The sequence below is a fragment of the Eucalyptus grandis genome, chromosome 9 (genome assembly GCF_016545825.1).
Source record: "Eucalyptus grandis isolate ANBG69807.140 chromosome 9, ASM1654582v1, whole genome shotgun sequence".
Lineage (NCBI taxonomy): Eukaryota > Viridiplantae > Streptophyta > Magnoliopsida > Myrtales > Myrtaceae > Eucalyptus > Eucalyptus grandis.
Genome location: NC_052620.1, coordinates 15,102,189 through 15,246,367, shown reverse-complemented (window position 1 = coordinate 15,246,367; position 144,179 = coordinate 15,102,189). Strand labels below are relative to the sequence as shown.

General features: G+C 38.6%; 6 protein-coding genes and 2 long non-coding RNA genes across 12 annotated transcripts in view; 4 read left to right on the top strand and 4 right to left on the bottom strand.

The window, feature by feature from the left end:
- The window catches only part of LOC104418390 (probable phytol kinase 3, chloroplastic), a gene marked incomplete at its 5' end in the record, with an annotated part of 2,123 nt that extends 267 nt beyond the window's left edge, over window positions 1-1,856 (bottom strand). The window contains 6 exons of the mRNA XM_039301507.1: window positions 1-114; window positions 201-315; window positions 672-787; window positions 957-1,088; window positions 1,180-1,247; window positions 1,653-1,856. The exon at window positions 1-114 is cut by the window's left edge and continues 267 nt beyond it. Of these exons, the coding sequence (XP_039157441.1) occupies window positions 1-114; window positions 201-315; window positions 672-787; window positions 957-1,088; window positions 1,180-1,247; window positions 1,653-1,856 (749 nt within the window). The remainder of the gene's footprint in view (window positions 115-200; window positions 316-671; window positions 788-956; window positions 1,089-1,179; window positions 1,248-1,652) is intronic.
- A 7,965-nt stretch (window positions 1,857-9,821) lies between these two features.
- Window positions 9,822-12,455, bottom strand: LOC104420322 (acyl-CoA--sterol O-acyltransferase 1). Its single transcript, XM_039302384.1, has 4 exons — window positions 11,715-12,455; window positions 11,401-11,405; window positions 10,393-10,726; window positions 9,822-9,875 (listed from the first exon to the last, which is right to left on the bottom strand). Exons 1-4 carry the CDS (start codon window positions 12,453-12,455, stop codon window positions 9,822-9,824), a joined length of 1,134 nt encoding a protein of 377 aa, XP_039158318.1.
- A 649-nt stretch (window positions 12,456-13,104) lies between these two features.
- On the bottom strand, window positions 13,105-14,965 carry LOC104418389. The gene is made up of 3 exons (XR_005546467.1): window positions 14,577-14,965; window positions 13,572-13,632; window positions 13,105-13,299 (listed from the first exon to the last, which is right to left on the bottom strand). It is a non-coding gene; the product is annotated as an uncharacterized LOC104418389 (long non-coding RNA).
- Window positions 14,966-23,849: 8,884 nt separating this feature from the next.
- On the top strand, window positions 23,850-27,917 carry LOC104420321 (TMV resistance protein N-like). The gene is made up of 2 exons (XM_039301562.1): window positions 23,850-25,214; window positions 26,467-27,917. The coding sequence occupies exon 2, from the start codon at window positions 26,833-26,835 to the stop codon at window positions 27,622-27,624; it is 792 nt and encodes a 263-aa protein (XP_039157496.1). The 5' UTR covers window positions 23,850-25,214; window positions 26,467-26,832; the 3' UTR covers window positions 27,625-27,917.
- LOC120288414 (toll/interleukin-1 receptor-like protein) lies at window positions 24,722-25,156 on the top strand. The gene has a single exon (XM_039302383.1). The coding sequence runs from the start codon at window positions 24,722-24,724 to the stop codon at window positions 25,154-25,156; it is 435 nt and encodes a 144-aa protein (XP_039158317.1).
- Window positions 27,918-28,991: 1,074 nt separating the features above from the next.
- LOC104418388 lies at window positions 28,992-101,578 on the top strand. The gene is made up of 4 exons (XM_039301561.1): window positions 28,992-29,589; window positions 30,352-30,489; window positions 39,399-39,536; window positions 101,424-101,578. Exons 1-4 carry the CDS (start codon window positions 28,993-28,995, stop codon window positions 101,541-101,543), a joined length of 993 nt encoding a protein of 330 aa, XP_039157495.1. The 5' UTR covers window position 28,992; the 3' UTR covers window positions 101,544-101,578.
- Window positions 63,707-76,888, top strand: LOC104418387 (disease resistance protein RPV1-like). 5 transcript variants are annotated; one of them, XM_039301558.1, is made up of 6 exons: window positions 63,707-64,927; window positions 66,096-67,202; window positions 67,316-67,594; window positions 67,686-69,089; window positions 75,614-75,900; window positions 76,473-76,888. In XM_039301558.1, exons 2-5 carry the CDS (start codon window positions 66,261-66,263, stop codon window positions 75,767-75,769), a joined length of 2,781 nt encoding a protein of 926 aa, XP_039157492.1. In that variant the 5' UTR covers window positions 63,707-64,927; window positions 66,096-66,260; the 3' UTR covers window positions 75,770-75,900; window positions 76,473-76,888. The 5 variants fall into 5 exon arrangements, with proteins under 5 accessions (XP_039157492.1, XP_039157489.1, XP_039157490.1 ...); XM_039301555.1 differs by lacking the exon at window positions 76,473-76,888 and adding an exon at window positions 69,790-70,043 and having other exon boundaries at window positions 75,614-75,724; XM_039301556.1 differs by lacking the exons at window positions 75,614-75,900; window positions 76,473-76,888 and adding an exon at window positions 69,790-70,452 and having other exon boundaries at window positions 63,707-63,965; window positions 64,363-64,927.
- A 16,950-nt stretch (window positions 101,579-118,528) lies between the features above and the next one.
- On the bottom strand, window positions 118,529-122,576 carry LOC120288137. The gene is made up of 2 exons (XR_005546419.1): window positions 120,989-122,576; window positions 118,529-119,132 (listed from the first exon to the last, which is right to left on the bottom strand). It is a non-coding gene; the product is annotated as an uncharacterized LOC120288137 (long non-coding RNA).
- Between the last annotated feature and the right edge of the window lie 21,603 nt (window positions 122,577-144,179).

The window sequence follows — 144,179 nt, the reverse complement described above, 5'->3', positions numbered from 1 at the left end:
GAGCTCAGAGGATGTGATTCCACCAGAGCAGAAGCAAGAGAGACCACCAAGAAACCCGAAGCCATCTCCCAACTTCCTCGGATATAACCAAATGAAGAAAAATAGGACATAAACCTTGTAAACATAAGCAAATTGTAACCAATAAGGCCACCACTCAATCAGATTTATACAGAATCCTCAAACACATGACTGAGAATTACCCGAGAGATGCTAAAAACCCGGCACAGCCCATTGCAATGCTACCAGCTAAGGATTTGTTACGGTTGTAGGGAATTTTATGTTGGCCAAGCCGCCTTCCGATGATGTCCGCAAAACCTGAAATCAGGCAAAACCAGGTGTCTAGGCTTAAGCCCGCCCTCTTTAGTTTTCGGATATTTGGGAAAATTATGTGATTCCTTTGAACTGATGACCACATCTCTCGTCACGCGGTTTGATATCTATGTATCATTCTAAGCCTTGACTGAAGATAACATCATTTATTCTATTAAATTAAGGAAATAACTTCACCCCATTATCATTTGTGGCATTAAGCACTGTAATATTATTTCTCAACATTTAGGTCCATGACACTGAAGAAGTCCTTAGTATGTCCCTTTACTTTTGCAGTTACCAGTCATTGAACCTATGCCAGTATAACAAGCAAGAAATAATGGGGAGTTAGATTAGTGCACCATCTCCGGCGCAGAGGTTGCATATTGCTGCAATTGCGATTGGCGAAGTCCTCCAATAATACGCGCAAGCAAATGTGATTGTGAGAACATAGAATAGCGGCCCTTCAAGAAGTTCCCTGAAAATCTTGACTAAATCAAATTGCTTGATCGAGTAGATCACCAATCGAATAACAAGTTTAGAGATCAGTACTGCAATTATTTAAATACAAGCGATGTAATCCTATCAAACCTGATTCACCTCTGTCGTCAATGCAATGCGGATACCAAATAACTCGAGTTACGAACCTGCGGTCCCCAAATCTGGTCATGGACTTCACCGTCGCCTCATCTTTCCAAATGCCAGATCCCAGAAGAAGCATGCGGATGATATTAACCCCTGGAATCAAAGCAGCTAAAAGCGCACCTCGATGCCCAGAACTGCAATTTATCAGCAATAGCCACCTCACCAAACTAATAATCCATTAGGAATTTAGAAAAAAGAAAAAAAGTGGTGTAGTCTTAAGATTACCTGAACAGTGGCCAGCAAAGCATGAAAACTAATCCAAAGCTTACATGAACAAGCTTCCTGTTAAGTTTCTGAACGAGGGACACAAACAAAGACATTTAAATATAACAAACGGCTTGAAAACAGCAATCAGGTCTAGAACTACTCTGTTTACAAGGACTGCTTTGAGATGCAAATTTTTTTCTATAATTTAGGGGCACGAGTTGGGACAGTCAGCAATATTTCAGGTCCATACACTCCGCAAGCCCGGGGGACAGGTCAAGTTCAGGTCGCTCTGCTCGAGTTTGCGATTGGTTGATATGATTTGGATGGGTAATCTCCACCGCCCCAAATCAACTGGTCAACACGAGTTATTTGAGATGCGAATAAAATTTGGTCTAATGAGTAAAACGAAACAGCCGAGCATCCCGAGACAGCATCGCCAGCAGGAAATTTATGGAACAAGCAAAGGAAGTAGGGAGTAATCCTGTCCGAACCTGGTCAAAGACGCCTCGCTTAGCTGTTTCTTCAAACAACCGGAGAACCGTGAGAGCGGTGCCGCCGGACACGGCTGTAGCGAGTACATCGGACACGACCGGATTCTGGTGGAGCATAATCACTGCCGGTTCGGTCGCCCTACTGAGACTGGATGAGGAGCAGGAGGAGGAGGAGGTGGAGGAGGAGGAGGAGAGAGAACCAAATTAGTCGCGCCCTACCATTCTTCACCCAACTCTCAATTGCTTTCCCGAACAAGATAAAACCCCAATTCTTCTCCATCTTTTCTGTTCATACCCATCCGTCGCATCCAAACAAAAGGTAAGACTGTTGACTTCTTTCGTTTTTGTTTCCGTAATAACTACCCTTTCGAAGGTACGAAAGTGATGCCTCCTACAGTAACTCAGGTGTTGGAAAAAAATGAACGGTCAGAAAAAAATCTACCATTCTACAAGGAGTTCATCGCGTAGACCGTTGAAAAACAATTTCTTTAAGAGGTGTGAAGTGCACATGCACTATATATTATGCAAAAGTTAGATGTGCACGTATATATAACGTGTATATAAAAGGTTGATTAGGCCATAACAATTCAAGTTTTGAAGCAACGGCCATTAGGAACAAAGCAATTGCGAAGGAATAAAAATTAGAAGGGTTTAAGGTTGTTCTGCCCTTCGAAGTGTGACGTGATCTCTTTTCTTTCGTATGCTCCGCTGTAAACGAATAAAACGAGCTCATTTGTGGTTTGCTATTGATTCCATCTTTTTTTTTTCTTGACGAAAAAGTCAATGAATGTCAAAATGCTGGTGCTGTCTTGAACTATTATTGTTATGCTATGGGTCAGTTTATTAATCTAAATAAGTTGGGAATTTTCCTCAGTTCGGGATGGCATGAGAGATTAAGATGAAAACATGGCCAATGAATTGCGTGCTCCGAATTGACAACACAAAAAAGTAGTTGGGAATACCCTCAGATTAAGGAGCATTAAAGAAAAATTTGCATGAATCCTTGTTAGAGTGAATATAAAATTGGAAGGGTGGAAATAAAATCTGATGTCAAAGGCAAGGAAACAAGTCCGACTAAAGGTGGTGATTCAAATTTTGCCTTACTGTGCAATGTCAATCTTTAAATCCCTTACCTGTATGTCGTGCTATAGAGCAAAAAATTGCCGCTTTTTAGTGGAAAAATGGGGAGTCAAAAGTTTTGGAAACATTAGAGGCAAAGGGATTTATTCAAAACAAGGAAGGACAATGGAGGCTTGGGTTTCTTGGGCTTAATCACCTTTAATAGAGCTACGTTGGGTAAGCAAGTCTAGAGAATTACTTAGCTTCATGGGCTATGGAGCAAACTTAGGCTACATTTGTTTTGCGAAAAATATTTTCCTCATTTTTTGGCATTTGGATTGCATTGGAAAATAAGTCAACGGAAAATGTATGAATAATTTCCTTTTTAATAAATCAAAAGTTAATTTTTAAAATATTAATAGGTATTGGTGCTTTGACTAGAAACTCTGCGCCTGGGCAGAAGAACTCTAATGCTCATTCTTAGGTCACAATATCCAAGATCCATCTTGGTGCCCCTGCCCGGGCCCATCGAGGCCAAGCCCAAGGCCCTAATGCCCTTGTTTGATCCCTAGACACCTTGGCTTGGGTCCACAAAGACGAAGTGTAGGGCCTCGATAATAGTGCATGGAGCCCTTGCGCCCAGGCCCAGGTGCACAATGTTTGTGCCTGAGTTCCTAGTGCTCATGCTCGGATCTTTTGCACTTGAGCCGGGTTCATTAAGGACAAGGCCTAAGACCTGGTGTTCATGTTGGGTCCATCGAGGTAAGCCTCGAACTTCGATGCCCATGCTTAGATTTCCCATGCTTGAGCCTGGGTTCATCGAGGCTAGGCCGGGACCCATGTGCCTATGCCTAGTCCCTGATGCTCGAACTCGGGTCTACAAAGGCCATGACTAGGACCTTGTGCCTCCAAAAATCTTGTTTAGTACACTTAATCTAAAATACTTCAAATTTCAAAATATTGGTTGTCCATAACATGAGAATAGTCAATGTACTAAAAACTGCAAAATCTCTTTAATTGGTTAATTAACAAAGTCTTCTAAGGCACTCGTTAATAAGGTCTTTAAAAATAGCTGAGACCCAAATTTTTGAGAAGAATAACACCCTAAATACCAAAACTTTGCATGGGTGGATGCATAAGTGTCAAAACTTCTAAAAAGTACATTTGAGTGTCCAAATCAGAGAAGAAAAGAACACTCAAGTGCTAACGGTGAGTTACATCGGATTTCTGGCAACCATGTAGACTGGTTTTATTATTAAAAATAACGCTACATCGGATTTTCGACAAGCCTTATTGAAATTGGCACTTAAATGTCCATTTTTTTTTAAATGTGACATTTAAGCATACTTTTTGTAAGTTTTGGTACTTATATGTCCACCACTCGGGATATCCTCCTTCCCCAATTTCCATATGGCTCCGTCACATAAATATGTGATGTTAATTGCACAAGAAAAATGCAAGACCTGATGTTGCATCTGACCCTCACTAGTGTAATTACCCGCACTTTATTTCCTATTTAGCTTTTTGCATAAATATCTAAAGAACATCCTATTCATATAGAATCATTATTGTTATAAAATTATAACTTTTACTTTTAAGAGAGTGATTTTTATCCCTAACGGGTCTCTAAATTATATATCCATAGCAATTGAGACGAGAATCAGTAATATGAACAATTAATTGTGACGTAATTTGATGTTGCTTTTTCCCGATTAAGTGACATGACAAACCTTCGAGTCATTGCCGTCCGTTAAAGGGCACATCAAGTTGCATTTTTCAATTGTAGGCTTGCCAAGAGGCCCAGGGGCCTTCAGCTCACACAAGAAGTCCATAGGCCTTGTGCAGGTAACGATAGTGGAAATATGGACATGCCAAAAATGAGAGGGTAATAACATGTATAATATCCGAACTTTATTTTGATGTTTAATGTCATCTTGGAACTTTTTTTTTAATTTAATCCCTAAATATTCAAAACTTTGCTTAATGTAGTCTTGCATTTTCTTAACATGGATCATCAAGGTGACGCTTTTTTCACTTCTCCTTTGATTTAGACAGTCCATTTTTTGGTGTTTTAATCATATTATTTCTTGTGGGGCATGCCATTTCTAGTACAACTCAATAGAAGTGATCTTTTCTTCAATTATTTTGTCAACGCTTTTTATTTTGTTTCTTCTTTCCATGCGGGTCCCATTTTCCTTCTTCTTCTTTCTTTTCACGCCTTTGATGTCTTAGTCCTCCATTTTTGTGAATTGCCCCTCTCTATCTTTTTTCTTGAAGATCATTCTCTTCTTTCTATGTCTCCCACTCCTTATTCTTCTTTTACAAATCTCTCCTGCATATGCAATCTCCAATAGAACTACTTACTTCAGCACTCAAACACGACATTGAAAACGACAATCAAATTAAACCACTAATTTGAATCTCATTTTATATTACCTAAAAAACACGACTCACCTATTGCCCTTGACTTTTATGCCTACACATGATGGAGAAACCTTATCTTTCTCTAGACACTCACATGTGCAAGAAGAGAGAAGTATATAAAGGGGGGTGGGGAGGGAGAGAAAGAAGCAATGCTTCTCAATATTACCTTCCATGGTGCAAGAAGAGCTTGTGTGAAAAAAAAAAAAGACTTGCTAAGGAGGTAACCAATGAGCCCAATGCTGGTGCTAGTGAAAGTGTGCAGGACGATAGGATTGACATCATAGAAAACAATGGACGATGGGGTTTGTGGAAGAAGGAGGAGTGGAGGGTGTAGAAAGAAGAGAATGACCTTCAAGAGAGAAGACAGAGAGGGACGATTTTCAAAAGCAAAGACTAAGATGTTAAAGGTGTGGAAAAAAAGAAAAAAAAAAAAGGAAAGTTGGACCCGCAAGAAAAGAAAGAAAAAACAAAATAAAAAGCATTGACCAAATAATAAAAAAGATCACTTTTATAGAGTTGTACCAAAAGTGATACATGCCTCAAGAGATGATACGGTCAAAACACAAAAATAAAATAAAAAATGAAGTGTCTAAATCAAAGGAGGAGTGGAAAAAGCGTAAGCCAACTCAAATCGTCACATTAGCCAAAATAATAGTGGAATTTTCTATCGTTTTTCCAAGCAAACTTCTTTTTTCCCAATTAATTTTGGGCTAAAAAATGAATGATATATATAAAATATATCACGGGGACCGCTAATATGACAAATCTAACATCAAGTTGATAGAAATTATAGCCACGTCATCTAATGTTGCTAGAATTTTTTCTGGAATGAGTACGTTGATTGGATTTTTTTTTTCTTTTTAAGATCAAGAACTATAAATAATAAGAAACAAATTTAGAGATCATATTGAATATTAAAAAAAAAATTAAGGAATCTGACGTCGTTAACTAATATTAAACACGGTAATATCTATCTTTTGTAATGAAGAAAACTTACTCATATCATTATATTCCTTTCTTTGCCCATCTATTTACCCTCTCGCATTGTTTTAAGCGGTAGTGACTTCCTTTTTGAATTCTTTTTGAACAAGTGATACCAAGCAGGTATCGCCACTTCTCCCACTACTTCCCTCCTATTTTCTTCTCTGAGTTATAATCTCATCTGACTTCACCCATTTTCCTAGTTTTTTTCTGCATAAATGCATACACTACGACCTTTCTTCCTTGTTTTAGAACACATGTCGTCTGTGTGCTCAGTGGAACCTTTCACTCTCAGGACTACGCCTAAAATATCCCTGAAGGCCCTTAGGACAATAGAGGGATATCAAATATTGTTTACTTTAAAATGAATAAGAACATAATTTTTAAATGGTCAGTATTCCTTCTTTATGATTCCGTAATCATAACTATGTTTTTCCTATTTGTACTACAATTTATTAAAGCAGTAAAAGAAGTGGGGAGTAAGATTTGCTTAGACTTATCGTAAGATCAGTTTAACCCAATATTTCACTTATACAGAGCTCAAGTTGTTAACTATAAGAATATATTTTATCAAGACTATTAATCTTACTTATACTATGTTTTACATAAAAAACCGTAACATAAAAATAACGTAGTATAAGTGGGGAATAACGAGCATTGCAGTGGAGAGAATACGAGGCTGAGCGGTGTGGCTGTGGCTGTCTTCGTGGCAGCTGGGCTTTTCACGGTGGTTGGGACGACGGCAAGCGACGACTATGGCGGCACAGCGCGGTGGGGGTGGCTCAGAGGGAGAGGAGAGAGAAATTGGGAGCAATTGTTTTACTTAATGGGTGTGTGATTTTTAGAGAATGTGGGGGCATTTTGGTAAAGGTGAGCATTTTTGGGAGATGCAGACTGATCTAAGCCCTCAATTTTGCCGAGATGTAAAGGTATTCTTAAATTTGGATGAACTGAATCTGAAAGGTTAATCGGATAAGGACATCTCGAGTATTCACTGTTTACTTTGACAACAATTAGCTAAGCCAAGCCTCTAAGGCTGCGCATGGCAACATTTCTTGGTCGGGGAACAATTTTTTTTCAGAAATAGTTCTTTTCTATTTCTATTCTGGGAAACAATTTCTATTTAAAAAACCCGTTTGGTAACAACACAAAATTTTTACTCTAGAAATAGAAAAAGAATAGAAATGCGTTTGGTAAAAAATAGTTTCTTTTTATATTTATTTGTTTTTTATTTTTTGCCGGTAGACTGCCGGCGGTCAAGGGCGGTCAATGGCGGTCAGCAAGAGAAGAATAAAAGAAAAAAAAAATTCACTTATTTCTTAAACTTGTTCCCGGGAACAAGAAGCAACTTTTTTAATTCTCATTTCTATTCCAAAACCATTCTCGGGCTAACTTTTGTTCCCTAAACGAAAAACTAACTTGCCGTTATCAAACAGGTTTCTATTCTTTTTTTTTTGTTCTCGGGGAAGAGAAGAATAGAAATTCTTGGGCTGGGGAAGTTTACCATGCGCAGCCAAATCGCTACATTACTAATTGCCTTACTTCCCTGACATCCCCGGAGGAGGTTGAAAAAGCTGTGATTGCTTTTGTTTCATAAGTTCATTTGACTTGGTTTATTTTAGGAATTGATGGAGATTCTCGACGGTAATTTTTATTTGTTGTGGGGAAGGCTACTCTATAGTATACTAGTACTGAAATGGTAAGGATCGATCCTAAACCTCGAAAATCTTGTATTAAAAATAAGAAAATTGTCCAAAATGTCCTACACTTATTACACTTTTGTTAAATAAGTTTTAAACCTTATAATTTTGTCAATTGAATCTTAAATATTTTCATATTTTGGCAGTTAAATCCATCTAGTTAATTTTGACCGGAAATAGTTGACGCAAACGCTATTCGTCTTATGTGGTACGGTCGGCGCCAATATGGACATTTTTAATAATATTTTTTTTGAATCTTTTTATTAATTATTTTATTTATTTACTTATTAAATTTTTTAACAACTATGGTTGATGAGAAATGTCTAGCCCTTGCTTGTGACCGGCGAGGCGTGGCCCTCGCCCATATTATTGTGGGCAAGGCCGCCTTGCCCAAATCTAGGTGAGGCTGCCTCGCTCGCGGCCGCTATGGCTTCGCCCAATGGGCAAGGCCAGGCGAAGACATCTCAACCTTTATTTGTTATCGACGAGGATGTCTTGACCCTCATCCACTGTTGGTAAGGGCCAGGTGATCTTTGCTCAAATGCCATGTTAGACAACCAACGTTCATTCATCGATTTTTTTTAATCAAAATTGGCCGAATGAACTTAATTGGCAAAATATGAAGATGTTTAGGACTCAATTGGCAAAATTAAAAAGTTTAGGACTAAATTAACAAAAGTGCAATAATTTTAGAATTTTTTGGATAATTTTTCATTAAAAATAAACAACATTTCAATAGTTTTTTTTTTTGGTTAAAAATAACCAGCGATTTGAATAGCATCAAATATCTAACAAGTACGCTTGATGTCTACAATTAGTACATTCACCTACTTGCTATTATAATGGATGTGATAAGTATACTAGAAGTGCCATAACTTTTACACGGTGCTTACTTGAGTGTCGAAACTTTTTTTCACTCACTTAAGTGGCACAAATTTGAAAAATCAATCACTTAAGTGACATTGGTGATTTGCCTTGTCGGAAAATCCGATATGGACATCGGTTGTCTAACGTAGTATTGTTGGTGTTGACATAGACAATTAATAAAAAATTCAAAAATAAAAAAACTCAAGTCGAAATTGAAAATTAATAAAAAAAATCCTTATTGGACAATTTGCTGGGAATGAGACTCAAATGATAAATTTTACTTCTATGTGGCACTCAAGTAAATTATATATGAAAGTAATGACACTCCTACTCTCCTTATCCAAAGCACTTTTATATATAATTGAAAAGGTTGGGGAGGGGGCCAATCAATGCAACTATCCCTCTGAACTTTACCATAAGGGTCCAATGTAGACAAATACGTTGCATTAATTAATTCTTTATAAGACATATTAATAGAAGTGGGTATCATATATATAAAACTAGGTATTTCTCATAAATGAGGCCCATTGCATATAAAATCCAAAACATTTTAAATTAATATTCGACAAAAATCGAAATCAAAATATCTTCAAAATAATTATTATGTACTAATACATAGAGTATTGATTATAAATTACCTTCCTCACCTCTCCTTTTTCACAACCATCGTACGACCCTTGACTCAAGAAAATCATCATATTCTCTCCTTATTATATTCGCATAAACTCAAACATAAATAAATAGGTTAGGTTGAACATTTAGATTAGCAATTATGTGAAAATGATAAATGCATAAAGACTCACGATTTTAAATCCATTGTTTGACTTCCAACGCCCCTATTACCTTAAATTGACCACAATATCTCTTGTATGTCCCAGATTTAAGATTATTTCTTACATTTTTTCTTCTCTTTCTTTGGAAATTCTGATACATTTAGAATTGACAAAAAAAATATGTATTTGCTTATGGTTTGATTGAATTTTCTTATGATACATTTACATTTGTCATTATTTTCTTGTCAACAACTAATTATTCCACTTAATCAGCCATACTTTTCAGTTTTGTCAATATAATCTTACATTTTTGGGCGATATTTCAAAGTTTTCTCGATTACCATTGAAAATTGCAAACGTGACGTCTAAACATCTCTAGCCATCTTAAGTGACTTGCTAATGTGGGCAATTTGTTGATTCTACATTGCAATTTGCAACGGTAATTGGTAAGAAAAACTACATTTAAATGTCATGCAAATGTGTAGGATTATATTGACAAAATTGAAAATTTAAACAAAATTGACATATGTATAATAAGTTTAAGACTAAATTAATAATTTTCCCAAAAATTTAAATAATTACTCATTTAATGGACATATGTATAAGCATTTTTGGGATAAGTATACATTGTTCACTTGAGTGCCACAAATTTAAAACATCGATTACTTAAGTGCCATCAGCAATTTGCCTTTTTGGAAAATTTGACATGGACATCGGTCGTTGTACGTGGCATCGCCAATGCGACGTGGACCACTAATAAAAATTCATAAATAGTAAAACAAAAAAATTCACATCAAAATGGGAAATTACTAAAAGTCCACGTGGGATAATTTCTTTGAAGAAGATAAGACGAAAGTTACGACACTTCGATGTATTTATTCCAGTGATAGAGCTAAGTCTCGCAACACTCCAAATCTCCTTCACAAAGTCAACTACCGCCATGGCCTCTCCACGTGCTTTGTCCTCAGCGTCGCACCACAATAGGGCCGGTAGGAACAGCCACAACGCCGTCGTGAGGATGAAACCGACCGCCATCGGTCCCGAAACTGCCCTCGGCAGACGGAATTTGTTGGCGAACACTTTCTTGGCGGCGATCTCGATGGCTACGCAGAGGCCATGCATGAGGAAGAAGGAGGTGACCACCCACCTTGGCTCCTTACGTCCAATGTAGTAGAAAATCAGCTCATGCATGAGGCCCGAGACCAGGAAGCACGCGAATGATGCCGGCAGTGGGGCCCACATCCTTCCAATCACACGGCTGGAAATGGACCTGGTATAAGACAAGGAAGAGAAGAATGCATCATATTCTGAATTCTTTTTAAAATAAGCATATTGGAAATCCTAAAATTTATCATAAAAGTACGATTGAATTCTAAAACTTTTAAAAATTGTAATTAAATCATAAGATTTGACACGAATGTACAATTGAGTCCTATAACTTTCAAAAAGTGTAATTAAAATTCCAAAACTTGTCAAATTAGTCTAATGAAATCCTTCCCTTGATTGAACATTTTGAAAATTTTAGAACTTGATTACACTTTTATAACAAGTTTTAAGACTTGATTACGCTTTTGGAAAGTTGTATGACTTGATTATATTTTCGTAATAAGTTTTAAGACTTAATTATACTTTTTTTGAATATTTTAAGACTCAATTGTACTTTCATAACAAGTTTTATGATTTTAATACACTCATTTTTCTTTTTATAATAAGACAGGCAATGGATTCGACAAATTGCAAGTGTATAATTTAAGTAAATGGATAATCTAATGAGAATTGCTACTTTGCAAGCTATTTTTTTGGTGTGAAGCCTTAGTATGTCTACCATCTATAGATTTTTTTTTTCTAATAGTCCATTAGATAGTATACAATTGTATAATTCAGTTAATCGTCGATGTTTCATAGGTAAGACTTGGCTTTTGTTTTTTTGTCGATAGGTAAGACTTGACCTACATGTATAAAGATATGACATAGATTCATTTTGTAATCAAATATGACAGACATAATGGAACCGCGTACTTTTTCCCTATGTTTGACTCAAACCTAGTCAACGGTTATTCAAGAATAAGCATATACATAAACATTTAATCAAAACCGTTCTATGAGTGTCGGATATTCATATATACTGCCAGTAAAAACTAATTGATCCATATCAAAATGATCCAAAGTTCAATTCAGCACAATAGTCAACGATGAAAATATTTGGATCTTACCAAAAATAAAATAAAATTAGCGTCTATCCTGACAGGTAAATATACGGTAGGCCGAAGTATATTTGTGACCATGAGGTTCCATCTCCTCCCCCAAAATTCTTGTAGTGAGGTCGAGAGATACGGCTCTTCGAATTGTGGCTCAAGCCTGACGCCGACAAGTGTTCGGACCATGGCTCCGACCACAGCCAGGGACATCTCCAATCCGACGTACACATACACACAATACATCAAGTTGATCATCACCGGATGAACACGATCCTTCCTCTCATAGGCGGGCAAAAAGGCAACTGTCACCAAGCACTTAATGGCATAATTCATCGGCGACTTGAGGCCTCGCTCGTTGATCTCCGAACATGGGTGTTCTTCATTTTTGGTGCTCTCAATCGGGTTGTGAATCTTAATGGGAAGGCAAGCGATGGGAATGAAATATGCCAACAAGCAAGATTGACTTGACGACAATGGGCCTTTGCCATAGGCAAAGAGGATGAGCTTGAAGTTGGAAAGCCAAGCGATGAAGAATGAAGTGAGGCCTCCAAGAGAGATGGTGGTGAGGCTTAGAGGGAGCACGAAGAAGAGGCCAATGACCGGTGAAATGGCCAAGAGCCTCTTGGTTCCAGTAGGGACGGTTTGACCGATGGTGTGGCAATAGGTGAGGATATCACCACCAAGGTCCACACCATGATGAAGTTGCTGATCTCTCCCTCCATGTTTGCTCCCTAGAGGCACACACTTGCAGAAGCGAAGCTTGTGTAGATACTTGGTGTTGTCCAAGTGAAGTTGTGTCATATGATTGAACTCTAGCTCTCTCTTTGCTCGAGAGACTGGTCTTAAATTTTCATTTATAAGGAGTTGTTGGGAGGGTTGATGCGGGGCTTGTTTTGAAGAATCGGGAATTAAATTTAATGAGAATTATTACCAGAAAATAATTAATGACTTCACATGTTGGCAGTCCAGCTATTCTATTTCTTATTCAATGTCGGTCGTGATGAGAAATAAGAAATACGCAGTACTGCAAGATTGACCGTTTCTTATTGCTGAAGGGTGTGTTTGGTTCGGCATTTAGAAAGCTCATTGGGAAAATGCAAAGCAGTTTAGCCTAAAGGGCTTAGAGGAAATGCAAAGACTGTTTGGTAAATTCTGCTTTGAAAAGCAATTTTGAGATAAATGTTGTTTGGTAGAAAACACATTTGCAAAGCCCATTTGGTGATTAATCTAACTATTTTAATTTTTATTTGTTTAAAATTAAAAAAATAATGTTTGCGACTTTTTTTAATTTATATTTGACAACAATGTTAAAATGTTGTGTAAACAATTTCATTAAAATTAAAATTCCTTTTTTTTGCTGAAAAAACATCAAATGGAAAATGTAACAGTGAACTTTTCATGTTTGAACAGAGAGAGAGAGAGAGAGAGAGAGAGAGAGACAGCACTTTTATTAATCAAAGTGTACATTATTGGAGTTCCACAAATAGGATGCAACTGGACAGTACAGTGACTCCATAAGGGACTCTCGCTCTAGTACTAACAAGAACAACAATGCCCTCTGCCGCCGGCGCTGCTGATGGACTCACTGAGGTGCCGGAACAACCTTTCCAGAGCATGTCCCAAATCCGACGGTGTATCCATCTCCCTGCACCGGGATCAGAAGTTAGAACGTTCACAGACTAACCCGGCATCTTTAATTTCAGAAGCAGTCACGAGCCGAAAATTAAAAAAACAATGTGATCTTTGAAATTGGAAAAGGTTTTGACTATCACATTTTACTGTGATTTCTGTAATAATATGAAACTATCACACAGGCTTCTAGTTTATCTCTTTTTGGGACTGACCTTTTTGGCTCTAGAAGAAGAGATTGCTGGATATGTAGAAATCCCAGAAGAAACAGATCGTATTGGGACTAACCTTTTTGGCTCTAGAAGAAGAGATTGCTGTTTAGAACCCTGGATGAGCTTATCTAAAGTATCTGCAGTGAAAGATCAAGCATTAGGTATAGATAAGTATCTGCAAGTACACTTCAAGTGGTATTTGAATTGGAATTTATGAAAAGTCAGTTCAGCACATACAAGTAGCTACTTAATCTAGAAACTGTGTTAATTCATTTTGCATGAAGCAACTACTTCAAGCTCAATGATCTCACACAATTTCACAGATACTTGTAACTCGGTAAAGAATCCAGGGACACATGTCACTTTTCTTAAATTGTTATACCATCTGTAATGGAGAAAAAGCCCCACATGTTCACATGTTATCAAGGCATTAGTTAGCATCTGTATAAGAGGAACCATTAGTAGGAAGTAACTGGGGAGAGGACGAAGCAACTGCTGCAAATTGAGAGGCCTTCTTTCCCTCCGGAGTTCTAAACTCATCAGGTGACTTATCCTTCTTTCTCAATGGCTTCGAACTGGGTTTCCGGGCACTCAGAGAACTCGCCTTGTTGCCAGTCGGACCCAGTACAGGTCTCATCTCCGAATCAGCCACATTCATCGACCTCACTCTGGGTGCTCCAGACATGAATACACACGAAAGTTCCTCGAAACTCGTTATTCCGCTTCTTGCCCCAAAATCATCAATTTCATCCACTTACCTGAGCTGGTGGGTTAGCTCACATTCACGAAGAGGAGTACAGCAAACCCACCAACATTATCCACTAAAACCCCCATCTTGCTTATGCTTACCACTCAAGAAATCAGCTCGTTCACCATGAACACGGATGCCAACCCGGGTTTTCCTCCTCCAGCAACATCTAATTACCAGAACTCTACTCTATCGACTCAGATCTCCTGCTCTAAAGCCTTCAGAAATCCACAAAACCGCACCGACCCACTTTCAAGAACCCACATTATCAGTCATCAATTCACACAAAACCTCCAAATCAGCTCGAAACACCCAAGAGGAGATGTTACAAACCTTCAGGAGATCTCAAAGTGGGCGAACCATTTTCCACTGAAGAGAGGGGAATTGACCAGCACCCACCACATCAGCGAGCAGGTTCCACACGGCGCGGCACATTCAGGACGCCATTGCACAGAACAACGTCCGCAAGCTCAAACAATCGCGTCTGACTTCACGTGCGGACCAAGCGGTCGATGATATCGACGACGACAATGAAGATACCTTCGAGAGGGAGAGGCGGCGAAGGCCTCGAGCAATGCGGCGGGAATCAAGTGGAGCGGCGGTGGCAGCAGGTGAGGGAGTCCCACCGAGCGAAGAGCGTAGTCGAGCGAGAGGCGGCCGTCACAAGGAGAGAGCGATGGAAGGGTGGGAAGAGAAATGAGATCCACAGGTTTTTTGGTTTTCAAAATGGGCAAAAGTGGTTTTTTAATAAAATTTTGAGGGCAAAATAGGTAACTTACTATTTTCTTTAAATGAGGCCTTCAGCATTCCGAAAAAGCTTAAGCTCAAGGCTGGTCTCCACCAGTCTTCAGCTTTCAAAGCATTCTCAAGGCCGACTTTCACTTGAAAGCCCCTTGAAGAATGATTGCCAAACACCTCAATTTGGGGTGAAAGGGCTTTGGGGCTTGAAGGGGCTTTCTAAATGCCCATTCAAACGCACCCGAAGTGGTGTACGGTGAAAGCGAGTCATCAATTTTGAATAGTCGCCATTTTTAACTTGGTCAATTTTATAATACCAAGTATTATTATAGTTGTAAGTATAAAATATGTTGTTTTGTTATCATATATGCCTACAATCGAATTTTACTAGTTTATGAAAGGTCCATGTAGATTATAAATATCAAGGATAAAGACACAAATTGTTAGCTGTGTTCACTCCTATGTGGAGGAAGCCCACGAGTTGCAAGCCCAAAAAGGGCTTGAGCTCATATGATAAGTTATATGAGGAAATATGGTTTCTCACTATCTATATAAAGATGTAGCCAAAAAAAAGGAAATAGTAATAAGAGAAAAGAGAAATAAAAAAATCTGGGTTTTGAGCAATATCTCGATTTACATTAAAGCTGGCGTCGGAGGTCGATTTATGGTCCGATTGAGCTGAAATTTTGTCATCATGTTCGTGGCACAATTTTATCGAATAGAACGGTTTGATTTTTGTTTGAAGCTCCATACATCAGGTTTTTCGTGGATTGATCGAAACCTACGTTTTTGGTCGATTTATCCTTGATCTCTTGTGAAGTTTATGTGTATTGCCAAGAATTATGTTCTTGTGGTCTTTGCTGCTATGTACCTCTAGTATTTGCTAGAGAAGAACAATTTTGTTGATAGTGAAGAATTTTGGGTGGACTCCGGTCCTATGGTTTTTGATCTCCTCGCATCGATGAGGTTTTCCACGTAAAAAATCGTCTTGTGTTCGTGTGCTTGGTATTTATTTTACTCTACTATATTGATTCCTATTAGGTTTATACAAGAGGGAATATTATTTTATTCTGTTGCGTTGATTCGATATTGTTCGAATTGTTACTGTTTTCCCATCAGAGTGGTATTAGAGCATCAGGTTACTGCTTGATTTTTCTGCCTTATGTTAAATAATGGAAACGAATACGAATAGAATGGTTACATTGAATGGTTTGAATGATCATATCTGGAAAGGGAATATGGAAGATCTTTTATATGTGAAAGATTTTTATTTGCCTGTATTTACTGAGGAGAAACCAGAGAATAAAACTGACGTTGAATGGTCTATATTTCATCATCAAGTGTGTGGTTATATCATGCAGTGGGTAGATGATAATGTTTTGAACCATATTATTGAGGAAACACATGCACACAATTTATGGGATAAGCTCGAACAGTTATATGCTCGAAAAGACTGGAATAATAAGTTATTTTTTATAAAACAGATGATGGCTCGAGATATCATAATGGTACTCGTTTGACTGATCATTTAAATTCTTTTCAAGGAATTATAAATTAGTTGGCTTCGATGGGAATCAAGTATGGTGATGAGATACAAGCACTATGGTTGCTTGGTACTTTGCCGGACTCCTGGGAGACGTTCCAAACATCTTTGTCTAATTCTGCCCCAGATGGTACAATTACCATGGATTTGGCCAAGAGTAGTATTTTGAATGAAGAGATGAGAAGGAAGACACAAGGATCGTCCTCTTCACATTCTGATGCCTTGGTTGTTGAGAAAAGGGGAAGAAGTGAGTCTCGAGGTCCGAGAAATAGAGATAAAAGTCAAGACAAAAGCAGAGGTAAGTATAATAAATTTGCTAATGTTGAGTGCCATTATTGTCATCAGAAGGGACATATTCAGAGGTTTTGTCGCCAGTTAAAAAGGGAGAAACAAAAGGAGAAAGGTAAAGAGAAGATAAGTGATAATGACAGTGATGACAATCGTGTCGTTGCACTTAAAGAAGATTTTCTCACTATTTTTATGGTGATGTGGTGAATTTTGTATCTCATGAGACCAGTTGGGTAATTGATAGTGGTGCATCCGTCCATGCTACGTCTCATAGGAATTTCTTTACATCATACAGGTCAGGTGATTTCGGATCTGTGAAGATGGGAAACAATGGACTAGCTCAAGCTGTAGGCATCGGTGATGTGTGCCTAGAAACCAGCAATGGCACAAGGTTAGTATTGAATAATGTTAAACATATACCGATATCCGCTTGAATTTGATTTCTACAGCAAGTTGGATGATGAGGGGTATCGCAGCACCTTCAGTAATGGTCAATGGAAGCTCACCAAAGGTTCTCTTGTTGTGGCTAGAGGTGAAAAATATTCTTCGTTGTACATTATGCAGGCAAAGTTGTCCACAAACAAAATCAATACAGTAGACAGCGAAGATGCAGTTGAATTATGGCATAAGAGGCTCAGTCACATCAGTGAGAAGGGTTTGTCAATATTGGCCAAGAAGAAGCTCCTTTCAGGATTGAAAAGTTCAGCGCTAAAGAAGTGTGCTCACTGTTTAGCAGGAAAACATAACAAAGTTGCATTTAAAAGCTCCCCTCCTTCAAGAAAATAAGGTATATTGGATTTAGTGTATTCTGATGTTTGCGGTCCTATGAAAACAAAATCATTTGGTGGCTCTCTTTATTTTGTTACCTTCATAGATGATTTTTCAAGGAAAAATTGGATTTATACCTTGAAAACTAAAAATCAAGTGCTAGATGCTTTTAAGCAATTTCAGGTTTCAGTTGAGAGACAGACTGGAAAGAAATTGAAATGCATCAGAACTGATAACGGGGGAGAGTATATTGGACCTTTTGATGAATATTGCAGACAACAAGGTATTTGACATCAAAAGACACCTCCCAAGACGCCTTAGTTAAATGGCTTAGCTGAGAGAATGAACAGAACATTGGTTGAAAGGGTAAGATGCTTACTTTCACAGTCAAAGCTACCTGGATCCTTTTGGGGTGAGGCTTTAAGTACAGTTGTGCATGTATTAAATCTTACTCCATGTATTCCTTTAGAGTTTGATGTTCCTAACAAAGTTTGGACAGGCAAAAATATTTCTTATGATTATTTGCATGTCTTTGGGTGCAAAGTATTTGTGCATATTCCCAAAGATGAGAGGTCTAAACTTGATGTGAAAACACGACAGTGCATATTTATTGGTTATGGACAGAATATGCTTGGCTACAAATTTTATGATCCACTTGAAAAGAAAATTATAAGAAGCAGAGACATTGTGTTTATGGAAGATCAAATAATAGAGGATATTGAGAAATCAGAGATGATTTCAACACCACAGGTTAGTGATAATCTAATTGATTTAGATCCAGTTCCTCTTACAAATATTCCTACACAGGTTGATGAAGAGCAGCAGGAAGTCAATGTTCCAAATAACGCACATGTTCCTAAACATGTTGAAATAGATAATACTATTCCTGAACCAAAGGCTCAATTAGATGTTCCACTGGATGTTCCAGTTCGGAGATCCGTTAGAGACCGACGACCTTCCACCAGGTATTCTGAAGATGAGTCTGTATTATTGACTCGATGCAAGTGAACCAGAGTGCTAGCGAAGCAATAGAAGATGAGTACAAAAGCAATTGGTTCAATGCTATGCGAGATGAGATGCAGTCACTTTATGATAATCATACTTTTGAGTTGGTGAAGTTACCTAAAGGTAAAAGAGCATTGAAGAACAAGTGGGTATATAGGTTGAAGCAAGATGAACATACTTTACAACCACGGTACAAAGCTAGACTGGTTGTTAAGGGATTCGGTCAGAAAAATGGTATTGATTTTGATGATATATTTTCTTCGGTAGTGAAAATGTCTTCTATCCGTGTGATACTAGGCTTGGCAGCTAGCCTAGATTTGGAAATTGAGCAAATCGATGTTAAAACGGCCTGCCTACATGGTGACTTGGAGAAAGAGATATACATGGAACAACCTGAGGGTTTCAAAGTGAAAAGGAAAGAGGATTATGTGTGCAAATTGAAGAAAAATCTCTATGGCCTAAAACAAGCATCGAGGCAGAGGTATAAGAAATTTGCATCGGTTATGACAAAACAGAGCTATAAAAAGACTTCCTCAGATAACTGTGTGTTTGTCCAAAATTTTTCTGATGATGACTTTATTATTCTCTTGCTTTATGTTGATGATATGCTGATTGTTTGGCGGGAATGCTTCAAGAATTGAGTTATTGAAGAAACAGTTGAGCAAGTCTTTTCCATGAAAGACTTGGGCTCGGCGAAGCAGATTCTTGGCATTAGAATTACCCGAGACAGAGATGCTAAGAAGTTATTTTTGTCGCAAGAGAAATATATCGAGAAGATCCTTTAGAAATTTTACATGGACAAGGCTAAAGTGGTTAGTATTCCTCTTGCTGCCCACTTTAAGTTAAATATGAAGCAAAGTCCTACGACTGATAAAGAAAAGAAAGATATGGAAAGTGTTCCATATGCCTCAGCTGTAGGAAGCTTAATGTATGCGATGGTATGTACACACCCAGACTTGGCACTCGCAGTTGGTGTTGTTAGTCGCTATTTGTCAAATCTAGGCAGAGAGTACTGGAGTACAGTGAAGTGGATTATGAGGTATCTTCGAGGAACTTCAACGTTGAAACTCAGTTTCGGGACCAGGAAACTTGAGTTAGTTGGATACACAGATTCCAACTTGGCAGGAGATATTGATACTCGTAAATCTACTGATGGTTATTTGATTTCTTTTGCTGGTGAAGCTGTGTCATGGAAGTCAAGATTGCAGAAGTGTGTTGCACTTTCTACAACCGAAGTTGAATTTATTGCAGCGACTGAAGCTAGTAAAGAGATGCTTTGGATGAAGAAGTTCTTAGAAGAACTTTGGTTCAAGCAAAAGAGGTATGTGCTATTTTGTGATAATCAAAGCGCAATTCATCTTGGTAAGAATTCATCTTTTCATTCTAGATCAAAACATATTGATGTTAGATATCATTGGATAAGAGATGTTCTAGATGAAAAGTTGTTGGAACTTGAGAAAATTCATACGGATCATAATAGCTCCGATATGATGACGAAGACTCTACCAAGAGAGAAGCTTGAACATTGCCGTTTGATAGCAGGGATGGTGAATCCCTCCACATTGTTGTGAGGGGAAGATTTATTAGCTGGGTTCACTTCTATGTGGAGGAGGCTCAATGAGTTGCAAGCTCAAAAAGGGCTTGAGCCCATATGATAAGTTATATGAGGAAATAGGGTTTCTCACTATCTATATAAAGATGTAGCCGCAAAAAAGGAAACAGTAACAAGAGAAAAAGAGAAAGCAGAAAATCTGGGGTTTGTGGCAATATCTGATTTATATCAAGCTGGCGTCGGAGGTCGATTCGTGGTCCGATTGAGCTGAAATTTTGTCAGCATGTTCGTGGCTCAATTTTATCGAATCTGAATGGTTTGATTTTCATTTGAAGCTCCATACATCAGGTTTTTCGTGGATTGATCAAAACCTGTGTTTTTGGTCAGATTTATCCTTGATCTCCTGTGAAGTTTATGTGTATTGCCAATAATTATATTCTTGAGATCTTTGCTGCTATGTACCTCTAGTATTTGTTAGAGAAGAACAATTTTGTTGATAGTGAAGAATTTTGGGTGGACTCCGGTCCTGTGATTTTTTATCTCCTCACATCGATGAGGTTTTCCACGTAAAAAATCGTTTTGTGTTCGCGTGCTTGGTATTTATTTTACTCTACTATATCGATTCCTATTAGGTTTACACAAGAGGGGAGATTATTTTATTCCGCTGCGTTGATTCGATATTGTTCGAATTGTTACTGTTCTCCCATAACAAATGAATTCTGAACTTTGGTTTGATATGCAATGTCATTCATATGTAATATCGTTAATTAACTTTTAATTTACTTAATGTGGTCCATAAATTTACAATATATGTTCAATCTAGTCACTGAATTATATGAAAATGTTTAATATTGTCAATAAACTTGAATTAATGAAAAGACAACATTAAATATTTTTATATAGTTTAGAAATTATATATTTCATGTATGGCATTATATATTGGACTAAAATTCAAGGATCATATTAAACAAATTAAAAATTCAAAAATCACGTTGCATATTGAGTCAAAATTAAGTAATCATTTGTGTCATTTTCCCTAAATATTAACATCCTCTCTATAAATGATTATTTGTTGTTTATTTCTTGGGGGAATGAAGTAGTCCGCAATTTGCGGGGTCTTCATTGTCAGCCTGCGGGAGGTATCATATTCGACGTTGTCAAGTAGTCTGTCGTATTCGACCGGAAAAAAAAAAGAGAATGTAGGCTATCGTCAGCAGCTCAATATTTAAGTCTTCGTAAATAACTTAAGCGGATTCAGAGCCGCTAAAATCCAAGAGCAAAAGCGGGATCAAGAGATTCCAGTCAAATTTGGGGGCAGACTTAGACCCCACACCCATTTGAAGTCATCCTAAGAAAATAAGTCATTGGGGCATATTCATGATCCAACATTGGAGTAACTACTAGAAGAACTGCTCACAATGCGTTTTAACCATAATTTCTTGGGGAAAATAAGCATGGACAGTTTCAAGCATTCCATACAAGTGCCTTTATAAACATGTCAACCATTCACTAAAGGAATAATAATATAAATGGTTTATAAACTTTGGCCCAATTTTTAATATGGTCCACAAACTTATAATTTATTCAATGTGGTCCTTGAATTGATCTATAGACTTTTGATACATGTTCAATTTAGTTGTCGAATTATATGAAAATATTCAATGTTGTCCCCCCATCAATTTAATTTTAGGGACAATATTGAACCTTTTCGTATAGTCCAAGAACTAAATTAAATATGTAACAAATGTTAAGAGACCACATTGCACATTAGGCTATAATTCAATAATCATATTAAACAAATTAAAAGTTCATGAACCGCATTGTACATTTGGTCAATGTTCAAGACCCATTTGTGTCATTTTCCCTTTACTAAATATTAAAAAGGGAGATGTTGTCCAGGCAGAAAAATTTAGCGAATTCCTACTTCTTTCACAGTTTCAAGGCATTGAAACCTACATAGCTTACCATTTCTTTTATATTGTGAAGATACACCATGTGTAATAATAATGCCTGGCCTAATTTCTTAGAAACCCTTCAACTTTAAATCCAATCTCAATTCTATCAGGAACTTTTTTTTCATAAAAAAAAAAAAATCATCAACTTTCCAATGTGGTTCCAAATTTGCTCCGTTAACTCATCATCCACAAATCGCCTTTGATTTTTTTTAAATTATCACCACCAAGAGGCTATTGTTATTCTATACAAATGCAAGGGTGTTGATGAAAACACGGATAATGAACATTTATGTGGTGCTAATGTTATAATTTTGAAGAATCAATGGCCATTTTTTTTATGCGTGGGCATTTCTGTGAATTGAATGAAATTTGGTGATATCTATTCAGACAAAAAAAGAAGTTTAGGTTAGAATTGGGAATGAATTTAAAATTGAGGGTTTTTTTTAAGGGTATTGAGCTAATAATGCCCATTAAGGTGCAGCATAATTCCTTAATAAATTAAAACCCTCACATAATCAGGTCCACTGCTTGCGGATTAATATTTCGAGCTATGTATACCAAAACTTGCCATTAAACTACTTTGGAGCAGTTACCTTTAAATGATTAACACTGAGATAACTAACAATTAATAATGTTGCGAAACAACAAATCACACGTAATAGGTGAATTTTATTGTGTCACCCATCGATTAAAGGTAAGCAAGGATGCGAGTATGGTTCACATGAATAAAACTGATCTTCACATGTAACAAGTTCGTTTTGGCATTCCTTTGTACGGGGACGCCGCTGTTAAGGAAAAGGCACTGGGGCTCATCCTTATAAAATATGTGGAACCATGGAAGAGTATATGATGCCTATGGTCTCACTTTAATTACCTCCACAAATATTCTACGTCTTCCTTAATATATTGCCTTGTAGGGTTAAAAAGTGATCTTAATGTGGGGAAAATTACCAACTTAGTATAAAATTTATCGTACGGGTGCCAATTCAGTTCTAAACTTTTCAATTTTATCAATGTAGTCTTAAACTTGTGTGCGACATTTAGATGTAATTCTTCTGGGTAATTATTGATGATGTGGTTCACATAAGATGTCAATTCGAGGAAACCTGTAGGATGATTGGTAACAATTAGATGTGACGTTAATAATTTTTTGCGACAATTGACCGGAAATATTATATTGAAATTTCGCATAAAGGTTTAAAGTTATATTAGCAAAATTAAAAAAAATAGTACTGAATTAATATTTGTATAATAAATTTAGTAATCATTTGATAATTATCTCTCCTAACGTAGGTGGATTTGGTTTGGTGCTATAGGAATAGTACTTTAAGATCAATTCCGTGTCCTAGGCAATTTTTTTTCCTCCGCAACTATTATTTTGCCACAAATACTTTTTGTTCTCGACAATAAACAATTTGAGAAGATTCAATTATCTAAAATGAAACACCGGAGGGCCACGAACCATACATGCGGCTTGAAGGCACTCTCAGGTCGCTTGGAAGACTTGAAAGTCTTCGAGTTTCCTTTCCTCGCACAGTGACCGACAAACGCTTCTTTGAGGGCTAGTTTTTCCGTGTGCAGAGCTGAGGAGGCCACGATCTTCTTCGCAAACCCAGCGATCAACGTCCCCCGGTCGTCCCGAGCGACTCCAGCAACGAACCCCTCTGACGAATCGGCTAGCCAGGACCAGGAGCCATCGATATTCATCTTCACGAAGCCCTTTCCCGGCAGCAGTGACCACGAACACGATACGATTCTCTTCTGACTTGTTCTGGATTTTCCTTGAAGAGTTCGGTTTCATGAAAACCTTGCCCAGAATGAGTGCGGTGTCCACGATCGAGGACGGATCTGGTCGTCGCGATTGAAATACACATTTGTGTTTTTGTTGCGTTCCTTCCTCTGTAATTGGACCAGAAGTCTCCCCAATCAGCTTCTTAACAAGAGTAGACAAGTGGATTTACGAAAAGACTGCGGACCAAACCGTTCCAAAAATTTAAGGTTTTTTCTTTTTTAAAGAAGAATCCGTGATTTAGTATTTTCTTTCATAATACTAATTTTTGTACATGTTTATTTATATATGTTTGAATTGACTTTTATCTTTTACTTTTTGATTTTTTGTTTTTCTTAAGTCTTGCGGATCGAGTTTGTTAATTGTTGGTTTTTTTCCAGTTTCCTAGATTGACATATAAATGCGTCACAATCTTTTGAAAAAAATCGAATAGTGTCTTTTAATATTGGCAAGATTGAAAGGGGTACATTCTTTGCTTAGGAAATGCATATGACCTAGCCGTCAAATAATCTCTCCACGTATACAACCTTTTATTTTTCTCAAAAAGTCTTCCTAGAATTTCATAAGTGGAAAAAAGTATTTGGCAAAAAGCAATGTTATGTAAGCGTTTCATAGCGTTGACTTATAAATGATATGGATCATTGAGAGTTTGAATATAATACGGTCATCTAAATACTTGCCTTTTGTTTTATTGTTATTCTGTAACTTAATTTATATATTGGTAATCTCACTCCTGATATATCCATGCCATATGTTCTTGGTTGAAACCTTCGGTCAGCCAAGGGCAAAGACCTCTCTTGTTCACACACGAGGGAGAGAGCTACTAAGGCTAAAGTTAAAATGGAGAGCTCAGAGGCAGGAACATCATCAGGAAGCGAGTATCAAGTGTTCCTAAGCTTCAGAGGGCCCAACACTCGTAGTGATTTTACCGATTGCCTCTACCATAGCTTGACCGATGTCGACATCTGCGTCTTTCGAGACGATGAAGAGCTCCGTGTTGGTGAAAGAATTGATGGAGCTCTCCAGAGAGCAATCAACAACTCTATGATCTACATCCCCGTCTTCTCTCCAACCTATGCTTCAAGTAAATGGTGTCTCCGCGAGCTCACGCAGATTATGGGGAGCACCTCCAAGACAAACGAGAATAAAGAGATCCTACCTATTTTCTTCAATGTGGAACCTAAAGATCTTAAGATGGAAGACGGGTTGTATCGCAAAGCCATTCTCATTTTGCAGGACAAGAATAACTTGAGCATCGAAGAAGTAAATTCCTGAGAAAGGCTTTGACGGAGGTTGATGAAATAAAGGGATGTAAAATCAAGATAGGCGATAGGTGAGCTTGCTGCATTCCAAGATCCTTATTTTTCCCTAATATTTTTTCCTGTTTGCAAAAAGTGAGTAAATAATTCATAGATAGAAGGAACATATTAGATGTGGGTAGGAGGAGAGAATTAAAAAACATAAAAAGTCATGCTAGTGCTACCAAAATTATTGGTGTTCTTAATTTCACTAGAGGCACTATCATATGTCTATTTTTAATGAAGAAATGAAAATAGAAATGAAAGCTCATTTTTTTTCTTTCGTTGATGGTCTATGTAAATTTTGTTCCATTTTTCACCTCTGTCATTCAGTAAGCAACTCTTAGTAAAATTCTAATGCTTCTAGAACTACTACTCAAAACTTAAAAATGTAGATATATCACCACAATTGAGGTGGAACTTCCACTAGTGATACTAAATGGTACATGTGTAAAAGAAAAATGTCAAAGTGCTGGAGAAAAGGCATTTTATATAATGGGTGATGAAGTGGAATAATTGAGTACCATGCACGTTCTGTCTAATAATTTGACCTTTCAATTAATACATCAGATATTTCTCCTCCTAAACATATAATGTCCCACTTCTAAGGTTGTCCCATGAATATTACTAATAAAATGTTAACTTGCGGTGTATAAATAGTTGCACATTTATCTTGCACAAACAAGATTAACATAATTCAAAGATTGCTAATCACATGTTGGGATCAAGTCAATTTTCGGGTGTCATGACACAATGCAACACATGACACTCAGCAATGTGAATGAAAAGCGCAATTGAAAGTTATGTAGATTCGACCCAAAAAAAAAAGTGATGCAAATTCATATTTTTGATGGTTACATAGAATTAGTTAGAAAAATCAAATTCGAAATCCTTTGGGGTTGATTCCATCGTTCTAGTCATAATGTTTGTTTTGTGCATGCTTACTGTTATTTTGGAACTTTACAAGATCAAGTACACGTAAGGTTTGCACAACAAATCAAATGACAAATATTAAGTTATCAAAAGCGACAACTAAGAAAACCTTGCATTCACTATGAAATTTGAGAAGACACGTCTTGATTGCTGATGTCCCATTGGTTGTTGAATTATTACACAATTAAGTAGATGCAATTGAATAACATCAATTGTTAGAGAGAAAAAAAAAAAAAGAGAGAGAGAAAGAGATTCCGTTAAATTCTGATGGAATTGTATCACGAATGATATTTAATTACTAGATTTTTTTTTCCCGCAATTTTCCCCTATTGAAACGGCTTGCCTTCATGACAGCCAAGGTGAACTAATCAAGTTGGTCACTGTGGAGGTTTTGAAGAGGCTGAAGATAAACGAAAAGCCCGTGACTGAATGTTTAATTGGAATTGATGATCAAGTGGTAGCAGTAAAAAAACTGCTAGACATAGACTCTGGAGGTGTGCGTCTCATTCAAATTCATGGCATGGGGGTATCGGTAAAACGACTCTCGCCAAGGTCGTGTTCAATCAACTTCATACCCACTTTGGAAAGTGTTGCTGCTTTCTTGAAGATGTTCGAGAAAAGTCATCAAGAACTGATGGCTTGGTTGAATTGCAAAAGAAGTTATTATCTGAAATAGGAAATGCTGCAGGAACAGAAAGTGTCGATGAAATTAACTATGGAATGACTAGGATTGAAGGAACACTTCGCAAGAAGAAGGTCTTCATTGTACTGGATGATGTTGATAGACGCGAACAAGTGGAGAAACTAGTTGGAAAATGTGCTTTGTGTTCAGGGTCTAGAGTACTGATTACTACTAGAAACATTGATGTTTTGCCAATCCCTGAACAAAAATATGAAATGGAGTTGATGAATAGTAATCATGCGCTTGAGCTCTTCAGCAAACATGCATTTAACAAGGACTCTCCTTTAGATGATCGCTATGATATTGCAAACGAAATTGTAAATGCCACCGGAAGACTTCCTTTGACTATTGAAGTAATTGGTTCATTTCTGTACAATAAAACACAAGAACTATGGAACAAAACATTGGAGAAGTTAGGGAAAGCACCTTGGGAGGGTGTGTTCAAAAAGTTGAGGATTAGCTATGATGCATTGACTTTATATCAACAACAAATTTTTCTAGATATTGCATGCTTTTTCATTGGTAAGGAAAAGGCAAATGCAATTCATATGTGGGAAGATTTTGACTTCTCCCCAAGTAGGGAAATTGAGGTCCTTAGAAGCATGTCCTTGATAAAGATTGTAAAGGACAATGAATTTTGGATGCACGATCAACTCAGAGATCTTGGAAGGGAAATTGTTAGTCAAGAAAATCTGATGAATCTTGAAGAGCGTAGTAGGTTATGGAGTAAGGAGGAAGTCCTCGATGCAATAAGGACAAAGAAGGTGGAACACTTCATGAGAGAACTCATAAATTCTCTTTTTCTTCTTGCTTTTAATACTTTTCCTTGATAAAATAGAATGCTGAACACTACTTGTTTTGCTCTCATTTGCAAATGAAGAAGGTTCAAGCAATGAAACTAGAATTGTTTCCTACGGAAGTATCTATCAAAAGTGAAGAGATTAGAAGGTTTGAAAATCTGAGGTTCCTTAGACTTGATGGGGGAACGTTTGTTGGCAACCTAATGGATTGTTTTCCCAATTTAAGATGGATTTATTGGAATGCTTCTGGTTTAAAGTGTAAGCTAACTAATATGTGCTTGAAGAATGTGGTTGTCATTGAATTTTATTTCATTGACGGTATAGACGATCTGAAGTTATGGAGATTAATAAAGGTGCATCATATGCTTATTTCTATTATTTGTCCTTGAAAGCAACATTTGAATTGTTCCTCCATTTGATAATGCATTCACTTTTTACAGGAGGCAAGAAAATTGAAAGTTCTTACTCTTTGTGAGTGCAATCGCATAACCAGAACACTAGACTTATCAGGATGCTCAACTTTAGAGAAGCTAACTTTTATGACTTGCCGTGGTTTAAGGAAGATTGACAGCTCTATTGGGAAGTTAAAGTGTCTGATAAAGTTAAAGTTTGGTGAATGCTATCAGCTTGAAGGTTTGCCTGAAGAAATCGGGACTTACAAAATCTAGAGCACTTCTCTTTAAAGAATTGTTATGGAATAAAGGGACTACCAGATTCCATATATAAGTGGAAATCACTACGGGAGTTGCATCTTTCAATTCAAGGTCCAGTGGAGTTATCGGCTGCTATTAGGAAGCTTGGGAATCTAGAAGTGCTTTGGATTGTAGCTGATTTGAAAGGTCAACTTCCTTCTAAAAGTGGCTTGCTTCCACAGCTGCAACGACTGGTGTTAAGAGGGTGTAATGAAATCCGAGAGTTGCCGGCACTCCCAATAAGTCTAACCCATCTGGCAGTATCATCTACATCATTGCGGGTTATTTCGGGCCTCTCAAACTTGACTAATTTGGTTGAGTTGGACCTAAGCATCAAATTTGACATTGATGAACAAGGAAAAATTCATACCAGTGACTTAAGGTGGATCGGGAGGTTATCCAAACTGGAAGAGTTGCGTTTGCATCTCCTCCACGTCCCTGTTCCTGCTGAGTTGGCTTCCCTTTCTTGGCATGACCAACTCGAATTGTCTGGATTGAATCTGCAACCCTTCACACAACTTCCCTCTTCTCTATCAGATCTAACCCTTGAGAGTTTCAAATCAATCGCCTTACTCTCTTCCAACCTGAAGAGTTTGTCAAATTTACAGCTTATTCGCTCTCAAATGCAAGAGATTAAACTTGATGGGCTTCAGCTTCCAAATTTAACGGTGCTTTGTCTTGATTATTGTGGACCCTTGAGAGATTCATGCTGTCCAGCATGACGAAGCTAAAAGAGGTCTCCGTGGAAGATTGCCCAAAACTAAATGAGATACACATCGCTGGGGTGTTGCAGTCGTTGGAGAAATTGCATATCAATGGGTGCGAGTCCTTCACAAGGTTAGTGTACGTCGACATACAATTGGAATATTCTCATGAATCTTCACTAATCCTTGCATCGGGAGTCTTCAATGAGTTGCGGAGTCTCTTGCTACAGGAATGCCCTAAAATACTCGGTATTCAAGTTGTTGGTGCATTGGAATCATTAAAAAAGTTGGTACTTTTTTCTTGTCAGCATTTGCAAAGTCTTAGTTTGCATTTGCAAAGTCTTAGTTTGTCAAACTTAAAGAACCTCAAGTCTTTGTGCATAATTCTCTGCCATGAGCTACGGATTGTCGAGGGCCTCGACAAGTTGGAGTTTTTGAACAAGTTATCTGTTGCTGACTGCCTATTATTGGAAAGTTTGATTGATGTATCGACCACCCAATTGCCAAATGAATGCCGCTTATATATCGGTTGTTGCCCGAAATTACGTGGGCTAAAGCAAGGATTCAGAGGCTACGTCGAGTGTTTCAAGCGTTATAAGGTGAGTCAGAACCATCCACGACAACTTTAGGCAGATTTTAAAAGTTGTGGAAATTCAAAATAAACAATCATACAATGAATCAAACTTGGACTCACTTACTTTAAAAGGCAGCTGACGCACGTGATGTTTTCTCTTCTTTCTTTTTTTTGTTTTTTCCTTTTTTCCTTCCTTTTTTTGTATATGAGAAAGTTCCATAGTTGCTGTAAGAGAAGTATAGTTTTAATCTCCGATGTTTTGAAAAACTTCATATCGTCGAAGAGATATATATAATAGCTAAGAGCCTATTATTTAAAAGATTTCTCATTTTATATGAAATGAATGATTTTATTTAGCATTTTTTCTACGTAATATACTCCATTATTTTTTCCATTTCTTACTTAATACCAATTATTATAACAAGGACTTTCCCAATTTATGATGTTTACAATGAAGATAAAACATTAAAGTCATAAATACGTCAAAAGTCTTAAAACTTATAAAAATTGCAATTGAGTTATAAAACTTGCTAATTTGATATAATTGAGCCCATTCATTAATCCATCCAATTTGACCAATGGAAAATGCTGACCATGTATTTTTTTTTATTCAGGCAATGAAACAAAAACCTGGATAAAATGCGATTGTTTCTTAGTCTTAAAATTGGTCTAGTCAGTTCTTTGTCAAATTGAACTTGAGTAGGACCAACATCTGGTGATCAGGTGTCCTTCCTCTGAATGGTGATATACGATGCCCGAGGTTTGTTAATGTCTCCCATTTTTGCAGGAGGAAGAGAGCGTGCCCGCTGTATCAACAGATCCATTGATAATTTGGCACCCACCGATGGTTTCATGTGCAGAAAGCAGCGCACAAGCACAAATGCGTGTACCGGGAAAGATGGAGGAACTCCTGGCTCCATTTGAGGTAAATTCCCGTCGGTAGACTAGCCATATGCCTGAAGTTTGAACACTTGGTTTGGTTGCATTCGGTGGGGATTGACTGAAGTTTATGAAAGCTTTATTAGATGGGCTTAAGGCCCGTCCGCCCATGCTGGGCCCAGAAAGCCCGGTCCATGGGAATAGGGCCCGTGGAAAGAAGGGGGTATAAAAGGGAGGAGAGAGAGAGAGAAGATGTTTTGGTTGAAATTAGAATTCACGTCTTCTCTCTCCCGCGTATTCTCTCTCAAAAGGAAAAAGAAAGAACAAGAACGCATACGGCTTGTTCTTCCTCCCTTCAAGGCTTCATCGGATCGAATTGCTCAGTTTCTCTTCCTCCATCAACGTCGGTGTTTAATCTGTGACTAAAAGGTACGCTCGAATCCGTGGTGTGCTTTAGGATCGGTGATGCGTGTTGTTTTTCCCAGGCTTCGTCTTCCGCATTGATTTAGGGGTTCGATTCGGTGTCGAATCCGTATTATGGGGATCAGTCATTCCCAACATTGGTATCAGAGCCCTGTTTCACGTTTTCCCGATCAATTTCATGTTCTTTGATTGAGTTTTCGCGAAGAAACTTTCGGCCGTACGGATCGGGATGAAAATCCCGACACCCGAGCATTCTTCGGCCCTTTTACTGAGTTTTCGTATGTCGAAACTGTTTTCTGAAAATATGGGGAGAAAGGCAACGTCGAGACGAGTCCGGAGGTACGTCGTGCGCCGCCGGGGCGCGCGCAAGACGCGCCCACACGCGCGGCCAAAAGCCGCTGCGCGTGGGCGCGACGCGCCGGAAGCGTTGCGCCGCCAGCCGCGTGCGGCACACGCGCCGGTCGGGCGAACCGGCGCGTGTGCACCGCCGGCATGCGAGCCGGCACGCGCCCGGTCCGCGGACCGACGCATGCCGACGTCGCATGACATCACCCAACGGTCAATAACCGCTAGGGTGACGTCATCGATGACGTCAGCACGGCGACGGTTCGTCGGACGGTCACCGGCCGGCGACCCGACCGGCGAACCGACCCGACCCGCGCGAGACCCGGCACGCGCGCGGCACGTGCCGGATGACGTCCGCGTGATGTCAGCCCGCGCACGCGCACGGCACGTGTCTTTGGTTCGTGCGAATCGGGCCCACTGGCCCGACCGGCCCGACCGGTCCGACGACCGGCGACCGTTGACCTCCGACGACCGTTGACCTCTGTTGACCGGTGACCTCCGTTGACCGACGACCGTTGACCGTTGACTTTGACCGTTGACCCGAAAAAAAAAAAAGAAAAAGAAAAGAAAAAAAAAAAGGAAAAGAATGTGTTTCTTTTTCAATTAAGTCTATGTGGATTATAGTGTGATCACTTATTTGTTCTGCATTTGTTGCGGGAACAATGCCTCCCTTGAGGTTGCGCACACCTATTCGCGCAATTACCGATGAACAAAAGGATAGGTGTCTAAGTTGATAGCCGAGCCGATCGATCATCGATGGGAGATAGGTGACTTAATTGATCATGTCCTTGAAGTCAACGGGAAAATTCAACAGGTCATATGTCACAATCAGAGATGGTGCGATTTTTCATAAACACTCTTCCACCTGAATGGCAAGATGTGTTGAATCGCATATGGGATGTCAACGGAGCTGCTTCCTATAAGAAAATTGTGATGGATTTTGTAAATGAATATTATTGTATTGTTTCAAGGGAAAAGATCAAGAAATTGAACAAAAGAGGATCTTTCCCGGTTCGTGTGCCGACTTGGTGTTAGTTGTATTGGTCGATATATGTTAAGTGTGATTTGTGGACATATTATGTAATGATTACTACCTAATTGTGTTAATTGAAAGCATTATTGTTTTTATTGGATGTTCTATTATATATTGCTTTATGTTATTGCTGGTTGCTGTGGGTAATTAGCTGTGGGTAGTTTTAGAAGTTTTTGTAGCTTCATAGAATTGATTTTGCATAAGACAATTATATTGATGATAGTTTTAAGTTAGGATTTTGGAGGATGATTGGAAACATAGTGACCTTTTGATTCTGAAACCTTACTTAAAATTATTCATTAATATGATGGGTCTATGCAAATAGGGATGCATAAAAGATAGGCATTAATTATTCGTGCATATAAGTATGATGTGTTCAGATCGATGGTTTCAGCAACTAAGAACATAATTGCTGATATGAATGGCAACGATTGTGGAATATTAAATACGAAGATTCAATATGTGCTGGAAAAGCTAGAAGCACTAGAAGCTCTTGACCATATTATGGAAGATCTAGAGGATCTGTGCGCCACCTTGAGCTAGTAGAGGATCGCCTATCGGCATTTGAGCCAAAAATAGACATTGGCTATGCTGGTTCTAGCTCAGAAAGGGCTTTGAGCTCTAAGCGCAAACGTATTGATTCGTTCAATATGTGGGAAAGCAAAGGATCAAGTCCTTATTGCAAGAGATCAAGAGTTAACCAACACAAGAGAGGAAAACGTCCTCAAGTGAAGAAAATGTCAAGGGTGAGGTGTTACAATTGTGACAAGAAGGGTCACTATGCTCGCGACTATTGTGAGCCAAAGAAGGTAAACACCTCTTGTACATTTGAGAACTTTGATTATGTGTCAAGTTCTGAATTATTGGCTGAATTCAATCCTTTGTGGACTGTAGATTCATGAAAGACAGACCATGTAGCGAAGGATAGAGAATCCTTCGTGGAATTCCGACGATACCGACTGGAACTAAGTGGATCTATGTGGGATATAACTCCAGAAATGAAGTTAAAGGGATTGGCACCTGCCAATTGAACATGCGTGGTGGACGCATCTTGTTCCTACATGACGTTCCATATGCTCTAGAGATTCGTCGAAATTTAACGTCTGTTTTTGGTGTTGGTTAAACTTGTTTTTTAATATGAACTTCCATAATAGAGGTGTAGATTTGTGTTTAGATACAAACTGCTATGGTTGTGGTCACTTTCTGGATGGTTTCATTGTACTGAATGTTGACTGTGGTGATGTCAATATGTTATTCCCTTGTTTCACGTCTTTTACTTCATGTGATAATGATGTGAATGTGTGGCATGCTAGACTTGGTCATATTGGCCAACAACATATGAATAGACTAGCCAAAGAGGGCTTGTTGGGCAATATTGAAAAAGTCGATTTGTCCATATGTAAGTATTGCCTAGAAGGGAAAACGACAAGGAAACCATTTGGAAAAGATAAAGAGCTGAATTTCCTCTGCATTTAATCCATTATGATGTCTCGTGGTTCAATGAATGTGAGAAGAAGGTATGGGGCTGTTTATTTCATCACTTTTATAGATGATTATACTCGATTCGGATATGTCTATTTGATTTCTCATAAATCTGAAGCATTATGTTGTTTCAAAAGGTTTATGAACTTGGTTGAAAATCAATTAGACAAGAAAATAAAAGTATTTAGATCCGATCGAGGTCGAAAATATTTATCTGATGAGTTCAGAAAATTATGTGATGAAAAAGGAATAGAAAGACAGTTATCTATTCTATATACTCCTCAACAAAATGGTGTTGCAAAGAGAATAAACAGAACCCTACTGGAAATGGTTAGGTCCATGATGGCGCATGCTAACTTACATATCACTTTTTTGGAGTGATGCGTTGTTAACTGCTGCCTATATACTTAACCGAGTGCCTTCCAAATCAGTTAGTTCCACTTCATATGAGTTATGGACAGGTAGAAAACCGGACTTAGGTTTTCTTAAGTCATGGGGTTGTGCTGCCTATAATGAATCCTCTCACAAATTTAGGAAATATGGTCCCAGATAAAGGAAGAGTATTTTAATGAGATACTTCGAACACTCGAAAGGGTATGTGTTCGTAGGTGAGTAGGAAAGTGGGAGTATAACTGAATATGAATCACGGGATGTCACATTCTTAGTGGATGAATTTTCCTAAGAAGGGCGAAATAGGAGAAGATCACTCCCTATTTGAAACCTTGGATCAAGATAATGATATTAATGGAATTCGTCCAAGTGGGAGTAATATGAGAAGTGATGAATTGAATTCAACTCATTCCCAATTACAACCATATGATGAGACGATGTCATCATTATCTAATCCGAGTGGGAGCACAATTGGGAATGATGTGCTAAGTGTACAATCTCCCATACGGCGAAAAAGTTGCCAAAATATTCCCTGTCGACGTCTTGACATTGAAGGGGAAACTTTTATGATTGCTCCGCAAGATGAGGATAGCCAAGAAATATTAATGAGGCTCTTAAATGCCCTAGTAAGGAAAAATGGATTTATGCAATGAAAGAGGAAATGGAGTCAATGAAATCAAATCAAGTCTGGGAACTGGTTGATCTACCAAAAGGACGTAGAGTTATTGGGAACAAATGGGTTCTCAAAATAAAGCGAAAGGCTGATGGCTCGATTGAAAGGCATAAGGCTCGCCTTGTGGCGAAGGGGTATAATCAACAGGAAGGAATTGATTATGAAGATACGTTTTCTCCTGTAGTGAGATTTACCTCAATTCGCATTATTCTGGCAATAGTGGCTAGTCTGGATCTTGAATTACATCAAAGACTGCTTTCCTCAATGGAGAATTAGAGGAAGAAATATATATGGAACAACCTGTTGGTTTCATAGTGAAAGGCCAAGAAGAAAAAGTTGTTATTGAGAAAGCTACAAATCCATTGTTGGTTAACTGTGATAGCCAAGCAGCTATAGCGTACACCAAAGATCCAAAGTATCATGGCAAGACCAAACATATAGATACCAAATATAACTTTGTAAAAGATATGGTTGCACGAAAGGATGTGAACTTACAGTACATATCTACGCATAGAATGGTAGCAGATCCGATGACAAAGCCAATACCTAGAGATGTGTTTTGTGGTCATGTAAAATCTCTAGGATTGCGTAGAGTCTGATGTACTGAATTGTAATTTCCCTGAGTTGTTCACATTTATGAAATTTTGTTTTTCATTGATTAATGCCTATGAATCTTTGTATGATCTTTATGCATCTTAATGCTCAGTGCATTATTTTAAGTTGAGAAGTATGTCGGACAGATATAAGATTAGCCCACTCACATGGGTAATCGCCTCTATTTACTGTGTGATAAATAGAGATGAGACTGTTTTTAAGCTTATTATCTAGGTGATAATCGAGAGCTCAAGCTTAAAACACGTATGTCGCCTTAACTGAGTGTTAAGATGAGGACATAATACTTACTATGTCCGAAAGTAAAATAACCCACATATTTTACTTTATCTGTCTAAAATGCCAGATGTGAGTTCTGATAAATTTTGTGAATGAGTAGATACGTGAATTCAAGTTAGACATTGGGTATGTCTGAACTATCATATGTACGGTATTGAAAGATGTAGACATACGCTCCATGGGAAAGGAGTTAATACCGTAATACGTATTTCATACTACGTATGCATGAGACGACCAATAAGAGTGACAAAAAGTTTGATCTCAACTTTTATGACGTGTGAGACTCTTGAGGAAAAGAGTTCCTCAATTTTTTTAAGTCCCCTCAGGACTCTTACTTATTCTCAAGATTTCTATTTAGTGTTTGCTATCTTAGGGTGTTGCCAATGGTCATGAGATGATTCGATCTAATGGGACATTTCTAGAAAAGCAAGCTGGACTGAAATTGAGAGTTTGAAGGAAAGAGGAAGATCGATTTTTGGAGAATCACATTGTGGTTTTGTATTCACTGGTCGACCAATTATGACTGTTTTTGTGATAATTATAATTGTGAATACAATATATATATATATATATATATATATATATATATATATCATGTTTAAAAGAGATCAAGGGAGATATAAATGTGATCGATCGATCTAGGGTACTGCATACTAAATTTACTCGGAGTGTGACGCCCATTATGAGCTGCTATATATTCCTAACAGATGTATAGCAACGAGCTCTCAAAGTATGCTGGTCGCACGGATTATTCACCAGTATGAATGTTGAAGAGAGGTAAAGAGAATCTGTTCGGCCCACCATGTGCGAGTGGGAGATGAAAGCTTTATTAGATGGGCTTAAGGCCCGTCCGCCCATGCTTGGGCCCGAAAAGCCCGGTCCATGGGAATAGGGCCCGTGGAAAGAAGGGGGTATAAAAGGGAGGAGAGAGAGAGAGAAGATGTTTTGGTTGAAATTAGAATTCACGTCTTCTCTCTCCCGCGCGTATTCTCTCTCAAAAGGAAAAAGAAAGAACAGTAACGCATACGGCTTGTTCTTCCTCCCTTCAAGGCTTCATCGGATCGAATTGCTCAGTTTCTCTTCCTCCATCAACGTCGGTGTTTAATCTGTGGCTAAAAGGTACGCTCGAATCCGTGGTGTGCTTTAGGATCGGTGATGCGTGTTGTTTTTCCCGGGCTTCGTCTTCCGCATTGATTTAGGGGTTCGATTCGGTGTCGAATCCGTATTATGGGGATCAGTCATTCCCAACAGTTTAAATACTTGGTTTATTGCATTCGGCACATTTTTTGGCTCATTTCACTCTCCTACGCGGTGTCGAGCTTAAAAGAAAAGGTTTGTGTGCAAAAAGGTCTCCGCGATTCCTTGAGGGTGAGCTAACTCCAAGAACCCGTGGTTTGCTCCAAATTTCCAAGTCCTAACGAGTTTTCTTCTCCAGTTTTCTTCACTTCTCCTAATTCGTGGAGTTTTCTTCTCAAGTTCTCCACACCTCTTCATCGGTCTTTTTGGTCCATGCCTCCATGGTTTAATTCTTGTTTGTCGAGTCTGCTTCTTGTTCATCAATCCTCGTATTCTTCATCTAAGCGCCCTTCTTCTTCGTCGAGTCCCCAAATTTCCTCTTTGTATGAGTGCGATGACGTCGAGTCCTCGTGCCGGTGCTCAACGATGTTGACGGCAACGTCAGTCCTCTTCGTCCTAGCCCGACGGTGTGAACAAAAGTGTTACAGGCCACTACATCAGGCTTAATTCCCTTTTCTTGTATTTTGCTTTCATCCCAATGGAGGTGTGTGAACTCATTTGAGGTGTTTTCTCTTGCGGGGAGAACTAGTCTGAAGTTTGGGAGTGATGTCAATGAGTATATGCACAAACATAGGAAGTTCTTGCGATCTTACTAGTCTTAGCAAAAGAAGAGATAGGGTCGTCCAAAACAAAACCGAAAAAGGACACAAATTGTTCACATGATTTTGTTTGGGTTAATTAAGGCGGGAGCAACTATATTTAATGCTCAATTTTCCGGTTATTTGCTTTGGAAACATGCTAGAAAAATTGGTGATTTGGCCTGGTTATCACACATGCTGCCCCTTCGAAATTTTCTGAAAAGTCAATTTCAAATTATTATGAATTCGTCTTTTGACTCGGGGCGTCAAAATAAAGGTGACATCTTTAATTACAAGTGCTATTTGTTCACTTATGCTCCGTTCGTTTCGCGGAAAATAACTTTCAGGAAAATATTTTCCTGAATTTCCGGTGTTCGGACGGCGGAAAATACACAGTCAACGGAAAATATTTTCCGGTCAACGGAAAATGACTTCCTCTTTTGAAAAGAGGAAGTCATTTTCCGCAGCTCGCGCTCCAGCTCCCTTCGTTCTCGTTCTCTCTCTCTCTCTCTTTCTTGCTCTCTCTCTCTCTCTCTCTTTCTTGCTCTCCCTGCTGCAATGGCTTCCTTCTCCGGGATCAGCCTCCGCCCTACCCGGCCGCTCCTGCCCGCCTGCTCCGTCCGGGGCGCCACCGCCGCCGTCGCCGCGCTCCGCTTCCCCGGCGGCTCGAAGCCGCGCTCCGCTTCCCCGGCGGCTCGAAGCCGCTCGGGAGGATCCGGCTCAAGAGGGAGCACGCGGCGCGCGGGAGGCTCGCGGGGAGCCCGCCGTCCGTGCCGCTCGTCGTGCGGTGCGAGGCTTCCGGTGGACGGGTGAGCCTCGCCGGCTTGGGGCGAAGCTCGGCCTTGCGGATTCGGCGAGCCGGGCGGGGCTCGGGCCTTACCGAGCTCGCCGGATGGCGCGGCGAGCTCGGGCTCGCCTTGATCGGAGCCCGAGCTCCGCCTGCCAGATCCGGCGAGCTCGCGGCTCGCTAGACCTCGGCGAGCTCGGGCAAGGCCCGAGCCCCGCCCAGCTCGCCGGATCTGGCGACCGGATCTTGGTCGGCCGGATCTGGCGACCAGATCTTGGTCGGTCGGATCTGGCGACCGGATCTTGGTCGGCTCGCCATCGTCAGGCGTGTGGTGGTGGAGGAAGGAGGAAGGAGGAGGAAGAAGGAGGAGGAAGGAGGAAGGAGGAAGGAGAAGGAAAAGAAAAGGAAAAATAAAAATAAAAAATAAAAAGAAAAATAAAGAAATTAGTTAACGAACGGTGGAAAATGTTTTCCACTCAAAATTTAAGTTTCCACCGAACACCGAAAAATATAGCCATTTTCTGGAAAATGACTTAGGAAAATATTTTCGGAGATGGCTCATTTTCCGTGAAACGAACGCAGCATTAGAGTCTCCGAATATCCAATGAATGTGCGATTCCTTTAATATTGTATTTGGGAAACTGGCCTACATAATTTGATGATCCAAAGTGCTATCTATTTTTGGAGTGCCGATTTTCTAGGACAATCTGTTCTGAGGTGCTGAAGCTTTTACTGGCACAGCACCATTCATGCTATGGGCTAAAAAAAAGCATGTTTTCAGTGTTACAATCATCAGCATTAGATGGCAACCTAAGGAAGACTGTATTCATTTTTCTTCTTTCATGTTGCCAAATTTGTTGTTTGTGCCCTTCGGGCAATGAAACAAAAACCTGGATAAAATGCGTTTGTTTGTGTATCTTAAAATTGGTATAGTCATTTCTTTGTCAAATCGAATTTGAGCAGGCCAACGTGTGGTAATTAGGCGTCCTTCCTCTGGTGAGGCCAAAAATGGTGATATACAATGCCCTGGGTTTGTTAATGTCTCCTGTTTTTGCAGGAGGAAGAGAGTGTGCCGGATGCATTGACAGACCTATCGATGTTTGGGCACCCATCGTTGGTTTCGCATGCAGAGAGCAGCGCACAAGAACAAATGCGCGTACCAGGAAAGATGGAGGAACTCCTGGCTCCATTTGAGGTGAATTCCCATCGGTAGACTAGCCATATGCCTGAAGTTTGAACACTTGGTTTGGTTGCATTCGGTGCAGACTGTACTGAAGTTCAAATACTTGGTTTATTAGTATTCCTCCAGACGGCAAAGATGGTGGAATATACTTGGTTTATCAGTGGGGACTGTACTGTAGTTTATACACTTGGTTTATTGGAGGTCACCAGGGTTTCTGTTGCTTGAAGATCAGAGAGAAGAAGAAGAAGATCATGATGCAGGGGTGCAAGCAGCAGCCCTGCAACAGGCCCAGCGCCAATGGCGGTGGCAGCAGCGGCAGCAGCTGCTGATCCTGCAGAGCTCGTCGGGAACTTGAGCTTCAGCAGCAACATGTCGCTGCTGAGGAGGACGAGGAGATGTCGAGGGCTGCTCTGTCCACTTTCAGGTTCAAGGAGGAGGAGATCAAGAGGAAGAAGATGGAGATCTGCGACTGCGTCCTCTCCCACCTGGGTCGGATCAAGGGAGAGACCAAATGCTTGGCCACTATTCACAAGGTACGCAACATAAAATCCCCACATGAAAAATTGGTTTACTTTGGGGGCTTTTTCTTTTCTATGTTCTGGTAATAGCAAATAAGAGGTGAGGGCTTTTTGTAGTTATATTCATGGAGAGTTTTTTGTTACTTTGTTTTGGGAATGAACAGAGAAAGGGCAGCAAAGATGACGGTGGCGAGTATAAAGCTGCCGAGGAACAAGAGACAGGCGGTGGTGAAGCAGATGAGGCACGACATCGCGTCTCGTCAGGACGCCGCTGCTCGTGTCCAGGTACATCTAGTTCTTTCATTATGATTTGCTTTTGGTTATTACATTGGCAGTTGGTGTGGCTTTTTTGTATTGGACGGAATTCATGTCTGTGTTGAGAGAAATTGGTTCTGAGAAAAAAGGGTTACTCGCAAATTTTTAGTGGTTTTTGTACATCTAATTTATAATTAGAATGCTTGAGACTGCTGAGCTTGAAATAGTCATATCGTTTTTGGTTGCATTCAGTCCTTTGTATCATCCGGTGTGAAAAAATTCATGCTTGAATGAATTTTTGAGATTTTGAATTCGCATCTTATTTGATTCATGGGATGCTCTACATATAATGGACTTCTAGAAGACTTGACATTCAAGTAGGAATGTTTTTATATCCAAATCAATCACCCAAGACTTCAGCATTCTGATCGACGAGGCTGGCAAAATATATCGTGGACCTACCTAAAAGCCTAAAGGTGGCTTGCATATGTTTTAGCCTAGAGGTGGCTTGCATATGTGACTTGATACATTGAGTTAGACCTACAAAATGGCATAGCATTATGGAAATTGCTTTCTAATGTGGATGAGGGCCTGTGTCTAACACGCCCAAAAGTCCTGTGGAACCGATGACCACGAATCCGAGCCAAGGGACCCAACAAAAGCAAAGAGGAGTCCCAAGCTGTACATATGCACCTGTTCGATGATTTCAATAGGAGTCGAAAAAAACTAACATATTCAGCACAAGAACGAGTATTCCCCACAGGTCTGCACATATGCAGAGATATGGAAGTGTTGTTGAAAATCACGTATTTAAGTGTCTTTAGTGTGGAAGTACACAAGTATTTAGACCTCTGATAAACCGTCGGGTTGAGGAAAAGAAAACAATGAGACTTCATTTCATTCGTCCTGCTCTGATCATTCAGGGTGAAATTTTAAATCACTGTTTATGTTGGAATGTTTCCCAGATTAGCCTGTGCCATTACATCTGGTGATATATTAGACTATACAAGAGGCCAAAGCTGTTAAGTTCACTAGATTTTCGTAACAGAATGAAAAGGTATCAGAAGTTCTTTAATAAGAATGGTAAGAACAACGAAAGCTTTCTGTCATATTGCCAAACAGCCAACAGCTTTCCATTAGAATATCTAGTTTTCAGTAGTAAAGCAACTCCGAAGCACGAAGCCGGAACAAGCGTACTGAAGATGAGGGAAGCAGGACTTCCAGTAGTTCAACCTGACACAAATGTACACACTCACACCTAAATAAACTATGGAAGGCTTAGAAACTTCCCACCAACTCTCGCGTTAGACACAACCAGCACAGTGACACAACACCTTCATAGAACAAATGACCGTGATATTATCATATTTTTTTTCTTTACTCATGCAACTGCTCCTTGTAAGGTCTATATTTGGCCCTTTGAGCCTTGATTTCAGTAGAAATTAGCTCACGCTAACCTCCTCGTGTCTCGATTGGCTGGATTCGCACAATGCTTGATTCATTTCAAGGATGTTGATTATCATGTCCTTAGCTTGATCTAGTGCATTCAGATCAATCCACAACTTATTACAACCATAAAACCAATTCCTACTTGTTTTTGCGATGAGAATTGGTGATCAAAGAACACAGTAGCAGTTAAGCTCTGAGTCAACATCATCAGGAGTTATACCACTTGATTTAGATATCAGCACCCTCAATCTTCTGGCCGCTATTCTTCGATTTGGCAACTGAAGGCTCTACTAAATGCAACAGAAGCAACAGATGAATGCAACAGAAGAAACATATGTTAACTATCGCGGTTATATCAGGATTCTGTTAGGAGCTTCTTCATTATAACATAGACAATGCAAAGCAAAAAGAAAAGCGTCTGTACAAAAAGAAGTGGACTTTGTTGTTGCAAGAAGAATAATGAATTCACATACATTACCATGTATAGCCTGATCACAAGAGCATCGAAGAAATTGTTGACATTTAAGCGCAAGGTGTTGGCCACGTTACAACCCAAGTCATGCAAGGTAAGGACTATTATAATGCTACGAAGAGATTATTCATCGCAGAACCTTCACATCCTGCGAACAATTTGAATTCTGTTTCTTATTCTGTTTACATTCTTGGACTTCTATTCCTTAGTGGGCCGCCATTATGCACGAGTGAAAAGAGAGAATCTATTAGAAGAGCTCGCCAAATGCTACATCAGTGACTACCAAAAGACAAGAACATAAGAGGAACACAGACATGCAAGCCTCGCCAAGGAGCTGCAGAGCGAGATATGTAACTGCCCGTGAAAGACAGGTTTTCTTTTTTGTGTCGTTAGTGTAGTCTCATGATATATAAAGCAAATCAGAACTGGAGCTTAAAAAAAAAAAAAAAAAAAGTGGATAACACGATGATGATGATTGCAATTAGAGATCATGACGCCAATAGAAGGATACCCACAGCACCGGATGCTCACCAGGAATGACCGAAGAACAGCAGCCGCTTACTGGTAGAATGAACGAAGAAGGAAAGGAGATATAGGCAGGTCGGAAAAACTTGTCACATCTCCTTACACTAAGTCTCAAACATTGACTTCACTCCCAAACTTCAGACCTAAAATACTTTATTAATTGGTGGATGATGTATTTCTGTATCCTCCCCTATTTTTTACATTCGATTGAAAGCCACTTCAAATAGGAGTTAAAGTAGTCGATCTTCTAGGAATTCATTCTTTTAGTCATGAAGTATTCATGTCGGGTAGAGTATAGTGTCTATTTCTGCCACTCATTTAACTTTTGATGCCTAGGTTGAGTCTTAGCTTTATCTTCTACTATAATTTAGTCGATTGTGCACATAAAAAATTCTTAATTTAGCTAGATTGAGAACAAAACCAGTTTTCATAAAAGTTGTGAAAAAAACAAGAAAGTGTATTTATGTGTGCGAATTCACATAGATGAAATTTCATTAACCTACTTCCATAAGTGCACTAGATAGAAAGGGGTGAAGGAGGAGGGGGCTATATCTACTTGATTTATTACTACTAACCTGCTCATTTTCTGTTAATAATATATTGTTTCTCTTTCCAAGAAACTTATCTTGAGCAGATAAGGCACCATACCCATATCATACGTTACTAGTCTCATGGACCAAGTAGGGTACGAGCCAAAGATTTGGTGAATGGCTTAGTATAAAATTGTTTGCATTTGGTGGTGCAAGAAATAAACTTATGTGATATATTGAATCTGCACATATAATCCCGTTCATTTAATCACAGTAAACCTCACCCGATTCATGTATATTTTCACATGATTATGTTTTCTATTATATGTAGATCATTTCTCATATTTCAATCTCAATGAATGCAAGTAATCTATATATTTGACTTTCATATGTATCCTTTTGAGTAATTCAATCTTAATGAATGCAATTAAATCTTCTATCTATTTTTTGTAAATAATACCATTGACAAATAGATTAAACACAGTAAAAATAAGTTGATTTGTATTACTGGTTGATTTGATTGCATAGTTTTTTTTTTTTTTTTTTTTTGAGCAAAGATTTGACTGCATAGTTTGATTATCTTATTTTTATTCTGAAATTTTCTCGAAAGATTAATAGTGATTATATTTTTCAGGAATCAAGCTCTCATGGGACTTGTACATGTTTGAGAGGCTTGGTGAAGTTTTGAAGACCACTAGCGTTATTCTTGTTGGCATGCGAGGAATGAAGTAGCATATTATTTGGTGGGTCAATGCACTAAATGTGTCTAAGATAAGGTACTTCATTTGAAAAAAGAAGCTATTAAGGCGCAATCAAGCTATATAAATTCATTTGAAGCAATTTGTTGATCCGAAGTTTAAGTTGAAATTGATGTTTTGATATTGTACTATTGGTACGCCAAAACCCTATTTCTCAATCCCATGCTCAAGCTCAACTCTATATAGCATATGCATTCGAGATTAAACTCGATTCAACTCAATTATTGATAACTTAGAAACTAAATCACATTTTGAAGCTTGAACTCCATCTCTAGTTCTCATAAAAAAAAAATCAAAAAGGTAATATCATGCTTTCATTTTCCTAAACTCTTTTTAAATTATTAACACAGTGTGCAAGTCAAATAAGTGTAGTATTACAAAATTTGACACCTACAACATGTCATTGAAATTAGTAAAATAACCGCTAGCAAATATCAAATTATAAAGGCTGACCAATAAATGTATAAGAAAAACTCTTTCAGCTCTATTGCGTTTGCTTAGCGCACCCTATTTACTTTTGTCTTTATTTTTGGCTCTTACGCTATAGATGATTCCCAAGATGTTTGATTTGCTAGTCATCGGAAATGGAACAAGAGAATCGCCTCATGTCCTCAACATCTTTCGGGACAATGCATCACATATCCACCCAAAAAACATCAACGGATGAATAATGTGAAATCCTTGTCGCCATTGGGTACTTGATTCCAAAATCTTCTCAAAGCTAAATCTATTAACTTATCAAAGTCATAAGATTCAAAAAACAACAAATTCAAAATCAAAAGAAGTTGACGTGCTCAGGAGTTACGACGCTCAACGTGCTTAGCCGTCACACAACAGCTATGAAACTCCTGAATCATCCATTTGATCACGTCACACAAATCACAACGAAAAGGTGAATACTTCTCATGAATGGACTTTCGCCTTTTCTGCGCAATCCAAAAAATTTGTCTAGATGTACTGAAGGACAATAGTCAATTTTTCACCAGCATCCATAAATAACTCTCTAGATTGATCTTTGTACAGTTCCAATGCAAGAAAGGAATAATTAAACAAGGTAGGTCCAGAGAGGGAGAGAGAGACACCCTATGTCCGAGAGAGAATGACTGCAACAAAAACAGTATGTTGATGTGTTTTCCTTTTTTGCATTCTAAAGCAATTTTAGCTGTAGCTCGGACATAAGGTTCAACTGCACATGAAAGAGGTCTTGTCATTGCTATAAAATCTTTTCTAGACTCGTCACATCTTGAAGATGCGGGAACTATACTATTTCTTTAATGAGCTTTCTCCAACAACGGGCACAAGAAGCTGTTTTGTTCTTTTCTTGCTGGACCTAAGACATTTATAACAAAAACAAATAGTTCGAATGTGGGCTCTACAATGACCACTGTACCTTTGGAGATAAAACTAACCTCATTCCTTAAGAGTGTGGCTCATGACTCGATGATGGAGAGTGTAAACTGATGTTTGGAGATCTCTATTGTGTGTTATGATCGTCATCATCCTACAAAGCAAATAAGTGCAGGAAAGAGGATCAAGCATAATGGGTGCGAAACCAGCACAATAAATCATGTTAGTGGTCACTACTTGAACATCACACAATTAACCTTCAATAATTTGGATTGGAGAAGGATTTAGAGGAAGCTTGGATCACAGAAAGTAATAAAATAAATGAACAGAGGAGCTCATAACTAATTTGTAAAGCATATCAAAACGTAGAGAAGCTTATTTGTTAAAACATAATGAGCAAGACCTGATCGGCCACATTTCCCGTCACTTGAAAAAAATGCAGACGTGAACAGAGGAGCTCCATTTACTTCATTGCAAAAAACAGAGTTGTGAGTGGCCAAAGCATCTTATAAACACCACAACCAATATTGAATGGCTGTAAACCGAGAGGCAGAGTTCACAAATCACAATCATTGCTGCAACCCAGTAAACTTGAGAAGTTCGGTTATGAAAATAGAAGCCTAACCTTAAGAGCAAGAAGAAGAAGAAATGCATTGGGGGCCAAAAATAGAGTAGTGTAAGGTTATCAGCATATGGTATTAGGCAATCTAATAAACCCATACGTCAATAGAGACCATTTCCAAGCATTTGACTGTGTCCCTCATCCACTCTCAAGTGCTAAAACAGGCAACATTTCAACTTCTCTTCAATATAAAAGATGCTATAACACTCCAAGATCTATACAGAGAAGGACAAGAGAGCTCAACAGTCACTATCTGGAAACATGGAAAGAAAGAGCAACACCCAGCAGTGACTAATAAGGGCAATCACTTGTATACTTCAAAATGAACAAAAAGGATCAGGCATAATGCAAGAGAAGTAAACCCAAAACATGATTTAGTCACCGCAGAAAGGGAAACAACATAGTAACAATACTAAATTTGTATTCCACTTCCAAGCTCCATCAAAGTGATCCTGATACCATACTCATGTTTCAAGTCTATCCACATATATTCCCTTTAAAACCACCTTACTGTCCAATATCCAGGTCACTCAGTATTTAGTAAATAAAACACCTTTCACTATTTTAACGTTCAATGAAATTAGTCACACCTCATGGCTCATGACATACTTACCTTGTCTAGATCTTGTGAGACCACTTCAAGTCCACCGCATGCAGACAATTCTATATGATAGTAGCAGCTTTTTGAGCCTATAACTCTTGTACATCTCCATCTGTCTTCTGTAATTTCTCTTTTGTTGCTTTCAGTATCTCCTTCACCTTATGAATCTCTTCATCTTTCTCATTCTCCAACCTTATGTTCTTGGTTGGAAGACAACTAGATTCCTTCAACTTGTGAATCTCTTCATTCTTTGCTTTCTTTGACCCTAAGTTCTTGGTTGGAAGACAACTAGATTTGGAGGCCCTAAATCATTCAGGCATGGATTACGCTCTAACATCATACCATCCAGGTTTCTCTTTTCCCAACACTAGAAAAACACTATTTTGAGGGGGTGTTGTTCTTTCCAAGTTCCAAATATACCTCCATAAGATCATTCATATGCCCATGCAGTTTAGTAACATAAAAAACTTATAAACTAATGATGCTACTATTTACTGGCGAGCAGCTTTAAGCTGAAGTCATAAGTACGTATGATTGCCTTTGATTCTTGACTCTGCTTCCTATCATGTGCCAGAACTTGGTTTAGTCAGCTTAACGGAATGAACCATATCAAGAAGACATTCAATATTTCACACTTTTCTGTGAAACAGGAAAAGATGTCCAGAGACATCAAATTGAGAAAGTAATCACATTCTTCCTAACTATAGTTGTTCCTTGCTTATTTGTTATGTGACTTCATCCACCAAAACCATATGAAAACACACACTAGGAAGTTAGACTTTAGGTTTTAATTTCAGACTATTTATTCCAGCTTGCCCTCTTTTCTTGATCCATTCATGTTCTGCACAGATAGCTGTATAAATTCCTAATACATTGTAACAACAATATTGTCATTGCCAAGACTGTATAACATTTGTTGACACTAGATGAACTATATTGAATAACTTTTCAACAATTGTTGGGATGTGTGCGATGGCACAGCTAGTACTTGGGTACTCCAGGGCTGCAGTACTTTTCTGTTTTTCAATCTCTCTCGTTAAACCAAGCTGCAGTCAGGTTAGCAAATTAATAGAAAATTGTACAGGTTTCATCATCTAAAATTTACTTTACAACTCTAGTTGGTTTACAGCTCTTTTGTTAATGATGGTGGACTATGTGTGCTAGATAAACCTGAACCAAGTTATCGATTATTGTGCTGTCACTAGCAGACCCAAATCAGAGAGCTATGGGGATAACAAGTTATCAATGCAGGTGCTGAGAACATAGACAATCTTAAGGAGGCAATTCTAGAACACATTCTATGTTTTCTTCCTATGACAACTGCTATTCAAAACACGTGTATTTTTGGAAAAGTCGCAAATATTTCTAGACATCTTTACCTTAGGTCCAAAAATATTTCACTTCAGCAGAATCTTTTCTAAAGTGATATTATTGATTTACACAATGGAAATATCACTTATCAGGGATCACAAAAATTTAAGTAAAGATGAGAGCACCTTTTCTGCTGTTATTCTAGCCGAACTTTTGTTCTCTAAGGTGCGTTGTATCTTTTGTTTTGCTCTGTTAGCCTTACCCGCGTCAGTCAGCTTGTGCAATAAAACAGATGAAAAATAGAAAGGTTATCACAAAGTAGTCATCAACAGGTAATGAAAGTCCATTTAATGTTGATAGGTCAATTAAAACAATTCTAGAACAAGATTCGTACCTTCCTTGTTCCTTTCCTTTGAACTCCAAAAAGTGACAAGATTTGTGCATTGATCTCTTCTCACTCTCTCCAACAGATTCTTCAAATGATATGAGAATGATTGAGAGCTACCATAGCGAGCAGCTTTTAAATCACTTTTACAATATCTACATTTAGGATTGTGGAATCCATTTTTCTACAACTGGTACGAAGATAATCATGCTTAGATAGCAAGGAAATATTAATAATGATTGTAAAATGGAATTTCATGCCAGAACAAGCTAACTACCTCTACAATCGTAATCATAGTGTTTCTCATATCCTTGGTAATTTGCTTTCAAGTTGTAAACAATGATGTTAACTCGCAAGCGATGGTTACAAGAAACTTCCCAAACCTCCAATAGGTTGCATTTTGTTCCCTAGCCTGACAATGATGCATTTCCCAGGAGAAAGACTGTATACACTCGATAGACATGTAAAGCTGCGCTTCCTTTTTCTGGTGGCAGCTGCTACTAGACAAGAAAATCTAAATATCGAAAGATGGATCTAATATTATCAAACCAGATCAATACTCGGACCATTTTAGTATAGTATAATGAAAAATACACGCTATATATGTAGGTAGGTCTTACCTAATGCATTCACATTTGTAGTCTCTTCTTGAGGCTGCTCAGTTTCGGTCTCTGAATTGGAATTTAGCTCATTGCCATTGTGTAATTTTGCAACCTTCTCTTCTAATTCACAGCTTATCTGCACTGCGTGTGAACCCACACAAATGACCATGCATCTTGTGTTTCCCATGGATATAAATCACCAAGATAGTAAGTATTAGCAATTCTTAGTAAGAGATCGCAACTCTATCAAAATGCTCATCTATTATCTTCATTTGCTGCAGGCGAATGGTCTCAAGAATATCTGATAAGATTTCAAATGTTACAGAAAATGGCCACAATAAGAGAGGCAAAGCCATGAATAAACAGACTTAAACTCCTCCAAGCGAAACCCAACACGAAATCCTAAAGAAAGAGCTCTTAAAAGTTCAAAACCTCACTCGGAATGAATGCTTAGGACATTAAACAATGTGAATGAGGCATAGTATGAACGGCAATTGGAACTCAAATCACGTAAACTACACGAATTGGAAAGAAGAAAAAGCAGGGTAAAACCCCATAATTCAAGTAGGAAACTGGAATCTATCAGGAAAATAACAGAGGTTAAAAACTTGCAAACCAAGACAGGAAAAAATATGCAAGAATCAATGGAAAGCAAATCAGAACAAACGGGTTCACATCACAATCGACAATCAGCAAATACATTTTAGGGATATCGAGTCGATTCACAAGTCATGAACCTGCATTACTCCAATTCGAAGTTATCAAAAAAGCCAAACCGAAAAGAAGAAAAGAACATAGAAAAAACCACAGTAAATGACACCACCGATGGACAGAGACGAACCACAGTCAGCGAGTCACTCACTAGGCACAAGCATTGGTAAAAGCGAAGACAAACGGAGAGAGAGCGCTTCAGCTTGAGCTTACAGTGAACGATGTGAGTGATGAAGAGAGAAAAAAGTCACAAAGAAAAGAGTAGTTGAATAATTAAGGAGATAAAAAAATCTAATTAGATATACATAACCAAAATAAATATAGAAAATCATAAAATAAAAACTTAAATATCTCTATTACACCAATCATTAGAATTTTATGATTTGCGATATTTACAGTGAAAAATAAAATATTCAAGGGATAAGTACATTTAAAATTTTAAATTTGTTGGGAACTTCAAAATAAGGGACCCTATTGTAAAGCCCTAAAGGCTTGTCCAATTTTAGAATTTAATATTTAAAGAATTTTCCAATTTTTTCTGAATTTTTTTCTGATTTTCTTGAATTTTCTGAATTTTTAATATTTTTAATTAATAAAATTTAAACATTTTTCATATTTATTTATCTTCGAGATTAAAAATTTATATATATTCAAAATTTTTAATTTTTTTGAATCTTTAAATATTTTTGGAATTATTTTGAATTTTTTTATTTTTATTGTTATTTACGAATTTTCTGATTTTTCGATTTTTTATAACAATAATTATTATAAATTTTCGGAATTCTTTTATATCTTCGAATTTCCTAATTTTTTTTATTGATTTGTAGGATTTTTATATCTTTTATGAATTTTTTTAGCATTTTTAATGAGTTAGTTTATTTTATTTTATTCAGCGAACGGGTTCGGACCGTTTATCCGATCCGATTTTCTGACCCGAACCGTTTACCCGGATGCGACCAGCGTCGGATTACAACCGATTTTTTATTTTATATTATTTGAATTTTTTAAATTCTTTTTATTTTTTGTCTTTTCCTGTTTTTGTCTCGTTCTGCCTTCACTTCTTCCTTCTCCTCTCGACATCCTCTACCCGAACACCATCTTTCGCGGTCATTTATTTTTATTCCTTTTTAACGTAACAAATACCATCACCGACGAGTTTATCACGAGAGCTTAGATCACCGCCGACCTATCTCCGACCGCCGATCGTCTATTCCGACCGACGTTGACCACCTCCGGCCGCCCACTCCATCTATCGGAAAACTGAACAAAAACCATCCTACCGAATCCACTTTTTAACCGCAGCAACCTCAGAAAATTAACAAGCAAACTTACATGAATGAAGTGAGATGGGCTAACTAGTATGCCCTTGATACGCTGACTTCGCTGGTGCGATGGAATTCTCCGATGGAAATCTTTCCGGCATTGGAGATATGCATGCACGTTGGACTCGAGCAAAAGATTTTTCATCATATCGCATAGAAACACATAGAAAATGCTAGTGTTAGACATGATTCAACAAATGACGCAGCAAGTACGAATCGATCTTGAGTTTAAACGTGATTGAACTTTCGGCCCTCTGTTAGGCATTTTATCAAACATGCAATATGCAGATCTTTCCATGGTTTTCTGATTTGATTTTGACGAGATTCTCAGCCTCACACGTTACGACCAGACTTAAAACACCATTTTTAGCAATAAAAAAAAAAAATCGTTTTATCAAGATTTCTTCAAGAAAAACCATCGAACCGAGCAAGTCTTTCTCGGCCAAAACAGAGACAGAGCAGAGCGTTTGGAGCGAGATTGCACCTGGTTTGTTTGGCGGATCGAGGTCTCGATTGACGACGATGAAGAGCGTCTGGTTAAGAGCTTTTCCTCCGCTTGCAGAAGAAATCTCAGTATTCTTCTGATCTTCGACACCGAATCTGTGAAGAACAACTCGCGGATTAGCCTTCGACCGGAGCTCTGAAAATCGACGGCGAGCTCCAGCGATGTGGTTTTCCGTCGCTCCGATACGGGATGCACTCTCTCGTTCTCTCAGATTTCTCCCTTCTCCTTGGCTGCTTCCATCGAGCTCTCCTCCGTCGAGCGAGCACACGTCTCAAGTGAACTCTCCCCTGGCTGTCCCTCGTTCCCTCTGGTTCTCACTTTTTTGCAGAGCCTTCCTTGCTCTCCTCCCTCAAAAACCAGCGAGCCCCCCCGTAATGGCCGAACGCTCCCGTCTTTCTGCTGTGTCACGGTCACGTCTCACCTTTTCTTTTCCCCAAGCACGCTGGTCCTTACCGAAGCAAGGCCAGAGGAAAGGCTGGGCTGGGCTGGGCTTTTTGTTTCTTTTCAGTTCGATGGGCTTATTTGAACAAAGAAAGAAAAATGGGCCAAGGAAAGTGACTTTGACGCATGGGCCAAAAGAAATGAACGAAAAAAGATAAATGGGCTGGCCACGCGGGCTCGGCAGGTCCGAAATTTGCTAAGAAATGTGGGCTCGGAATTTTATGACAATTTTTTTCTATCTCCTGCTTTTTATGATTTTTATATTTTTGTAAAATGAACAAATACTTAAAACATCAACAAAAATTCGGGTGTCAACATAAACTTTTGTGCAAAATTTTAAAGTAGTCTTGGCCAATTATTGACATTGTGGTCCACATCTAAGAAACATTTATACTCCCCAAGAGGTTTCGTGTTGTATCGAACACTTCAATATATGTTCGATCCTCTCGGACACTCTCGAACACTCTCTAATACTCAGTCAACACGTGTAAAAAAATCCAATATCTGACACTACGAGTTTCCGACATGTAATTCCTATATGTGAGATATATAACAACCCATGAAAGACAGGTTTCCTTTTTTGTTTCTTAAGTGCAGTCTCATGATGTATATGAACTGGAGCTGGTATATAACACAATGATGATGATTGCAATTAGAGATCATGACACCAATAGAAGGGTACCCAGTCACTAGGGACCGAGTTCGTTATTCGTTAATAGGAATGACTGAACAACAACAGCTGCTTACCAGTATAATGAAGGAAGAAGGAAAGGAGACATAGGCAGGTCGGAAAAATTTGTCACAGTTCCTTACACCAAGTCTAGAAAATTGACTTCGCTCCCAACTACAGACCTATCCAATCCACAAGTGAAAACACCTCTAATGAGTTCACACACATGCACCCGAACGAAAGAAATAAAAGAAACGGGATTAAGCTCGATGTAGTGGCTTATAACACTGTTGTTCATGCCGTTGGGCTCGGACGAAGAGGACTCAACGTCGTCGTCAGCCTCCTCAAGCTCTTGCGCGAGGACTCACCGTGGTCACGTTGAACAAAGAGGAAATTTGGGGACTCAACGAAGAAGAACAAGGACACTCGGACAACAGGAGGATCGACAAATAAGAAACGGACTCCACTAATAAGAAGGACACTCTGGACAAAAGACAGGATGAAGAGGTGAAGAAAACTCAATTATGACTCGGAAATTTGGGGCAAATCTTGAAAGCCGTTTTTGCGCAGAGGCTTTTCCTTTCAAGCTCTATGCCATTAAGAGAGAGAAATGAATACAAAAAATGCCACATCAGCATTTTCTAATAATCAAATTAGACAGAGTTAATGTAGAGAGTTGATTGCATCAAGTTGATACATTTTATAACTCAAATACAGTTTTTGTAAATTTTAGGATTCGATTGCATTTTTATAACAAGTTTTAGGACTTTTAGTGCACTTTTTGCAACATTAAAATATTCAAGTACTCATTACACAGCTCAAATATATATATATATATATATATATATTGCTGAGGAAGGTATTTCAAGGACACTACTTACATGGTCCACCTATCCACTAATCAAGTCACTTATGTCTTGATAACATTGATTGTTGCTTGAATTTGCCAGTGGTAGGGGTCAGCTAAGCAGAATTTGCGCAACAAAATCACCTAAAATAATCGTTTAATTGGTGGATGATGTATTTCCGCTTCCTCCCCTACTTTTTATTGTTCAATTGAAAGCCACTTCACATAGGAATTAAAGGAAATAAACTTCCAGGCATTCATTCTTTTAGTCATGAAGGTTTTATTTCGGGTACTATGTAGAGTCTATTTCTGCTGCTCATTTAACTGTTGATACTTACTTTGAGTCTTGGTTTTAATTTCTTCTATAGTTTAGTCGATTGAAAACTTATTCATTTATCTAGGTTGGGAACGAAACCAGTTTTCATCAAAGTTGTGATATATCTAAAAACACAAAGTGTATTTATTCGTGCGCATAGATGAAATATAATTAGCTTTCATAACTATGCTAGATAGAAAAGGCGGAAAAGGAGGAGGGAAGGCTTTATCTACTTTTTTTATTTGGTTGAAAGATTTTATCTATTTGATTTGTAACTAACCTTTTTCATTTTCTGGTAATAATATATTGCTTTATCCTAGATATCTTAGGCAGCTAAGACGTCAAGCGCATTGACATGTGTTATTATTCTCATCGACCACCTAGGGTTTGAATCAAAGATTAAGTTAATAGATTTGGTATAAATTGTTTCCATTTGGTGGATTTACTATACTTTTTCTCATGATATTGTTTCCTATTATCTATAGATCTTTTTTTCATATTTTAATATCAGTGAATGCAGTTAACCTACATATTTGACTTTCGTCTGTTTGAGGAATTTAGAACGTCTTCTATCTAATTTCTTGTATATAGTGGATCAATGCAATAAAAGTGTCTAAAATTACGTATTTCATTATATAAAAAAAATGCTATTAAGGCACAATCGAGAAATTCATTTGAAGTAGTTTGTTGGTGCAAAGTTTAACTTAATGTTGATGGTTTGATATTGAACTGTGAGTATGACAAAACTTGGTTTCTCAATCCCATGTTTGATATATCATATATGTTTGAGTTTAAACTCGATTCCAACTTGATTATGAACAACTTATAAACTAAAACTAAATCACAATGTGAACCTTGAACTCTATCTCTAGTTCTAAAAAAAATAATAAAATTAATATCATACTTTCATATTCCAAACATCCTTTAAATTACAAAATTTGACACCTACAACATGGTATCAAAATTAGTGAGATAACCACAAGTAAATATTACATTATATATATCTAGATACTTTTTTCTTGATTTTTTCACTTTTTTTTTTTTTGGATTTTCTGCTATAAATGACTTCGAAGAAATTCTTGGGGCAAGATAGGGGACTAGTCGGACCAACTAAATATGTACCAAGGTTCTGAGTGGTGCAGTATTTTCAAACAAGTAAACAGACTCGTTGCACCGGGCCGGGCCTAAGCACTCTTGCCCATCCTTGGCCCAAAATTCCATTGGGCTCAAACAAATAATGGGGCTTGCCGATGCAAAGCCAATTTTCTGCCCATGATCATGGTCATTAAGGCTTGTTTGGTAAATTTTGTTTCTATTCTCTAGAACAATTATTTATATTCTTTTGATCTGGGGAACAAAAAAAGAATAGATACCTGTTTGATAAAATTTATTTTTGTTATTAGAAATAGATTTGGAACAAAAACAAGAAGTAGAAAAAAGTAGCTTCTTGTTCTTGGAAACAATTTCTAGAATCTATTTTTTTCTCTCTTCTCTCTTTTTCTATTTTCCTATTCTCTTTCTTTTCTTCTTCTTCTTCTTCCTTTTAGCCGGTCGCCGGCCTTGGCCATGGTCAACATCGGCGCGGACAAGGGCCAACGACCTGGCCGGAGCATTGCCGCCTCTGGAGACGCGAGCCACGGCGAGGCTCGGCCTCCCAACCGACTTAAGGCTGAGGCTCACCGGGCCTCACCTCGGCTTGGCAAGGCTCGACAAGCTCACTAGACCTCGCCTAGTCGATCCTCGGCCATTGTCATGTTCGGCGACCAGCCAACAAAAAAAGGAAAAGGAAAAAGAAAAGAGGAAAAGAAGAAGAAGAAGAAGAAAATATAATAAAGAATTAAAAAAACTAAGAATCCTACCAAACGTATTTCTATCCCGAGAATAGAAATTTTGGGAAGTTACTAAACGCGTTCTTTTGCTCAAAAATTGTTCTCGAGAATAGAATTAGAAAAAAACCATTTCTCATAAAAAAATTATTCCCCGGAAGCGTTACCAAACACACCCTTAGTTACTTAACAAACGCTTTATAACACGTTGCAACTAGCCAAAAAGTTTTTATAAAAAATGAAGTGTATAAAGGTCAATAAATTGAATGCATCCAAGTTATTCATGGACATTTGAGATGTCTCTCTATAGGTGATTCCCTTTATCTCTCTATTGTTTATGTTGAACACACATTCGTGCGTCGGTGCCCCCTTTGGCAAGATCTTGTTCAGATCAGCTCCTCTCGAAGTACTACTCCTTGGTTCGTTGCAGGTGACTTCAATGCCATAAGGTTCCCTTCGGATAGGATTGGTAGCCTTTCCACCTAGTTACCGTCTTATGATGAATTTGGAGATTGCCTTCAACAGGTTGAGCTGGACAATCTTCGGCATACTAGCTGTAGATACTCATGGGCTACTTCCTCTGGTGAAACTTGCAAACAGAGGAAATTTGATAGGATCCTCATCAATCCCTATTGGAGTAGTGTTTTTTCATTCTCGGAGGCTTTATTTCTTCTGGCCGGTATTTCAAACCACTCTCCAATGGTTATAAAGATCTTCCCCGCACCAAAGACGAAGAAGCCGTTCAAGTTCTTTAACTTCTGGATTCAATATTTGACCTTTAATCAGATTGTCCAACAAGCCTGGGACTCTCCGATCAGTGGTATGGCCATGTTTAACTGTTATGTTAACTTGAAGCTTGTTAAAGCTAAACTCAAGAGCCTCAATAAGGAGTCATACTCAGATATATTCGCAAGAACTGCCTTAGCTCGTGATGCTCTTAATGTTGTTCAAGAAGCATTCCATTTGGATCCTTTCAATCTAGATCTTGCGGCCAAGGAGAGAGAGTGCACCAAGACCTTCTCGGACCTACGGCTTCAGGAGGAAAGCTTCTATAAGCATAAATCAAGAATTAAAATGGCTTGAAGAAGGTGACCTCAGTACCAAAATTTTTCACCATTCGCTGAACAAGAGGCACCTCCTTAATCGAATTCTCTCGCTTCGAGATGATGTTGGGAATATGGTTCAGGACCCTCCCTTAATTCAGCAGATGGTTGTTGCTCATTTTCGTGATCTTCTAGCTTCTGCTGAGCACAATACCTTGCTGTTTATCCAGGATGTTCGGTCCATAATCACTCGGACTCTAGATGACAGCCAGATTCTGCTTCTATCTAAACCTGTGTCGGAAGTGGAGATTCGAGATTCCATTTTCTCCTTAGCAACTGGTAAAGCACTTGGCCCTTATGGCTTTAGCATGGAATTCTTTTGGCATTGTTGGGGCACAATAGGTCCATCAGTTACTACGGCGGTTTTGGATTTCTTTTCTATAGGGAAGCTCCTTAAGGAATCTAATAACACAATCCTTACAATTGTGCCAAAGTGCCCTAATGCAACTACAATTAATGATTTTAGACCTATTGCTTGTTGTAACACGGTTTATAAGTGTATTATGAAGATTATGGCCAACCGAATGGTTGTTGTCATGCCTGATGTTATTAGCCATGCTCAAAATGCCTTTGTTAAGGGGAGGCATATCAACAACAACATCCTTCTAGCCCAAGAGCTCCTTGCTAGGTTCCACCATGTGCCGTATAAGCCTAAGTGTGCCATAAAGGTTGATTTTTGAAAGGCCTATGACACTCTTAACTGGGATTTTCTTGAGGTAACACTTCAAGCTTTCCAGTTCCCCTCTCACTTCTCTAAACTTATTATGAGTTGTGTTCGTTCGCCACACATCTTTGTGGCCCTGAATGATGAACTCCATGATTTTTTTCCGAGCAGTAGGGGTATTAGACAAGGAGATCCCATGTCACCCTATCTTTTTACGTTTGTAATGGAGGTGTTTACAGGCATTCTGAATATGCAAACCAGCCACCCCTTGTTCTGGAGATGTAAGTCGACTAGGCTCTCCCACTTATTCTTTGCTGACGATATCCTACTTTTTGTGGAGGCGAATATGCCGAGTCTCACATTATTTAAGGCAACCATCGATACCTTCTCTTGGTGGTCAGGCCTTCACCCGATCTTGCACAAGAGCGAGATGTATTTTTCAGGGGTCTCCCCGGATTCCCAAAGTGCCTACACTTCACTTTTGGGATTCCCAGAAGGATCCTTGCCTTTTCGTTATCTAGGGACTCTGGTTATTTCTTCTAGACTTCAGAAAGATGACTGTATTACTCTAGTCAATATCATCACTTCGAGAGTGCAAACTTGGACACAGCGGTTCCTATCATTTGCGAGACGCCTACAATTAATTAGGTCAGTGCTACAATCTATTTAGGTCTATTGGGAAATTATTTTCATTCTACCAATATCGATATTGGACAAAATTGAGCAGATCTCGAGACAATTCCTATGGAAGGGCCCAGACCTCGGTGCAGGTGGTGCAAAGGTTGCGTGGACTGTTGTTTGCCTTTCAAAAGCTAAAGGAAGCTTAGGAATCAGGAGACTTCGGGAAAGCAACACCATAGCAATGCTCAAGCACTTATGGTTATTATTTATAGATAAAGAATCTCTTTGGTGCAGGTGGGTTCACTATGTATTCTTAAAAAATGTCAATTTTTGGTTGGCCTCAAAGCCCACGTTCTGCTCATGGTCATGGAAGAAGATCCTTGACCTTAGAGGCGAATTCCGTAGATCTTTTTGCTGGCAAGTGGGGGATGGCACCTCCATCTCTTTCTGGTTCGATAATTGGCATCCCAAAGGGCCACTTAATTTGTTGTTCTCCAATACTAACATCTACTATTCTTGGCTCCCCAAGGGAGCTTCTATGGCTGACTTTATGTCATTTCTAGATTGAACTTCGGGTGTTTTGAATGAGATTACCGCCTTTGGGATGACCTTTTCCCTTAGCTTAAAAATGAAACTGATCGTTTCATATGGTTGGGAAACCCATCTGGTACCTTTTCTACTGCTTCTGCTTGGGAAGCTATTCGGCCAAGAGGGCAGACTTTGGATTGGGCTCCTTTTATTTGGAACAAAGCGCTGGTCCCCCGCTATCAATTCCTGCTGTGGTTGATCACCAGGAACAGGCTGCCAACTCAGGTGATGCTTCTTTCTTATGGCAGAATCCCATTTGTGAATTGTGGCTTTTGTTCTTGTCGTCCAAACTCGATCAACCATCTCTTTTTTGGTTGTTCCATTCTGTCCACACTTGTCACTTTCTGGGTTTCTAGATTTAATTTTGCTTGGACGAACAAATCTTGGATGGATAACTTGCAATGGGCGATCAAGTATTTATCCAGAACTTCCTTTCATTCCACCCTTGCTCAGTTCACTTTTGCTGCTTTATGCAACATCATTTGGAATGAACGGAATAATATTCTCTTTGAGGGTAGATCGCCCTCCCTTTCTACCATGAAGATACGATTGGAGAAGATTGTCAAGGACAAGGCTTTGTCTTTTCACCAGATTCCTCCTAGCACCACAAATCGTAGATTGTTGCATTGCTGGTTAGTAAACCCTTCTTTTTGGCGGAATGATCCACTGATTGGTCAGTAGACCTTTTCGAGTAGGGGGTTCTCTCATTTCATGTTCTTGTCGGAGGTCCTTCTCGGTTCATGCAGCTGAAGAAGGTGCCGGTTTGAATTTTTGGAAGCTTCTCTAGTGCAGTTGGCGAGCTGTTCTACCATTCCTACATTTGTATTCATCTCCCTGCACTTGTATAGTTGTTGGGAGTCGGTATTTTTATGTGATCCCCGTGTAGGTTTTTTTGCTTTGCCACTGTTTGGCTTTCCTCTGCAGCTAGTTTTCTTTTACCTTGGCACCCTTCCACTCACTATGACTGTTGTCCTTGTGAGGGTAAGTTCTTGGTGCCGAGTTTTTGTTGTATAGCGTTCTTGTTGCTTTGGCTTAAGTCAATATATATCTCTTACCTTTACCAAAAAAATAAAATAAAATGAATGCATCCGTATGTGAATGCACTAAAAGCTGGCCGTGTCCATGAATTGCTTTTCCGATGTTTAGGAAACCTTGGACGTGACAGGCGAAGAGATGCTCATGCTTGACAGTTTCCTTAAATAAAAGATGAGAGAGCGGTTTTCTCTGATCCAATGTCCTATTCTTTTGAATACTCTAGGTTGATAACATTTGAAGTGGAAAGATCGTAAGCTTCTTTCTCTATCTTGATTTTGCATGCTTACGGAGGATTCCCAAGAAGTTCATATCAAAGAAGTTGAAGGAGGTTATGGTATAACTACTTCATCCTTGGTACCCAACCAATTTTTGATGGCGGAACTCTATTGATATACCATGGTGGACACATCATATATCTTCAAGATAATAGCTAACACCCTTCAGAGTGGATGTATTCTCTCTCTCTCTCACGCCCTTCAAAATGGAAGTATGTCCTTCAATTTAGACATGTAAAATTCAACTTCAGAGAAATTAAGAAATTTCAGTTATTTACGTTTAGTGATTTCATATGAAAATGCATACTGTGAATTTTCAAAGGATTTTGACAAAAATCTCACAACATTTAGGGTGTTGTCTCATCTGGCTTTTCGGACCCTTATTTCAACTTTTGTTTCACTCATTGTTTCCCCTTTAATGTTTTATAAATCAAAAAGAAAATTTTCTCAGATTTCGTGAGAACATCACATATGATTGGTTGTATAGTCCTTCGCCTTCACTAGAGATTAAGTCAACAGAGTAGCAAGATTTGGAAAACCAACAAATTCGAAATCAAAAGAAGAAGACGACGTGCTCAGAAGTTATGAAGCTCAACTTTTCATGACTCCGAGAAATTAAGCCCTCACACGACAGCCACGCCTTTTGAAATTTTTTCTTTTACCTTATAGTGATGGCAAAGGCTGCAAAGAAAACTTAAATGAATCAAATTGATTCATAATCTTATAAAGATTATAAAAGCCCCGAGCCACCCATTTGATCACGTAGCACAAATCACAACAAAATGGCAAATACTTCTCCCGGATGGACTTTCACCTTTTTTCCTCGATCCGAAGAAATTGTCTAGATGTACTGAAGGAAGATGGTCAATTTTTCACCGGGGTCCTTAATTTATTAGACACTCTAGATTGTTGTATATACAATACCAATGCAAAAAAGGGATAATTGAACTAGGTAGGTTCAGAGAGGGAGAGAGAGATGCCCTATGTCCGAGAGAGAACCACTGCAACAAAAGCACTATGTCGCTGTGTTTTCTTTTATCGCATTTTGAATCAATTTTTGCTGCGGCTCGGATATACAGGTACAAATCGCTAACATAAGAAGGTTCCACTGCACATGAAAGAGGTCCTGTCATCGCCATAAAATCTTTTCTAGCCTCGTATCTTGAAGAGGCTGGAATTATAGTAATTCTTTAATAAGCTTTCTTCAACAATGTGCACAAGTAGTTGTTTTGTTCTTTTTTTGCTGGACCTAAGACATTTGTGAAAAAAAAACAAATAGTTAGAATATGGGCTCGACAATGATCACTATACCTCTGGAGATAACACTTGATGATGAAGAGCACAAAATGATGTTTGGAGATCTCAATTGTGTGTTATGATGGCCATCCTCCTAAAAATATAATGAGTGCAGCAAAGAGGACTAAGCATAATGGGCGGAAACCAGCACAAGACTTCATATTAGTGATGACTTGAACATTGCCCAATTAAATGTTCAATAATTTGGACTAGAGAAGGATTTAGAGGAAGCTTAGATCACAAAAGTGAGAAAATTAATGAACATAGGGCTCATAATTAATCTGTAAAGCACAGCAAAACATAGAGAAGATGTTAGGTGATTGCACTAAAAGCTTATATCATAAAACAGAATGAGCAAACGCGATCAGCCACATCTTCCATCACTCGAAAAAAAATGCAGAGACGTGAATAGAGGAGCTCCATTCACTTCATTGCAAAACACATTAGTCGTGAAATTCATTGACACAAACTTAGTGCTGTGTGGCCAAAGCATCTAATGAACAATAGAACAAATAATGAATGGCTGTAAACCCAAAGGCAAAGTTCACGAGTCACCATCGTTGCAACAGCCCAGTAAAACTTGAGAAGTTCGATTATGAAAATAGAAGTGCATCGATGGCCAAAATTATAGTGTAAGGTAATCAGCAAATGTTATTAGGTAATCTAAAAAACCCATACATCTACAAAGACCATTTCCAAGCATTCCACCGTCCCTTAACTACTCTCAAGTGCCAGTACGGGCAACATTTCAACTTATCATTAATATAAAAGATACTGTAAATCAAACAATGAAAACAGAGCTCAATAGTGACCATCAGGACACATGGAAAGAAAGAGCAACGCCCATCAATGACTAATAAGAGCAATCATGGGTATACTTCAAAGTGAACAAAGAGGACGAGGCGTAATGCAAGAAAAGTAAACCCAAAACATGATTTAGTCATAGCAACCATGCAACATTTGCATTCCACTTTCAAGCTCCATTGAACTGATCTTGAGACCAAACTCATGTTACAAGTCTATCCCCAATATTCCCTTTAAAACCACAACACGAGAATAGCAATCCACAACACGTGTAAAGGCAGAACATGCTTGAAGCACGTATAGAGATAAACTCCACAATATATAATCAAAGTTCAATGAGGCATTCAAACTTTGTTTTTTCCCTAGCCTAGACCAGAAAAAAATATCTCTTATTTTTCTCAGAAAGATTCTTGCACTAACATGACCATTATAGTGTGCCCATCAATATTAAGAGGATTTTCAGCTCATTATTGGGTGTGAACTAGATTGCAACTCGTGGTCTATCTGGCTCAACTAATCATGTGTATAAATAATTTTTATTGTAAAACAATATCTTCAACTTATATCAAACTATCTTACAAACTAAATCTACCACCAAAAAAAAATGCGGAGTTTGTGTGACTTCATGTGCTCTTGTCAAGTAGGGTAATATATATAATATATGTCTAATTTCTTATTTTACTTCCCTCTATCACCATGATGTTCTCTGTGAACATTTGCCAAATATAAGGTCAACAATGGCTGCTTATGAGGTTATTTAACTATAGAGTCGTCTATAGAACGTTATATATGATTCTAAGAAGGTGGGACCTTGATTCATTTCTAGAAAATGCAACCTTGGACGCGTGGGTTTGCAGATATCTAATCAAGCCGAAAAAGAAAAAAATTAAAAATTTATTTTAATGGCAGCATTTTTGCCTTCATGTTCTTCCAAGGAGCCTAAAAAATTGAATTTGTTGAAAGGTTCGGGGCACTTCATTTAAAAATAATCTTTGGTATTCGTTAAGTAGTTAACATCAAAACACGGGAAGAAAAAATAGTAATATATATAATCATACATGTATAGTCCACTTTGTCATGCTACGCGTGAACTTAAAATAAAAGAAAAGTTATTGTTAAATGAGTCGGCAGGTTGTTGACCCAAAAAAAAAACAAAAAACAAAAGTCGGCATGTCAGACCATTACAATTAATAAAGATTCTAGAGAAGATAGAGGACATTCATGATGGTCCAAAACAACAACGCCTTAAATAAACGTTCCTCAATTAAACATCCATCACCTATACAATAATTTCCCATTAAACTAAAGTAACATATAATAATGGGACAAGCCTCGATAGAGAATTTTATGTGCTTGACCCAGAAGGCAGGTTGGTTTTTAATTTTATTTATTTATTTTAGGAAAAGCGAAGGCACCTTCCGACCCAATTTCTATGAAGTTGTTTGGCATTTTTTAGAAACTTTATGCCTCCCTTCGACTTCTTTTTTTTTTTTTTTTTTTTTTTGACTATTGCTTCGCTTCCATAAAAAATGTACGTGCGAGGTTGTTTGGCATTTTGGGTAAATATATCACATTGTACAAGTTTGCGATAAATCTATCACAACAAAAATTAGAGTAAACATATGACAGTGAGTATAATTTAGGATTTTTTGAGGCTTTTACCCTAAAATATAATCACTACAAATTGAAAATCCTTTTAATCCGTAAAATAAACACCGGAGGGCCCATGGGCTTAGAGACGAATCTGATATTCACCGTATATATCAGCTTGAAGTCACGCCCAGATCACCAGGAAGACTTAAAAATCTTCGAGCTCCCTTTCCTCGCCCAACCAGCGACAGACGCTTCTTTGAGGGCTAGTTTTTCCGTGTGCAGAGCAGAGGAGGCCACGACTTTCTTCGCAAACCCAGCGATCAACGTACCCGGATCGTCCCGAGCGACTCCGGCAACGAGCCCCTCCAGCGAGTCGACTAGCCAGTACCAGCAGCTATCGATATTCATCTTCCCGAAGCCCTTTCCCGGCAGCAGTGACCACGAACACGGTTCGATTCTCTTCTGACTTATTCTGGATTTTCCCTGAAGTGTTCGGTTTGATGAAATCCTTGCTCAGAATGACTGAAATACCCATTTGTATTTTGTGGCGTTCCTTCCCGTGTGATTGGACCAAAGTCTCCCCGATCAGCTTCTTAACAAGAATAGACGAGTGGACTTATGAGAATATTGCAGGCTAATCTCGACCTTTCCAAAAATTTGACTTACGAATGATATGGATCATTGGGAGTTTGAATATAATGCGGTCATTTACATACTTGCTTCTTTTTTGTTATTCTGTGACTGAATTTGTATTTTAGTCTGCGATTTGATGCTTTTCTCTAATCATTGGGAATCTCACTCATGATATATTTACGCGATATGTTTGTGGTTGAGACCTTCAATCAGCCAAGGTTGAAGGCCTATCTTGTTCACCCACGAGGGAGGGAGGGAGAGAGCTGCTAAAGCTAAAGTTTAAAATGGGGAGCTCAGAGGCAGGAACATCGTCAGGAAGCGAGTATCAAGTGTTTCTGAGCTTCAGAGGACCCGACACTCGTGATGGATTTACCGACTTCCTCTACCATAGCTTGACCGATGCTGGCATCTGTGTCTTTCGAGACGATGAAGAGCTCTCTATTGGTGAAAGAATTGATGGAGCGCTCCCGAGAGCAATCAACAACTCTGGGATCTACATCCCCATCTTCTCTCGAACTTACGCTTCGAGCCAATGGTGTCTGCGCGAGCTCGCGCAGATTGTGGAGAACGCTTCCAAGTCTAGTGGGCATAAAGAGATCCTGCCTATTTTCTTTGACGTGGAACCCAACAATGTTAAGCTGAAAACTCCATTGTATCGCGATGCCATACTCAACTTGGAGCGTGAGAAGAAGTTGAGCACTGAACAAGTAGATTCCTGGAGAGAGGCTTTGAAGGAGGTTGATGCAATAAAGGGGTGGGAAGTCAAGAAATACAAAGGGTGAGCTTGCTGCATTCTAAGATCCTTATTTTCCCTAATTTATTTTTCTTGGTTGCAAAAACTAAGTAAATAATTCATAGAAAGAAGGAACATACTAGAGGAGAGAATCCAAAAACATAAGAATCATGCCAGAGCTACTATTGTTAGTGTTCTTGATTTCACTAGAAGCGCTATCATATGTCTATTTTTAATGAAGAAATAAAAATAGAAACGAACGCTCATTTTTTCATTTCTTTGATGGTCTATATGAATTTTGTTTCCTTTTTCACCTTTGTCATTTAGTAAGCAACTCTTAGTAAAATTCTAATGCTTCTAGAACTACTATTTGAAACTTAGTAATATAGATATATCACAACATTTGAGGTGGGACTTCCACTAGTAATACTAAATAGTATGCGTGTAAAATAAAATGTGAAACTATGGGTGACAAAGTGGAATAAATGAATACCATGCACGTTCTTATCTAATAATTTGATCTTTCAATTAATACATTAGACATTTCTCCTCCTGAACATATAATGTCCCACTTCTAAGGTTGTCACATGAATATAACTGATAAAATGCTAATTGCGATGCATAAATAGTTGTAAATTCATCTTGCACAAAGAAGATTAACATAATTTGAGGATTGCTAATCACATCTTGGGATCGTCAATTTTCGTCATGACACAATGCAACTCGTGGCACCTAGCAATGTGAATGAAAAGTGCCTTTGAAAGTGATGTAGATTCATATTTTTTATGGTTACATAGAATTAGCTAGAAAAATCAAATCTGAAATCCTTCAAGGTCAATTCCATCATTCTCATCAAAATGTTTGTTTTATGCATGCTTGGTGTTATTTTGGAATTTCACAAGATCAAGTACACATAAGGTTTGCACAACACATCAAATTACAAATGTTAAGTTATCAAAAGCGATAACTAAGAAAACCTTACATTTAGTACAAAATTTGAGAAAAAACGATTTGATTGTTGATGTCCCATTAGTTATCGAATTAGTGCGCAGTTAAGCAGATGCAATTGAATAACATCAACTGCTAGGAAACGAACAAAATAAAAAGGAGATTTCATTGAAGTATGATGGAATTGTATCACGAATGAAATTTAGATTTTTTTTTTTTATTCCCTGCAATTTTCCCCTATTGAAATGGTTTTCCTTCATGACAGCCAAGGGGAACTCATTAAGTTGGTCGTTGAAGAGGTTGTGAAGAAGTTGAAGACAAAGCAAAAGTTGATGACTGAACATTTAATCGGAATCGATGATCAAGTGGTAGCAGTAAAAAATTTGTTAGATGTAGGCTCGGAGGTAAACGGCTCATTCAAATTCATGGCATGGGGGGTATTGGTAAAACAACTCTTGCCAAGGTCGTGTTCAATAAACTTTCTACCCACTTTGGAAAGTGTTGCTGCTTTCTTGAAGATGTTCGAGAAAAGTCGTCAAGAACGGATGGCTTGGTTGGATTGCATAAGAAGTTACTATCTGAAATAGGAAATGCCGCAGGAACAGGAAGCATTGATGCAACTGACAATGGAATGAAGAGGATCGAAGAAACACTTCGCCGTAAGAAGGTCTTAATTGTACTGGATGATGTTGATAAAAGCGAACAAGTGGAGAAATTAGTTGGAAAAGGTGCTTTGTTTTTAGGTTCTAGAGTACTGATTACTACTAGACATGAGAATGTTTTGCAAATCACTAGACCAAAGTACGAAATTGTAAAATATGAAATGAAGGTGATGAGTAGTGATCATGCTTTTCAGCTCTTCAGTAGGCATGCATTTAATAGCGACTCTCCTCCAAATGATGACTTTGGTATTTCAAAGAAAATTTTATCTACTACCGGAAGACTTCCTTTGACTATCGAAGTAATTGGTTCAATGTTGCGCAATGAAAGAAAAGAAGCATGGAAAGAAACATTGGACAAGTTAAGCAAAACACTTTTGGAGGATGTTTACAATAAGTTGAAGATTAGCTATGATGCATTGACTTTTCAGGAACAGCAAATTTTTCTGGATATTGCATGCTTTTTCATTGGCGAGAAAAAGACAAATGCAATTTATATGTGGGATGATTGCGGACTTTACCCGATTAGAGGAATTGAGGTCCTCAAAAGGATGTGCTTGATAAAGATTGGAAAAGGCAATGAGTTTTTGATGCACGATCAGCTAAGAGATCTCGGAAAGGGAATTGTTAATAACGAAAATCCGATGAATCCTGAAGAACGTAGTAGGTTATGGATTAAGGATGAAGTCCTCGATACAATAAAGACAAAGAAGGTGGAAAACTTATTGCGATAACTGATGGATTCTCTTTTTTCTTCTTGGTTTTTATACTTTTCCTTGATAAAATAGAATGCTAAATGCTACTCGTTTCTTGCTCTCATTTGCAGATGAAGAACGTTCAAGCAATGGTACTCGAACCGTTTCCTCCAAAAGTACATATCAAAAGTGAAAAGATTGGAAGGTTTGAAAAGCTAAGGTTCCTTGAACTTGAGAGAGGAACCTTTGTTGGCGATCTAATGGATTGTTTTCCCAAATTAACATGGTTTGGCTGGAGTGCTTTTGATTTAAAGTGTGAGCTGACCAATATGTGCTTAAAGAATGTAGTTGTCCTTCAATTTTCAAGCATTGCCGGTTTAGATGATATGGAATTATGGAGCCTAATAAAGGTGCGTCATATGCTTATTTCTATTTTGTCCTTGAAAGCAACATTTGAACTGTTCCTCCATTGGATAATGCATTCACTTTTTTTTTTTACAGGAGACAAGAAAATTGAAAGTTCTTGAACTTAAGTGGTGTCATAACATAACCACAACAGGAGACTTATCGGGATGCTCAACTTTAGAGCGGCTTACTTTTAGGGATTGCGTTGGTTTAAGGACGATTGACAGCTCTATTGGGAAGTTAAAGCATTTGATAGAGTTAACGGTTGATGGGTGCAATCTGATTGATTTGCTTGTAGAAATCGGGGAACTACAGAATCTAGAGCGTGTCATTTTAAAGGGGTGTTGTGAAAACTTTAAGTGTAAATCATTACTGGGGTTAAGTCTAGAATCAATTTTGGAAGATTTAGTACATCGGCCTAATGCCAATTTGAAAGGTCAACTTACTTTTGAAATTGCCTTACTTCCACCGCTGCAAAGACTGGTGTTAAGAGGTTTATATGGAATTAGAGAGTTGCTGGCACTCCCAATAAGTTTAACACATCTGGAAGTGTTCTGTATGTCATTGCAAGTTGTCCCAGACCTCTCAAACTTGACTAATTTGGTTGAGTTGGACCTGCATGGCGGCTTTGAATATGGCAAACAAGATATAATTCATACCGGTGATTCTAGGTGGATCAGGAAGTTATCCAAACTGGAACAATTGAGATTGTGTCACCTCCATGTCCCTTCTCCCATAGAGTTGACTTCCCTTCGTCGGCTTAGCCAACTCCATTTGTGTGGAGTGAACTTGCAACCCTTCACACAAGTTCCCTCTTCTCTATTAAAGCTAAACCTTAAGAAATTCAATTCAATCGCGTTACTCTCCTCCAACGTAAAGAATTTGTCAGATTTAGAGCTATGGCACCCTCAAGTGGAAGAGATTATACTCGATGGGCTTCAGCTTCCAAATTTAAGGAAACTTTGGGTTTATGATGATGGTGGACCCCTCCAGAGATTCATTCTATCTGGCATGAAGATGCTGAAAAAGTTCGCCATATGGGAGTGCCCAAAACTAGATGAGATCCACATCGCTGGGGTGTTGGAATCGTTGGAGGTTTTGCGTATCAATGAGTGCAAATCCTTCGGAAGGTTCATGTACGTTAAGATACATGGGAAATCTTCTCATGAATCTTCACTGATCCTTGAATCAAGAGTCTTCAATAAGTTGCGGGATCTCAACCTACAGAATAACCAGAAGACACTCGGAATTCAAGTAGTTGGTACATCGGAATCGTTGGAAGAGTTGGTGCTATCTGGTGATCATTTGCAAAGTCTTGGTGGTTTGTCAAACTTAAAGAACCTCAAGTCCTTGAGAATACATTCTTGCCCTGAGCTACGGATTGATGTATGGACCACTGAATTGCCAAATGAATGCCGCTTATACATCAACTGGTGCGAGAAATTAGTTGGGGTTAGAGGACATTACGAAGGCACTGTCCAGGGTTTCAAGCGTCATAAGGTTAGTAAGAACAACCATCCACAAACACGAATTCAACTATAGGCAGATTTATAATAATTGTGGAAAATGAAAAAATAATCATACAAACATGAATTAAACTCGGTCTCGCTTACTTTAAGCACCAATAGACGCATGTTGCAGTAAGAGAAGTTCAGTTTTTATCACAAATATTGGGAAAAACTTCGTATTGTAGGGCATATATATATATATATAGAATAGCTTAGAGCCTATTATTTATAATGTTTTCTCATTTTATAAGAAACAAATGGTTTTACTTAGCATTTTTTCTATATAATATACTGCACTTACTATTTTATTTTTCCATTTCTTGCTTAATACCAATCATTATGAGAATGACTTTCATGATTTGTGATATTTATGGTGAAGATAAAACATTAAAGGGATAAATGCAATAGTCTTGAAACTTATAAAAACTGCAATCGAGTCATAAAACTTGTTAATTTAGTACGATCGAGTCCCTCTATTAATTCCATCTAATTTGACGAATGGAAAATGCTATCTATACAATTTTTTATTCATTTCTCTGTGGCATAAAGCTTAAAAGCAAAGGTTTGTGTGCAAAAACGTCTGTCCTTTGAAGGTTTGCCCCAAATTTCCAAGCCCTGATTGAGTTTTCTTCCCAAGTTCTCCTCACTTCTTCATCTGTCTTTCTCATCCATAGGGTACTTCTTGTTCGCAGAGTCGGCTTCTTATTTGTCGATCCTCCTGTTCTTCGTCTAAGTGTCCTTTTTCTTCTTCGTCGAATCCCCATATTTCCTCTTCGTTCAAGCGCAACGACGTCGAGTCCTCGTGCAAGAGCTCGATGAGGCCGACGGTGACATTGGGTCCTCTTTGTTCGAGCCGGACGGCGTGAACCGGCTCGAACGAAGGTGTTAGAAGCCACTACATCGAGCTTCATGTCCTTTCTTGTACTTCGCTTTCATTCCGATGGAGGTATGGGAACTCATTTGAGGTGTTTTCTCGTGTGGATTGAATAGGTCTAAAGTTTGGGAGTGATGTCAATGAGTATATGCACAGACACAGGAAGTTCTTGCGATCTTACTAGTCTTAGCAAAATAAGAGATAGGATCGTCTGAAAAAAACAGAAAAAGGACACAGATTGTTCGCATGATTTTGTTTGGGTTAATGAAGGTGGGAGCAACTATATTTAATGCTCAATTTTGCTGTTCTCTACTTTGGAAACATGCTAAAAAATTGGGGATTTGGCTTGATTATCATGTATGCCGTCCCTACGAAATTTTCTGAAAAGTCAATTTCAAATTATTATGAATCCATCTTTTGGACTGGGGAGTCAAAATAGAGGTGTCATCTTTACTTAAAGTGCTATTTGTACAGTTAGAATCTCCAGAATTGTCACACCCCGATCCTCCGAGCGCGCGCACATCCCACTCTGGTCGATTCAAATGCGACTTCCTAGGACACGTCGCCGACCCATTCATTTTTATTGCACATGGGGAAGCGAAACAAATCCCCTAACAACATCTAACTTGGGATAGAAAAGCAGGCAATCAATCACAACCAAACAAGCTTTCTTATAAACACATAGGTTTATATACAACACTGGATGGTCTACAAAATAGATAGGCTCAACAACTAGGGAACTGTCCTATGACCAACTTGTCAGACACGTTCACCGATTCTTCAGCCTCCACCTTCCGAACTCCAGGACTTCCGATCCTCCACGACCGTCATCTAGGGACATGAAATATTATCCCACAACCGGGATGAGACTACGTCTCAGCGAGTCCTACCATCTAAAACTCAATTAGGAAGAAAATACGCCTCAGGGCGCTCTAGCCACACAAATAGGATGGAGGGCTTACCTCGCCTCAGTCCCTTTCCTGCACGTCAGTACAATTCATATTCAAACAATGCTCGCACAAGCTGAATCTACCGACATACCCATCGGTCTATCAATTCAGTCAATCCAATTGATATCATACGATCCACACATCTATCAATTCATATCATCTATTAAACCATTCCATCTATTCATCCATCAATACAATTATGGCTCGCACAAGCTGAAATGGACGCAATGCTCTCACAAGCTGATATAGATGGTAGCTCGCACAAGCTGATATATACATAGATGATAGCTCGCACAAGCTGATATATGGATCGTTGCTCTCACAAGCTGGTAAACGATCATTGCTCTCACAAGCTGATATATATATAGATCGTGCTCGCACAAGCTGATAAAACGATCTTAGCTCACCAGAAGCTGCCGCAATATTCAATATAGTATACTATAGTTCACCAGAAGCTGCCGCAATATTCAATATAGTATACTATAGCTCACCAGAAGCTGCCGCAATATTCAATATAGTATACTATAGCTCACCAGAAGCTGCCGCAATATTCAATATAGTATACTATAGCTCACCAGAAGCTGCCGCAATATATGTATATTATAATTGCTCGCCCAAGCTGATACATATATATAAACAAATGCTCGCCAAAGCTGATCATTCAATAATAAACCATAGAACTGGATATTCAATCCAATAACAACCAACGATTCAAACTAGTCATACAAATCAATTACAGTGCTAAAAGCCAACACCGGTTATTTTCAAGTTAAATACCACAACTTCATCAATATCACTCAATTCCACACTTTTGGAATTATTAACCATAATCATCAATCACTCAATTTCTCAATTTAAACATACAATTAACACAAACCCGACCGCCTTTCTTTGCGATCGTGCGAAATTCTAACGAAGCCATCCTAAGCATAATTTTCGAAATTATTAAATAATTAAATTTAATTCCGAAAATTAAATAATTAAATATTATATTATAATAATATAAAATAATAAAATAATATTTAAAAATTCGAAATAATTATTTAAATAAAAAAATAATCAATTAGGGCTTAAATTAGATTACACTAATTTAAACATACAATTAGCCCTAATTAAACATCCATTAAGCTAATCATACAACTAATCTAATTTACATTAAAATAATATAATCTAACCACCTAAACCTAATTAGACTAATCTAAACACTCCTTAAGCGTCATTAACTCACTAAGCAAGAATTAGAGGATAAACTCACCCGATTAACGATCCGAACGGCTCAAAACGACAAGGACGACGCGAGGGTCGATAGTCTCCAAGGCGGGCCTAGCTTCCGGGTCGGGAAGCCGGCCAAAACAGGCCAAATAGCCGCTGCCATACCCATTTTTCCAGCTTCGTCCATCGCTGGTTGAGGGCGGATCCGGCACCGATTGAGGCGCACAAGGGCCTAGATGGACGGAGGAGACCAAAGCCGGACCTAGGCGGGGCTTCACGGTGGCCAGAGGTGAGCTGGACGGCTCGGCGAAGCTTCACCAGATCTGAAACGGTTCTGGAACGAGAGGAGAAGAACCAGCGACTCGGCTTTGGAAACGGGCAAAGCGGGGCTTGGCGGTCCGGGCGGTGGTCCAGCGGCTAGCTGGCTGCTCTGTCGTCTTCCCGTCTCCGCCGGGTTTCGAACAACACAAGGAAGAAGGAGAAGAAGCCGACACCGGCGGAAGGGGAAGAGAGGGGCGGGCTGCGTGCGGCCGGACGAGCGACGGTCTCCGGTGGCTTGCGGTGGCGTTACGGCGTGAGGCGTGCGGCGATGGGGCTGCTCGGCGGTTCTTACAGTCCGCGAGGTCTCGCACGAGCGGGAGAGAAGGAGAGAAGCGACGGAAGAGAGAAGGGGAGGAAGAAGAAGACCGGTTCTCTCTCTCTCTCTCTCTCTTTCTCTTTCTCTCTCTTTGGCCCCACCATGACCTCATGGATGATGTCACAATCCACTCACCCAATCCTCCACAACCTCTTCCAATGGTTGCAATTTCATTTTCCGCCGAGGTCAATTCTTGTACACTTAATTTAATCAATTCTCAATCAATTCCATTCAATTGAAGCTCAATTAAATTAACCCATGTGTCCTCGGCCTTCTCATGAAATTTCCCCGTCAAATGATCCAACTTGCATCTCGAAGATTCGATTAAAAACGGCCCTCTAACAGTCTCGAACATAAACGGCCTTACTTTGCTTTTCTGCCAAAAATCTCGGTTTGTAGAAAAATCTTCTGGAGATGAGTCGACATTCCTAAAATGAATTGTGACTTGACAGAACTTCCAATTTCTGTAATCGGATTCAATTTCACGGTTAAATTCAATCAGGCGCGACTTTAGCGCGTTCTAATCTACCGGGTAGCTTTTAGGAATTTTACGTGCAATTGACTGTGGTTGATTATTTTCAAGCCACAAAGTGCATCTTCGACACATTGGCGACTCTTGATTGTCGTAGAAATCTCGAGGTTTCAAATACGGACACGGGGTACCAAAACGATAGAGAAATCGGTCTAGTGCCGATCAACAAGAATTGTGCAATTAGATGGAATCACCCATACTTGAATTACATGGTTCGTTGAATCGACCTATCTTCGGTCTCTAATCGGTCCGTGCCGTAATGACCCATGCAGATTAGTACGGTCAAGCGGTCGTTTCTGGTCGAATTCTCAAGTCTATTGCGTTTAGATTCCTTAACGGCTTCACCGATAGACTAGTTATCTCGTGAGTGATCAGCTCAGAGAAGAAAGCTATAGATGCGAAGATGAAATGCCCGACTTATTTAATTGAAACCAAAATTGGAAAATCGGGATGTCACAAGAATATCCAATGAATGTATGGTTTCTTTAATGTTGTATTTGGGATATTTTCAATTTAGAGCTTGAACTGGCCTACATAATTTGACAATCCAAAGTGCTATCTATTTTTGGAGTGCCAATTTTCAAGGACAATCTAGTCTGAGGTGCTGAAGCTGTTGCTGGTACAGCACCATATGTAGTATAGGTAGAAAAAGTATGTTTTCAGCATTACAATCATCAGCATTAGATGGTGACTTAGGGAAGATGGTATTCATTTTTCTACTTTCATGTTGCCAAATTTGTTGCTTGGAGCCCTTTAGGCAATGAAACAAGAACCTAGATAAAATGTGTTTGTTTTTAGTCTTAAAATTGGTCTGGTCAGTTCTTTGTCAAATTGAATTTGAGTAGGGCCAACATGTGGTAATTAGGTGTCATTCCTCTGGTGAGGCCACAAAAATGGTGATATTGGATGCCCAAGGTTTGTTAATGTCTCCCATTTTTGCAGGAGGAAGAGAGTGTACGGGGAAAGAGGGAGGAACGCCTGGCTTTATATGAGATAAATTCCCATTGGTAGATTAGTCATATGCCTGAAGTTTGAACACTTGGTTTGGTTGCATTTGGTGGGGATTGTACTGAAGTTTAAATACTTGATTTATTGCATTCGGTGCATTTTTTTTTTCATTTCACTCTCGTACTCGGTGTAGAGCTTAAAAGAAAAGGTTTGCGTGCAGAAATGTCTCCGTTTAAGGTTTGCTCCAAATTTCCAAGCCCTAACTGAGTTTTCTTCTCCAGTTTTCTTCACTTCTCCTAATTGGTGGAGTTTTCTTCTCAAGTTCTCCTCACCTCTTCATCGGTCTTTCTTGTCCATGCCTCCATGGTGTACTTCTTGTTTGTGGAGTCTGCTTCTTGTTCATCGATCCTCCTATTCTTCGTCTGAGTGTCCTTCTTCTTCGTCGAGTCCTCGCGCAAGAGCTCTATGAGGCTGACGGCGATGTCCAATCCTCTTCGTCCTAGCCTGACAGCTTGAACAAAGGTTTTAAAAGCCACTATATCAGGCTTAATCCCCTTTTCTTGTATTTTGCTTTCATCCGATGGAGGTATGTGAACTCATATGAGGTGTTTTCTCTTGTGGATTGAATAGGTCGGAAGTTTGGGAGTGATGTCAATGAGTATATGCACAAACACGGGAAGTTCTTGGGATCTTACTAGTCTCAGCAAAAGAAGAGATAGGATCATCCAAAACAAAATAGAAAAGGACACAGATTCTTTGCATGATTTTGTTTGGGTTAATTAAGGCGGTAGCAACTATATTTAATGCTCAATTTTGTGGTTCTCTGCTTTGGAAACATGCTTAAAAGAATTGGGGATTTGGCTTGATTATCATGCATGCCATCCCCCGAAATTTTCTGAAAAGTCAGTTTCAAATTGTTATGAATCCATCTTTTGGACGGGGGTGTCAAAATAAAGGTGTCATCGTTACTTAAAGTGCTATTTATTCACCTAGAATCTCCAGAATCCAGAATATCCAATGAATATAAGGTTTCTTTAATAATGTATTTGGGATATTTTCAATTTAGAGCTTGAACTGGCCTGCATAATTTGATGATCCGAAGTGTTATCTATTTTTGGAGTGCCGATTTTCAAGAACAATCTGATCTGAGGTGCTGAAGCTTTTACTGGTATGGCACCAAATTCCCATCGGTAGACTAGCCATATGCCTGAAGTTTGAACACTTGGTTTGGTTGCATTCGGTGCGGACTGTACTGAAGTTTCAATACTCGGTTTATTAGTATTCCTCCTGACGGTGAAGATGGTGAAATGTACTTGGTTTATCAGTGGGGACTGTACTGAAGTTTATACACTTGGCTTTTCAGAGGTTCCCCAGGTTTCCATCGCTTGAAGATCTTGAAGAAGAAGAAGAATATCAGAGCGAAGAAGACGGATATCAGAGTGAAGAAGAAGAATATCATAGCGAAGAAGAAGACGGTCCTTTTACATGTCACTGTCGAGGGAGGACGAGGGGATGTTGAGGGCTGCTCTGTCCAGTTTCAAGGCCAAGGAGGAGGAGATCGAGAGGAAGAAGATGGAGGTCTGCGACTGCATCCTCTCCCACCTGGGTCGGATCAAGGAAGAGACCAAACGCTTGGCCATTATTTGCAAGGTACGCAACATAAATTCCCCACATGAAATTGGTTTACCTGGGGGATTTTTATTTTCTTTGTTCTGGTAATAGCAAATAAGAGGTGAGGGGTTTTTGCGGTTATGTTGATGGAGAGTTTTTTGTTACTTTGTGATGGATTTATGAGATGGGCTTAAGGCCCGTCCGCCCATGCTGGGCCCAAAAGGCCCAGCCCACGGGAATAGGGCCCGTGGAAAGAAGGGGGTATAAAAGGGAGGAGAGAGAGAGAGAAAAGGCACCGTTTAATTAAAACAAACGACGTACGCTTCTCCCTCTCCCTCTCTCTGTCGTTTTCCTCCAAAAGGAAAACAGTGACTCCCGAAGGCGTTTTTCCTTCACCGGATCAACAGGACCAAGATTTCTCTTCCTCAATCGGCGTTGGTGCTTAATCTGTGGCTAACAAGGTACGCTCGAATCCGTGGTGTGCTTTACGATCGGTGATGCGTGTTTTTCCCGGGCTTCGTCTTCCGCATTGATTTAGGGATTCGATTTAGTGTCGAATCCGGCTTTTGGGGATCAGTCATTCCCAACACTTTGTTTTGGGGAATGAACAGCAAAACGGCAGCAAAGATGACGGTGGTGAGGATAAAACTACTGAGGAAGAAGAGACAGGTGGTGGTGAAGCAGATGAGGCGCAACATGGCATTGCCTTCTTCAGTCTGGTCAGGACGCTGCTGCTCGTGTCCGGGTACATCTAGTTCTTCCACTACGATATGCTTTTCGGTTATTGCATTGGCAGTTGGTGTAGATTTTTGTATTGGACGGAATTCATGTCTGTGTTGAGAGTAAATTGTCTTGAGAAAAAGGGTTACTCTCAAATTTCCAGTGGTTTTTGTACGTCTAATTTATAATTAGAATGCTTTGAGAGTGCCGAACTTTAAATAGTTATATCGGTTTTTAGTTGCATTCAGTCATTTGTATCATCCGGTGTGAAAAAATTCATAGTCGAACAAATTTTTGAGATTTTGAATCCGCATCTTATTTGATTCATGAAATGATCTCCATATATCACGGACTCTAGAAGACTTAACATTCAAGTAGGAATGCTTTTGTATCTGAATCAATCACCCGAGACTTCAGCATTCGGATTGACAAGGCTGGTAAAAAAATATCGTGTACCTACCTAAAAAGCCTAAAGGTGGCTTGCATACGTGACTTGATACATTGAATTGGACCTACAAAATGGCATAGCATTATGGAAATTGCTTTCTAATGTGGATGACGGCTTGTGTCTGACACGGCCAAAAGTGATGGGAAACCGACGACCATGAATCCGAGCCAAGGGACCCGACAAAAGCAAAGCAGAATCCCAAGCTGTACATATGCGCCCGTTCGATGATTTCAATAAGAGTTGAAAGAAACTAATAAATTCAACACAAGAACGAGTATTTCCCACATGTCGGCAAATATGCGGAGATATTTGAGTGTTAATGAAAATCACGTGTTAGTGTCTTTATCATAGAAGTACACAAGTGTTTAAACCTCTGATAAACCATTGGGCTGAGGAAAAGTGAACAATGAGATCCTTTCAATCCTGCTGCTCTGACCATTCAGGGTCAAATTTTTAATCATTCATGGTGGAATGTTTCCTGCTCGAAGGCGTTGTCATTTCATTGTCTCGCTTCTAGGGCACCTATCCAGATTAGCATGTGCCAATGACACCAGGTGACTAGCAAGCAATTCATGGATATATTGGACTACACATGAGGCCAAAGCTGTTAAGTTTACTAGATTTTTCGTAACAGAATGAGAATGAATCAAAAGTTCTCCAATAAGAATGGTAAGAACTATCAAAGCTTTCTGTCAGATTGCCAAACAGCCAACAAGTTTCCATTAGAATATCTAGTTTTAAAGTAGTAAAGCAACTCTGAAGCATGAAGCGGGAACAAGTGTACTGAAGATGAGGGAAGTAGGACTTTCAGTATTTCAACCCAACACAAATGTACACACTCACCTCAATAAACTATGGAAGGCTTAGAAACTTTCCACCAAATCTCGCATTAAGCACAACCAGCACAATGACACAACTGCATAGAACAACTGACAATTAATATATCATATTTTCTTTCTTCACTCGCGCGAGCTTCTCCTTTTAACATCTATACTTTGCCCTTTGAGCCTTGATTTCAGCTTGAGACTTTTGGCACCTCGATTGGCTTGACCCACACAATGCTTGATTCCTTTCAAGCAAGTTGGCTATCATGTCCCTAGCTCGATTTGGTGTGTTCTGATCAACCCATGACTTACCACAACCGTAAAACCAATTCCTACATTTTTCCTTGTCTTTGCCATGAGAATTGGTGATCGAAGACCACAAGAATAGTTAAGCTCCAAGTTGAACTCATAAGCAGTTACACCACTTGGATTTAGACATTGGCGCCCTCAATCTTCTCCCAGCCATTCTTTGATTTGGCAATTGAAGTTTCTACTACATGGAACAGAAGCAACAGAGGAATGCAACAAAAGAAAATTATGTCGACTATCAAGGTTATATCATGATTCTACTAGGAGCTTCTTCATTATAACATAGACAATGCAAAGCAAAAAGAAAAGCATCTGCATAAAAAGAAGTGGACTTTGTCGTTGCAAGGAGAATAATGAATTCACAGACATTACCATGTACAGCCTGATCACGAGAGAAGAAATTGGTGACATTTGAGCGCAAAGTGTTGGCCACGTCACAACTCAACTCATTCGAAGGTGAAGTTTTAACTCCTGTTTTGGATTATAATAATGCTACGAAGAGAATATTCATCACAGAACCTTCACATCCTGCGAACAATTTGAATTGTCTCATTTTCTGTTTACATGCTTGGACTTCTATTCCTTAGTGGACTGCCATTATGCATGCGTGAAAGAGAGAATCTATTAGAAGTGCCCGCCAAATTCTACATCAGTGACTACCAGAAGACAAGAACATAAGAGGAACACAGACATGCAAGCTTCGCCAAGGAGCTGCAAAGTGAGATTTGTAACAGCCCATGAAAGACAGGTTTCTTCTTTGTTTCCTAAGTATAGTCTCATGATATGTAAAGCAAATCAGAACTGGAGCTAAAAAAAAAGTGGATAACACGATGATGATGATTGCAATTAGAGATCCTGACGCCAATAGAAGGGTACCCACAGCACCGGATGCTCACCAGGAATGACTGAAGAACAGCAGCCGCTTACCAGTAGAATGAATGCAGAAGGAAAGGAGATATAGGCAGGTCGGAAAAACTTGTCACATCTCCTTACACTAAGTCTCAAACATTGACTTAACTCCTAAACTTCAGACCTAAAATACTTTATTGAATTGGTGGATGATGTATTTATGTATCCTCCTCTATTTTTTACAGTTGATTAAAAGCCACTTCATAGAGGAGTTAAAGCAGTCGATCTTCTAGGCATTCATTCTTTTAGTTGTGAAGGTTTCATGTCGGGTAGAATATAGAGTCTATTTCTGCTACTCATTTAACTTTTGATGCCTAGGTTGAGTCTTGGTTTTAGCTTCTACTATAATTTAGTTGATTGTGTACATAAAAATTTATTAATTTAGCTGGATTGGGAAAAAAACCAGTTTTCATAAAAGTTGAGAAAAAAACAACAAAGTGTATTTATGCGTACGCGAATTCACATAGACGAAATTTCATTAACCTGCTTCCATAAGGGCATTAGATACAAAGGGGGAAAAGGAGGACGGGGCTTTATCTACTTGATTTATAACTAACCTGGTCATTTTCTGGTAATAGGATATTGTTTCTCTTTCCAAGAAACTTATCTTGAGCAGATAAGGCGCCACACCCTTATCATACCTTACTATGTTAGACAATTCATATAAAACTTGATGCGGAAATTCATAACAAATCAATGATCTTTGATCTTCATGATTTTCACAAATAGATTCAGACAAACCTTTATCCATAGCGCTACGCTTGATGATGATCGTTGTAGAAAATCCAATGATCTCGAACCAAAAGGAGAAATCCGATTTCTCTCCCTTAACCCACTAAACCTTAATGTATTCAATTGATGGAGGAGAGAATACGTTTCTTTTGGTTACTGTTGTTTGTATGTGGGTGGAGAGAGGACCGGACTCTATTTATACATTCGTTGAAAATGTGCCTTCCATCAAAGCAATATACCATTTCGTTTTATTAGAGTCGTACCTTCTCATAACCAATATTATTTATAGCATTTCAATCATTATTAAACCATATAATAAATCACATAATATGGGCCACAATAATTCTTACATTCTCCCACTTGGCCCATATGATTCTCCTTTCATGGTTTAATAAAGACCGTAATGTGCACAATAAGATTATGCTATAAAATTTCATTAAATTGGCAATCACATAATAATCACAATTAAGTAAAGAAAACTAATGCGAGTCATAGCGGTTATATGTCATTAATCAACATAGTCCCTTCTATGTACTACAACTATAGCACTTTACTTAACATGATCCATAAATGAGAAGTATAGTAATAGTCCAACCATAATGTTTCTTTAGAAACTATCCTGTTTAATATTCATCTATTTCCATAATGTATACTAAATAGAAAACAAGAAATATCATAAACATGTAAGTGAGCTCAAAGTGTCAAATACATAAACTTAATACAATCATAATACAAACATTAATGACGTCCAATAATGCCCATCCTTTCAACATGCTCATTAAATGTTTTGGGCGGCAATCCTTTGTTAAGGGATCTGCTATCATAAGATTGGTGCTAATGTGCTCAATTGACACTCTTTGTTTCTGAACTTCTTCTTTGACAGATAAGTATTTGATCTCCATATGCTTAGCACCCTTAGAATACTTGTCGTTCTTAGAGAAGAAAAGCGCTGCGCAGAGTTATCACAATAGATTTTCAGCGGCTTGACAATACTGTCGATGATCACAAGCCACTGAAATAAAATTCCGCAGCCATAATCCATGAATTGTGGCCTCAAAGCATGCCACAAATTCATCTTCCATAGTGGATGCAGCAATAACCGATCGCTTCGCACTCTTCCATGAAATTGCCCCTCCAAACGGAAGAAACAAGTAACCAAATGTTGATTTTCTTGTATCGACACATCCGGCTAAGTCTGAATCTGAATATCGAATCACCTCGAGATGATCAGATCTTTTATAAGTGAGCATATGATTCTTCGTTCCTTGCAAGTATCTAAGAACTTTCTTTGCAGCTTTCCAATGATCCATTCCGGGATTACTTTGATACATACCCAAAGCATTCCGAAAGAAAAGCGATGTCCGGTGGTGCAAGTTTGTGCATACATTAAGCTTCCCACAATAGATGCATAAGGAATATTATTCATTTGTCCTCGTTCCAATTCACTTTTCAGACATTGCATAAGGCTAAATTTATCACCTTTCTGAATTGGAACTATTCCTGCTGAACATTTACTCATATTAAATCTCTCTAAAATTTTCTCAATGTAGGCTTTACGAGACAGTCCTAATAATCCTTGTGATCTATCACGGAATATTTCTATTCTATCACATATGTTGCCTCTCCCATATCCTTCATTTCAAAATTCTTAGAGAGAAATTTCTTGGTTTCATGTAACAAACCAAGATCATTAGCAACAAACAAAATATCATCAACATACGAGAACTAGAAAAATAAACTTGCTCCCACTAATCTTCATATATATACACCGATCAACGGTGTTTTCCTTAAATCCAAATGAAGTTATGGTATCGTTAAACTTAAGATACCATTGTCGGGAAGCTTTTTTAAGTCCATATATTGACTTCTTTAATTTACATACCATGTGTTCCTTTCCTATAACTGAAAAACCTTCGGGTTGGTCCATATAAACCTCTTCCTCTAAATTCCCATTAAGAAAGGCGGTTTTTACATCCATTTGGTGTAACTCCAAGTCATAATAAGCCACCAAAGCCATAATGATTCTAAGTGAGTCCTTCTTAGAAACTGGTAAAAATGTCTCTTTATAATCAATGCCTTCTTTCTGAGTAAAACCCTTTGCAACAAGTCTGGCTTTATGTCGTTCAATATTGCCTTTTGAGTCGCGCTTGGTCTTAAAGACCCATTTACACCCGACCTTCTTACATCCTTTAGGCAATTCAACTATATCCCAAACTAGATTTTGATGCATGGATTTTAACTCTTCTTCCATGGCATTAAACCATTCATTAGAATCTTCACATTCCATGGCTTGGGAAAATGAATATGGATCATTTCCAATTCCTAAGTCAATTTCTGACTCTTGTAGATAAACCATATAGTCATCAGAAATAGCTGACCTCTTTTCTCTTTGAGATCTCCTTAATGCTATTTCTTGTGACTCGGCTACTGGAGGTTCATTATTGACATCTCCATTATTGAGTGTTTGTTGTTCTTGATTATTATTAGATTGTACTACAATATCATAAACAACAACTTTAGAAGCTTTAGGCATAGGAACTTCTACCCTTACTTCTTGAATGCAAGCATCACGCATTCTTTCACTCCCACTAATGTCACCATTCTCAATGAACCTAGCATTTCCAGATTCAACAATTCTTGTACTATGATTAGGACAATAAAATTTATACCCTTTGGATTTCTCTGCATAACCAATGAAATAACCACTGGTCGTTCTTGAATCCAATTTCCTTTCATGTGGATTGTAAATTCTTACTTCGCTTGACAACCTCAAACATGCGGGTGTCGTAAACTAGGTTTCCTTCCGTCCACAGTTCAAATGGAGTTTTTGGAACTACCTTACTAGGAACCCTATTTAATAAGTACATAGAAGTCTTTAAAGCATACATCCACAAAGATAAGGGTAAAGATGAATGACTCATCATACTCCTGACCATTTCCATTAAAGTATGGTTACGCCTTTTTGCTACACCATTTTGTTGTGGTGTACCTGGCATTGTGTATTGAGCACAAATGCCATGTCTTTCAAGGAATTTAGCAAATGGACCTGGACATTGTCCCAATTCATCATATTTTCCATAATATTCACCACCTCTATCCGATCAAACTATTTTCACCTTTCTATCTAATTGCCTCTCAACCTCTTTAATATACACCTCAAGTGCATTCACTGATTGAGACTTATCATGCAATAGATAAATGTAACCATAACGTGAAAAATCATCAATAAAGGTTATGAAATAGCTTTTCTTACCAAAAGATGGAACATCGAAAGGATCACATATGTCAGTATGTATAATCTCAAGAAGCTATGTGCTTCTTGTGGCACCTTTCTTAGTGTGCTTTGTTTGTTTACCTTTAATACAATCAATACACACTCCAAGGTCAGTAAAATCCAAATTTGGAAGAATTTCATTCTTCACTAATCTTTGCATTCTTTCTTTGGATATATGACCCAGCCGTTTATGCCACAAATAAGCAGAATTTTCATTCACCAAACTTCGTTTAGTGCCAACATTATGATGCAAGGTCATTAATGTCTCAACAAAAGTATTATCAAGTCTAAATTTGTAGAGACCATCACATAAAGTTCCAGTTCCAATAAGAGTATCACTCTTAAATAGACTGAAAGATTCAGATCCAAACTTACAATAAAATCCCGCCACATCAAGTCTTGGCAAAGAAACTAAATTGCGAGAAAATGTAGGTACATAAAGGGTTCGAAACAAATCCAAATAATGCCCAGTATTTAAGATCAAACGATAAGTGACAATGCCTTCAACTGGAGCTTTGTCTCTGTTCCCCGTAATCACATAACTTTCATTTGGCTTTATAGTTTGGATCGTAAGAAATCCCTGCATCGTATTTGACACATGAGTGGTGGCACCAGAATCAATCCACCAAGTATTATAAGGAACTTTAGTAAAGTTTGATTCAAAACATACCAAAGCACAAGGCTTACCTTTCTTTTCGAACCAAGCCTTACATTTCAGACAATCTTTCTTCAAGTGTCCAATTTTGTTGCAAAAATGACACTTAATAAGATTGTGTTCCTTCTTGTGGATTTGAGAAGCCTTTGAAGAGTCATTCAGGACGTGTAGTCCTTTCTTCTTGCTCCTTCCACCTTTCCTCTTAAAATTCTTTCGAATTTCTTGATGACTTGAGAGATGAATAGAATGAGCCTTTTGATTCTGTATCCTTGTTTCCTCTTGAACTAGCATACCGGCCAATTCGTTTACATTCCACTTGTCCTTTATAGTGTTGTAATTCATTTGAAATGGCCCATATTGCTCATGAGGTAAGGAATTAAGTATAAATTGTACTAAAAGTACTCATCCACATTCATTCCCAAAGTCCTTAACTTTGCTGCTAAATTGGTCATCTCAAGTATATGCTCATGCATGGTACGCGAACCATCATATTTCATAGTGGTCAGTGTGATCATCAGTGTACCAGCAAGTGACTTATCAGCAGTTTGAGAACGCTCTTCCACAAATTTCATAAATTCCTTAGCATTGTTAGTTTTGGGAAGAGAAGTCTTTAAGTTGTTTGCAACTATCATTCGCATGAACATTAAGCTCAATCTGTTTGATCTTTCCCAAGCTTTATGGAAATACTTTTCATCCTTGCTACTTTCATCAGTAATAGCAGCTGGTTTCTCAGCTTGAAGTGCTAAATCAAGATCCAGGACACCTAAATGAAACTGGACTTGTTCACTCCAATCAGGAAAATTTATCCCATTGAATAAGGGAACAGATGAGGCGTGCGAATGGAGTGAAACAGGTACAGATACTGCAAATGTGCAAGAAAATACTCATACATTAATGCTTTGAGAATATCATATAATCAGATTAAATTAAACTACACATGCACATCATAGTTCTCCTTTGGGCGATCCTATGATATACAAATATATATAAACCATAATTATGCTAATAACTTTTATTTGATAATTGTAAATATATCTTATTAAAATTTATTTGTTATCTTTGGATATACAAACAAATTTAACAAATCATATTAATTATCAACCATCATGTTCATGAATTATAAGAAAATAATTAACCTTTGGGTTAATCCTAAGTTCTTATAATAAATGAACTTCAATATACCCATAACTCCAATAATGATATAAAACATATCAATTTCATATATAGCATCACTTAATCATGGGTAATTGAATAAAATAATTTACAATATCAAAAATTCAAAAGACTTCAAGGTTCAGCCACTTTGGTGACTAACAAACCATTCATAATATGAATTTTCAATATTGTAAAATACAAATATTTACCAAATTTGCACACAAGGATAAAATGCAATTAAAGCATAAGGGCAAAATTGTAAAATCATAATTTCATAAGGGCAGAATCATAAATTTAATATCTAGGGGCAAAATGGTAAATAATCAGCAATGGTAGAATTGTAATTATTAATTAAACAGGGGCATAACAATAAATAAATTGCGAGAAGGACAAAAGTGGATTTTTAAAAATGGCATAGGGGCAAAACGTAAATAAGGCCGCGGGGGCGTTAGGCGCGTGCCTCGCACACGCGCGTCCAACGCGGGCGCGTGCGTTGCGCCGCAACCGCGCGGGAAGCCCGCGCGCGTGGATCCCACGCGCAGCACTTGCGCGGACGTGAAGCGCGTGGCGCGTGGGTTCCACGCGCCTGCACCCGCCGCGCACGTGGAGCACGCGCCTTCTTCCTCGCGAGTACGCGATTCTTCGCCGTTTTTCGCCGTTCCGCCGCAGATTTCGCGGCCGTTTCTTCTCCGGCAGCCCATCCCAGACACAAATAAATAATGGATTTTGAAGAACATGCCGGCACGATCACATGCGTCCAAGTTTCGGAGAAAATGACCAAAAAATTGGCCTCAGATCAAACGAAAAATTCTCAGAACACAAAACTTCCACCACCGCCGCTTGATTAGCCTCCGGCGAACACCGATATACCGGAAAAATCATGGCTAATGTTCCTCATGACAGTGCGACGGTGTGGGTCTGAAATCAAGCGGTGGGTTGCCGGATTTTACCCGGAACGGCGAGTTTCTTCCTTGCCCTCAAAATTCCGAATTCCTCCATTTTTTGTCCTTTTCCACTCGTGCACACACAGTAACTTTTCTTCACCATTTTAGTCCACGAAAAACGTTCCATCATTCGGATTTTCTTTAACAGAACCTTCCAAAACATTTCAACAACAACAAATGCTACAAACAGGATCGTTCAACAAATCATCAAACATCAACTATAATATTTTTTTAAATGGAAAAATCATGAGATCATAAACCAAACGTTCGATACCAACTGTTAGACAATTCATATAAAACTTGATGTGGAAATTCATAACAAATCAATGATCTTTGATCTTCATGATTTTCACAAATAGATTCAGACAAACCTTTATCCATAGCGCTACGCTTGATGATGATCGTTGTAGAAAATCCAATGATCTCGAACCAAAAGGAGAAATCCGATTTCTCTCCCTTAACCCACTAAACCTTAATGTATTCAATTGATGGAGGAGAGAATACGTTTCTTTTGGTTACTGTTGTTTGTATGTGGGTGGAGAGAGGACCGGACTCTATTTATACATTTGTTGAAAAGGTGCCTTCCATCAAAGCGATATACCATTTCGTTTTATTAGAGTCGTACCTTCTCATAACCAATATTATTTATAGCATTTCAATCATTATTAAACCATATAATAAATCACATAATATGGGCCACAATAATTCTTACATACTAATCTCATGAACCAAGTAGGGTCCGAGCCAAAGATTGGGTGAATGGCTCAGTATTAAATTATTTGCATTTGGTGGTGCAAGAAATAAACCTATGTGATATACTGAATCTACACATATAATCTCGTTCCTTTAATCACAATACGAATCTCACCAGATTTATGTATCATTTCACATGATATTGTTTTCTATTATATATAGATCATTTCTCATATTTCAATCTTAATGAATGCAGTTAATCTATCTATTTGACTTTCATCGATATCCTTTTGAGTATGCCAATCTCAATGAATGTAGTTAACATCTTCTATGTATTTCTTGTAAATAGTATACATTGACAAATAGATTAAACACAGCAAGAATAAGTTGATATGTATTATTGGTTGATTTGACTGCATAGTTTGATTATCTTATTTTTATTCTGAAATTTTCTCGAAAGATTGATGGTGATTATATTTTTCAGGAATCAAGCTCTCACAGGACTTGTATACTTTCAAGAGGCTTTGTGAAGTTTTGAAGACCACTAGCGTCATTCTTGTTGGCAAGCAAGGAATGTAGTAGCATATTATTTAGTGGGTCAATGCGCTAAAAGTGTCTAAGAAAAGGTACTTCATTTTGGAAAAAAAAAAAAGAAGAAGCTATAAAGGCGCAATTGAGCTATAAATCCATTTAAATTTGTTTGTTGATACAAAGTTTGAGTTGAAATTGATGGTTTGATATTGTACTGGTAGTATGCCAAAACTCAACTTCCCAATCCCATGCTCAAGCTCAACTCTATATAGCATATGCATTTGAGATTAAACTCGATTCAGCTCAATCATTGATAACTTAGAAACTAAACCACAATGTGAAGCTTGAACTCCATCTCTAGTTCTTATAAAAAAAAAGAAAGAAAGTAATATCATGCTTTCATTTTCCTAACATCCTTTTAAATTATTAACAGTGTACAAGCCACATGAGTGTAGTAGTATTACAAAATTTGACACCTACAACATTTCATCGAAATTAGTGAGATAACCACAAGCAAATAATACATCATAAAGGTAGACTAATAAAAGTATAAGAAAAACTCTTTCAACTCTATTGCATTTGCATAGCGCGCCTATTTACTTTTATCTTTATTTTTGCTCTTACGCTATAGATGATTCCCAAGATGTATGCTTTGCTAGTCATCGGAAATGGAACAAGAGAATCGCCTCATGTCCTCAACATCCTTTGGGACAATGCATCACATATCCACCCAAAAAACAATGGATGAACAATGCGAAATCCTCATCTCCATTGGGTACTTGACTCTAAAATCTTCTCAAAGCTAAATCTATTAACTTATCAAACTCATAAGATTCAGAAAACAACAAATTCAAAATCAAAAGAATTGATGTGCTCAGGAGTTATGATGCTCAACTTGCTTAGCCGTCACACAACAGCTATGAAACCCCAAATCATCCATTTGATCACGTCACACAAATCACAACAAAAAGATGAATACTTCTGATGTATGGACTTTCGCCTTTTTCGCACAATCCAAAAAAAATTGTCTGGACATACTGAAGGACGATGGTCAATTTTTCACCAGCATCCATAAGTTATTAGACTCTCTAGATTGCTCTATATAGTTGCAATGCAAGAAAGAAGTCCTATGATCACTATAAAATCTTTTCTAGCCTCGTCATATCTTGAAGATGCAGGAATTATGCTAGTTCTTTAATGAGCTTTTTTCAACAACGGGCACAAGAAGTTGTTTTGTTCTTTTTTTGCCGGACCTAAGACATTTATAACAAAAACAAATAGTTCAATTGTGGCCTCTACAATGATCATTGTATCTTAGGAGATAGCACTAACCTCATCCCTTAGAGTGTGGCTCATGACTCAACGATGGAGAGCGTAAACTGATGTTTGGAGATCTTTATTTTGTGTTATGATGGTCATCATCCTACAAATCAAATGAGTGGAGGAAAGAGGATTAAGCATAATGGGTGCGAAACCGGCCCAAGAAATCATGTTAGTGATCACTACTTGAACATCACACAATCAAACCTTCAATAATTCGAATTGGAGGACTTAGAGGAAGCTTAGATCACAGAGCAATAAAATAAATGAACAAAGGAGCTCGTAACTAATTTGTAAGGCAAATCAAAACGTAGAGAGGCTTATTTGTTAAACAGAATGAGCAAGACATGATAAACCACATTTCCCATCACTTATAAATAAAATAAAAAATGCAGAGACATGAACAGAGGAGCTCCATTCACTTCACTGCAAAAAACAGAGTTGTGAGTGGCCAAAGCATCTTATAAACACTATGACCACTACTGAATGGCTATAAACCAAGAGGCAGAGTTCACAAATCACAATCATTGCTGCAACCCAGTAAACTTGAGAAGTTCGATTATGAAAATAGAAGCCCAACCTTAAGAGCAAGAAGAAGAAGAATTGCATTGAGGGCAAAAAATATAGAGTAAGGTTATCAGCATATGGTATTAAGTAATCTAATAAACAGAGACCATTTCCAAGCATTTGATTGTGTCCCTCATCCACTCTCAAGTGCCAAAACAGGCAACATTTCAACTTCTCTTCAATAGAAAAGATGCTATAACACTCCCAAATCTATACAGAGAAGGACAAGAGAGCTCAACAGTGACTATCTGGAAACATGGAAAGAAACATCAACACCCAGCAGTGACTAATAAGGGCAATCACTTGTATACTTCAAAATGAACAAAAAGGACAAGGCATAATGCAAGAGAAGTAAACCCAAAACATGATTTAGTCACATCAAAAAGAAAAAAAAACATAGTAACAAATTGCTAAATTTGTATTCCACTTTCAAGCTCCATCGAAGCGATCCTGATACCATACTCATGTTTCAAGTCTATCCACTTATATTCCCTTTAAAACCACCTTAGTGTCCAATATTAAGGTCACTCAATGTTTAGTAAATAAAACACCTTTCACTATTGTAACAGTCAATGAAATTAGTCACACCTCATGGCTCATGACATACTTACCTTGTCCAGATCTTGTGAGACCAATTCAAGTCCACCACATGTAGACAATTCTGTATAATAGCGGTAGCTTTTGAGCCTGTAACTCTTGTACATCTCCATTTGCCTTTTGTAGTTTCTTTTTTGTTGCTTTCAGCATCTGCTTCACCTTGTGAATCTCTTCATCTTTCTCATTCTCTGACCTTAAGTTCTCGGTTGGAAGACAACTAGATTCCTTCAACGTGTGAATCTCTTCATTCTTCGCTTTCTTTGACCTTAAGTTCTTGGTTGGAAGACAACTAGATTTGGAGGCCCCAAATCATTCAGGCATGGGTTATGCTCTAACATCAGACCATCTAGGTTTCTCTTTTCCCAACACTAGAGAAACACTATTTCGAGGGGGTATCACTCTTTCCAAGTTCCAAATATACCTCCATGAGATCATTCATACTTCCATGCAGTTTAGTAACATAAAAAACTTATAAACCAATGATGTTACTATCTATTGGTGAGCAATTTTAAGCTGAAGTCATAAATACGTACGGTTGCCTCTGATTCTTAACTCTGCTTCCTATCATGTGCCGGAACTTGGTTTAGTCAGCATAACTGAATGAACAATATCAAAAAGACATTCAATATTTCACACTTTCCTGTGAAACGACAAAAGATGTCCAGAGATATCAAATTGAGAAAGTAATCACATTCTTCCTAACTATAGTTGTTCCTTGCTAATTTGTTATATGACTTTATCGACCAAAACCATATGAAAACATACACTAGGAAGTTAGACTTTAGGTTTTAATTTTAAACTATTTATTCCAACTTGCCCTTTTTTCTTGATCCATTCATCTTCCGCACAGATAACTGTATAAATTCCTAATACATTGTAGCAGCAATATTGTCATTACCAAGACTGCATAACATTTGTTGACACTAGATAAACTATATTGAATAACTTTTCAACAATTGTGGGGACGTGTGCGGTGGCACAGCTAGTACTTGGGTACTCTAGGACTGCAGTACTTTTCTATTTTTCAATCTCTCTCATTAAACCAAATTGCAGTCAGGTTATCAATTTAATAGAAAATTGTACAGGTTTCATCATCTCAAATTTGCTTTACAGCTCTAGCTGCTGTATAACTCTTTTGTTAATGATGGTGGACTATGTGTGCTAGATAAACCCGCACCAAGTTATATATTATTGAGCTGTCACTAGCAAACCCAAATCACAGAGCTATGGGAATAACAAGATATTAATGCAGGTGCTGATAACATAGACAATCTTAAGGAGGCAATTCTAGAACACATTCTATGTTATCTTCCTATGACAACTGCTATTCAAAAGACGCATATTGTTGGAAAAGTGGCAAATATCTCTAGACATCTTTACCTTAGGTCCAAAAATATATCACCTCATCAGAATCTTTTCTAAAGCGAGATTATTGATTTACAAATTGGAAATCTCACTTATAAGGGAACACAAAAATTTAAGTAAACATAAGAGTACCTTTTCTACTGTTATTCTAGCCGAATTTTCATTCTCTAAAGTGTGTCGTATCTTTTATTTTGCTTTGTTATCCTTATTTGCATTAGTCAGCTTCTGCAATGAAAAAGATGAAAAATAGAAAGGTAATGACAAAGTAGTCATCAACAGGTAATGAAAGTCCATTTAATGTTGACAGGTCAATTAAAACAATCCTAGAACAAGATTCGTACCTTCCCTTCCTTTCCTTTGAACTCCAAAAAGTGACAAGATTTGTGCATTGATCTCTTCTCACTCTCTCCAGCAAATTCTTCAAATGATATGAGAATGATTGAGAGCTATCATAGTGAGCAGCTTTTAAATCACTTTTCCAAAATCTACATTTAGGATTGTAGAATCCATTTTTCTGTAGCTGGTATGAAGATAATCATGCTTAGACAACAAGGAAATATTAATAATGATGTTAAATTTATTTAAAACATGAATGGAATTTCATGCCAGAACAAGCTAACTACCTCTACAATCCTAATCATAGTGTTTCTCATATCCTTGGTAATTTGCACTCAAGTGGTAAACAAAGGTGCCAACTCGCAAGCATTGGTTCTGAGTAACTCCCCAAACCTCCAATAGGCTGCATTTTCTTCCCTAACTTGACAATGATGCATTTCCTAGGAGAAAGACTGTATACACCCGATAGACATGTAAAGCTGTGCTTCCCTTTTCTAGTGGCAGCTACTAGACTAGAAATTCTAAATATTGAAAGATGGATCTAATATTATCAAACCAGATCAATACTCAGACAATTTTAGTATAGTATGATGAAAAATACATGCTATAAATGTAGGTAGGTCTTACCTGATGCATTCACATTTGTAGTCTCTTCTTGAGGTTGCTCAGTTTGAGTCTCACGAATTAGAATGTAGCTCATCACCATTGTGTAATTCACAGCTTATCTGCATTGCTTATGAACCCACATGAATGACCATGCATCTTGTGTTTCCCATGGATATAAATCACCGAGATAGGAAGTATTAACAATTCTTAGTAAGAGATCACAACTCAATTAAAATGCTCATCTATTATCTTCATTCGCTGCAGGTGAATGGTCACAAGAATATTTGATAAGATTGTAAATGTAACAGAAAATGATTACAATAAGAGAGGCAAAACCATGAGTAAACAGACTTAAACTCCTTCAAGCGAAACCCAACACGGAATCCTAAAGAAAAAGCTCTTAAAAGTTCAAACCCTCACTCGGAATGAATCCTTAGGATGTTAAAAAATGTGACTGAGGCATCATATGAATGGCAATTGGAACTCAAATCGTGTAAACTGCACGAATTGGAAAGAAGACAAAGTAGGGAAAAACCCCATAATTCAAGTAGGAAACTGGAATCTATCAGGAAAATAACAAAGGTTAAAACTTGCAAACCAAGGAAAAAAAAAAGAAACCAAGGCAGGAAAAAAATGCAAGAATCAATGGAAAGCATATCAGAATAAACGGGTTCAAATCACAATCGACAATCAGAAAATACATTTTAAGGATATCGAGTTGATTCATGAGTCATGAACCTGCATCACTCGAATTCGAAGTTATCAAAAAAGCCAAATCGAAAAGAAGAAAAGAACATAGAAAAAACCACAATAAATGACACCACCGATGGACAGAGACGAACCACAGTCAGCGAGTCACTCACTAGGTATAGGCATTGGTGAAAGCAAAGATGAACGGAGAGAGAGCGCTTGAGCTTGAGCTTCTAGTGAATGACGTGAGTGAAAAAGAGAGAAAAAGTCACAGAGAAGCTGAAAGGTTTGTGGTGCAAAAACTTTAGAGCTTTTATTTTTTATTTTTTAAAGTTAAGAATAATGATGCGGAAGAGAATAATATGAAATTTATGTAAATTTTGGTGTTCTAAAAAGAGTAGTTGAATAATTAAGGAGATAAAAAAATCTAATTAGATATTGATAACCAAAATAAATATAGAAAATCAGAAAAATATTTAAATATCTCTATTATACAAATCATTAGAATTTTATAATTTGCGATATTTACAATAAAAAAATAGTATTCAAAGCATAAGTACATCAAGAATTATAAATTTGTTGGGAAATTCAAAATAAAAATCATATTGTAAAGTCCTAAAGGGTTGTCTAATTTTATATTTTAATTTTTTAAAGAATTTTCCAATTTTTCTGAATTTTTTTCTCATTTTCTAGAATTTTCTGAATTTTTAATGATTTTTCTGAATTTTTAATAATTTTTTATTTAATAAAATATTTATTATTTATTATTTATTATTTATTTTGGAGATTAAAAATCTATGTATGTGGAATTTTCTATTTTTCGATTTTTTATAACAATAATTTTTTAAAATTTTCGGAATTTTTCTATATCTTCGAATTTCCTATTTTTTATTGATTTTTAGGATTTTTATATCTTTTATGAATTTTTTTTAGAATTTTTTTAGAATTTGTTTATTTTATTTTATTTTATTCTATTCAGCGAATGGGTTCGGACCGTTAATCCGACCGAATCTCTGACCCGAACCGTATTACCGGATCGACCCGCGTCGGAGTAAAACCGATTTCTAATATTCTTTTGAATTTTTAATGGATTTGCCTTTTTTTATTTAATTTTTTTTTTGTCTCTTCCTGTTTTTGTCTCGTTCGACCTGCATTTCTTCCTTCTTCTCTCGACATCCTCTACCCGAACACCATCTTCAACCTGCAACTCCACCTTTCGCGGCCATTTTTTTTTTTTTATATTCCTTTTTAACGAAACAAATATCATCACCGACGAGTTTATCACGAGAGCTTAGATCACCGCCGACCTACCTCCGACCGCCGATCGTCTATTCCGACCCACTTTGACCACCTCCGGCTGCCCACTCCATCTATCCGAAAACTTAACAAAAACCATCCTACCGAATCCACATTTTTAATGGCAGCAACCCCAGCAAGTTAATAAGAAAACTTACATTAGAATGAAGCGAGATGGGCTTAACTAGTATGCCCTTGAAACGCTGACTTCGCTGGTGCGATGGAATTCTCCGACGGAAAGCTTTCCAGCATTGGAGATATGCATGCACGTTGGACTCGAGCAAAGATTTTTCATCAAAACGCATAGAAACACAGAGAAAATGCTAGTATTAGACGTGATTCAACAAATGACGCAGCAAGTACGAATCGATCATGAGTTTAAACGTGATTGAACTTTCGGCCCTCTGTAAGGCATTTTGATCAAACGTGCAATATGCAGATCTTTCAATAGTTCTCTGATTTTGATTTTAACGAGATCCTCAGCTTCACACGTTACGTACAGACTTTAAAACACCATTTTTTAGCAACAATACAAAAATTCGTTTTATCAAAGATTCTTTCAAGAAAATCGATCGAGTCGAGCATTTCTTTCTCGGCCAAAACAGAGACAGAGAAGAGCGTTTGGAGCGAGAGATTGTTCCCGGTTTGTTTGGCGGATCGAGGTCTCGATTGACGACGATGAAGAGCGTCTGGTTAGAGCAACTGTGAAGAACAACTCGCGGATTGGCCTTTGACCGGAGCTCTGGAAAATCGACGGCGAGCTCCGGCGATGCGGTTTTCCGTCGCTCCTAAACGGGATGCATTCTCTCGTTCTCTCAGATTTCTCCTTTCTCCTTGGCTGCTTCCAGCGAGCTCTCCTCCGTCGAGCGAGCTACACGTCTCTAGTGAACTTTTCCCCTGGCTGTCCCTCCTTCCCTCTGGTCGTCACTTTTTTGCAGAGCCTTCCTTGCTCTCCCCTCCCTCAACAATGGCCGAACGTTCCCGTCTTTCTGCTGTGTCGCCGCGGTCGCTTCTCCCTTTCTTCTCCCCAAGCACGCTGGTCCTTACCGAAGCAAGGCCAGAGGAAAGGCTGGGCTGGGCTGGGCTGGGCTTTTTGTTTCTTTTTAGTTCTGATGGGCTTATGTGAACAAAGAAAGGAAAATGGGCCAAGCAAAGTGAGTTTGAAAGACAAACGAAATAAGAGAAATTGGCTGGTTACGCGGGCTCGGCAGGTCCGAAATTTGCTAAGGAATATGGGCTCCGAATTTTATTACCATTTTTTTTTTATCTCCTTCGTTTTATATCTCTTTTTTTTTTTTTTTATTACCATTACTTTTTGCGTAATTTTCTTGTTTGCTTATTATTATATTTATTTTTATATCTTGTAAAATGAGCTAATACTTAAAACTTCTATAAAAACTTGAGTGTCAACATAAACTTTTGTGCGAAATTTCAAAATAGTCATTCTAGCCAATTACTAACATCGTGGTCCACATAAGATATTGCTTTGAGCAAAGCCATCACTGTCATTACTTTTTGCGTAATTTTCTTGTTTGCTTATTATTATATTTATTTTTATATCTTGTAAAATGAGCTAATACTTGAAACTTCTATAAAAACTTGAGTGTCAACATAAACTGTTGTGCGAAATTTCAAAATAGGCATTCTAGCCAATTGCTAACATTGTGGTCCACATAAGATATTGCTTTGCGCAAAGCCATCACTATCATTTACTATGTAGGATGACCAGAGATGACTAGGCATGACATCAACAGTTTTTGGCGGTAGTTGGACGGAAGAACTTTTTCGAAATTTCACACAAAGGTCAACTCCCTTCTGAAATTGGCTTGCTTTCATGGCTGCAAAAACTAGTGTTAAAAGGGCATTATGAAGACAAATATTTGAGACCGCTCTCACAAATTTTAACCAATCAGGAAGTGTCACCTACATCAGTGCGGGTTGTCCCGGATCTCTCAAACTTGACTAATTTGGTTGAGTTGGACCTACGTGATGGCTCTGAAATTTGTGAACGATGTGGAGTTCTTCATACCGGTGACTTAAGGTGGATCGGGAGGTTATCCAAACTGGAACGGTTGAGCTTGTGTCTCCTCCATGTCCCTGCTCCCATTGAGTTGACTTCCCTTCCTCAACTTAACCAACTTCGGTTGTCTGGATTGAACCTACAACCCCTCAAGCAAGTTCCCTCTTCTCTATTAAACTAACCCTTGATAAATTCAATTCAATGGCGTTTCTCTCCTCCAACTTAAAGAATTTGTCACATTTACGGCTCTCTCACCTTCAAATGCAAGAGATTCTACTTGATGGGCTTCAACTTCCAAATTTAACAAAGCTTTCTCTTGATAAATGTGGGGCCCTCGAGAGATTCATGCTATCTAGCATGAGGAAGCTAAAAGAGGTCCGTGAGTACCCCCTCCAAGGGTGCGTGCCCAAAACTAGATGAGATCCACATCGCCGGGTTGTTGGAATCATTAGATAAATTGTGGATCTCAAAGTGCGAGCCCTTCAGAAGGTTCGTGTACATCGACATACATTGGGAATCTGCTCATGAATCTTCACTAATCCTTGCATCAAGAGTCTTCAATAAATTGTCGCGTCTTCATCTACAACGTCTCCCTAAGATACTTGGTATTCAAATTGTTGGTACGTGGGAATCGTTGAAAGACTTATCGCTTGATTCTTGTCATCATCTAGAAAGTCTTGATGGTATGTCAAACTTAAAGAACCTCAAGTCCTTGGACATATGTTACACCAATGAACTACGGGTTGTTACACCCATGAGCTACGGGTTGTCGAGGTTCTCGACCAGTTAAAGCTTTTGAACATGTTAGAAAATCTTGACTGCCCATCCTTGGAAAGTTTGATTGATGTACTGACCTCCCAATTGCCAAACGAGTGCTACCTATCTATCCGCGATTGCCCGAAATTATGTGGGGTGAAGCAAGGATTCCATGACTCCGTCCAGCATTTTAAGCATTACAAGGTGAGTCAGAAAAACCATCCACAAACATGAATTCAACTTTAGGCAGATTTATAATAATTGTGGAAAAATTAAAAAAAAAAAATCATACAAACATGAATTAAATCTGGTCTCACTTAAATTAAAAGCCAGTGGATGTATGTGATGTTTTCTCTTCCTTTTTTAAACCGTTTCTCTGTATATGAAAAAGTTACATAGTTGCAGTAAGAGAAGTTCAGTTTCTCTAACAAATATTCGGAAAAACCTCATCTCATAGGAGATGTATATAGAATAGCATAGAGCCTATTATTTAAAATGTTTTCTCATTTTGTAAAAATGAACGGTTTTACTTAGCAATTTTTTCCTAAGTCTCCACTTTTTTGTCTATTTCTTAGTTAATATCAATTATTATGACAATGACTTTCGTGATTTGTGATATTTATGATGAAGATAGAACATTAAAGGCCTAAAAGCTTTAGAAGTCCTAAAGCTAACAAAAATGGTAATCGAGTCATAAAATTTGTCAATTTGATATAATCGAGTCCCTTGATTAATTTCATTCAATTTGACAAACGAAAAATGATGTCTACGCATTTGTTCATATATTTCTCCCTCCTACGTGGCATATAACTTAAAAGAAAAGGTTTGTGTGCGAAAACGTCTGCCCTTTTAAGAAAGGTTTGCCCCAAATTTCCAAGCCCTAATTGAGTTTTCTTCTCAAGTTCTCCTCACTTCTTCATCTGTCCTTCACGTCCATAGTGTGCTTCTTGTAGAGTCCGCTTCGTATTCGTCGATCCTCTTGTTCTTCATTTGAGTGTCCTTTTTCTTCTTCGTTGAGTCCTGAAATTTCCGCTTCATTTGAGCGCGAGAAGGTGGAGTCCTCGCGCAAGAGCTTGATGAGGCTGACGGCGACGTCGGGTCCTCTTCGTTCGAGCCGCACGGCGTGAACGAAGGTGTTATAAGCCACCACATCGAACTTAATCTTCTTTCTTGTACTTTGGTTTCATTCCGATGGAGGTATGGGAACTCATTCGAGGTGTTTTATCTTATGGATTGAATAGGTACGAAGTTTGGGAGTGATGTCAATGAGTATATGCCCAAACACAGGAAATTCTTGCGATCTTATTAATCTTAGATCCTCCAAAATAAAACAGAAAAAGGACACAGATTGTTCACATGATTTTGTTTGAGCTAATTAAGGCGGGAGCAACTATATATAATGCTCAATTTCACGGTTCTCTGCTTCGGAAACATGCTAAAAAGATTTGGCAATTTGGCTCGATTATCATGCATGCCACCCCTTCGAAATTTTCTGAAAAGTCAATTTCAAATTATTATGAATCCATCTTTTGGACTGGGGTGTCAAAAGAAAGGTGTCATCTTTACTTAAAGTGCTATCTGTTCACTTGGAATCTCCAGAATATCCAATGAATGTACAATTTCTTTAATATTGTATTTGGGATATTTTCAATATAGAGCTTGAACTGGCCTATATAATTTGACAATTCAAAGTGCTATCTATTTTTGGAGTGCCGATTTTCAAGGACAATCTGGTCTGAGGTGCTGAAGCTTTTACTGGTACAGGACTATTTGTGCTATGGGTTAAAAAAGCATGTTTTCAGTGTTATAATCATCAGCATTAGATGGCGACTTAGGGAAGACGGTATTCATTTTTCTTCTTTCATGTTGCCAAGTTTGTTGCTGAAGCCCTCCAGGCAATGAAACATAAACCTGGATAAAATGTGTTTGTTTGTGAGTCTTAAAATTGGTCTAGTCAGTTCTTTGTCAAATCGGATTTGAGTAGGGCCAACATGTGGTAATTTGGCGTATTTCCTCTGATGAGGCCACAAAAATGGTGATATACAATGCCCTGGGTTTGTTAATGTCTCTCGTTTTTGTAGGAGGAAGAGACTGCGTCGACTGCATCATCAGACCTATCGATGTTTCGGCATGCAGAGAGCAGCGAACAAGAACAAATGCGCGTACCGGGAAAGACGGAGGAACTCCTGACTCCATTTGAGGTAAATTCCCGTTGGTAGACTAGACATATGCCTGAAGTTTGAACACTTGGTTTGGTTGCATTCAGTGTTGACTGTACTGAAGTTTAAGTACTTGGTTTACTAGTATTCCTCCTGACGGCGAAGATGGTGGAATATACTTGGTTTATCAGTGAGGACTGCACTGAACTTTAAATACTTGGTTTATCAGAGGTCACCAGGGTTTCTGTTGCTTGAAGATCAGAGAGAATTTCAGTTTTTATCACAGATTTTTGGAAAAATTCATACCGTAGGAGATATATATAAAGAATAGCTTAGAGCCTATTATTTAAAATATTTTTTCGTTTTATGTGAAACGAATGGTTTTACTTGGCATATTTTCTACATAATGTATTCCACTTTTTTGCCCATTTCTTACTTAATACCAATCATGATGAAGCTGAATTCTGTGATTTGCAATATTTACAGTGAAGATAGAATGTTAAAGGGATAAGTGCACCATAAGTTCTAGAACTGGTTGAGAAAGTGCAATTTAGTACTAAAACTGGTCAATTTGGTGCAATTGAGTCCTTTTGTTAACTCCATTCAATTTGGCTAATGGAAAATGCTGATGGCACATTTTTTATTCATTTCACTCCCCTATGCGGTGTAGAGCTTAAAAGAAAAGGTTTGTGTGCAACAATGTCTCTGTTTAAGGTTTGCCCCAAATTTCCTAGCCCTAACAGAGTTTTCTTCTCCAGTTTTCTTCACTTCTCCTAATTCGTGGAGTTTTCTTCTCAAGTTCTCCTCACCTATTCATCAGTCTTTCTGATCCATGCCTCCATGGTTTAATTCTTGTTTGTCAAGTGTGCTTCTTGTTCATCAATCCTCCTATTCTTCATCTGAGTGTCCTTCTTCTTCGTCAAGTCCTCAAATTTCCTCTTTCTTTGAGTGCGATGACATTGAGTCCTCGCGCAAGAGCTCTATGAGGTTGACAGCAACGTCAGGTCCTCTTTGTCCTAGCCCAACGGCATGAATAAAGGTGTTAGAAGCTACTACATCAGGCTTAATCCCCTTTTCTTGTATGTCTTTCGTCCCGATGGAGCTATGTGAACTCATCTGAGGTGTTTTCTCTATGGATTGAATAGGTCTGACATTTGGGAGTGATGTCAATGAGTATATGCACAAACACAGGAAGTTCTTGCAATCTTACTATTCTTAGCAAAATAAGAGATAGGATCGTCCAAAACAAAACCAAAAAAGGACACAGATTGTTCACATGATTTTGTTTGGGTTAATTAAGGCAGGAGCAACTATATTTCTGTCCCATCGAAATTTTCTGAAAAGTCAATTTCAAATTATTATGAATCCGTCTTTTGGACTGGGGCGTCAAAATAAAGGTGTCAGCTTTACTTACAAGTGCTATTTGTTCACTTAGAATCTCCAGAATATCCAGTGAATGTGCGATTTCTCTATGGATTGAATAGGCCTGACGTTTGGGAGTGATGTCAATGAGTATATGCACAAACACAGGAAGTTCTTGCGATCTTACTAGTCTTAGCAAAATAAGAGATAGGATTGTCCAAAACAAAACCAAAAAAGGACACAGATTGTTCACATGATTTTGTTTGGGTTAATTAAGGCAGGAGCAACTATATTTAATGCTCAATTCTGCGGTTATCTGCTTTGGAACATGCTAGAAAAAATTGGGGATTTGGCTTGATTATCATGCATGCCGTCCCATCGAAATTTTCTGAAAAGTCAATTTCAAATTATTATGAATCCGTCTTTTGGACTGGGGCGTCAAAATAAAGGTGTCAGCTTTACTTACAAGTGCTATTTGTTCACTTAGAATCTCCAGAATATCCAATGAATGTGCGATTTCTTTAATATTGTATTTGGAATATTTTCAATTTAGAGCTTGAACTGGCCTACATAATTTGATGATCCAAGGTGCTATCTATTTTGGAGTGCCAATTTTCAAGGACAATCTGATCTGAGGTGCTGAAGCTTTTACTGGCACAGCACCATTCATGCTATGGGTTAAAAAGCATGTTTGCAGTGTTACAATCATCAGCATTAGATGGCGACTTAGGGAAGACGGTATTTTTTTCTTCTTTCATGTTGCCAAATTTGTTGTTTGGAGCCCATTGGGCAATGAAACAAAAACCTGGATAAAATGCGTTTGTTTGTGAATCTTAAAATTGGTGTAGTAATTTCTTTGTCAAATCTAATTTGAGGAGGGGCCAACATGTGGATTAGGCATCCTTCCTCTGGTGAGGCCACGAAAATGGTGAAATACAATGCCCTGGGTTTGTTAATGTCTCCTGTTTTTGTAGGAGGAAGAGAGTGTGCCGGCTGCATTAACAGACCTGTCGATGTTTTGGCACCCATCGTTGGTTTCGCATGCAGAGAGCAGCGCACAAGCACAAATGCGGGTACCAGGAAAGATGGAGGAACTCCTGGCTCCATTTGAGGTAAATTCCCGTCGGTAGACTAGCCATATGCCTGAAGTTTGAACACTTGGTTTGGTTGCATTCGGTGCAGACTGTACTGAAGTTCAAATACTTGGTTTATTAGTATTAGACAGCAAAGATGGTGGAATATTCTTGGTTTATCAGTGGGGACTGTACTGAAGTTTATACACTTGGTTTATCAGAGGTCACAGGGGTTTCTGTTGCTTGAAGATCAGAGAGAAGAAGAAGAAGATCATGATGCAGGCGCACGAGCAGCAGGCCGCAGCAGGCCCAGCGGCAGCAGCAGCAGCAGCTGCTGCTGATCCTGCAGAGCTCGTCGGGGAACTTGAGCTTCAGCAGCAACATGTCACTGTCAAGGGAGGATGAGGAGATGTCGAGGGCTGCTCCGTCCACTTTCAGGGCCAAGGAGGAGGAGATCAAGAGGAAGAAGGTGGAGTCAGCGACTGCATCCTCTCCCACCGGGGTCGGATCAAGGAAGAGACCAAATGCTTGGCCACTATTCACAAGGTACGCAACATAAAATCCCCACATGAAATTGGTTTACTTTGGGGGCTTTTTCTTTTCTATGTTCTGGTAATAGCAAATAAGAGGTGAGGGCTTTTTGTAGTTATATTCATGGAGAGTTTTTTGTTATTTTGTTTTGGGAATGAACAGCAAAATGGCGGCGAAGATGACGGTGGCGAGTATAAAGCTGCTGAGGAACAAGAGACAGGCGGTGGTGAAGCAGATGAGGCATGCATCGCGTCTGGTCAGGACGCCGCTGCTCATGCCCCAGTACATCTAGTTCTTTCATTACGATTTGCTTTCGGTTATTGCATTGGCAGTTGGTGTGGCTTTTTGTATTGGACGGAATTCATGTCTGGGTTGAGAGAAATTGGTCCTGAGAAAAAGGATTACTCTCAAATTTCCAGTGGTTTTTGTATGTCTAATTTATAATTAAAATGCTTTGAGAGTGCTGAACCTGAAATAGTCATATCGGTCTTTGGTTGCATTCAGTCATTTGTAACATCCAGTGTGAAAAAATTCATATTTGATTGAATTTTTGAGATTTTGAATTTGCATCTTATTTGATTCACGAGATGCTCTACATATTACAGATTTCTAGAAGACTTAACATTCAAGTAGGAGTGTTTTTATATCTGAATCAATCACCCAAGACTTCGGCATTCCGATCGACGAGGCTGGTAAAAATATATCGTGGACCTACCTAAAAAGCCTAATGGTGGCTTGCATATGTGACTTGATACATTGAATTGGACCTACAAAATGGCATAGCATTATGGAAATTGCTTTCTAATGTGGGTGAGGGCCTGTGTCTAACACGCCCAAAAGTGGCGTGAAACCGATGACCACGAGTCCAAGCCAAGGGACCCAACTAAAGCAAAGCAGAGTCCCAAGCTATACATATGAACCCGTTCGATGATTTGAGTCGAAAAAAACTAATATATTCAGCACAAGGAGTATTCCCCACAGGTTTGCAAATATACAGAGATATGGAAGTGTTATTGAAAATCACGTATTTAAGTGTCTTTAGTGTAGAAGTACACGAGTATTTAAACCTTTGATAAACCGATGGGCTGAGGAAAAGAAAACAATGAGACTTCATTTCATTCCTCCTGCTCTGACCATTCAGCGTCAAATTTTAAATCACTGTTTATGTTGGAATGTTTCCTGTTTGGGGGGTTGTCATTTCATTGCCTCACTTCCACGGCGCCTCTGATAGAATCCAGATTAGCTTGTGCCATTACATCTAGTGATATATTAGATTATACAGGAGGCCAAAGCCTCTGATAGAATCCAGATTAGCATGTGCCATTACATCTAGTGATATATTAGACTATACAGGAGGCCAAAGCTGTTAAGTTCACTAGATTTTTCATAACAGAATGAGAAGGACTCAGAAGTTCTTCGATAAGAATGGTAAGAATGACGAAAGCTTTCTGTTAGATTGCCAAACAGCCAACGGCTTTCCATTAGAATATCTAGTTTTCAATAGTAAAGCAACTCCGAAGCACGAAGCCGGAACAAGCGTACTGAAGATGAGGGGAGTAGGACTTCCAGTAGTTCAACCTGACACAAATGTACACACTCACACCTAAATAAACTATGGAAGGCTTAGAAACTTCCTACCAACTCTTGTGTAACACAACCAGCACAATGTCACAACACCTTCATAGAACAAATGACCATTGGTATTATCATATTTTCTTTCTTCACTCATGCAACTGCTCCTTTTAACATCCATACTTGGCCCTTTGAGCCTTGATTTCAGTAGAAGTTAGCTCACGTCGTTGTGCCTTGATTGGCTTGATTAGCACAATACTTGATCCATTTCAAGGAAGTCGATTATCATGTCCTTAGCTCGATCTAGTGTGTTCAGAATCACCCCACAACTTACCACCATCATAAAACCAATTCCTATTTGTTTTTGCAGTGAGAATTGGTGATCAAAGACCACAAGAGTAGTTAAGCTCCAAGTCGACCTCATTAGGAGTTATACCACTTGATTAAGACATCAGCACCCTCAATCTTCAGGCCGCCATTCTTCAATTTGGCAATTGAAGGCTCTACTAAACCCAACAGAAGCAACGGATGAATGCAACAGAAGAAACATCTGTTGACTATCAAGGTTATACCAGGATTCTAATAGGACCTTCTTCACTATAACATAGACAATGCAAAGCAAAAAGAAAAGCATCTGTATAAAAAGAAGTGGACTTTGTTGTTGCAAAAAGAATAATGAATTCACAGACATTATTATGTATAGCCTGATCACAAGAGCATCGAAGAAATTGGTGACATTTAAGCGCAAGGTGTTGGCCCCGTTACAACCCAAGTCATGCGAAGGTGAGGTTTAACTCCCGTTTTGAACTATTATAATGCTACGAAGAGAATATTCATCCCAGAACCTTCACATCCTGCGAACAATTTGAATTCTGTTTCTTATTCTGTTTACATGCTTGGACTTCTATTCCTTAGTGGGCCGCCATTATGCACGCGTGAAAGAGAGAGAATCTATTAGAAGAGCTCGCCAAATGCTACATCAGTGACTACCAAAAGACGAGAACATAGGAGGAACACAGACATGCAAGCCTCGCCAAGGAGCTGCAGAGCGAGATATGTGACTGCCCATGAAAGACAGGTTTTCTTTTTTGTGTCCTTAGTGTAGTCTCATGATATATAAAGCAGATCAGAACTGGAGCTAAAAAAAAAAGTGGATAACACGATGATGATGATTGCAATTAGAGATCATGACACCAATAGAAGGATACTCACATAACCGGATGCTCACCAGGAATGACCGAAGAACAGCAGCCGCTTACCGGTAGAATGAACGAAGAAGGAAAGGAGATATAGGTGTTGGAAAAATATGGCTTCGAAATTGGGTAGTACAATGAAATCGAATTAAGGATTTATTTGCCCCACAACGTTGCTAATGGTCACGGGCAAAAATCCTCCAGGATACAACAAAGTCTCGGATGAGAATACTATATAGCAATTCAAGTATTTCTCCAGGGTCTCTCTAAGAAACAATCGAAAAATTGGCTGCTGTTTTTCAGAAAGAAGACTCGAAAAATGACCACGCATTTCTTTTCGAAAATTACAAGTATATATATGAAACAGTCTTGCAACTCTTCGTGAAAATTGCGAACAAACACGTCTTTAGAACCACCCGTGGTGGTGGCGTAGGTGGTTGGGCAAGGAAACTTTTCACAAGAGGTCCTGCGTTCGATCCACGGCGTCGTCAAGCGATTAACCTGGCAGGCAAGGGTGGTGGTGACTCTACCTGTCCCCAGGGTTTACTCCGCCGCGAAGCGGCGCACGGGGTTCCCTGGGTCACAAAAAAAAAAAAAAAAACACGTCTTTAGAAAATTATTCGGATAAACAAATGTGACTCTTCGGAAGAAGTTGAAAAACGAATAATTGCAACCCTTCAGAAAGTTAAAACCGAATAAGTAATTTTCCAAAGGTTGTCTTGAAAAGACACAAACAAAATTCGGAATAATTAATTAATTAATTTTTTTAATTTCGAATTTTCATTTTATATATTTTATTTTCGAAATTCTCAAAATAAAAGACAACCTTTGAGTTTACTAAAAATTAATAACAAAGAAATAAAAAATTAGAATAAATAACAAAGGGATTAGTGCTAAGTGCGCCAAATAATCGCACAATTATTCGCGCACCTACACGCGGGTATGGTGGGGTCTAACCCCACCCAATCATTCTTTAAGTACATAAAGAAAAATCCGCACTTTTAAATTAGCCCACTCCCTCTCACTTTTCCTATGTGGGATAAAGAAAACACTCTGTTTGTTTTAACAAACAAACCTCCAACAATAGGCAGGTCGGAAAAACTTGTCACATCTCCTTACACTGAGTCTCAAACATTGACTTCACTCCCAAACTTCAGACCTAAAATACTTTATTAATTGGTGGATGATGTATTTCTGTATCCTCCCCTATTTTTTACATTCGATTAAAAGCCACTTCAAATAGGAGTTAAAGTAGTCAATCTTCTAGGAATTCGTTCTTTTAGTCATGAAGGATTCATGCCGGGTAGAGTATAGTGTCTATTTCTGTTACTCATTTAACTTTTGATGCCTAGGTTGAGTCTTAGTTTTATCTTCTACTATAATTTAGTCGATTGTGTACATAAAAATTTCTTAATTTAGCTAGATTGAGAACAAAACCAGTTTTCATAGAAGTTGTGAAAAAAACAAGAAAGTGTGTTTATGTGTACGCTACTTCACATAGATGAAATTTCATTAACCTACTTCCATAAGTGCACTAGATAGAAAGGGGTGAAGGAGGAGGGGGCTATATCTACTTGATTTATTACTACTAACCTGCTCATTTTCTGTTAATAAGATATTGTTTCTCTTTCCAAGAAACTTATCTCAAGCAAATAAGGCACCATACCCATATCATACCTTACTAGTCTCATGGACCAAGTAGGGTACGAGCCAAAGATTTGGTGAATGGCTTCGTATAAAATTGTTTGCATTTGGCGGTGCAAGAAATAAACTTATGTGATATATTGAATCTGCACATATAATCCCGTTCATTTAATCGTAGTAAACCTCACCAAATTTATGTATATTTTCACACGATTATGTTTTCTATTATATGTAAATCATTTCTCATATTTCAATCTCAATGAATGCAGTTAATCGATATATTTGACTTTCATTTGTATTCTTTTGAGTAATTCAATCTTAATGAATGCAATTAACATCTTCTATCTATTTTTTGCAAATAATACCATTGACAAATAGATTAAACACAGTAAAAATAAGTTGATATGTATTACTAGTTGATTTAACTGCATAGTTTGATTATCTTATTTTTATTCTAAAATTTTCTCGAAAGATTGATAGTGATTATATTTTTCAGGAATCAAGCTCTCAAGGGACTTGTACACGTTTGAGTGGCTTGGTGAAGTTTTGAAGACCACAAGCGTTATTCTTGTTGGCATGCGAGGAATGAAGTAGCATATTATTTGGTGGGTCAAAGCACTAAATGTGTCTAAGATAAGGTACTTCATTTGAAAAAAAGAAGAAGAAGAAGCTATTAAGGCGCAATCAAGCTATATAAATTCATTTGAAGCAATTTGTTGATCCGAACTTTAAGTTGAAATTGATGGTTTGATATTGTACCGTTGGTACGCCAAAACCTTGTTTCTCAATCCCATGCTCAAACTCAACTCTATATAGCATATGCATTCGAGATTAAACTCAATTCAACTCAATTATTGATAACTTAGAAACTAAATCACACTTGGAAGCTTGAACTCCATCTCTAGTTCTCATAAAAAAAATCAAAAAGGTAATATCATGCTTTCATTTTCCTAAACTCCTTTTAAATTATTAACACAGTGTGCAAGTCACATGAGTGTAGTATTACAAAATTTGACACCTACAACATGTCATTGAAATTAGTAAAATAACCGCAAGCAAATATTAAATTGTAAAGGCTGACCAATAAATGTATAAGAAAAACTCTTTCAGCTCTATTGCGTTTGCGTAGCGCGCCCTATCTTCTTTTTTTGGCTCTTACGCTATAGATGATTCCCAAGATGTTTGCTCTGCTAGTCATCGGATATGGAACAAGAGAATTGCCTCATGTCCTTAACATCTTTCGGGACAATGCATTACATATCCACCCAAAAAACCTCAACGGATGAATAATGCGAAATCCTCGTCTCCATTGGGTACTTGATTCCAAAATCTTCTCAAAGCTAAATCTATTAACTTATCAAAGTCATAAGATTCACAAAACAACAAATTCAAAATCAAAAGAAGTCGACGTGCTCGGGAGTTATGGCGCTCAATGTGCTTAGCCATCACACAACGGCTATGAAACCCCTGAATCATCCATTTGATCACGTCCCACATATCACAACAAAAAGGTAAATACTTCTCATGAATGGACTTTCGCCTTTTTAGCACAATCCAAAAAAATTGTCTAGATATACTGAAGGATGATGGTCAATTTTTCACCAGCATCCATAAGCTATTAGACTCTCTAGATTGTTCTTTGTACAGTTCCAATGCAAGAAAGGAATAATTAAACAAGGTAGGTTCAGAGAGGGAGAGAGAGACACCCTATGTCCGAGAGAGAATGACTGCAACAAAAACACTATGTTGATGTGTTTTCCTTTTTCACATTCTAAAGCAATTTTGGCTGTAGCTCGGGCATAAGGTTCAACTGCACATGAAGGAGGTCCTGTCATTGCTATAAAATCTTTTCTAGCCTTTTCATATCGTGAAGATGCGGGAACTATACTAGTTCTTTAATGAGCTTTCTCCAACAACAGGCACACGAAGCTGTTTTGTTCTTTTCTTGCTGAACCTAAGAAATTTATAACAAAAACAAATAGTTCGAATGTGGGCTCTACAATGACCACTGTACCTTTGGAGATAAAACTAACCTCATCCCTCCGAGTGTGGCTCATGACTCGATGATGGAGAATGTAAATTGATGTTTGGAGATCTATATTGTGTGTTATGATGGTCATCATCCTACAAAGCAAATAAGTGCAGGAAAGAGGATCAAGCATAATGGGCACGAAACCAGCATAAGAAATCATGTTAGTCGTCACTACTTGAACATCGCACATTTAACCTTCAATAATTGGATTAAAGAAGGATTTAGAGGAAGCTTAGATCACAGAAAGTAATAAAATAAATGAACAGAGGAGCACATAACTAATCTGTAAAGCATATCAAAATGCAGAGAAGCTTATTTGTTAAAACAGAATGAGCAAGACCTGATCAGCCACATTTCCCATCACTTGAAAAAAATGCAGAAGTGAACAGAGGAGCTCCATTCACTTCATTGCAAAAAACATCGTTGTGAGTGGCCAAAGCATCTTGTAAACACTACGACCAATATTGAATGGCTGTAAACCAAGAGGCAGAGTTCACAAATCACAATCATTGCTACAACCCTGTAAACTTGAGAAGTTCAATTGTGAAAATAGAAGCCTAACCTTAAGAGCAAGAAGAAGAAATGCATTGAAGGCCAAAAATAGAGTAGTGTAAGGTTATCAGCGTATGGTATTAGGTAATCTAATAAACTCATACGTCAACAAAGACCATTTCCAAGCATTTGACTGTGTCCCTCATCCACTCTCAAGTGCCAAAACAGGCAACATTTCAACTTCTCTTCAATATAAAAGATGCTATAACACTCCAAGATCTATACAGAGAAGGAAAAGAGAGCTCAACAGTGACTATCTGGAAACATGGAAAGAAAGAGCAATGCCCAGCAATGACTAATAAGGGCAATCGCTTGTATACTTCAAAATGGACAAAAAGGATCAGGCATAATGCAAGAGAAGTAAACCCACAACATGATTTAGTCACAGCTAAAAGGAAAAAGACATAGTAACAATACTAAATTTGTATTCCACTTCCAAGCTCCATCAAAGCGATCCCGATTCCATACTCATGTTTCAATTCTATCCACCTATATTCCCTATAAAACCACCTTGCTGTTCAATATCCAGGTCACTCAGTATTTAGTAAATAAAACACCTTTCACTAATTTAACATTCAATGAAATTAGTCACACCTCATGGCTCATGACATACTTACCTTGTCCAGATCTTGTGAGACCACTTCAAGTCCACCGCATGCAGACAATTCTATATAATAGTAGCAACTTTTTGAGCCTGTAACTCTTGTACATCTCCATTTGTCTTTTGTAATTTCTCTTTTGTTGCTTTCAGTATCTCCTTCACCTTGTGAATCTCTTCATCTTTCTCATTCTCCGACCTTATGTTCTCGGCTGGAAGACAACTATATTCCTTCAACTTGTGAATCTCTTCATTTTTTGCTTTCTTGACCTTAAGTTCTTGGTTGGATGACAACTAGATTTGGAGGCCCTAAATTATTCAGGCATGAGTTACGCTCTAGTATCAGACCATCCAGGTTTCTCTTTTCCCAACACTAGAAAAACACTATTTTGAGGGGGTGTTGTTCCTTCCAAGTTCCAAGTATACCTCCATGAGATCATTCATACATCCATGCAATTTAGTAGCATAAAAAACTTATAAACTAATGATGTTACTATTTATTGGCAAACAATTTTAAGCTGAAATCATAAGTACGTACGATTGCCTTTGATTCTTGACTCTGCTTCCTGTGAAACAGGAAAAGATGTCCAGAGATATCAAATTGAGAAAGTAATCACATTCCTCATAACTATAGTTGTTCATTGCTGATTTGTTATGTAACTTCATCCACTGAAACCATATGAAAACACATGCTAGGAAGTTAGACTTTAGGTTTTAATTTTAGACTATTTATTCTAGCTTGCCCTCTTTTCTTGATCCATTCATGTTTTGCATAGATAGCTGTATAAATTCCTTATAAATTGTAGCAGCAATATTGTCATTGCCAAGACTGCATAACATTTACTGACACTAGATGAACTATATTGAAAAGTTTTCAATAGTTGTGGGGATGTGTGAGATGGCACATCTAGTACTTGAGTACTCCAAGGCTGCAGTACTTTTCTGTTTTTTGATCTCTCTCATTAAACCAAGCTACAGTCAAGTTAGCAAATTAATAGAAAATTGTACAGGTTTCATCATCTCAAATTTACTTACAGCTCTACCTGGTGTACAGCTCTTTTGTTAATGATGGTGGACTATGTGTGCTAGATAAACCTAAACCAAGTTATGGATTATTGTGTTGTCACTAGCAAACCCAAATCAGAGAGCTATGGGAATATTAAGTTATCAATGCAGGTGCCGAGAACATAAACAATCTTAAAGAGGCAATTCTATAACACATTCTATGTTTTCTTCTTATGAAAGCTGCTACTCAAAACACATGTATTGTTGGAAAAGTCGCAAATATCTCTAGACATCTTTACCTTAGGTCCAAAAATATATCACTTCAGCTGAATCTTTTCTAAAGTGAGATTATTGATTTACACAATGGAAATATCACTTATAAGGGATCACAAAAATTTAAGTAAAGATGAGAGTACCTTTTCTGCTGTTATTCTAGCTGAACTTTTGTCCTCTAAGGTGTGTCGTATCTTTTGTTTTGCTCTGTTAGCCTTATCTGCGTCAGTCAGCTTCTGCAATAAAAAAAGGGTGAAAAATTAGAAAAGTTATCACAAAATAGTCATCAACAGGTAATGAAAGTCCATTAAATGTTGACAGGTCAATTAAAACAATCCTAGAACAAGATTCGTACGTTCCTTGTTCCTTTCCTTTGAACTCCAAAAAGTGACGAGATTTGTGCATTGATCTCTTCTCACTCTCTCCAATAGATTCTTCAAATGATACAAGAATGATTGAGAGCTACCATAGCAAGCGGCTTTTAAAATACTTTTCCAATATCTACATTTAGGATTGTAGAATCCATTTTTCTGTAGCTGGTACGAAGATAATCATGCTTAGACAGCAAGGAAACATTAATAATGATGTTAAATTTATTTAAAACATGAATGGAATTTCATGCTAGAACAAGCTAACTACCTCTACAATCCTAATCATAGTGTTTCTCATATCCTTGGTAATTTTCTTTCAAGTTGTAAACAATGGTGCCAACCCGCAAGCAATGGTTCCGAGAAACTCCCCAAACCTCCAATAGGCTGCATTTTCTTCCCTAACTTGACAATGATGCATTTCACAGGAGAAAGACTGTATACACCCATTAGACATGTAAAACTGTGCTTCCCTTTTCTAGTGCAGCTACTAGACAGGAAATTCTAAATATTGAAAGATGGATCTAATATTATCAAACCAGATCAATACTCGGACCGTTTTAGTATAGTATGATGAAAAATTACACATTATATATGTAAGTAGGTCTTACCTGATGCATTCACATCTATAGTCTCTTCTTGAGGCTACTCAGTTTCAATCTCTGAATTAGAACATAGCTCGTCACCATTGTGTAATTTTTCAACCTTCTCTTCTAATTCACAGCTTATCTGCACTATTTGTGAACATGCAAGAATGATCATGCGTCTTGTGTTTCCCATGGATATAAATCACCAAGACAGGAAGTATTAACAATTCTTAGTAAGAGATCGCAACTCGATTAAAATGCTCATTTATTATCTTCATTTGCTGCAAGAATATTCAATAAGATTGTAAATGTAACAGAAAATGGCCACAATAAGAGAGGCAAAGCCACGAATAAACAGACTTAAACTCCTCCAAGCGAAACCCAGCATGGAATCCTAAAGAAAAAGCTCTCAAAAGTTCAAACCCTCACTCAGACCGAGTCTTGTTATTCGAGACTAGGAATGACCGAAGAACAGCAGCCGCTTGCCACTAGAATGAACAAAGAAGGAAAGGAGATATAGGCAGGTCGGAAAAGCTTGTTACTTCTCCTTACACCAAGTCTCAATCACAGAATTGAGCACGCTTTTTGTGCTCTACCCTTCTTTTGCTTCTGCTTTGGCAGTTGAGTCACAAAACAATTGCCTTCCGTTTAGTATTTGACAATTAGAATAAACCATGAGAATATGTCTGAACACAATTCGCGGTATTTCAAATAGATGCAGCCACCTGCTGTAACATTGACTTCACTCTCAAACTTCAGACCTATTTAATCCCCAAGAGAAAACACCTCAAATGAGTTTCCATGCCTCCATTGGAACGAAAACATAATACAAGAAAGGGGATTAAGCTCAATGCAGTGGCTTATAACACTGTCATTCCCACCGTCGGGCTTGGACGAAGAGGACTCGACGTCGTTGTTGGCTCATCAAGCTCCCGTGCGAGGACTTGACCTCGTCGCGTTCGATCGAAGAGGAAATATGGGGACTTGACGAAGAAGAAAAGGACACTTGGACAAAGAACAGGAGGATCGACAAATAAGAAGAAAACTCCACGAATAATATGGACACTCTAGACGAAAGACAGGATGAAGAAGTAAACAAAACCTGAGAAGAAAAGTCAATTATGGCTTGGAAACTTGGGCTGAATCTTAGACAACGACGTTTTTGCGCACGGACCTTTTCTTTTAAGCTCGATGCCAGTAGGAGAGAGAAATAAATAAATAAAAAATGCCACGACAGCATTTCCCATTAGCGAAAGTGGACAAAGTTAAAAGAGAAACTCTAAATTGATAAATTTTAGGATTTAGTTATATTTTTTTATTGCACTTTTACAATAAATTTTAAGATTTCTAGTACACTTTTTCCGATATTAGAAAAGTCAAATACTCGTTACAAAACTCTTTAAAAAAAAAAATTATTGCTAAGAGAGGTGTTTCAAGAACACAACTGCAAATCAAGTGACTTATGTCCTTGATAAAATTGAGTGTTCCTTGAATTTTGCGTGTGGTTGGGATCGGCCAAGCAGGATGTGTGCTCTAGAAGCACCTAAAGTACTTATTTAATTGGTGGATGATGTATTTCTATGTCCTCCCCTACCTTTTACAGTTTGATTTAAAGCCACTTCAAAGAGGAAATGAATTAGTCGATCCTCCAGGCATTCATTCTTTTAGTGATGAAGGTTTCATTTTGAGTATAGATTCAATTTCCGCTACTTATTTAACTTTTGATGTTGAGGTTGAGTCTTGATTTTAATTTCTTCTATAGTTTAGTTGATTGTGTCCATGAAAAAATTCTTAATTTAGCTAGATTGGGAACAAACCAGTTTTCATCAAAGTTGTGATATACCTAAAAACACAATATGTATTCATGCGTACGCGGATTCACATAGACAAAATTTCATCAACCTGCTTCCATAACTATGCTAGATAGAAAGGGGGCAAAAGGAGGAGGGAAGGCTTTATCTACTTGATTAACTAATCTTTTCATTTTCTGGTAATAAGATATTTCTCTCACCTAGAAGCTTATATCTTAGCCAGCTAGAGGGTCAAGCCCATGACATATATTACTAATCTCATGGACCGGGTAGGGTATAAAATTGTCTACATTTGCTGGTGTGGAAAATTGAACTCCCGTGATGTGCTCAATCCACACACACAATTCCTTCCTTAAATCTCTATGCGAATCCCGCAAGATTACTATATATTTTCACATGATATTGTTTCATCTTATGTATAGATCCTTTTTCTTATTTTAATATCAATGAATGCAGTTAACCTACAATTTGACTTTCGTCAATATCTATTTTAGGAATTTAGAACCTCTTAATCTAATCTTTTGAATATAGTGTACATTGGCAAATAAATTAAACATGGTAAACATTAGTTGATATGCATTATTGATTGATTTGATTGCATAATTTGATCATGCTATTCCTTTTCTAAAACTTTCTCAGTAGATTGATTGTAATTTTAATTTTTAGGAAGTAAGCTCTCATCGGACTTGTCATGTTTTAGACTCTAGGGTTGCATTTAGTAAACCGGATAAAACTCTGGATATGATAACTTTTATCATATCTGGTGTTTGGAGTGACGTGAAATCCGGATATGACTGGATATAGCCCATATATAGTCCGGATAAAAAAATCCCATCTAGAGGGTGGGATAGACCCAAATAGGATATGTGAAATTTGAAAAATAAAATTTCTCTCTCTTCCTCCACTCTCCCTTCGTTGCTATGGTTCAGATCTGGCCAAAGTCGTGGCGACCTTGGGAAGACAGAGCCAACCAGATTCGGTCAGTGACGCCACTGGTTTGTGATCGACGAGGTGAGATCTGGAGCCAAGGTCCATGGTCGAGCCACCATATTAGTCATGGCAGCTCGCAGTCGTTGGCCGTCCATGGGCGAGCCACCTCTTCATGGTTGCCTGCATAGATATAGAATGAGAAAAGCAGGGATGAATAGAAAGGAACAGGCAAAAAGCTCAAGCGTTGCCTGAGATTATTTCAATAATCTCAAAAAAAAAAAAAAAAACTGCCCCAATCCCTTCATTTCTCCAAATAGCATCCCGTGCTCTCTCCTCTGTTCAACACATGCTAAAGACCCAAATTTGACAATATCATCCTTAAATGATCGACCCGGTAACTTGACATCTCCGGCAAAGGGCAAAGGGCAAAGCTGGGTTTTTTCTCGAGTTCATTTATTCATCGAAGATCCACACGATTGTCTATCTTCGATAAAGAGATTTTCGGTTCGCCTCACTTTCTGGCAATTTTTCTGCCTTTTCCTAGAGTACTATTTCCTTTGTGGAAAGTTGAGTTGAGCGCTCCTTTGCTTCACGAGGAAGAGAGGTTGTTTTATTTCCCCGGTTTATCTTTAGTTTTAATTCGGCAAATCAAATATTTATTTGAATTCATATTATATCCGAATGTCAACAAACATTGCATTGGATATTTAATCCTATTCTATCCTTATCCTATCCGACATCATACTATCCGGCAAAATGTCTGGATGATCAAGTGCAGGCTAGAGGCTTGTGAAGATTTGAAGACCACTAGCATCACTCTTGTTGGCATGCGAGGAATGAAGTAGCATATCATTTAGTTGATCAATGCACTAATGTGCCTAAGATTAGGTACTTCATTATAATTATAAAAAATGCTATAAAGGCGCAATGAAGCTGTAAGTTCATTTGAAGTAGTTTGTTGACTCAAAGTTTAACTTGATGTTGATGGTTTGATATTGGATTGTGAGTATGACAAAACTCAGTTTCTCAATCCCATGCTTGAGCTGAATTCTATATAGCATATGTGTTCGAGATTAAACTCAATTATTGATAACTTGAAAACTAAATTACAATGTGAAGCTTGAACTCTATCTCTAGCCCTTGTAAAAAATTGAAAAATAAACTCTCTCTCTTTCTCTCTCTCAAGAATTTCTTAGGGAAGATATGGGACTAGTCGGAACAAACTAATTCGAATTAAGGTTGCGAGTGCTGCAGTTTCTTTGGACAAGTAAACGGGGCCAATTGGGCCGGTTCTGGGCCTAAGACTCTTGCCATGTCCAGCCCAAATATATATTGGGCTCAAACAAATAGCGAGGCTTGCCTAAGCAAGCTAATTTTCTTGGGTAAGTCCGCCCATTCAGGACGGGCCCTAAGTGGCGAGATCCATGATCAGATCTTAAAAAAACAAAGTTTATAAAGGTAAATTAACCTAATGCATACGCATGCAAATGCAATAAAAGTTCAAATTACTTATTCAATATTTAGGAAACCTTGTACATGAAAGGCAAAGAGATGCTCACACTCAACCATTTCCTCAAGTAAAAGATTAGAAAGCGGTTTTCTTTGATCCAGCCTCCTCAAATTTTATTTTAATATAGTCCAGGTTGACAACATTCGAAGTGGAAAGATTGTAAGCCTCTCTCTATATATATAGATATATATTATTTTTATGTTGATTTTGCATGCTACTAAGGACTCCCAAGTTCATATCGAAGAAGTTCAAGGAAGTGAGGGTATTACTGCTTCATGCTTGGTATACAACCAATTTCAGATGGTGGAACTCTTATTGAACTTCCTAATAATCATGGTTTCCTTTACAAAAGCAACCAAGCCGAAACATGCCCAGAAAGTATTCTCCATGGCCGATGTCAATTCTCCGAAGGGGTTCGAGAGCTGAGGAACTTGCTCAGCCTAGACAGCGGCGAATACCCCCAGTTGGCAGGATTTCACAAAGAGGAATTCCCGGCGAGTCTCAGATGTCCGCACCTTCGAGCTCATCAAGAAGACGGAGGACGTCGTGGAGCTGCGCAGTCCCCATCTTCCGTAATGGGTCATTCTCGCTCCGTTATTCAAGATTTGGTATGGACTTTCTATTTGCCATGCACCACATACCTTCCAGATGATTCTATTTGACCGCCTTCAAAAAGGAAGTACGTAAGTCTCCATATGGTGACTTTTCCAATGATTTTGACAGAAAAACCTCACAACATCTAGAAAGTCACCCCACCCGGCTTTTATTACATTTCCTTTCATCTTCTATCTGTCACTCTTTATTCTTCCATCAAAATTTTACAAATGATAAGAGAAGTTTTCAGATTTCACGAAAACATTACATAGGATTGGTTATATGGTGTCTCGCCTTAACTAAATATTAAGCTATCAGAATCATAAGAATTGAAAACAAACAAAAGAACCCAAAAAAAAAAGTGAAGGTACTTGGGAGTTATGAAGCTCGACTCGTTCCTCTTAGAAATTAAGCCGTCGCACAACAAATACGACTCTGTATTTTTTTTCTTTTACCAATATATTGATAGCAAAGGCCACAAAAAGAAAAAAGAAAACATAAATGAATCAAATGCATTGATAATTTTATAAAGATTATGGAAACCCCATTTAATCACATAACACAAATCACAACGAAAAGGCAAATGCTTCTCGCGGATGGACTTTTGCTCTCTTCCCGTGATCCTGAAAAAATTGTCTAGACATATTGGAGGACGATAGTCGATTTTTCATTGGGGTCCATAATTTATTAGACTCTCTAGATTGCTCTATGTACAGTACCTATGCAAGAAAGGTATAATCAAACGAGGTAGGTTCAGAGAGAGAGATACCCTTTATCCGAGAGAGAATCACTGCAACAAAAACACTATATTGCCATGTTTTCCTTTTACGCATTTTAAAGCAATTTTAGCTACAGCTAGGGCATACAGCTACAGATAGCTAACATAAGGTTCGATGCACATGAAAGAGGTCCTGTCATCGCCATAAAATCTTTTCTAGCCTCATATCTTGAAATTCCAAGAATTATACTAGTTGTTCCAATCAGCTTTCTTCAACAATGGGCACAAGTAGCTGTTCTGTTCTATTTTTGCTCGACCTAAGACACTTATGAGAAAAACAAATAGTGATCTACAATGATCACTGCACCTTTGGAGATAACACTAACCTTGTTCCTTAGGGTGTGGCTCATGACTCAGTGATGGAGAGCGCAGAATGATGTTTGGAGATCTCTTTTATGTGTTACGATGGTCATCATCCGACAAATCAAATGAGTGCAGGAAAGACGACTAAGCATTACGGGCACAAAACCAGCACAAGAAATCTAGGGGATCACTTAAACATCACGCAATTAAATATTCAATAATTTTGGAATGGAGAAGGCTTTAGATGGAGCTTACATCACATAAAGTAACAGAATTAATGAACAGAAGCGCTCATAATTAATCTGTAAAGCATATCAAAGCATAGAGAAGATATTACGTGATCGAACTAAAAAATTATTTCTTAAAAACAGAACGAGGAAGACATGATCAGCCACATTTTCCATCACTTGAAAAAAAAATGCAGAGACATGAACAGAGGAGCTCCATTCACTTCATCGCAAAACACATAGTTTTGAGTGGTCAAAGCATCTAATAAACACTACAACCAATATTGAATGGCTGTAAACCTAGAGGCAGAGTTCACAAATCACAACCATTGCTGCAAACCAGTAAACTTGAGAAGTTCAATTGTGAAATATAAACCTAACCTTAAGAGCAAGAAGAAGAAGAAATGCATTGGGGGCCAAAAGTAGAGCAGTGTAAGGCAATCGGCATATGATATTAGGTAAAATCTAGAAAACCCATTAATCAACAGACACCATGTCTAAGCATTTGATTGTGTCCATCGACCACTCTCAAGTGCCAAAACAGGCAACATTTCAACTTCTCTTCAATAGAAAAGATACTATAACACTCACAAGATCTATACAGAGAATGAAAAGAGAGCTTAACAGCGACTATCTGGAAACATGGAAAGAAAGAGCAACACCCAGCAGTGACTCATAAGGGTAATCATAAATACACTTCAAACTGAACAAGGACAAGGCATAATGCAAGAGAAGTAAACTCACAGCATGATTAGACACGGCAAAAAGAAAAAATATGGTTACACCATGCTAAATTTGTATTCCACTTTCAAGCTCCATTGAACCAATCCTTATAAACTCATGTTTCAAGTCTATCCATCGATATTCCCTTTAAAACCACCTTAGTGTCCAAAATCCAGGTCACTCAGTATTTAGTAAGTAAAACAGCTTTCACTATTTTAACATCCAATGAAAATAGTCACACCTCAAGGCTTGTGACATATTTACCTCGTCCAGATCCTGCGGAGACCATTTCAAGGCTGCTTTATGCTGGCGATACTGTTTAATAGTAGACATCTCTTTGAGCCTCTAACTTTTGTACATCTCCATTTGTCTTTTGTAATTGCTCTTTCGTTGCTTTCAGTATTTCCTTCAACTTATGAATCTCTTCATCTTTCTCATTCTCTGACCTTAAGTTCTCGGATGGAAGACAACTAGATTTCTTCAACTCATGAATCTCTTCATCCTTCTCTTTCTTTGACCTTAAGTTCTCGGTTGGAAGACAACTAGATTTCGAGGCCCCAAATCATTTAGGCATGTACTATGCCCTAGCATCGTATGCATCCAGGTTTCTTTTTTCCGGACCCTAGAAAAATAGTATTTCAAGGGAGGCTCTTTCTTTTCAAGTTCCAAATATACCTCCATGAGATCATTCATGCTTCCCTGCAGTTTAGTAACATAAAAAACTTATTAAAATAATGATTTTACTATTTACTGTCGAGCAATGTTAAGCTGAATTCATAGATACGTGCAATGGCCTTTGATTCCTAACTCTTCTTCCTATCATGTGCCAGAACTTGGTTAGTCAGCATAAATGAATGAACCATATCACGTAGATATTCAATATTTCACACTTTCTTGTGATACAGGAAAGATGTCCAGAGATATCAAATTGAAAAAGTAATCACACTCTTCCTTTCTATAGTTGTTCCTTGCTGATTGTTATATGACCTGTCATCCACCAAATCATATGAAAACACACACTAAGAATTTAGACTTTTGATTTTAATTTTAGACTATTTATTCCAGCTTGCCCTCTTTTCTTGATCCTTTCTCTTTTGCTCAGATAACTGCATAAATTCCTAATACATTACGGCAGCAATATTGTCATTGCCAAGACTGAATAACATTTGTTGACACTGGATGAACTATATCGAATGGGTTTTCAACGATTGTGGGGACGTGTGCATGCATGTGAAATGGCACAGCTAGCAATTGGGTATTCTAGGGCTGCAGTACTTTTCTGTTTTTCGATCTCTCATTAAACCAAACTACAGTCACGTTAGCAAATGAATAGAAAATTGTATAGGTTTCATCATTTATAATTTACTTTACAGCTCTAGCTGCTGCATAGCTCTTTTGTTAATGATGGCGGACCATGAGTTCTAGATAAACCTGAACCAAGTTGTGGATTATTGTGCTGTCACCAGCAAATCCAAATCACAGAGATAAGGGAATAATAACAAGATATCAATGCAGGTGCTAAGAACGTAGACAATCTTAAGGAGGCATTTCTAGAACACATCCTACGTTTTCTTCCTATGACAACTGCTATCTAAACACACGTATTGTCGGAAAAGTGGCAAATATCTCTGGACATCTTTACCTTAAGTCCAGAGCTATATCACCTCAGCAGAATCTTTTCTAAAGCGAAATTATTGATTACACAATGGAAATATCACTTATACGGAAACACACAAATTTAAGGGGAAACATGACAATACCTACCTTTTCTGTTTTTATTCTAGCAAAACTTTTGGTTCCTAAGGTGTGTCATATTTTTTGTTTTGCTCCATTAGCCTTATTTGTTTCACTTAGCTTCTCCAATTAAAAAAACAAGGTCATCAAAAAATAGTCAGTCAAAGGTAGTGAAAGTCTATTTAATGTCGACAGGTCATATATTAAAAAAATGCGTCCCTTGAACTCCAAAAAGTCACTAGATTTTTCCATTGATCTCTCCTCACTCTTTCCAACAGATTCTTCAAATGATATGAGAATGATCGAAAGCTATCATATTGAGCAGCTTTTAGATCACTTTTTCAGTATTAAGGAATGTAGAATCCATTTTTCCATGGCTGGTATGAAGATAATCAAACTCAGACCACAACAAAGAAATATTAATGATGATGATAAATTTATTTACAAAATGAATAAAATTTCATACAAGTACAAGCTAACTACCTCTACTATCCTAATCATGGCGTTCTTATATCCTTGGTAATTTGCTTTAAAGTTGCGAATGATGGTGCCAACACGCTAGCAATGGTTCTAATAAACTCCTTAAACCTCCAATAGGCTGCATTTTCTTCCCTAACTTGATAATGATGCATTTCCCAGGAGAAAGATACCATACGCCCTATAGACACATAAAGCCGTGCTTCCTTTTTCTAGTGCCAGCTACTAGACAAGAAATTCTAACTATCGAAAGAAGGATCTAATCTTATCAAACTAGATCAATACTCGGACCATTTCAGTATAGTATGATGAAATTGTACACTATATATGTAGGTAAGTCTTACCTGATGCTTTCACGTGTCTCTTCTTGAGGCTGATCAGTTCAGCCTCCAAATTAGAACATAACTTGTCACCATTGCGTACTTTTTCAGGCTTCTCTTCTAACTCACAGCTTATTTGCACTGTGCATGAACCCACAAATGTGATCATGCGTCTTGTTTTTCCCACGGATATAAATCACCTAGAAAAAAAGTATCAACAATTCTTAGTAAGAGATCAGCAACTCCATTAAAATGTTAATCTAATTATTTATATTATCTTCATTCCCCCGCAGGACAAAGCTCTTAAAAGTTTGTCACGACCTAACCCCTCTTTTGGGGTGGGACCTTGTTAAGTTTAGGGGTATTGCCAGCTTCAGGCCAATGGCCATCCATTGACTGGGACTCTCTCAAGCCTATATCTAGGGGTGAGCATAGTTCTAGGATAGAACCTAGAACTTGAGAACCGGACCAATGGGAACCTATAAATTCTAGATTTCAAGGTCTGCAGAGTAAGCTCTAGGTTCCAAAAAATGAAAAACCTGTTTCAGCGGATAGGTTTCAGGTTCTTAGTTGGAAGAACTTGGAACCTCAAACCTGTAACAATTTTTAATGATTTTTTTTTGTTCATGTCTTTGCTCAATCTTATAATATTCCATGTCGTTTGATGATTAGTGTATAATCTAGAATTACTAGTCTGAAGTTCCATTTTATGACTGACTTTTACTTTATTAATATTTATATTTTTTATATGTCTTTATAGTTAATGAATTGTAACAGGAAGTGCGGTCATTAAAGGTCTTAATTCACTACAATCTTTCAATCTATAATATAGATGAAACCTGACTAGACCTTAGAACCTGTGATAAGATAGCTTCTAAATTCTAGGGTATGAAGGGTGGGTTATAGGTTCAAAAAAATGAAGAAACTGTTCCAATGGATAGGTCCAGGTGGAACTTATACGGAAGCTGGAACCGCTCACCCCTATTTATATCTCTTGCGAAATCAAGTGTTCAAAATTTTAATTGTTTAATCAATTAAGCCTATGAACATTTTAATAAAGAAGTTGCCACCAGCCTTTTTGGGTAAGCTAGAAATCCAATAAGATACGGGAGAATATTATTATTCACACAACCAGAGATTTAGGTTCAATCCCAGCAAAGTCACCAAGCTATTACGACCTAACCCTCTCATGGGAAGGGAGCCTATTAGGTTTAAGGGTATTGTTGACCTCAGGCTGACGGCCATCCATTGACTTGGACTTTCCGAAGCCCATATCTCGTGCCTTCAAAATTTTAATGAATTAAGCCTATGAAAATTTTAATAAATAAGTCGCCACTAACCTTTTTCGTTAGGCTAGAAAGCAATAAGATATGGGAGAATATTAATATTTACACAACCAGAAATTCAAGACTCGGCTACTTGATTGCGTTAGCCCTAAGACTAATGCCCTTTTGGTACCTAACTCGATCATGTGCTAATTAACGCCATCACAGCCTAACCAAAAAAGTCTAAATTTGTCCTAACCATTCTAAACAAAGAATTAACATCCAAATATTGAAAAGTGTGGTTAATTATAATCATAATAGGAAGTATGCATGCATCCTTAAATTGTCCCTAAAAAAAAAAGACAATCTAAAAAAAAAAAAAAAAAAACCCTATTGTAAGGCCCTAAAGGCTTATCCAATTTTAGGTTTTAACATTTTTAAGGTTTTCCAATTTTTCTAAAATTTTCTTATTGTTTAATAATTTTCTGAATTTATAATGGTTTTTCTATTTTTTTGTTATTTTCTGGATTTTCTCTTTTTAATCATTTTCTGAATTCTAATTTTGTATTATTTTTGAATTTTCTAAATTTTATGAATTTTCTGATTTTAACAAAATTTTTAATGTTTTCCGAATTTTCTAACATTTTTTATTATTTCCTAAATTTTTATCATTTTCTCACTTTTTTATTTTTTATTTATTTTTAATTTCCATTTTATTATTATTATTATTATTATTATATTTGGGGAATGGATTCGGACCGAATTCACCCGATCCGGCACATTAACCCGACCCGTCTACTCGGATCCGACCCGGTCGGATTAAAGCGAATTATTTTAAATATTTTTATGTTTTTTTTTAATTTAAGGGGTTTTTTATTCTTCCTTTTTTTTTGGGTCTTTTTCTCTGTTTTGTCTTTTCTGCCCATCTCCTTCACCTCGCATCATCTTCAACCTCAGGACGTCTTCTTCACCGAACGTCTTCTTCCCTGCAACTTACCGAACTGGGACTGCCAGCTCTCAACGCCACAATGATCCGCCTTTGCCACGTCATTTCCGCCACTGGGCCACCACCTGCCGCCTACTCCGGCCGGCGTCCGTCGTCTCCCGCCGATCACTCGGCAAACACAAAATCTAACGAAATAAAAACTTACCGATCTGGAATTTCTAAAACCAGCAATCCAACTATCAACCAAGCACGAATACATTTAGAATGAAGAGAAAAACTGACTCGGACGGCCTTGAACCGTAGGGCTCGCCGGCGAAGGGAGGTTAAGCACTGACGAGGGGAAGATCCATGAACGACCAACTCGGACAGGAATTTTTTCACCAACTCGCATGAAAAATGCAAAGAAAATACGAATATCAGGCATTGTTCAATAATTGTAGATACAAACATGGATCAATCTTGAGTTTAAACATAAATTGCCCTTCGGTTTTCTATTAGACATTTCATCAAACAGGCGATGGGCAGTACAAAGAACAAGCTTCTGATCCGATTATCGTCTGATTTTCGGTCTAAGTACGGCATACAGGCATTCGGATGAGATCATTAAGCGACAAATAAGTGTCATTCTACACGAAATTCCTCGCGACTTCATCGTGCACGGTTCAAGTTCCAATATGATGAGAACACGTCACATACAAAGGAGGAAGGCACTTGCCTGGGTCGAGAATCGGTTATGGCGGACGGTGGACGGCGAGCTGGCTTCCGGTGAAGCTTCAGACGACTCCGAAGAGACCTTCGGCCGGCGTTTCTCCTCCAGCCAAAAACCTTCTCTCCTCCCGACCTCCCTCTGCGGCCGAACGACCTCTCCTCAAAAACGCGAGCCCTCTCTCTTCTCTCCGGTATCTTCCTTAACAGCACAGCATCCGTGACTCTGGCGGTGGCTTTTCGTCTCAGAATCGACAGCATCTCGCAACCCTCGAACTCTCAAGCTCGCTCTCGCCGCCGGACAACTACGATCAGCGACGTCGCCACGCGCCGATGGAAAGAAGGGAGACTCTACACGACTAGGAGAAATCGGAACTTCAAGGGCGCCGTCGCAGCTGAGTAGGCGACGAGAGAACGTTCGAGAAGAAGGACAGAAGCTCTGGAAGTCGAGGTGGAGATGGTGATCAGGTGGAGGTCTCGCTCATGGCCGCTTCCTTTGCTGCGTTCATCTCCTTCTGTCACCCGCATGTTGGTCGTGCAAAGGGAAAAGAAAGAGAGCATGTGGGGCTGGGCCTCTTTTCTTAATTGTTTCAGATGGGCTCAAAGAATAAACAAAAAATGGATGGGCTGAAGAAGAAATAAAGGAATGGGCTGCGAAAGCATTAAAAAGAATGGGCTTAACTACGCCGGCCCACTCGACTCTTTTTTTCTTCTTTTTTTAATACTTTTTATTCATTTTATATCACCTATTTTATTCATCTTTTTTATATTTTTCTATATATTTGCAATATAAATGGATATTTAAAATGTAGACAAAAATTCGGATGACAACAAGGTTCAAACCCTCACTCAAAATGAATTCTTAGGACATTAAAAATGTGACTGAGGCATAACATGAACGATAATTGGAATTCAAATCACGTAAATTGCACAAATTGAAATGAATAAAAAGCAGGGTAAAACCCCATAATTCAAATAGGAAATTGGGCTTTATTAGGAAACTAACGGAGGTTAAAACTTGCAAAGCAATAAAAAGGAAAGAAACCAAAGGAAGAAAAAAAATGTAGGAATCAATGGAAAGCAAGTCAAAACATACCCGTTCACATCACAATCGACAATCAGCAAATACATTTTAAGGATGTCAAGTTGATTCACGAGTCAAAAAACCTAAATCACTCCAATTCCTAGCTATCAAAAAAGCCAAACCCAAAAGACCAATAAAACATAGAAAAAATCACAGTAAATGACGCTACCGATGAATAGAGACGAACCAGAGCTAGTGAGTCACCCACCGAGCATAGGCATCGATGAAATTTTTTTTAAAAAAAATTGTCTTTAATGGTATTTGTCCATCTAAACAAGCCAAATATTTGACAACTTTGGTAAAGGAAAATTCCGGTAACTCAACATAGGGGTGAGCATGGTCCGGGTTGGTCCGGGCCACCCCCTAACCCTAGGACCAACCGTACATCGTGTCGGTCCTCAATTTTAGGACCGAGGACCGACCCTATTGAGCCTAGGACCAAGGACCGGACCGACCCAATGGGTTCGGTCCGATTCGAGGTCAACCGGGACCGATCGATAATTTTTTCGTCTTATTTTTATACTCCCTAAAAAAGCAAACCTACAAATTCAAATTACACATTCATCGACAATGCGGCATTGTGCAACTAAACTATAAATACCAATACATATTTAGCAAATTTAAGATGACACAATAATAAAAAATTTGTACTTATTAACCGCTCATTGAGATATAGAACAAGATGGAAAGTTCTTGTAATCATCTATCTTTAATATTCATAACACCATATACAAAAGCGTTTTCTTGCATTTGATCATGAATAGTAAATCACCGTAACAACTACAGTAATACTCTACTCTTCAAAAACTTCTACCATTTGACACAAATTGAAAAGCAAAGTGCAGCTGAAGTTCATTAGTAAAATACAATTAAACCATAAAAAGTTCAAAATACTTAATATAAACCATGAATATATAACTTCACATCTTGTTAATTCACTTGAACTTCTGAACACCTGAAAACAAAATAAACGACACATAATTAATACTCAACAAAAGTTTTAAATTGAAATTACTATTAGTGCTAATGATAGAACATCTCAATATAATATAATATAACATATATTTTACTTAGGGTTGAATATATAAAGAATTATAAATAATATAATATAATATAATATACGGGTCGGTCAGGGTTGGACCGACCCAAAACTCTTAGGATCGAGGACCAGCCCGCACGGTGTTGGTCTGGAATTTCAGGACCAGGACCGACCCAATCCCCTTGGGAACCGGACCGGGGCCGGACCGAGGTTGGGTCGGTCCGGGGTCGGTCCGGGGTCGACCCTAGACCACTTTGCTCACCCCTAACTCAAGAGAAAATATTATCAATCTCCAGAGTATATCGTTGAGGACAACGGACTATGACCGCTCAAGCCAGTCTGGACAGCCCGAACTCAACCGTTGGGCATGGCTGTTGGTATGTAACCAATTGATAGTTATGCTAGTTGTTGTATTATAATATGCTATTTAAGGAAAAAAGTGCCAAAAAAAGTCATGACCTATGATATTACTACCAATTTAATTAAAAAAATTCAATTGAACTAATTTATTGCTTAATTTTTTTCACATTGGTACCAATTTTGTTCATTTGACCAATTTAGGTCGGAAATTGCTAACATGGACATCATTCGTATTATATGACATGACCAATGCTGACGTGAACTTTTTTAAATAAATTTTTAATATTTTGTATTTTTAATAATTTTCTTTTTTTTCTTTCTCTATTCTCTTTGCAGTTTCTAGCGACTCAGGCCATGGCCGATGAGAGATGGCCTCTCCTAGGTGAGAGTTGGCCTCGTTAGGTCGCACCTAGGTGAGGTGAACGCCGGCGAGGCCTCCCTCACCAGATTTGACATTGGAAAACCAAATAAGAAAAATTGCGTTGAGCAAAAAAACTGGAAATCTCCTCATTAAGTAAGAAACGGATATCAAAATCAAGTAGAAACCTTAAGCAAGATTTGATTAAACCAGGTTTATTTGTAAATAAAACAATTTTGATAAGCCAATGGAAAGCTTACTCAAAGTGGTAATAAACAAAGAGGAGATGGCCCCTTTTGGTTTGGTTTTGGGTAAATATCATTGGAAAAATACAAATACCTTTGGGCTAAAGAGATTTTTAGAAATACAAATAACGTTTGGTAAATTGTAATTTTAAAGTGCATTACAAAACAACTTTGGCTTAAATGCTGTTTGGTAAAAACTACTTTTTTCAAATGACTTTTTACTAAATTTTTTATTAACAAAAGTTCTACTTTTTTCTTTTAATCTAGTCATTGGCGGCTAGATCTAGTTGTCGGATACCATCACCTAAGGTCATGCAACTTCAAGGGATGCCTGGGGTTATGACTTAGGCGGCCATCTAGGTCGCGTGAACCCAGGTGGTCGTGGGGTTTGCGACCCAAGTGGTCATCGCATGGGTTTAGCTGCCTACGTCGCACGAACCAAGCGATGGCCGCCTAGTTCGCGAACCCCAGGCGTTGGACCTAAGGCTGCCTCACCTAAGGTTGCACGACCTTAGACGGCGGTCGCCGAGTGGCCGCAACCCTTGGGTTGCTAGGGTCAAGCGATGCCTCAGGTGGCGATCGTTGGCATGGGCAACTCCTAAGCTAGCAATAATCGGCCTCCGTTTGTTTCTCTGGAGAAGATGAACAGTGTCCATGGGACTTGCATTCTAAGAATGTAACTTTCCAAAGTACCTTCGAAGTTGCTTTGGGCTAAAGGTTCTTAGAGCCATTTGGAGAAACAATTGCATCTTACCAACGTCGTCCAAAAAATTGAACCAAACATGTTTACATTTGGCCAAACCCCTTTAGGGCCCAAAAGCCCCTTCCAAATGCCGAATCAAACGGGACTAATAATTGGCCAAGAAAGTCCAGAAATCAAAATAATCAGGTCTCTTATGACATCTGTGGGAGCAGAACGCTTGTCTGTATGAGGGCATACTTTCTATGTAGGAAAATTGGACATGTAGCACGTGATTGTTCTATATTAACGGATGCTCCAACTAACAGTAGATCGTGCTTTTTATGCGGGTAATTTAGATATGTAGCACACAATTTTTCCATGTAGAGAAATGCCCCTATCGTTGTAGGCCAACAGGAAAAGTTTTTGTCATGCTAAAGTGTTCATCTTTTTTTCTATTGAATTACCATCCCTTATTTGCCTTGCCAACCTTCTTTTTATGATTGTATTACCGACTAACTTTGTGTTACTAACTCTTTATTTGAGTTAGTCACCCATTTTATTTTATTTTTTTACAAAAGTTACCAATTTCTGTAATTGCTGACAAAAATAATTCTCTTATTATTTCCATCTTTTATTCAACTTTCTTACCAACACCATAAACGAGTAGTGATTAAAGTCACATCAACAAATAAGTTTATTTTAGAAATAGCCTATTGTAAACAAGTTTTTTTTTTGTTTTTTCTTTTGCTCACTGTTGATACCATTCTTTGCTCGCTGGGCGTATCTTCAACTTCCATCGTTAGGCAATGCATCGTCCAAACCAAGAAGTACAATGGGATTGAAGAGAAATACACTGAGTTCATACTGCATTGAAAGCGGTTATACGACTCCGTCGAGTTTTGGAAGTTCTCATCTCTCGATTTAGATCTAGATTTGAAAGCTCTTCTCTTTTAATCTATATTTATATTTGGGAGTTCTTTAAAGGCTTTGCTGTGCCCGTTCAGCATCTCCTGATCTAGATATAGATTTGGGAGCCTGTTTAACTTGTTTTTGGTGTCTCTATGTGGTGATGGCATTGAGAACATTGAACCTAAGCGTGTATCAACTATCCAGAAAGCCGTAGCTATTGGAGAAGAAGATTATAGTACGTGTTTATTACTTATGATGATGCGAGATTGGTGATTGGCCACTATTCATTTTATTTTGATACTGAGACAAATATATTCTTATGGGATGAAAGTGTGCTTACTTTATTATTCTACTTTTCTATTTTGAATCTGTTTTGTTTTGAACCTCTCGTGCATCATCTTGAGAATTGAATGAAGTATTTACTTTCGATCAATAAAGAAAACTCACTCAAAGCAATGCCTTGTTGTTAGGGATGTCTCGATTATTGGTTTGAAATACACTTACGGACTTTAGTCTCATACTATGATATGTGATTGGTTGAGCTTCTATGTTGGTTGGGTGATTGATTTGGAGTGAGACAATGTCACGTCACATTTATATTTGTGTTCGCGGCTTATTATGTTAAATCGCAGGTTTCATTTAAGAATGCACTTGATGTCCTATTCTAAGTCTTGAGAGTTCATTTGTTGAGGTAGTGATTGCTTATTCCTTCATTAACCTCTTTTTTCTCAGATTGATCAGGGCTAGGATCGAGGGATATTGTCTTTTTGGAGACTTCTACAGATCAGATTTTCAAAAGTCTCGGTCCTCATTATAATTGGTTTTGTTGACGTATAGTAGGGGTTTGTATGTTGTTGTTTAATCACCGTACATGTTACTATATGTATGATATGACTTTTGCTCTTTAATTTTTACCTTTTGCTTCTCTTAAATCTTGTGCTCAAGTTTGTTGACCTTTTCGAGTTTCGAAGATTCAAATATAATATTTCAATTTTTTTTTCAATTGAATGGTATGTTTAATATTAACAAGGTTGAAAAAAAGGTACATTGTTTTCCTTCAAAAATGAATAAAAAAATATATGCTTTTTGCGTGACTGGGATGGTAACAGATGACTCGTGTTCAAATTGAGTTCAATGCTAGGGCAATTTGGAAATGTCACTAAAAAGGGAATATTTTTTGGGAATGCTCAGTTGGAAGGGACGTCTTTTTCGGTTTTAAGAAAAGGAAAATCTGCAGTTTCTTCTTAAGTTCATTTAATTAATTAAGCACAGACTGTAATAAAAGAATATATTCATGTCCTTCAAATGGGGCAATCAAACATAAGAGATGTATCCACACCATTATCATTTCCATTGTACTAAACTCAGCCTTAGAGCAATCCTTGAACACAAAGCTGAAGCTTTTTTTTTTTTTTTTTGAGGGGGGCGGGGAGGGGAGAGGGGGTGGTGTCTTATCATTATGTTCTTTCAACGCAAAGCTAGGCATCAAGTGAGTAAAGGACATAAAAGTGAGAAGGAGTTGTGATCCATTTTCTTTATAGCCTCACTTTTGTCGGTCATTTAACCTGAGATTTTTTTATTGCCTTCTCATCTAGGAGGGGCGGGCATTGGGTGAGCGTCACAAATATCAAACTGCATCGAAACGGCAAGATTTGGTACGTCTCACGTCAACCCTCGTGGATCTCATGACCACAGATGATTCAAATACAATTTAGTATATATAATACACCCATCAAATAATCTCTCGCTATATATATGACATTTGATTTTTTTCAAGAAACTTCCCTAAATATATGTAAGTAGTGTTGACATATGAATTTTCCTAACTGGTATCTCAATTTTTTTGTTAATTATGAAAGACTATAAGTACTTTGGTTAACCCAATTTAACTTAGAGATGGAGCCGACTTATTAGGCCCGGTCGAATAGAGCTCGGATAGAGCTGGGCCTAAGTCGACCTCATATCACACCTTTCTTTCTATAGCTTGAAATTCTCACGCGACATGGCACCTTCTCATTGGCCCAAATCCCTACCATTTTTTTTTTTTTTGGTAAAGGGTAATGATATATTGAGCTATAACCAGTAAAAAACAGGATTCGGCACCACAAAACTTGCACTCAACAAGACAGAAGCCTCTAATCGAGTGAAAGGACGCCAGACACAAAACACCGCAACGCGGTCAACTCAAGCAAGGGCCGAAACAGGAAGCCCAAAACAGCGACGCGGGAGTCGAAGCAACAACTAAACGAGACGAGACTAAACAAAAGGCCACGAAGGGCCAAGGAGAAACAACTCGCAAAACTAGACTAAGGCGATCTCGACGATCGGCATAGGAGAGTTGAAGATAGATGGGTCAAGGCCCCAGTTTCTTTGTAACCTCCTATTCCTTGGGCAATCTTCCACGCTTTTGAACGTTAAGGCTTTATCCTTCACAACTTTAATGAGATGCTTCTTGATAGCCGCAACCACAACCGGATGATCTCTAAAGAGGATGTCGTTTCTATACCTCCAAATGAGATGGCACAAAGCTCCAAAAGAGAAGCGACCAATGGCGTGATAGAAATCCTTACTGTAAGGAATCTCATTGAAGATTTTCTGTCCAAGTCCCATTTCTCCATGGGAGATTGCACTGGCCGCCCAAAAGTAGGCCATGCTAGCCGTGATGCGGCAACCAAAGAAGAGGTGGTCAATAGAATCCGGCGTGAGTTTGCAAAATGCACATACTTCATTCCCAATTCTCCCATAAGACATAAGAAAAGCTTGGGTAGGACGGTTCTTAGTGATTAGCCAGAGGTTGAATTGGTATCTCGGAGTGATGGCCTTGTTCCAAATAAAGGATGACCATACCACCTTATCTTTCCTTTTTACGAGTAAATGCCAAGGCGAGGCAATCGAGAAGACCCCAGGAAGGATCATCTCTCCATACAAATCTATCCGGAACCCTAGTGAGAAGAGGAAGGGGATGGTTCCAAGAATCCATCACTAGCCTGAATTCCCGACCCGCCGAAGAAAAAGGTGCGACAGCTCGCATACCACGGTAGTCCCGAATCGAGATAGTGCACTCGAACATATAAGATCCGGCGGACCTCTACGATGCCAATGGTCAAACCAAAGGGATGTCCCTGGCCATCTCAATCTTCCGAGTGGAAGTTGAGGCGGAATTCGGATCTAAGGTGGAGGATCCTCTTCCAAGCCCATGAGCAGCTGCCGGCGTCTTAGCCACCCGGAAGTTCGCCTTACGAAGAAAGTAGAGTGAATCCATTTGCACCAAAGAGACTCCTTGTCCGTGAATAGGATCCGGATGTGCTTGAGCATTGCCGCCTTATTGCACTCTCGCAAACATCGAATCCCAAGGCCCCCTTCTTCCCTTGGGAGACAGACATCCTCCCAGGAAACCTTAGCTCCTCCCCTGCCAAGGCTGGGTCCCTTCCATAAGAATTGTCTAAGAATCTGCTCGATACGGTCCAGGACTCCTACGAGAATAATGAACACACTAGCCCAATAGGCTTGAATTGCATGGAGCACGGCCTTATTAGCTGAACTCTCCTGCAAATGAGAGAAATCGATGGATCCAAGATTGCACCCTAGCCATTATGCGATCGACTAGAGCTACACAATCCGCCTTCCCGAGCCTCGAGGAAATAATGCTGTTCTAGATAACGTACCGGCAATTTTCCTTCCACAAAACCGAATGTATCCTTTATATGGCCTCTCAATTCATCCGATCCCCCTGCAAGAAATACCTAACTTTTGCTATTGTTTGACTTGAGTCCACTCCACTTCGAGAAGGTATCCAGCCCATCCTTTAGCAACCGGATGGAGACCATATCCGCATGGCAAAAGAGGAAGACATCGTCCGCAAAGAAAAGATGAGATAACCGAGTGGCCTTGCACCTCCAAGAGAACTTGAAACCTAGCTGCTCCGCACTAGAAGTAAGGATCCCAGAGAAGACTTCCATAACCAAGGTGAAAAGATAAGGAGACATTGGGTCACCCTGTCGAAGGCCACGGCTACTAGGGAAGAATCCATGGAAATCCCCATTCAAGGAGATAGAAAACATCGGGAGTACGAACACATATCATGATAAGGCGAATGAAGTGGTAGGGAACCGAAGGCACGAAGAAGCGATTCGAGGAAATCCCAATCCACCGTATCGTAAGCTTTCTGAAAGTCTACATTTACCGCACATTTGGGGAGATATGGCTGCGGTGAAAGCCGGCAAATAACTCTGGGCTAGGAGGATATTATCACTAATCCGTCGACCCTTCACGAACGCATTCGAGAAGGGCTTATGGCATCTGGAGTGCGAGGCGTGCGGTTAACCAATACCTTGGTAATGCATTTGTAGATCGTATTGCAGCAAGCGATGGGCCTATAATCATTAACCGAGGTAGCATTAGGAATCTTAGGGATCAACACCGGGATGGTGGAATTAATTTCCTTAATAGTCTCCCCGTAACAAAGAAATCTTTTACGGCTTCAACCGTCAACGGTCCAACAATATCCCAATTACTCTTGAAGAATTCGACACCAAACCCATCCGGACCCGGTGCCTTCCCACGTGCTAGAGAAAGATAGTGTCCTTAATTTCCGTCTCCGAAAAGGGACGACCAAGAGAAGCGATTTGATCCTGCGAGAGCGGACGACGGATGGCTTGCTGAAGGTCTCAGAAGGCCGGTCCAATAGGAGAGAGCGTGATGCAAACAACTCCTTAAAATGAGCGACAAATGTATCGAACAAGGCTCGGCTCGGAGACAAGGTTGCCATTCCTATCAAGAACCGATATAACCCTATTCCTTAGTTGCCTCGTAGTCACGAGTGATGAAAGTATTTAGTGTTTTATCACCCCTCTCAAGCCAACGGATTCTGGATACGAAGAAAGCCTCCTCGACTCCTCAACTCAACGAACATCCTCCGATGACTTTTTCTAGCTACGCCAAGAGGACATTGGTGCAGTCGTCTTTGAAGGGCCACTTGAGCTAGTGTAAGAGCATTTACGGATTGAGCAACCCTCTCGGACGGGTTGGAGAAAGAGTCTCTATTCAAGCTACTTAAGACGCCCCTTGAGCGCTTTCAATTTGGTAACCAACCTGAAGATGGGTACTCCATCACTCGAGTCTGCCACACACAGGTAAGAATATCCTGAAAAGATGGGTGCTCCATCCGAAATCAAAAAGAATTTGAAGGGCTTTCTTGAAAAACTAGTGGATCACCTTGACCACCATAGGAGAGTGGTATGAAATACCGGAAGGTAAAAGGAAGCACGAGTAAAAGAGAAATACAAGCTCAGGAAGCGTTAACTAGAACCCGATCAATCTTCCTCGCTTTCCGATTAGCCCTTTGAAGACGTCGACCAAGTAAACCTAAGTCCAACATATCTCAAATCCTCAAGCTCCGCACGATGCTGAGACGATTAAACTCATCAAAGCATGGCGGCCGGGCATTAGTACCCCCTAGCCTATCGAGACGGGTCTCTTAGGGCATTGAAGTCACCCGCCACCATCCACGGTAAGTCGAAAATACAAGAACTCATCACGATCAAGTCCACCCATAGAGGTCTCCTACGAACATAAAATTACGAGCATAGACTACCGAGATACAACAACAAGAACCTGTCGAGATCAGTCTAACTCTTCCATGAATAACCTGATCATTGGAGGATATCTCCTCAAAACAGACCAGCGAAGGGTCCCAGCCGATCCACACCCTGCCCCCCGGAGAAGAATCATAGTTGGCAATCCACGTCCACCCCGATAATAGACTCGACGACAGAGAGCCAAAAAGATGTTCCGGGACTTTAGTTTCCAATAACCCAACCAAACAAAGGCCACTAGAGAGAGCCCCTTACGGACCTCGGCTCTCCTCAAAGGATTCACGAGACCTCTAATATTCCAATAACCGAAATACATCTAAGCTATGTACAAACTACTCTAAACAACGAAGAGCAAAGGGCAGCAAGGCCTACCTCAATTTCTGAGGCCTGCGGCGCGAAGCTCCGGATGGCTCAACAGTCTCCACCGGCTCCGGGACAGGGGCTAAGGACAGCAACTTGTGTTGGATTGTTTCGACTGATGTATCTGTCAAGCGAGGAGGCTGACACGGCGCTTCTGGGGAGGAGATATCATCATCCTCTAAGGAAGAGGCAACCTCTTCAAACGCTTTCCCGAGTCCTTCAAGGATGGGGCACGGGTAGGTCGGGACCCAGCCGTGAGAGAGGGGACGACTTTAGGGGGAGCACTAGCGCCCCTAGCCCCCTTGCGAGCAGAGGCGGAAGGAGGGGGAGCTGCTACTAGCGGTCTGTCCCCAAAAAGGCTGGTCGGCGGCCGAAGGGAGAGGGGATTCACCTATCTTGAGGTCCTTATTCCTCTTCCTCTGTTCTTCACCCTTCTCCAAGGTTGATCTGGTCGGGCAAAGTTGGAGTCGGTTGAGGAGTCGCTAACATCAGCTGGGGACGCTGCACGAGACCGTGGAAGGTTGCAACCGAACCGGATCTATATCGGGCGAGGTGGGATGGGGGCATCCACCGCCCGAGGTGGACTCGGATCAACACGGCCTCTGCACATCTGTTCCAAGACAACGGGCGAAGGAGGAGTGGCCGATCGCGGATCGGAGCATGGACGACCGGGCTGGCGGGAGCAACCGCATTACGCCTATTTGGATGACGGACGGCTTGTCTTTGCATTACGTGTGCGCCTCGTGGGATTTTCAGGGGGAGCACGGCGGTTGTGGCCGGCGTTGCAATCCCGGACACGCAATCGGGAGCCATTCATATTCAATATTAATGACCCGAGAGACACCCTTCAAGGTGACTTTGGCTTTCTCAACTCTTGGCTGATTGGCCGTGACCTCGACACAAACTCTTGCGAATGAGACCATTTTCATTTCGTCGGTCCGTTGATCCACATACAACGGCTTCCCCGCCACACTAGCTATGGCACTCATGGCTAGCCTTTGTCCAAATGTCAAACGGCAAATTCCGTAGGCGAATCCAAACGGGTATGGTGGAATGCTCTTCTCTCCTCAAATCCATGAGAGGCTTCCACTGCCGAAGTATTAACGGCACCCTTGCAATCGTGACCGGCCCATCTTCAAGGATCTTTCTTCTAAATCCGGGGTCCGGGATTTGGAGAAAGAGGAATCCTTGATCGTCGGCAAAGATTTCACCAATCTTGGAGCCCCACGTCTTCCTCAGCACTTGCTCCACCAATCCGAATGGTAGCCTCCTTTTCGCAACCAATTGGCCAACCAAGCAGTCATGCCATTTCGGGTCCATAGCATCAAGTGCTTCATCCGGGAGATTCACAACAGCCTCTCCCTCCACAAAGGTGGGTGGAACATAAGACAATTCGGAACCTTTCACAGCCAATCTAGCCACATTTGCCCAAGAACGTGCCGGGGCTTCATGGTGACCAGCAGGTGCTTTCCCTGGGTGCTTGGAAGTTGAGCGAAATCGGCTTCGTCCTCTCGACCGACGAGCGCGAAGGTCAGACTCCTTCGAAGCTTGCTGCCTATTCTTCATTTCTGTGTGTCCGGATGAAGAAGCCGATGCCTTACTAGGTCTATTAGAAGCAGGGAGTGGAAGCCCTTCCGAGGCAGCAGCCAAAGGTCGGGCATCTCCAGAGTTGATTCCATCCCCAGCAGCAGACAAAGACATTCTCACAAACACCTTATCTATATCCCAATTGCAGCAAGCGAAATCACCATTAAACAGAGAAGACTTACCTGGATTGAAGTCAGCAACACCCCTGGGTCCAGAAGAGACCAAGTTCGCACGGCAGAAGCAATAGAAAACCAGAACAGCTCGAATCTAGCAGCTTGCTGCAGCAGTTCGCAGGAACAGTTCGCAGGAGCCCGTGGAAACAAGCGAAACCGACGCTGTAGGCCACGGAATGAGACGCCGTTCGGAGGGATGGATCTGGGACCCTATACGAACTCCCTGTCCAAAAATGGGGCCAAACGGACAACCAGAACCCGCAGAACACTCGATTCCAGCAGCTTGCTGCAGCAGTTGCAGAAGCAGTTCGCAGAGCTTTGAATGCGGATATCTTTTGATCGAGACCAGCTTTTGCGAATTCCTTCGGTGGAGATGTAGAGGAGAGTGAGAGGGATCTTCCCTCCAAAAATCAGCCCATTCCGATGGCTACATCTCCGGGAATCAACATCTCAACCGGCTGATGAACAGTTGCTCGAGAAACCAGTAGAGAGAAAACCCGTGACATGGCACCTTCTCATTGGCCCAAATCCCTACCATTGTGAGCTTGCCATTAGTCACACAAGGATAATACGTACTTTTATACTTTCACCCGTGAGATAGTGACACTTGTCACCATATCACAAAAACCCTAAATGGTAAAGAGTTAAATTACGTAAAACCCCAAATTGATATTTATAACAAGTTTATTATAAATTAATTTTTGTTTACTACCAAAAACTCGAACTTTTATACTTATTTGAAGGCAATTTAATGTAAAAGAGCATATAAAATTCCAAGCTCCTTCTAATTAGTCAAAGGTGGATGAAAGGTTGGAATTGACAATGTTTAGGATAAGGAGGATTTTAATGTTATAAGAAACGTTTTTTTAATCATTGCCAACTCTTTTGATAGCGAGGTGTATGGAGGTCAATGAGTTATAAGGTTAAGTTTGTCCCTGATGAATAAAGGAAGTGCACACCTCGTTTGAAATTGCCGACATAGGGCAATTTTAGCAAAAATTGATCGAAACAAGTATGGGAATTTTGAACAAAAGTTTAACATTAATTGACAAAATTAAAAAGTTTACGACTGAATTATAATTTATATGATAAGTTTACAACTAATTGGATAATTTTCCCAAAAGTAAAACAAGTCACAAATTCCGATGATTGACGAATCGATGAGGGCGATGTTTATTCCGAAGTAATGGGACCGGATAAAAATAATTTTTTTTTTTTGGGATTATTGTTGGGTCCTACTTGAACCTTGTTGAGAATTTTTTTTTTTTTTTTTTTGGTCATGAATTCCAAGTGACCTTGTAAATTCAAATTTTTCCGATGGCTTTATTCCAAGTAAAATAGTTTCTTTGCTTTTGACATTCACCGTTGCCTTCCATAAAGGCAAAAGCCAATCGATTTCTCTCTGGCCTGCTTTCAATGGATTATAAAGCTTCAACTTCATTTTATTTTGAAGCCGAGTCTTCTCACCAAGTCTATAGATGCTCTTCTGCAATAGAGCCATCCATTATGTCTGGTAGATTGTTCACTTTCTGGCCCTTGCCCCATGATCTATTCACTATTTGCAATTAGGTCCTTCAAATTGCAGTAAATACAGAACGCTCAAAGGAGCTGATGACCCTCGCCAACCCCACTTGGTGTTTGCTCCTTCATGATTTGCGATTATAGATTAATTGACCTCGAATGTTTTACATCTTTTCACAGTACCAAAAAAAAAAAAAAAAATCTCGAAATCAATAAGATGTACATATTATCCACACTTAGTATGAAAACAATACACTCATTTTTATTTTAATACATGTGTAACCCTGCTCAGTAAGGTCCCGACACGAGGCCATGCTTGGTAGGATGCCTCTAACTATGTCGTCCCTTCTATTCGTCTGACATACGCTCCACCTACGGATGGTGTCTCAAATTTTGAACACGCTAAATTGAAGATCAACGTGATCTCCATGGGCTGAAAAGGAAGAAATCACGTATGTTTGGTGCAATCCAAATAACGGCTCAAACCTAACAAAGTCCAGAGCTTCCGGGTAAGGATTATTGGCCTAGTTTACATTTTGGTCATCAATAAGCAAAGAGCTTCCGAGCTCATACTCGAACCCAGGCGTGATTGTAGAATTACGGGAGATTTTGAGGATTTTCTCACCAAGAAGTGTATATACAGTCGTTTGTCTATGATATAATTACTATAACAAAACATGATAATCATTGTCGAGATTTTTCACTTGATTTATGTTCCCTTCAAAAAGGAAATTTTCTCTAGTTAGTCTTTTGATTAGTAGGTTACCAACATAAACATCACCAGCATTTAATTTTTGTTAAGTTTGCATATCAATGATGGCATAACATGTAACTCACCAAGCAAAAATTCTGGTTGATGGATAAGAGTTTCATATCTTTGGTCTAGTTACTTTTATCTGAACTTAGTTCATCACTTGGGTTTATACATAATTCATCTTATCTTTATTTGCACTTAGACTAAGTTGCAATCCGGTGCTATGGGCGACCATTAACGAGTGTCATTTTAACCTTGTCATGTATAAATTCGACCAAGCTAGGTTGAATGAATTTATCGAACATGAAGACATAAGAAGTTACCAAACATGTGAAGTGCGGGAGCTCGAGAAAAATAAGGTGGACTCGACTAATCTTGGACACTCACAAACAACATGTCGCGAGCAAATTTTCGGGTGAACCACCTATGGTTTGGCTAATGGATTATTAAGCCTAAACTTAATTCAGGCTTTCCCAAGCTTATACCAATTCGCGACTTAGGTTCAAATTTTTAACATGCAATTGATTTTTAACTAGGAGTCTTGGTGGGTCAATTAGAAACCCAAGTAAAATAATGGGAGAATTATCTTACTCCTACGAACTAGAGATTATGGGTATGGAGACTTGGTTACACTAGATTCCTCTAATGCCCTTTCGGTATCATTATTTTATTTTCCAAAAAATGTTTTTGCGGGCAGCTTAAATTGATTTTAAATCTATTTCCCTAACATGTGAGGTGATCATGCGGGTGCGCAAACCATCAATTTAACATCCAAGTTAAACAATAAATAAATTGCAGGACTTACCTCAAAGTAACGAAAGCATCTACGTTGTTAGATCAGAATTCACATCAACAGTCCTAGATATGATTTCTAATTAACACGCAATTTCTTTCTTGTTTTGTTTTCACTTATTTAATGAAAATCATGCAATATGCAATGCAATATAACTAATTAACCTAATTATAATGTCATGCAATTTCTAATTAAATGGACCTAATAACAATCTCTAAATGACGTGCATTTCATGAATCTAATCCCATATGACATTTACATGACATTTTTTATTTTTCCTAAAAATGCAATTTATCCTAAAGAGTGGAACTAATTTATTCTAAGGCATTTTTTTTTGTATTTTTCATGAAATTCGGAATTAGGAAAAATGTGAAATTATCTAACTACATTAAGATTCTATTTAATTTGCATTAGGAATTAGTTAAGCCAAATCCTAATTTAAACTAAAATATTATCTTAACCCAAATAATCCTAAAATGCAATCTATCTAATATCTAAACTTAAAATGAAGCATGAAATTTTATTCTAATATGCAATGACGTGCAAAGAATGCATTAATTCTACATGACATATGCATGATCATTTTTTTTTTTGATAAAAATTCGAAATTAAGATTGGCAAATAATTAACATGCAATTTAAATCAGTGAAACGAAAATCTAACATCCTAAATTTATGTTTTTGGTATTTTTTATTTAAGAAATTCGAAATAAATAAATTTCCTATTCTAGACATGCAAAATAACCCTAAAACAAGTAATATCCTAAGATGCATCTAATCTAACTCAAATGTTTTTTTTTCTTTTCCTTTTACGGGAGCAAACAAATAAAGGCATCAAGAACAACACGGCAACAAATCCAGCAAAATATCATCCATGTCCATTTAATTTTGGAAATAAATTGACGAATCGTATCTCGTACATGAGATTGGATTGGCCAATTATAGACAAAATCACGAATCGTATCTCGAGCGTAAGATTGGATTGGTGATTTTTCCGTGCGATTGTGGGTCGTATTTCAGGCATGAAATCGGACCATCAATCATATACACGTTGCGAAATTAGGAAGATTTCCTAATTTAGAAGGCTACTCGAGATTTCACATATCTTAGCATATCGGAAATTTCCATTATGAGCATCAACGAATATATCAAATAAGAAAACGGAATTTTCGAAAATCAAAATAGATCAGATTTTTACCTAATTCAAATATTGGCTTCTGAATTCCTATCCTCAAATGGCTACTTGCGACCCGATGTGGTGGTGCTTAGCGGGGTTCACGGGATGGCTACTCGCCAGGGGGCTTTGCGTGCGGCTCCTTGATGATTGCTCGATTCAACGATATGCGCGTCAACCTCGAGAAGCAATCTGCAAAACGATAACTTTTGTTGTCGCAGCAGTAGCAAAGCTGGCCGAGAGACCTAGAGAACCACGATGGGGAGATGCTCCAAATTTCAATAAAATAGGTGTGCGAAATCGTCCCTCCTTTCAATGTACACGTCCTCCTTTACTGAAAGGACGTGTGCCCTTCTCTTGTGTGACCATGCATTAAGTGGAATTTTGCCATGACTCTGTGAACTTGACCCCCGCCGCTTTGTTAATCGAAGGTGGTCTTGAACTCAGCCCAGAATTTCTTGAAGCGTCGATGACCGCTGGACTGAAAGATCGTTGAAATTGCTACCGCGTCTTGCTTGGAGGCTGCAAAGGTCGTCGAAGGCTGACGTGTCGTTGTAGCAGAGACAAATAAAACTGCAGAATTATTGCTAAAACTCGCCCGGAAACCTGCAAGACATAACAAACACCAAAGCTTCGTGGGATCGACCTTGGTCATGCGGAAGTTGCGGGTGTTGATGGTGGCGACGCCCACGGTGGACGTAATTTACCGAGACCGGAACTCGTTGAGGATCTCCGTGAAGATGCTAAAGTTGTTGAAGAATTTGCGAGCGTAATGTGCCCAGTGTGTTTTCGGCTTCTCCCCTAGAAGTTCTTCCTGGTTAGTGGGTAGTTTAGAGAAAATAAATAAAAAGACTCAAATTGGAGACAAGAATCTGAAGGGATTCATGGGATCATGGCAATAGAGGCCTGAAAGCATGAATTTCGTGAGAAGAAAATCTCTGGCCCGTGAACCCCTTCAATTATTCATCACCCGGCGCTTCTCTTGTCTCCATGTGATGTATTTTTTAGCGTGAGCCCACTCTCCCTCTCTTTGTGCAACTGCTCTGTCTCTCTCAAGCCGTGTGTTTATCTATACGCCGTGAGATTCTTCTGTGCTCCCCTAAATGTAGGATTTTTTTTTCAAATACGGGCTTGGGCTAAATTGCTCTCTTCGTGGGCTTAATCCAACTTGTCAGCTCAAAGCTCAGAATCACCAAATCAAACCCATCTGTTACCGACCCAATGTAAATGCAAATTAAAATAAATGCACCTAAAACTACATGCTATGCAATTAATTAATTAACTAATATTGTTTTAGGGGTTAAAATTAATCCTTAATTTTTTAATGCGATAAATGACTAAACGGATCACCAAAATTTAGGTGTCAACACAACATGAAGACTCGCACCAAGTTTGTGCTTTCAATTTCCTTCTATTTTCATTTCCATGCACTTTTATCTTTGTGCAATGTCCTTTCAATGATGTCAATTTCCAATTCCGTGTATTTCCTTTCAATATAATATCACTTTCAATGCAATTTACATTTTCTCCCGGGACACTTCTTGAAATTAAGATCTAATCCATCTTCTCTAACCTACCTATTTTCCATATATTCCGTTGCCTTGATCCAACTACAAATTACAAATTTGAATTCAAATCAAATTTTTAAGACGAGTTTTTTCATCAAGCATGTAGACACTCAAAATCTAGTTATAGAAATCCATCATCTCTTGTAGATTATCCACTTTCTGCCTATAGTTTCGCTCAGATATCTTGACAATATTTGGTGCTGTTGTGTATTCACTACTTGTACCAAGGTCCTTCCAAATCTACATTCAATACTCTTTAACCGCGATACAATGTCATGTAATTTGTTTACCTTCTCCAATTTTGAGGTTTATCAAAACATTTGACGTTTCATCAACATGCCACTCCAAATGTTCATATCGTTAGCCTTCTAATTATTTGTCATCATTAAAATAGTCGCAAGGAAATTCATAATACAATCATGTTGAATAATTTTTAAAGCGTGATACTAGAGAATTGACTCAAGTCCCTTTTGAGGCTCTAGGACAAGTGGAATCAACTAGAAAATTGAAAAACATTGCTAGAGATGTGAAACATTCACATACAATGACTCTTACGGAAAATCTAGATGGGCCACATAGTATCTATTATTGTAGGTATGACGGATGCCTTTTCATAATGTGGAGATAAATGCATAATTACGGCAATAAATTGCTGTACACTGTTATTAAAGCCATGTTTTCATCTGTCCATAGTTGGAGGAAACCATACCTCTTATTGGTGAGTTAAAAATATAGACATCACCCGCATTCTTATTTAGTTTAGTTTCCATAGGAGGCATATCCATGACTTACAACCTAATAATAAGAGGCATAGCCGGAGAAAATTTCCTCCATTCACGAAGGAAAATATGACTCTTATCTTGTCATATTTTGAATCTTCTGTCAGGATATATGAATAGATGTTACTAGATCAAGTGAAATCTAGCTTCCAGCAATTAAATACTTTAAAGTTTGTCTTGCAAATATAGAAAACCAAATAGAGTGGACTTAGGTCATGGTTGGTTACAAAAGAGAACACAAAATCATTGTGTTTACCTGCCCCCACAATTTCCTCTCATTTACTGCTTAACATCCTAGCAACTAAGAAGCCTCAAAAAGTTTTGACCCCAAGAGTCTCCTGCCCTCTTCGTGTCTCTTTCCTTTCTTATTTTATATGTATACTTCATCCACTTGCTCGCAATTGAGTTGAATTGCCAAAAGAAAGGCTGTGGAAAAACACGAAAGATAACGTCAGAAACGTGCCTTCCCTTTTTTTTCTTCCAACATATAATGGAATCGAGCCACCCGTTTCACTTTCTCTGCATTTACGTGGGGCTTTCATGAGGAGTTGAGCGAAAGCTTCGTGTGTTTATTACTTGGACATGGCTTGACTAAAGTGGCTTATTATTACTTTTACAGCCAAAGAAATTGGCATTATTTTATCCCTTGCATTTCAAGTCTTTTTGGAGGATTCACTTCTCTGTTGGGATTCCATCTTAACTTTACTCTTACGTTTTAATTATGTGTGTAAAAACTGTGCCATCTCTTAGATCGATCCAATTTGATCTTGTTTGGGGGGGGGGGATAAAACTTTGATTTGGACTACTAGGCAGTCCCATTCGGCTGATGCTAGTGTCATTGTCCATCTTGATGGCAGCTTGCTAACCTTGCACAATTTTAAATCACCTTTTACTAATTTGAGCTTATAGGAAACTTATCTATCAACATAATAGGTTTAAACATGGACAATCATGGATGAGAGACATATATGATATCCAATATCCTCCAAAGCTAGCTTTGTGATCACAATTAAAACAAGAGACCGATTGAATATTAAATATAGATTGATTTTTGTATTCTCTCCCTATATTTCTATTCTCTTTTATCCATTATCAATCTTGACGTCTTCTCATTCTTCTTCTCCTTCTAGTTACGTTCTTCATCAATCGGTATTAGAACTATATTCATCCTGCATTATTTAATATTAGAGCCAAAAGCACTGATTACATTGTGTTGAAGGTTTTTTCAACTGTAATATGGTTTTAGTGAGTCTTATGATGACAAAAAGTTAAAGAAATGGGTGCGCCATGTTCAAGTTTTGCAAGAGTTTTTTTTCTTTC

Excerpts from the sequence above, each read along its gene's own strand:
- LOC120288414 (XM_039302383.1), top strand. The coding sequence starts at position 24,722 with ATGGAGAGCTCAGAGGCAGGAACATCATCAGGAAGCGAGTATCAAGTG.
- LOC104420322 (XM_039302384.1), bottom strand. The coding sequence starts at position 12,455 with ATGACACAACTTCACTTGGACAACACCAAGTATCTACACAAGCTTCGC. Across the intron at positions 9,876-10,392 it reads CACGTGGAGAGGCCATGGCG|AATCAACAAATTGCCCACAT; the intron begins GTAGTTGACTTT and ends ATTGCAATGTAG.
- LOC104418387 (XM_039301555.1), top strand. The coding sequence starts at position 66,261 with ATGGGGGGTATTGGTAAAACAACTCTTGCCAAGGTCGTGTTCAATAAA. Across the intron at positions 67,203-67,315 it reads ATACAATAAAGACAAAGAAG|ATGAAGAACGTTCAAGCAAT; the intron begins GTGGAAAACTTA and ends TCTCATTTGCAG. Across the intron at positions 67,595-67,685 it reads AATTATGGAGCCTAATAAAG|GAGACAAGAAAATTGAAAGT; the intron begins GTGCGTCATATG and ends TTTTTTTTACAG.
- LOC104418388 (XM_039301561.1), top strand. The coding sequence starts at position 28,993 with ATGCTGTCCAGCATGACGAAGCTAAAAGAGGTCTCCGTGGAAGATTGC. Across the intron at positions 30,490-39,398 it reads AACTCCTGGCTCCATTTGAG|GAGGAAGAGAGTGTGCCGGA; the intron begins GTAAATTCCCGT and ends CTGTTTTTGCAG. Across the intron at positions 39,537-101,423 it reads AACTCCTGGCTCCATTTGAG|AGGTCACAGGGGTTTCTGTT; the intron begins GTGAATTCCCAT and ends TTGGTTTATCAG.
- LOC104420321 (XM_039301562.1), top strand. The coding sequence starts at position 26,833 with ATGACTAGGATTGAAGGAACACTTCGCAAGAAGAAGGTCTTCATTGTA.